Genomic DNA, 144179 nt, shown 5'->3' on the forward strand with positions numbered 1-144179 from the left:
TCGTAGTTGACGGATATGTCAGAGGAAAGATGCTCAGTTCATAACAGGCAAGAAGCAAAGGAAGAGAGAGAGAAAGAAGAGAGAGGAATGTGCCAAGCACAGTTATAGTCCAGGGCCGCACCCTCCCCATGGCCTACCTCCTCTGGCCAGACCCTACCTTCTTACAAGTTACCACCTCGTAGTTCATTCAAATAATTAATGCATCAAATTTATTAATCCACTAATGAGGTCACATCTCTCATAATCTAATCATTTTATCTCTGAACATTTCTGTGTTCCCTAACGTGAGCTTTTGTGGGGACACCTTATGTTCAAACTGTAACAAGAGACTATAAAGCATTCAGCTTACATACATATAAATTAAGATGGCAGGGGAAGATCGAATAATAAATATCTATGAGGCTGTTGAAATTTTTAAAAATAAAGTAGAAAAATATATAAATAGAAAGACACAAAAATAAAAGATTGGTATCAAGTGGGGAAAAAAAGAGAAGATGCATACTTGAAAGTCATCAGCAATATAGTGACTAAAATTTAGATTCAGTCATATAGGGTCAGCACGTATTTGAGAAGAATAGAAAGATGAAGACAGAGTCGTGGAGAATGCAAATATTTAGTGCTCTAACAGAACTAGAGGTAACTGAGAAAGATAACCCAGATATCTGAATATAAACTGGTGAGACTGCTGACCACCAAACCAAGGAAAGACCGCAGTGTGTGAAAGACAAAGTAGTCAGCAATGTCAGGTGCTTCTGAAAGTTCAAATAATCTAAAGACTGTGCATTTGTGTGCTTTCTATCACTATAACAAATACATGAGACAAATCAACTTAAAGAGAGAAAAAGGTTGATTTTGGCTCACGGTTTGGGAAGTTTCATTCCATGATTGATTGACCCTGTTGCTTTAGGCCTGTGGCAAGGCAGCACACAATGGTGGGAGAGTTCACTTCAAGGCCATAAAATTTAAAGAAGAGAGAAAGAGATTTGGGTCTCATCATCCTTTTTAAGGGAAAAATCCCAATGACTTGAAGACCTCCTACTAGGCCTCATTATTAAAGATTCCACCACCTCCTAATAGTGCCAAGGTAGGGACTGAACCTGTGGGGCTTGGAGGGACACTGAAGATCCAAACTATCATAGACTGAGAGTAAAATATTGGATTTGGCAATGAGGAAATTATTGGTAACCACTGTGAGGAGGGTCTCCATCGGGTGACAGAGGTACAAGACAGATTTTAGTGGGTTGAATTTGAACTGGTTGGTGAGGAAGCCAGTTCTTCAGTGAGAATAGATCCACAGTCTTTTTGGTGACAAAGGCAAGGTAAAGCTTACTGAGCACTGTGTGGTAAAAGAAGGGTCTTTTCATTTAAAAAGGCAGAATTGAGAACATGTGTTTGCAGCAAAGTACAAAGTAGAAAGAAAAGCACCAAAGTAGCAAGATTCCTAAGAATTAGGAAGGAATGGGATCTAAATTTCAGGTAAAGACGCGTGTTTCAAATAGAAGACTATAAAACTCAAAGAAAAGTTGTTAAATGTGGAGTCCAATGTCATAAATTTGTAGTTAAATCCTATACATTTTCTGTCTGATGCTTTCAATGTCCTCTGTTGGGAGCCATATATGAACTATGGATATTGTTTGAGACATTGAGGCAGGGAAGCTGCTTTTCTGGGCACTCCTGGGTGAAATTCCACAGTGTGAGAAAGCCCAGATCACACTGGCACCCTGCCTTGGCTCACAGCCCTAGAATCAAACACAATTGCCCAGAGATGGGCATAACCTGCCAAGCACCAAACAATCTGTTTACCTCAAGATCCCTGCCACCTAAACCGTTGATGTACTACCCCTTAAATAAAGGGTTGGGGCCTTGTTCAGGTGTTCAGTTCCAGTTTCTATCAAGAAGACCTATCAGGCACCCCCACCCCTTTAAATCTAATTTCTGGCTTTATCTTTTATTCCTTCCTGATTATTTCAGACTTTTTATTTTCCCAGGTGGCTCACACCTCCAAGAAGGAATCTGCTCTATCAAGGTGCTGGTAAACCAATCCTCAATAAAATTGAAAGCACTTACTGGTATAGAAAACAGATTATTACCCAAATCTGCAGGTCTTATTCTACATTTTGTCAACACAAAAGTATGATATTCAGTCAGTATGTGCAGATGTGGACACGCCAATTATTAAAGGTTGAACAGAGAACGGAATGTGTGAGATAGTTAGTAGTACAGTAGGGTGGGAAAGTAAATGAATTAGGTAAGTAAAACAAGAATGGAGAAATGGGTTGGTAATAAAAACAGAAGTGTAATTGGAGAGTGAACGGCACATAAGCAAAAGTGTAATCATTGGGTCCTAGAAGCTCTTTCTAGGCTAGATTTTAACCCTTCCTTATAACATTCAGAAGTCTAGACTAGTCACCCAAGAGGATTTTTAGCTAAGCTAATGGGCATAGAGGAGCTTGAAATAACATCTACCAAATTTATGAAAGTATTTAATTACTTTAATAATTAGTATAGTCAGAACTATACATGCCAACTGAATATTGGTGTTTAGTGTTGATTGAAGATAACAAAGAGAATCAGACCTGCAGATTTAGGTTATAATTTGTTTTATATGCCAGCAGACAAAGAGATACTATCCACAGTATAGACAGGATTGGTGAAGAGCAAAGTATTAATTTGTAATTTAGTGGTTAATATGAAATTTTTACTCACATACAATGTGTGGAAAAACTGGTTTTTGATTCACCAAAGTTTATCTCTGGATGGACGGGCAGAGGCAAGTCATAATGCAATCATAACTGGACATCTCTCATCTATCCAACTTCAACCATCCATTTCCATGGTCACACCCTATAGCTTGTCATCATCAATTATTGGACCATAAACGCTAATGTTTTTTCTAGCATCCTTTTCTAGGAAAAATACTCACTGACTTTTTAGAAAATTCCTTCTTGTATCTCTTCTCCAAAATCAACTAATCACATCAAGGCTTCTAATACATTGGCCTTACTTATCATTGTTTCAATGTTCATTCTCCCAACACATGTCCCAGCTTTCCTCTTGCCAAGTGAGATTTCATTCTGAAGGCCAGCACTAAATTGATCCCTTTGCATATTATCTTGCCTCCTTTCCCCTTCCTTTCTTCTGGAAGAACTTACATAATAAAACTGTAACCCCTATTAATCACAAACTTTACCGACTTCCTATATGTTAGGCAACTAAGCATATTGGGAGAAAAAGTATTGTCATGCTAATCTGTCACACCTTAAATTCAGTCACAAGTGGAGAACAGATTTGTACTATTGGTAGACAAATCTATATTCTGTTTCTTTTTCTACTTTACCATATTACTAACCACCTCACACATCCCCTCTCTGCTCAAACTTAAACAACTGGTATGGCCATATCTACACATACTGACAACAGCCTACACTGATGAACAAATACACAAATAAAAGCAGGTCTACAGTTTTGGATTATAATCTGTTTTCTATGTTAGTGGTCAAAGGGATACTGATATAGAAAAGCAGTCTGTAAGTTTGGTGTTCACTTTTCTATTGTATTACACCACTAACATTTCATACGTTTTCCTTTCTGCTCAAACTTTCAAAACCCCTTTCTCCTTCTCATTTTCAGCTGATTCCCTTACTTCTCACTTCATTGATAACTCAATATGTATGGCAAAAACTGCATAGAGTCAAATTATCCATGAAAGTTTCTTGATATTTTTCGTATTAAAGACTGTCACACTCTCTTAAGAAATCTAATGCATCCAGTTTTCCTTCCAACATCAAAACTGCTTCTTTGGTTTAATAACAGATGTAGCCTACATTCACAGTCCATATTGTACTGAAATTATCTGTCTTCAGGCGTTATATTTTCCACAGCTAGATGCTCTCACTTTGGGGGATAAATGGGAACTGACTCCATCAGAGCAGATTCACCTTTCCCATCTCATTCTTACTCTGGGGCATAAGTTCATTGAACAAAATAGTAGGATAAATGTTTATACTATATAAATTCATATTTCTATCTTTTAGTCTCTCATTCTTTGGATAGTGGGAACTGCTGTGTGTGAAATGGTAATACATGTTATACAACAGATGCATGATGTGACCCTACAGAAATATATGATGCATTTTCTACTTGTTAAATTTGATCATCCATTTAGAATGCTGAACACAGTGCCTGGCATTTAGTAGATAATAAATGTTAGCTATTACTAGTAATAGTGTTGATATCAGTGTTAATATTCAAGTATTTATGTTATGGATAAGTGGAAACAACATATACACATAAAAATAAATAGTGGCATGATAAGTGCTAAATAACTATTATAGGTGCTTGGGGCAAAAAGAGATCACCATCAGCTGTTTCTTCAATGATTGGGTTTGAAATGCTACACATAAAATGCCTAATATTATAAGAAGAAAGCCAGCAGCTGTGAACCAACAGTTCAGATAAAATACAGGACAAAATTGGGGATAATTTCTAGAAAAAAATAAACCACAAAATTAAAGTTTATGCTTGGGGCTGGGGATGTGGCTCAAGCGGTAGCGCGCTCGCCTGGCATGCGTGCGGCCCGGGTTCGATCCTCAGCACCACATACCAACAAAGATGTTGTGTCCGCCTAGAACTAAAAACTAAAACATTAAAAATTCAAAAAAAAAAAAAAAGTTTATGCTTTATGGTTTACAAGAAATGTTCCCCTTCATTATCTCATTGAATCCTTACAGAACTTAGCTGATGGAAGGGCAGGTATTCCTGATCTCATTTTATTAATGAAGAAACTGTCCCTTAGGGACTTGATGATTTGCCTAGCCACACCATGGCCAGAGGCAGAATCACATAATGGTTCTCTGATTCTAAGCCCAGCCAGTATACATTGTATTCTTCCTGTTTTGCCTGACACAATAATTCAAGCAGAATAAAATGTGCTGTGATAGTGCCAGGTTTAATATATTGCTTAAAGTACTTTGTTGTGTTGACAAAGTCCATTTAAAAAGAATGAGAAAATCTTTAAAAGTGGTGCAACCATCAATACTGTTTTTCCATTAACCAGACATGCTGGTATCATCTTAATTCAAATATTTGTAAGCAGAAAAGAGATGCTCATTTTTATTCACAGTGCCTTTCCTATCCCATCTGGCACAAGCAATTTCCTTTTGTTTGCCTTTAAACTGTGTTATAAAGAAATTAATTTTACCCTACGGGTTTTCACTATGAATTTCACAACGTTCTTTCTGGTTATTTCTCAATTTCATCATCAATAACAAATTGTTCTTTTGAGGGGAATTGTGCTTGTCAATTTTTTTAGTTTAATCCATCAGATTTTTTATTAGGTCCTGCCACTAACTTCTTTGTTTTCTTTCCAAAGTTGTCAATAGCTATTATAACTATTTTATCATAAGAATACATTTTACATAGAGAATATTTATTAATTTGAATATTACCTTTTCTAATTAGTTTATAATGAGAGTGATTATGTGGACTGTCATTTAGACAAGTGGTCCAGTGAAAAAACAATCAGTTTAATAAATGTATATGAACTAAAAAAATATAATTATGTACCTTGTAATTGCTTAACCATAGTTCTTGCAGAGTTTTTTCTATGATATTAATAAGTTACTAGAAAAATCTGCTTATGTACAACTAGCTCTCTAAAGATCAGTGGTCTTTGAAAAATAAAAGACAAAAAGTAAAATGCTATCATTTGTATTCATTTCTTCCTTGATTCACTACTCAAAGTTGGACTCAGACTTATCATCAGGGATATAAAAATTGACATTACTCCTGGCTTCAAAGAGATCATAGTCTGAAGATATCACAATATCAATAGCTACTAGTTATTCAACATTTTCTGTATAATGGACCAACTTCCAAACTGTTTCATAAGGAATATAAATATCAGATCAGGCGAGGCAGGCAGCGACCAAAGGAGGCAGATTTAAAAGGACCGCTGAACAGGCTTTATTGAGATATCACTCCCAGGCGGAACTCAATCAGACCCACAGAGGGCACAGGGGAAGGGTCTGGGGAGAAACCACGTGGAAGCTCAACCTGACTGGACTTTTATGGGGTTTACAGCAGGAATGGAAGGGCTTGGGACGGGAAAGGTGTTTTTTAGAGTCCCTTGTCCCCTTGGAGTTGGTCAGGGGAGTTGGCTGAACTCCAGGATTGGCCAGAGGGTCTTGCTGATTGACAGGCATTAGCAGATCTGGCTGATTGACAGGCGTTTCCGCCGGCATCTGATGGATGTTCTTTCCCCGTGAGGGCTGCTTTGTTCTAAGTCACCACCAAGTCGCCACCACTGACCTAACAATAAATATTTTTTCATTTAAATATCTCATCAACTCTTGGAGAAAAATAAAATTTTAAAGCGAGTTACATAGAAGTTACTTACACACAGAACTAGTAATTAGTAGATTCGGGATGTGACCCTAGGTGTGTCTTCTCTTGCTCTCTCACTCTCTCATTCTTTCATTCTGTGGGATAAGAGCTAAGCACTGGTGGTGTAGCTGAAGCCAGATTTAAAGTTAGGTAGTCAGCGTAGTTAGGTAAATCGGGTCTAATACCGAGTGAAATCTAAAATGGAGGCCATGCTGAGAATGATTCCGGGAAACGCAGGACAACTCATGGAAAGTTAATGAAGTCCCAGAAAGTCCCTAGGCCAAAGTCCACCCCAAAGAAATGTTAATGGAACCCAGGAAACAGCCCCCAACAGATTTGGAGATAGCCCATCCCAGAGAAGTGATAAGCACATCCCAAAAAGTGATAATTAAGTCCTTCCTGCCCGTTTGACCCACCTGTGTCCTAACCCTTCCCCCCTTGCATTCCATCACCAAACCTATAAAAAGGGGAGACAACCGCATTTCCACGGATTCCACCTCTTGGGTCCCCTTCTTCCTCCGGGAGAAGTCTTTTCTGCTGTCCTTTAATAAACTTCTAATTTCTACTCTGACCTTGCCTCGGCATGCTTCTCTGGTGTTATTCTTCAACATCGGGGAAGCAAGGACTCGTCACCGATCAACAGCGATAATAATAACAAGTTGGGAAACCATGTAGTTCAGCAAGTACACCCCACGTGGCCTAAACCAATCAGTTCAAAAGAACCCCCCTCTTGTACTAGCCAATCACCCCTACCCAACTTGTTCCCGCCAGTGAATGTGCTAATCAAAGTTGTTTGATTTTCCCGAGATTTGGAATGATTCAGTATGAAATGATTTGCTGTGTGATGTTGTGACACATAGAGTATCCCCCCAAGACCTATAAAATTTCACTGAACAAAGGACCAGGACTCACTCCCTGGGACTGCTGCATCAGGAACAGTTGTGAGTCCAGGCTCAAGCTTGCAATAAAGAATCTTGTGTGATTGCATAGGATTTGGCTCCTGGAGGTCTATTGGGGTCCCACGAATCTCCATCTCTGACAGAAACTGAATTTGAAGATGGGGATAAATCAAGGATTAATGTATGATATACCCTCAGAAATTCTGAAGGCAAACCCTCACTAAGTTCATTCTGGTGAGAACAAAGAGTGAAGTGGAAGTTTATTTGCAGATGACTGGTGAAAAAAGAATTTTGTTGTTTGTTTTTCTTATTGGAAATATTCAAAGATTTAACAAGAATGCTCTGTGTTGGCACCTGGTGATGGTGGTGGTGGGATATTAGTACAGGTTGCAACATTTAAACTTTTAATATAATTCCTAAAAGTATTTATCAAAAATAGAATGAGCACTTACTAAGGTGCCCTCATTTAGTTTCATCAGCTACAAACCATGGTCTCCATCCATTTATTTACTTAGATTCAATCTTCATCTGAAAAGAAAAGGTAATAATGAATCCATTTTTTGTGTGTGATGCTTGAATACGATAATGTGTGTTAAATACCTGGCACAATATCATGTATATGTTGAGATAAAACATACACATGGAAATACAGGATTAGAATTTAAATTTGCAAGATACATACAATTTACCACTGGGGATTTTGACTTAATGTAGGATACAAGGTATCAGATTGTTTTGACAATAACTATAGATGAATATATCTAATATTTATATGCAGGAAAGAGAGTAGAACATCAGAAATTCTAGCTTGTATAATCTATGATTGATGAAGTATCAGATAATACTCCTTTGGGTGGTGATCCAAATAAATATCATAGAGTTTTTATGAATTTTTCTAGCTCACATACACAAAATCAGCCTATGTTTACAGGACCCAGATCAGATGCTCTTCTATGCTGACAAGAGTGGATTTATTCAGACAACACTTGTGAACTGCTGCACTGTGGGTTCCTCACAGCAGGGAGCATGGCTTCTATATTTGAATCTTTAGTGCCTGAATAGCAGGTGCTAAATAAGAGCTAGTGAAAGAAAAATTGATAATTTGTATCTACTTAAACATAAATTTCCATTGTTTTGATATGTACATTTAATACATAATTTGAATTTCTAATCACAACATAATAATGAAAATTACTAAGAAAAAGCATACAACTGGGGAAATTGATGTTATTAGTGTCACTTTAAATTCATAAACAATATAAGCATCATTCCCTAATAGATATTCATTGACACACTGCAATCCTACTATACTTCTCCAAGCTTATTTTTGTATTCTTAGTTACTTTATTTTTATTGTATTTCATGTGACCCAAGTACTTTATGATGATTTTGCCTCATCCTTCACAAAAAAACAAATGAACAAACAAAAAACCCAGAAGTTGTAGAATAGGAAATCCTTATTCTTTCTCTCACCCAACCAATATACCTACCTGACTGCACCTATGTTCTTCTGCCATTCAGGGGCAGTGGGGAAGATGTCCTCCTCAGTGCCAGCTCAGGTCATTTTTTAAAATGAAGTCCATCTTCAGGAAGAGCATGAGAAGAAAATTACCTCTAGATATGGAAGAGAGGCGGGAGGGAAGGAGAGGGAGAAGGAGAATTGCACGGAAGATGGAAGGAGACCCTCATCGTTATATAGATTACATGTATGACGATGTGAGGGAAAAAAAAAAGTGTGTCACATTAGATTGGGTAAAGAGAAGTGAGGGGAGGGGAGAGGAAGGGGGGATAGGAAGGACAGCAGAATAAAATAGACACTACTATTGCTGTATGTATATGTGTGACTGAACGACCAATGTGATTCAGCAACCTGTACGCTCAGAAAAAGGAGTAATTATACCCCATTTGATTCAAATGTATGATATGTCAAGATTATTGTACTGTCATGTGTAACTAATTAAAACAAATTTAAAAAAATGAAGTCTACCTTCATTTGCTCTTTGCCTTTTCAAAGGCATTGCTTTCTGATTATTCTCTCTCTCCTCTGTATCATCACTCCTTCCTTCTCTAGTAAATTTTTCCCATTAACATAAAAATGCTGTCCACCATTACCCTCTAAACAAAATTACCTTACTTCCTTTTTCCTCTTCCCCAATGCTCTGTCCCTTTTCCTCACCAAACTTCTTATAAGAGTTGTCAACTCATAAGATCTACAATTTTCTCCCAACTTTTTTCTACAATGTTTTCTTTACTTCATTGTTTATTTTTTCCTCCCACTATCTCTCTAAAATGACTCTTTTTTAAAATGTGTTCTAATTAGGTATACACGAAGGATGACAGTAGAATGCACTTTGTTACATCAGACATTGATGGAGTGTAATTTCTCATTCCTCCAGTTGTACATGATGTAGAATCCCACTAGTCATATAGTTGAAGCCAGATTTAAAGATAGGTAGTTAGTGTAGTTAGGTAAATCAGGTCTAATATTGAGTAAAATCGAAAATGAAGGCCATGTTGAGAATGGAGCCAGGGAAAGGAGAGCAGCAATTTTCCTGGGGAAATTGAAATGTTAATGTTCCCAAGGCCCAGAGCCCATTCTAAAGAAATGTTAATGAAGCAGCTCCCAGCAAACTGGGAGGTGCTAATCAAAAGTGGCCCCAGCTCCTTCCTGACCAGATTACTCCTCTGGCCCATCTGCCCCTCACCTTTAAGGTCTTCCCACCTACATTCCATCACTGCAAGATAACAGAACAGGGACAGAAATGCAGGGAAAGCTGAAAGAAGACCTTAGCTATAAAAGAGGGAAGATCTTGCCCTTCTGTACATTCCACCTCTTGGGTCCTCTTCTTCCTCTGGGGAGAAGTCTTTTCTGCTGTCCTTAATAAAGCTTCTACTTTCCACTCTAAATGTGCCTCAGTGTGCTTCTCTGGTGTTATACCTCAGCATTGGGGAAGCAAGGACTCATCACCGGTAAACAACAGTAAATAGTTATATATATACATACGGTAATGATGTCTGATTCATTCAACTATCCTTACTATCCCTTTCCCCCCTCCCCTCCTTTCACTCCCCTCTAAATAATCTAAAGTAACTTTATTCTTTCCTATCCCCTCCCCCTTATTGTGAATTAGCTCCCACATACCAGAAAAAAATATTCAGCCTTTGGTGTTTTGGAATTGTCTTTATTTTGCTTAGCACAGTATTCTTCAGCTTAATCAATTTACCTACAAATGCCATAATTTCATTTTTCTTTAAGGATGAATAATTATATATATATATATATATAATATATATATATCACAATTTCTTTACCCATTCATCTGTTGAAGGGCACCTTGGTTCCATAGTTTAACTATTGTGAGTTGAGCTGCTATAAACATTGATGTGGCTGTGTCACTATAATATGCTAATTTTAAGTCCTTTGGATATAAACCAAAGAATGAAATAGCTGGTCAAATGGTGGTTTCATTCCAAGTTTTCTGAGGGATATGCATACACTTTCCATAATGATTGCACCAATTGACATTCCCACCAGCAATGTTTAAAGCTTCTTCTCAGCAAAGGAAACAATCAATAACATGAGGAGAGAGCCAACAGATGTGAGAAAATGTTTACTACATGCCCCTCAGGTGAGCATGAGTTTCCAGGATATGTAAAGAACTCAAATAAACTTAACACCAAAAAAAAAAAAAAAAATCAATAAATGGGCTAAGGAACTGAAAAGACACTTCACAAAAGAAATATAATCAATCAACAAATATATGAAAAAATGTTCAACATCTTTAGCAATTAGAGGAATGCAATCAAAACTACTCTGAGATTTCATCTCACCTGAGTCAGAACCGCAATTATCTAGAATACAAGCAACAATAAATGTTGGTGAGGATGTGGAGAAAAGGTACACTCATAAAATAATTCTTAAAGTCTAATGGATCCCCATGATTTCTGCTTTCATTGGACCTTCAACAGTGCTCCATTATTTCATAAAGTACTCTTCTTTCTTGGCACCTACAATACCACTTTTCTTAACTTTTCTTTTCTCTGAATAGTCCTTCTCTTGATCTTCTTCCATTCTACCATCTTCTCTTCTTTCTTCTCTTTTGCTAGGTTGTCTCATCTTAACCCAAACCTTACTGCCCATCTTTGGCCCCATGAATCTAAACCCATTTAACCTACAAAAACTTAAATACAGGTGGCTAGGGTGTGGCTAAGTGGTAGAGCACTTGCCTTCCACATGTGAGGCACTGGGTTCAATCCTCAGCACCACATACAAGTAAATAAACAAAATAAGGATACTGCATCCATGTATAACTAAAATATATTTAAAAAAAAAAACTTAAATGCATGTTTCCCCATAATATTTATCCTTCCACCTTTCCTAGCTAAAAAATTGGCATGACCACTCACCCAAGTGCTCAAGCCACATGTCTAAATATCACAATTCCTTCTTGTTCATCTTTTATAGGAAGTTTATCAACAAATACTGTCAACTATAACTTCAGAATATAACTCTTCTTCTTCCTGTCTGCCACCATCCTGGAGCACACCACCATTACCTCTCACCTGAATAACTGCAATATCTCTTCTATTTATTCTTATTTCCACTTAGTCTCCAATGCATTCTTTACTCATTATCAGCAATCTTTTATAAACATACAGTCAAGTTATGAGATAACTCTGCTTAAAACCCTTCTGTGTATTTACATTTAATTTATAATGTACATAATTTCTTGATGGCCTACAAGGAGCCCCATGATCTTGTTCACATCTGCTCGCTCATCCCCAGCCATTCCCAGCCTTGCTTGCTTTACTTGGGCCAGATAGACGGCCTTCAGTTCATGAAACCAGCTACCTCATTTCTGTTACAGTGCCTTTCCTCTTCCCTAGAATGTTCTTCTCCTTGTTCTTTATGGGGATAAATGCTTCATCTTCTCAAGTACTGCTATCTCAGAAAGAATCTTTAAACATTAACTGATCATCTAACTAAACAGCATTACTCCCTTCAAGTTTGTCATAAAAATACCCTTTCATAGCACTTTTTTTCATTTGTTGTATTTGTGGGTCAAGTTTATCAATGGATTTCCATGTTGTTAATCCAATGAACATTTCATAACCATCTAGCTTATCTCATCAGTAGCACTTGGCACATTTTATCAGACGCTCTTCCTTGAAATACCTTATATAACCTTCAAGGTATGGTACACTGAAGCCCTCTTTGCAATAGCTAACTTAATTTTCTTGAATTTTCACAATGGCTGTTGTTGAATAATTAGTAACCTAACACAATTCTACCATGGTAAAATATTTATACTAACCATTATATTATCAACACAAGACATTTTTCTTAGTTTTCCTGCTTTGCAAAAACATTTTCTTGATCATTCAACAATGAAGTAGCCCGATTTTTAGACCCTTTCTCTTAAATTAAATCTGTCCTCATTCTCCAGGGAATCTCATCCAGGCCCATGGTTTTAAATATCACTTACTTATCACTTCCGAATTTATGTCTCTAGCCCCAACTTTTCTGTCAAACATCAAATTCCTTCCAATTGCCATGTGAATACACTCATGTCAGTGTGAATCTTAGCATCCAAAACTTAATATTCAGATATGATTTGGTTTGCTCCCTCCCTTCAAATATGCTCTTTCAAGATTCCTTTCCCTTTGGCCAAACTATTGATTCTACTCTTTTCTTGCTTTTATGCCCCATATTCAATCCATCAACTTTTTTTTTTATTCTACTGCAAAATATATGTCTAAATCTTACCATACATCACCATCTCTAATAGTGCCTTCCAATCTCAAAGTGCTATAACGTGTTGTCAAAATGTTTACAATAGTCTTAGTATCCTTACTTTATTGAGAACTACTGCCTGCCAACAATTGATTCTGCACTCATTAGCATTAAAAAAAAAATCCACATGGCTTTCTGAATTACTCAGTGCAAAATCTGTGATCACCAGGACCCATAAGTCTGTATCTAATTGACCCTAGTTACCTGTTACAACTTTGTCACCTGCCACTGTCCTTCTCATTCCCTGGGCTTGAGACCCACTGACCATATTGCTATTGTTGCAGGTTCCAAGAACCCTCCAGTAATAACCTTTACTCCTGCTGTTCTTCAGACCATAACACTATTTGTCTAAATATCTAGAGGATTTGTTTCCTCCAATTCTCTGCCAATATGTCTCCTTATTGGAAGAATCTCCTCTACTTACCTAAACACTTTTATTTTTCTTCTATAGCTGTCAATCAAAATATACAACAATAATACATTAATTATTGTGATTTTCTCCAGTAGTTCCAAAAAAGTGGAGATATGGCCTGTTTTGTTTACTACTGAATTCTGGGCTCTTAGAGAATTCTGACTTTTTGTACTTATTTGTTAAGTAGATGGTAAATTGAAATTTTTTTCATTTACTTCTACTGGATTAAAAACTTCATGAGAGCTTGCCAAAAAGATTACACAGCTAATTAAATTATCACAGAGACTGTTGAAAAACACTTAGTATACCTGCTTCATTCTTCCACACAATTTTCCCCAACAGAATTAAACATGTCAAAACTGAACTTGTCGTTTGCCCACTGAACTACTAAGTATTTCTAACTTTACTATTTCCATTAATGCAGTGTTATGCTCCCCACGTGCAAATTTAAATATTTGAGATCACTTTTCCCTTTTATTCTCTCTTATTTTTGTACGTTATAATCAACAGATGCCAAATTTTAAATTACTACTTCTATAAGAATTCTTTGCCTCTTTATTTCCATCCCCACTGTTATATCACTCTGTTCTAATTATCTCACTAGTTTTTACCTCTGGATTTTTTTTATAACAGTATTGACTAATTAATCACTTGGAATCATAGCTCTCATTCTCAAATCATTAAAAGTCCATTAGAACCTATTTTAGCTGTAACAGCCATATAATTATTGTCCAAATGGGCACACTTTTGATAGCAGAGGGCACAATTATTAAGTACATTGAACCTGCAGGTATGAACTAAGTGTGAATTGTCCAGGCAACCAGGATTCATAGATATTCTTGCACAGGACTGTTGTTTGCATACTTAAAAATCAGCTCTCCCTTCTTTTTGAGACAAAAGTACTTTTTCTGGAATTCACTCCTCCTTATCATGATTTGTGGTAAAATTGAATTGTTTTGGCCAACATGGACATCTCATTCCTCTTGTCAGTAATTTATTTTAAAAGAAAGTAAGTGATCTAATTTGAGCCTGTGAAATGTGATGAGGAATCTGCTTCAGGAAAAGAGATTTATGAAAAGTTTTTCTGTATGTATATAATGACCATTTTGATTTCTTGTGTTGGTTGATGTCTTGTCTCTATTGGATGCATGGAACTTCAGTAGCTAGTTGGCAGTCAGGAAGTGAGATAGCAGAGGGCAAAGGTAATATCCTAGCTTTAGCAGAGAGAGTAATGAAAAGAACTTGATTCTCTGATTATATCATAAGATACTTAACTGAACAAACCTGAAGATATTCTGCATCCAAAAGCAAGATACCATTTATCTTGTGTGAGATAATATGTTTTCCTTATTGTCTGAATGAGTTATGATATAAACTAAACACAAATCTCTTTCTCTCTTTCAAGATCATTTATCTATGGCCTTTTATTCCCCTTTATCTAAAACCTACTTCAACACTTATTTTTTAGTCATATTGAAAGAACATAATCTCTTTTTAAAATATTCTTTATTTCTCACGATCACATCTTTGTAGGGTGTCCCTCATTTCAGAAATACCATCTGTTCATTTGCATGCTAAAACTATTCAGACCTACTCATCTCAGATATTACCTCTACATGAAGATTTCCTGATTCCTGAAGCAGTACTAGGGACTGAACCGAGGGCACTTAACCACCAAGCTACATCCCCAGCCCTTTTTTATTTGTTTATTTTTAAGCAAGGTCTCACTAAATTGTTAAGGTTGGTCTTGAACTTGTGCCTCTCCTGTCTCTGCCTTTGGAGTCACTGGGATGTACCACTGTACCCAGCTGCTTCTCTCTTTTAAACCCATGCTGCGAGAATTTCATGTTTCTCTCATGATGTCAATTTGACTCATGCTATGGTTTTAGGTACAATTCCAAGTCTTTCCCCTACAGTTACTCTTCTTCCTGAGCTTCATCTAACACAGGGTTTTCTCATTCAATACCTAGAGTTATCAGTGAGTTAAGTAATATTTTGCTACAATTTACAAGGCATCATACTTGTTTTTTTTCCTTCCTCAAATCATGGTTTTAAATTATAAAATAGAGGAAAAAATAGTATATAGTGATTGACATATTTTTTTCCCTTGGCAAACACATTTCAAAAAATATGATACTTCTTTTAACACATCTGCCCTAGCTAGCTAGCTGGCCAGAGTGATTTTATCAGCAGTGTATTTCTACAATGTAAGGCAGGCTCTTTAGAGAGATAAATGGAATCTTGCCATATATGATGCCAAAATCAAAACCTCATTATTTATTGAATTTAAAGGAATCAGGGGAAAGACAGAGAAAGTAGTTTATGGTTCTACTTCTTACTGAGATAAAATGCCTGCACTTTAATGTGTTAATATTTCAATCAGACTTGAAATTCGACTATGCCTGTTCCAGTTCCTTTACTTTAAAGAATTGGATTTAACAGCAACAGAAAAAAAAAAAAAAGGAAAAAAGAGTTAGGAAAGGGCTTAAACTTATTGAATGTCTAAGGTATGCCAGGCATCATACTCAGATCTTTGCATACATTATCCTAAGAAAAATCCCACAAAGTAGGTAATATTTTTAGTTAATTAATCAATTGGAGATTGGAAAGTATTTTACATAGCTCTCCAGTTTATAGTTTTCTGAGATATCAGAAGCACAGAACAGTGATTAATAGTTATAAAATAACAGCTAAAATTTGAAACCAAGTAATTGGTCAACTACACCCAGGTCACCTTTACCAAATATACAGATATCTTATTATTTTGGATTAAGTGTTGAAAGCTATGTTTAGTATGAAATATGAAATTTTTAGAATGTAAATTAAGGAACTCACAAGTTAGTAGAAGAGGCAAATAGCCATAAAAAGCAGTGGGGGGCAGAGGTGTCTAATAAGACCATAAAGAGTCCCAAAATGAAATGCTATGATGTCTGAATTTAGATTTCCCTAAAGGACTTGGGTGTGCATAGCTTATTCACAAACTGAGGGTAGACAGCACAAGTGAGAGAGTTCAAAGAGGGATATAGGGAAGAGCAGAATATTAATAAAGAGTGCATTAATATACAGAAATTACTATGGGCAACTGACGCTTATTCCCACTGGAAGCTTCTTAGAAATAAAGTGAAATGCACTTCAAAATCCCTTCAACAGTGACTGAATGGGAAAGCTGGGTTTTTATCTACCCATGCCCAACTTTCATTGATTGAGGATTATCTCTGGGAGTGTTATATCCTTTAGCATATAGAAGCTTCCCAGCATACTATGCCCTGCATTGAGGAAAGCCCCGTGGACAGAGAAGCACAGATGTAAACAATGCAATTGTGAGAAATTGCCAGATTGCATATGAACATATTTAATGCCTGTCTATAACTCAGAGGAAATGAAATGAGCAACAACACAATCAGCCATGCTTGGGAATGTAAAGAAAAGAATATTTAAGGAACACTGAGGTAATCAGAACGGGAATCACAAAGGAGATGTTTGTACTGGGCATCAAAGGATGGGTAGAATTTTAACACATCTATGTCTGCCAAGAGGTAAAAGAAAGGCAGGAAGGAGAATGGAGTTTTGCTCAGTGTAGACCTACCTTGACCATCCAATTTAGAATTGCACTCTTCCTCTGCACCTTCCCTCACCACAATCCTGATTGCCCTCATTACTTGTTTCCATAAGAATTTCCAACACATAATATAATTGACTTGCTTGTTGTATTTATTGTTCACCCTTTATACTACCTACCTCCACTGTAATGTAGGTTCCAGTGCATCACGGATATATCCCAAATGCCTAAAATACCACCTGACACTCCAGAGTTTTTTAGTAAGTTTTTATTGAATGAATGGGTGAAATTGATCATTCAGCCCTTGAATTACTGAATGGCTATCGATAAGACTAATAAAGATGAAAAATCTGAAAAGAGAAGGAAGCATGAAAAAAAATTTAATGAATTCAGATTGAATTCACCCAGTCGAATGCCAGGTGTGTTTGAAGCATCCAGGCATGTTTCAGGACCCTGGGGAAGGAGAGGACAGGGAATCAATGCTTGGTTGGCACTCCATGTCTTGGCTGTTTAACTTGATATTCAGCATCATACAGTCGGTACATTTTCAAAGATCTTTTCCTCAGGAAATCATCTATATTTATAGTATTAATGTACTCTGGCAGGCACAATAATCTCACATTTTTCTGGCATCATCTATTCTCAAGGGCCTGTAGGCTTTTGTGCTGAAAAGTTATTTCTCTTGTAGTTTTGCATTTACCTCTTTAAACTGAGAGCATCTGTCACAGGAGCTGATTCTGCTTGGCAGCTCCCACGCCCTCATCAGTCCCCTAACATCACAGTGAAACTCAGAAAACTGCTTTCCTTGGGACTCACTCCTCTGCCCTCACAGGGCACTGCACACACTTGGTGGCAGAATGAAACCCAGCGTATTTAGAAGTGGTCACTGTCCTTTGACTTTGTGTCATAGGCAAGTTTTAAAGGCAAGATGATTTTTTTAGCTAGTACTGGCAATAACAGAACTTCTTGGTTGATCAGACAGAAGTAAGAAAAGCTAATGTGACAGCCAAGTCTGTTTTGACATTTAAAATTTATACTTGTTTCAAACTTAGACAGATGAAAACAATTTGGACATTTTTTTAAAAAAATTCTGTTGAAGTTTACAATGTGCTAATGATGAAGAAATGGTTTGTTAAGCAGATTAATAGAGCAAAACCACTGTGAGCACAATGCTTAAAGTTGTTGACTAACTCAAAGAAGAAATTAAAGAAATTACTTTTAGACAACCTCAAGTACTTGGGAAGCATCATTTGCATACAAATACCTGGAATGATAGGCTAATAACAACTGTCTTATATATATATTGTGGAAACTATTTCCTTAAAGCATCCTCTTAAAGTAGAATTTCCATATTCTATCACCAGATTTCCTTGAAAGTAAAACAAGTAGGGTTGTTTTAAAATATCATATTCAATCATTTAGATTCATATTTAACTCTGCTTATATCCTTTTACCCAGTGAATAAGTTTTGCCAGCAATGTGTTCAAGCAATCAGATTAAAATACCAAAAGAACGAATAGTAAGTCTCAGCATCAAGAAATTCCAGATTTTATAGATTTGCTTAAAAGGGAAGAATAAGCACTGAGTGAATTTTCTTTAAACCAGGGACTGCAGAGCCCCCTCATGCTCAGCACAGTGGGAAGTGCCAAGGCCTAGTTCTGATTCCAGGTAAAGCATGCCTTTGAAAGGACCCTTTAGGTGGTCAAGATGCAAGCACATAAAAAAATTACTACCTTTGTGTGACTTTCTTCAATGTCTCATTGTCTGATCATTTTCCACTGCTTACTTACTCTACAAAGTCTAGTGTCTTTTCTTCCTTGTAATATAAATGGTAACTTTTATTAGTATTGAGGGGCTCTGTTTCTGCCTCCAATTATCGTCCAGAAATCCTCCATATTTTTCTACCTCATGTTAGATATTGTTTGAAGGAAACTTGAAAAATATGTCTTTAGTGTTTCTCTAGTAATCATTGGGACACTTTTAGTTTTCTTTAACTCTGTAACTATATAATACTACCTTATGTTATATAAATTCAGCAAATGAATTTTCTACTGAGAACAATTACATATACCAATTATTCTTTATTGCACTATTTTTTAAAATTATTTTTTAGTTGTCAATGGATTTTTTACTTTATTTATTTATTTATATGTGGTGCTGAGGATTGAACCCAGGGCCTCACATATGCCAGGCAAGTGCCCTACCACTGAGCCACAACTCCAGCCCTTTATTATACTATTTTTATTCCCCAAAGAAAATTGTTTGAAAACCCAAGACAACTGGGAAATTGAAAGACATCATAAGGATGATTATGGACTGAGACCCTGGAGTGGATATAGAGGAGCAGGAATCGGTTAAGCTTACACAGGTCTAATCCATTGTGTCTATACCCAGATTAACCCCAGAATCCACTGAACAATTGAGCAAGGCAATTCAGTAACTTCTGTTTGACTCAAACTTATCTTTACATCTTCATGATGTTGCCTCACCACTGAGATCTCTAAACAGCCCAGAGACTGGTTCTGCTTTCTAAAAACAGTATTTGTGGTCTCCTGTAGGGTGTAGGGGAAGCAGTAATTGCTCTTCATACACGTTTTCAAACCATTCCCTCTGTTTCATTTAGCCCTTCAGCTTCATCCCTCCAGAACTTTTGTACTATCTTATACTTCTGATTCTTTAGGACTTTCCAGGGTTCTATGAAGAAAAAAATCAGCTTAATTCTCAGAGTGTCTTTCTCTTTCTTACTCTGGGAGTCCTTAGATTTGATTTTGTTTCATTTTGCTAAATCAGATACTATTCTACTACCATTTCCACGTTTCATTATAGCATTAGAGCCATTGTCTAGAATATGGGTTTCTGTGTTTTGTTCCGTGTCGTTCATAAATAATTGTTCACAGGGAAAAGGAACTGAAACCTAAAATCGAATGTAGTTTCTTCAGGATAGCTGAAATTAATCAAAACAGAAATGGGGGCAATGGCATTCTAAGAAGGGGAAAATATGGTTTCTAAAAGCTACTGAAGTGTACACTTCTACACATGGTAGGAAAACTAATTTCTCAACCCAAAGATGTACATATCCTAATCCTCAGAGTCTGTGAATGTTACCTTTCATGGCAAAAGTGACTTTCAAGATATGATTAAGTTAAGGGTCTTCAGATAGAAAGATCACCCTGGATTATCCAAGTGGGCCCAGAGTAATCATAGGATCATTTTAAGGAAAAAAAGGAAGAGGCATGTGAAGGGGTGGAATAGGAGATGAGCAAACATAGAGGTCAGACAGGAGAAAAACTGAAGAAACCACATGACTGGCTTTGAAGATGGAAGAACAGGCTGCAAGTCAATGCAGATGACCTCTAGAAGCTGGGAAGACAGAGAACCTGATTCTCCCTTTGAGGTTCCAGTACAGTCCTTCAAACCCACTGAAGACTTCTGATCTCCAGAATTACACAAGAGTAAATGTGTGTTCTTTTACACCACTAAGTTTGTGGTGTTGCTTCACTGCAGTAATAGGAAACTAATACACTGTATATAGCTGGAAAGGGGAAAGGGTGAACACATGGAGAAATGCAAGTGAGTGACATACCCAGTATATCAAGTTAAGGCATTTAAATTTATTCCTAAATGATACTAAGAACCATTCAAAAATTTCAAAAGGATGGATTTCACAATTAGCTTTGTACTTTAAGACAATCACTGTAACAAAATTTGAATCACAGATCAAGGAAGAGTCAAAACCAGAAGCAAGTAAACCAGTTTGGAGACTCTCTCCATAATCCAGTCAAGAAATTCTGTGTTCATGAACTAAAATAATCAATGAAAAAGGAGACAACAACCAAAGATATTAACTTGAAAAGGGGATGGGAATATATAGACTTACACATTTTAACTTGGAGAAATGTCTGACATGACTCTTAACCTCTTTTATACCCAAGAATTTAACTAATATTTATAAATTTGCTATTCCAAACATACACCTCTCATCTTCATAATTTCCTGGAGATCTCTTCTCAACTATTTTCTGAACAGTACCCTCATATTTAAAGGCATCAGTATCAGAAATTTCAACATCATCTTCAATAACACTTACTTTCTCTTTTACCATGTCAAATCCATCACCAGATCCTGTCAACATGACTCCTCAAATACCTCTGGAACACACTCCATCTTCTCTAACCTCAGTGCTTTTTTTGTTTATTGTTATTATTGTTGTTCAAACTCATATAACAACCTTTTACTAATTAGTGAATCTTCTTTCCTCCCATCAACTTACTGCGCTTGCAAAAGAGACACGATAACATGATTTTTGGCATCATGTTCACACAGAACACTTATTAGTCAAGAAAGAGCCACCTTTTTTCTCTTTTTTAGTCAGGGAACAAACGCCTTCAGAGGAGGCCTACCCCTATGAGCACCTTAATGGCCAGAAACAAGTCACATGCTCATCTTGTTAACTGCTAACAGGGAAATGTACCTACCATATAAGTTCAGGCTTCTTTAAATGGAGGGAGAAAGGACAGAGTGGATAAACCATGGTTAGTAGGCAATAACATCTGCTCTATCCAGAAATCATGAAATGGTGAGATGATAGCTTTTATTCAGATAGTGGGCGGGGGGGGGGGGGGCAGTGTTTTAAATGCAAGAGGCAAACAGTGACATGCAAGTCTTTATTTTTAGGAATGTTCTTTCAGTACTTACTTTGAAAGAGGTTTGAAAAATATGCATACTGAATTCCTAATAATTATATTTACATAAAAATGTAGAAGAATATATCAAGAAAGTAATGCATTTTTTATGTTTCAATATGGGAAAAGACATATGCATACATTGGGTATGGATGTAAGCTCACCTATAGAGACCATTTGTTATCGCATGACACATATCCAAAGGGCAGGCATGGTGCATACAAATAATAACTTCATCTCCATATGACAAGTTGTGCATTTTAAATTTGTTTTAGAAGCATAACCTAACACATTCTGATTTATGTATTGATACCATCTATCAACCTAATGGCAATGCAGCAATTATAAAACCTCTGATATCCAAATAAGACTCAATACATCCCAATAAAAGAGGAAACAATATCAGGGTCTTTAAAAACTCAAATTTCAAAGAGTATTATTCCTGGGCACATTCTAAATATTATTGGCCTCTGTATAATGGTTTAATAGTTCAGTCCTAAGCTGGACCTCATTTTATGTTTCTCAGCAAATATGCTATCTTGTTAATTATTTTACTTTCATGTAAAAGCATTGAACACCCTCAACATCTTTGCATGTAGATTATCAATAATAATAAAGCACTATTAAACCAAAAGTCTTCAGCTTTGTATAGCAATTTAACAATACAATCCAACCAATGTTCATTATTCACAATAATTTTTCTTCATATGCATTTCTCTTGGGTTTGTCTGTCCCAGAATTTATGTTGATAATGAATTATTGAAGACTGATTTTATGTGACACAGGGTCATACTTGAAACTTTTTATGAAAATAATTGGAGATGTAATTTTACATAAACCTCATCAATACAGCTGTCTTTAATCTCTGGGGATAAATAGTGACAAATGAGGCTTACTTTTTGACCACTTTAGCGGCTTCTAAAACAGAGTGGGTGTTTTAATGGAGCTTTTAAGTGGATAATAGGCATTCAGTGAACATTCTGAGGTATGATAATGAGCTCTATGTATGGATGCGGAACTCTATTTTTCACTGCGTTTCTGCACAAGAAAGTATTTTCAATTTATAAAAGAATCAGAAGTCTATTTACATGGCCACTGGGATATGTGCTGAATTTCCTTATGCATTTAAATATCCCTATTTTCACACCCACTACAACCATTATTTAGTTTGCAGATTCATTTAACTATATGATGTGGACTTATTAACTGCCAAAGAAATCATGTCAAATTAGGTGTGGATTTTTATTACATAAAAAAAGAGAAAGTACACAATAATATAACATGATCAAAAATGTTTGAATCATAAAATGGTTATTAGAACAAAAAAGTTTGGATAAAAATCTTTCATCCAAGCCTTAAAATTATTGTATTTAATGTGAATGTATTTCAATTACAGAAAACACTAGCTGTGTTTTCAGCATTGGTTTGATGAAAATAAATCTGGATTCTCAGATTGCTAAACGTTACAGAACACATACATAAGGACAGCCAAAATACAGGAGCCATGGAATCCTAGCAAATAGGCATAAACCCTTGCAAATCACAATGTAGTTAGTGCAAAAGAAAGAGAGGGTAATCAGAGGTAAAAGTAAAAGGTTGACTGCTCTGACAATAAAGTATGCTAATTCCATAATAAAATCAACAATTCATTTCCTACAAATTAACTAATGTGAAAGCATATACAAGAATGAAAAATTTTATAATGCATTGTATTTCCCACTGTATGTACCTTGTAAAAGGTGGGAATATAATTTATTTAGAATAATACGAACTTTTATGCAAACATCCAAGGATTCTTACCCTATCTTGGGCACTTTCTAGCTATGTAACTATAGACAGAATTTATCTCACCTTTATTCTCTATTTTCTCATTATTGAAATATATCAGGGAGTGAGCTTCGGATTCAAATATGAACCAACTTTATTTTTAGCCCTATAGAGTTCAGATATTCCGAAGAGCCTTTTAAAAGCTTAATAACTAGATCTTCTATATGTGTGTAAAATTTAATACCTACCCCGTTTTTTAAAAAATGACACTAAAACAAAATGTTTTAGTTGTCCCAAGTACAAATTCCACTATTTGGGCTACTAACAGAAGATTATACCTTACACCAGGTGCAGAGAGGAAAGGTTGAAACTAAGAATCCCATAGTAGGTTAAAAAGTTTCAGAGAAAGCTGAAATGACTACACATTGGGTAATGGTGTCAAGCTACCAGGGAAAGCAAATGTAGATTGATTCTAAGGGAAGGCATACCAGGAACAGGCACTCAGGATTTCCACAAGCTAAGATCAAACAAATAGGAGCTCATACTCAATGATAATAAAACAAAAAGGTGACATGAAAGAAGATCCATAAAAACAACACATTTCAAACTCATTTTGATGCCAGCATTGTTTATGACAAAAAGAGATAAAAGACATTACAAGAAAATGATAAACTGAAATTCCTGAGCATAGACTTAAAATTTCTTAGCAAAACATTAGCAAAATGAGTTTGACAATATTGTATTATGGTGTCCTATATATATATGTACAATATACATTGTATTTTATATCCCATATGCATATGTATTTGTGCCTAGAAGACTAAATATAATTAAGACATCAGTTCACGCCAATTTTATCTCTTGACTCAGTACACTCCCAAACGAAATCTCAACAAGATTGTTATAGATATAGACAAGTTAGTTCTAAAACTTACATTAAAAAGCAAAAGCACTATATGATAGCCTAGTATTTTGAAGAGTCAAAGTTTATATACTCATACTACTCAATTTTAAGATTTAGCATAAAGCTGCAAAATCAGGACAGTTCATAATGATAAAAGGATATATCAATGGAACATAATAGAGATGCTAGCTACAACTATATGTATAGGTAGCCTACTGATTTTGACCAGAAGGCAAAGAAAATTAGTGAGGAAAAAAGGAGTAAAATCTGGAAAGACTCTGGAGTTTAACATTCAAAACTAAAGCATATAAAAAGATGGAAACCTGAAGGAGAGGCTAAGAGAAAAAGAATAGTGTAACATATGTCTAGTCACAGTTATAGAAGGAGAGACTAGAGAATAAATATTTGAAATGTGAATAGTGTTTTCTATTGATAAAATATGAGTCCACACATATAGGGAAACATATATATTCAAACAGGCTAAGGAAAAGAAATATATTTTGTAATGAAACTACAGGACACTAAGTTAAAACAGGATATTATAAAAGCAGCTGGAAATAAATGATCACAAGCAAACAACAGCAATCAGTGTGACATAAGACTCTTTAATAGTAACAATGGAAGTCAGAAGAAAGTAGAACAATGTCTTCAAGGTGGAGTATTAAGAAAAGAAATGGCTCTTGACATATCTGGTTGATATAATTGACTGCCAGATTTCTGCATGATACAACCAATTTTATCTCTTGATAAATGTATTAGAGTGGGAATACAGTTTATTTAGAAACAACATGAACAACACCAAACAATTCCCCCAAACTTTAGTTTATAGAAGCAAAGTTTTATCTCTTGATTGCATTACATATGGGCTGTAAGTTGACATGTTGTCATCATTATGTGATCCATACTCAAGGGGAAAATCTTTATTTCATGCATTTCTCATGACGGAAGGAAAAGAGCAATGGCAGATGAACGAATTCTCTCTTAAAGTGTCGGCTAGGCCTGGTGCACATCACCCCTGTTCGTATTCTAAAATTCTAAACATTCTATTGATTCTATTGGCCAACAGATCTAGTTGAAAATATGGATATCTGTAGGATAGGGAAGTATATTTCTCCTACAGGGAGACATAGAGCCACAGCATTTGTATGGCAATGAGCAAGGATACACACACACACACACACACACACACACACACACACACACACATATATGTATTCTCTCTATATATATTATATTATTTATGTTTTTGTATATATAGTGGCTTTGTCTCTTGTCTTCTATTTCATTGGTCTTCAAATAGATGCATTATTACCACAAAATTATATTTAATTCAACTCCTGTTTTGCTTTTCTTAGTGTGGCCACTTTGGCAATATTAATTCTGCCCATCCAAGAATGCAGGAGGTCTTTCCATCTTGTAAAGTCTTCTTCAATTTCTTTCTTCAGTTTTATTGTAGAGATCCTTCACCTCTTTTGTTAGATTGATTCCCAAGGTTATTTTTTTTAGGTTCTTGTGATGGGATATTGTTCTTAATTTCTTTTTCAGCAGAAATAGAAACATAATTGATTTATGAGTGTTGCTCTTATATCCTGCTACTTTGCTGAATTCATTTATCAGCTCTAGAAGTATTCTGGTGGAGATTTTGGGGTTTTCTAAATATAGGATCACATAATCTACAGACAGATAATTTGAGTTCTTCTCTTCCTATTTGTATCCTTTTAATTTTCTTCTCTTGCCTAATTGCTGTGGCTAAAGTTTCAAGAACTATTTTGAATAGAAATGGTGAAAGTGGGCATCCTTGTCTCATTGTTGTTTTTAGAGGAAATAGTTTCAGTATAATGTTGGCCTTGGTTTTGTCATAGATAGCCTTTACAATGTTGAGGTAAGTTTCTTCTATCTCTAGTTTTTCTAGTGGTTTAAACATGAATGGGTGTTATACTTTGTAAAGTACTTTTTCTGCATCTATTGAGATGATTATGTAGTTCTTGACCTTACCTCTATTTATATGGTGAATTACATTTATTGATTTCCATATGTTGAACCAACTTTGCATCCCTGGGATTAAAAACCTACTTGATCATAGTATGCTATACTTTCAATGTATTTTGAATGCAGTTTGCCAATATTTTATTAAGAATTTTTTCATCTATGTTAATCAAGAATTTTGGCCTGAAGTCTTCTTTCATTGATATGTCTTTGTCTGGTTTTGTTTTCAGGGTGATACTGGTCTTGGAACACAGAAAACTCAATACCACAAAAGCAAATAACCCAATTATAAGATGGTCAAAATAACTAAACAGACACTTCTCAAATTATGAGATACAAATAGCCAACAAAAACTTGAAAAATGTTCAATATCTCAAAATCTGACCCCAGTCAGATTGGCAATTATCACAAATACAATAATACATGTTGGCAATGGTTACTGGTTGGACTGTAAATGAATGCAACCACTCTGGAAAGCAATAGGAAGATTCCTCAAAAAACTAGGAATAGAAACACCATATGACTCAACCATCGCACTCCTCAGTATACATCAAAAAGTTTTAAAACCAGAATACTACAAAGATGCAGCTGCATCAACATTTATAGCAGCACAGTTCACAATAGCCAAGCTATGGAAACAGCCAAGGTGCCCTTCAACAGTTGAGTGGATAAAGAAGTCATACACCCACACCCACACACACACACACACACACACACACACACACACACAGAAGTATTACTCATTCATTAAGAAGAATGAAATTATGGCATTTGCTGGCAAATGGATAGTACTGGAGACTATCATACTAAATGAAATAAGCCAGTCCCAAAAATTCAAAGGTCAAATGTTTTCTCTGATATGCACAACTTAATCCACAAAAAGGGGTGGGGGAAGGGAGTAAGAATCTAATCAAATAGAGGAAAGAGCAGCAGAATAAATGAAAGGGATTGAGAGGGTAGAAGGAAGGTCAGGAAAAAGGAAGGCTAGTGGAATGAATGTGACCAAACTTTCATATGTACATACGTGAATATAGCACAGTGAATCCCCAAATCAAGAATATCCACAAGAAACTAATAAAAGAAAAAATAAAAAAACTAAATCAACTGCAGAAAAATCTGCAAAGTAGAGGGCTGGGAAAAGTTTGAGAATAAAGGAAGGAAGTGCTTTTATAATTAGAGAAAATTATATTCCATGCTTTTGTGATTATGTCAAAATGTATCCTAATGTTTTATATAACTAAAAAGAATTAATTAAAAAACAAGGAAGATAAAGCATTTCTGTAAATAAGCAATTACACTTATATTAGTAAACTATAAAGAATCAACCTGTATATACCTCCACGTTTTGACACAGGAATAATGATTCTGTTTTGTTGTTGTTGTTGTTGTTGTTTTCTGTTTGTAGCTTAAGAAACATCATATCAACAATGAACAAAAGAAATAGAAAATTTTGAAACAGTACCACCTCAGTAACAAATCCTTTGATTTCCCATTTTATGTTCTACTGATCATAAATTAACGTTTCTGTGTTTACAAATGTATATTTTAATGTGTTTTTCTTGACATATTATAAATTTTTATATATTTCCATTTTTTATAAATTTTTTATTGGATGGCTTATAGTTCACAAATTGATATTCTGTTAACTACTGAACTATTACTCAGTTTTCAAACATTAAGTTACTTTCAGTTTTTCACCATTAAAAGAAAGTTAATTATTGGTATTCTTGCATGAGATATTTTTTTTTCCATTTGGAGCCTCTACAATAGCAACAATAGGTCAAAAACCTGAACAATTTCAATGTGCTTTGCAATTTTGCTTTTTAGATTATTAAAATTTATACTTCCAGTAGTATACAAGAATGGACCAATTTTGACACACTCACTTATACTTGTATGCTAATTTAATAGTTGTAAAATGATACTTTACTTGATTTTACTTCTTTAATAGTCACATTGAATTTTGCTCCATAAGTGATTGCTTGCAGGTGAACTCATTATTCTCTTCTAGACTATAGTTCTCTCATGTAAGGACTCCTAAAACAATAAATAAAGCATGAGGAAAGCTGATAAGTTAGTAGGGGGGCATCCTACTGCTCTTAAAGTCACTTTCCAATGTTCTGGTTCATCTTCAACTATATATGAAAAGGATTTGTATTACACTTCATTCTTAACACAAATTCACTTTTGTGATACTGAAACATAATATCATTTTTGCATCTCATAAGGGAAATAGGAATAGCAATTAAGATAGGGAGGGTGGAACTTCAGGCTCCATGATTGTATAATAACATAGGTGTTTCTATTTAATGTACTAAGAAATCATATAAATACAAAGAATCTCTGAACTTGTTAATGAATCTGTTCTTTTTTTTAATTTTTGTTTTTGGGTACCAGGGATTGAACTCAGGGGCACTTGACCACTGAGCCACATCCTTAGCCCTATTTTGTATTTTATTAGAGACAGGGTCTCATCGAGTTGCTCAGCACCTTGCTAAATGGCTGAGGCTGGCTTTAAACTTGCCATCCTCCTGTCTCCGCCTCCTAAGCCGCTTCATTTTTAATTGCTACTATGCATTAAGTATGTCAAACATTTTTATATGTTTTATCCCTAAGTCTCCCAACAATACTACAAAATATATATTTATCATCTCAATCCTATAGGTAAAGAAACTGAACTCAGTGTCTGCTAATAAACTCAGTATCTTACGAAAGTCCATGAAGTAAATGACTAAGCTGAATTTTATGTCCAATGTTGTCTTAAACATATGACTATTCACTCATTTAATCATTTAATTTTAGTCGTTCTAAAAGACAAGTATATTTACTTCTCTAAGCCCTTAATTTTTATAGACATTACACTTGACATTAGTACATTTTAATCCAAAAACATGAATAAAGTATAATCCAAATAAGCAAAATACTCACCTACTGGTTTCTGATTGAAAACAAGGGTTTTATCTTTCTGTAAATTTTCATCCAAATGAGTGAAAGACCAGTATAAGTGAAATTCACTTTTTGAGCCCAATACTGTGATGTATCAATTGTACTTTCTGAGTAATAGATTCATTTGCTGTTCATCAAGCATGATTTTCACCTTCTTCTTTCTGATCCTTAGTTCATTTTCAACTGCAACCTCACTCTCCAATAATTAAGGGTCTGGTGCAATAGATACTTTCTTTATGATAGCTTTCTTAGTTACTTCAGTTAAAGTAATACCTATGTCTATGGAATAGTTGCATGACTTTTAGTTTCATGCTTTTCTACTTTATTGTTTGTATTCCATGTAGTATAATAAAATAGCATGGGTCTTGAAGTCATACAGGTGTGATTCAGCCCTAAATTATGTCACATTTCTAAAGATTGGTGTGGCAGGTAGCTGTTGCTGTGTAACAAATTACCCAAATTTTAACAACTTAAAACATTAAGTATGTTCATTGCTCCTAAACCTGTAGGTAAGCTAACATGGTTCTTCTAGTCTTGGCTGGGCTTAGTTGAGCACCTGCAATCAGCCTTGCATTAAGGAGGCAGCACTGCTGATCTTGGCTAGGCTCTTTCATGTGCTTGGTGGTTGACTGACAATAAAGACCTAGGGTGATCTTAGAACAATGCAGATGTTTTCCATATAACTTATCATTCTCCAGAAATACAGTCCGTGCTTTTTCCACATAGCAGTGATAAGATTCCAAGAGAAGGCGAATGGCTTCTCAGGGCCTAAACTCAAAATGACAGTCATTTCTGCCACATTCTTTTGGTTAAAAAACTGATTATAGCTCATATCCAAGTAGCAGGAAAATAAAATTCACCTCTTTATAATAGAAGATGTCAAATATCAACATAAATGCTTATCTAAGTTCCACAATTATTATGAAATTAAATGGAATACTTGATTACAACATCCTTAACAAATGCTTTGAATTTAATACAAACTCAATATTTGCTAAATTATGTAGATTTTTGCCAATAAAGATTGTGTGGGTCTCTAAGAAATAACAAATTTATGGATTATAAAAATATAGACTTTATAGGAGGATTTTTATAGTTCTACATAAACATTAGGCTTCATTTTGACATAATTATAAAAGCATGGAATATAATTTGCTCTTATTCAGTCTCCAGTAGTTCCCCTTGCTTCACCCCTGCCCCCTATTCCCTTCTCTCTATTCTATTGATCTTTCTGCTATTTACTTATAGTTTTTTTCTTTTAATTAGTGTCTTGTGGATGTACATAATGGTGAGATTCACTGTGGTATGTTCATATATGTACATAAGAAGTTTAGATCAGATTCATTCCACTGTTCCTCCCTTATCCTGTCCCTCCTCCCTCCCTCCCACTCAATCTCCTTCCTCTATTCCACTAATCTTTTTAGAAGAGGTTTTGAAACAGATTTTTTAAAACTTTTAACACAAATATGCAAACAGATGCATATTACCACAAAATTATATTTAATTCAACTCCTATAAAATATATAGCAAAATAATACTGATGCTAAAAACCATAGCAACTTTAACCATTTTCCTTCAAACTAGTGAGTTTTTTAATTTATATTTTTAGTCATATGTAAGAAGTGGATACTTTAAAAGGAGACATTTGATTATATTCAATATATAATTTGTACAGGGCCATTATATAGGACAATAGATTTTATTTTATCAGAGCAAAATAGAGCATATAAATTCTGTATCACATGCTGGGAGAAAATCAGTATGGCTACACACTTCTCATGCTTCAGGGATTTTTACTATAATAGAAATCTATAGGAACATAACACCTTCGAACTTCAGTACCTCAATGTGTCATAGCAGACATGGTGAGAATACATTCCCCTGAATTTTTACTTGCTGAAATAAACCGTATACACTGTGTACTAGTCAAATAAATATGCTGACTTTATGTATAATTTTAGAAGCCACTTTTTCTTGTCAAAGAGTTTTGAAGTAATAATCTGCATAAGCCAGTATGTCCACTTTATAAATTGCTAAATTAGAGCAAATTAAGAAGACTTGTGTTTCTCTATGTAGTAAAATTCAGAGCTAGGATTTGGGTCATACAAAAATGGGTACGATTTCTCTCATTCAATGAGAGAATATGATGTTCTGTGATAATGAAATATAAATTTCCTAATCTATTACAATTTCATATGTTTCATAGAGCCCTGAAATAGTATTTCAGTGCTTTTAACATTTGATTGGTATTTTACTTTTTACATATGTCAAAGGCAATTTTTTTTCTTTTTGGAACCAAACAAGAGATTGAATCTAGGAGTGCTTTGCCATTAAGCTGCATTCTCAGCCCTTTTAATTTTAAAAAGATAACACTATACCCTGGCTTGAATATGCTAAAGATAATATTTAAGCTTTGAAAATCAGTGTTGCAAAATTATAAAGTAGTTCATGAAACTAAGACAACCATATAGAATAATATGATCAAAGTCATATTCTCAGCCCCTGTGATTCTCATATTATTATTCCATACCTGTTTAAGCTATAGTTGAAGTTTTCTCTAAGTCATTTGTATTTTCATTATCTTTGCTCTTTCATAGAAGTGATCCACTCTGACTAATTCAATTATTGTAATTTATAGTTAGGTTTTCTAATATTTAATATTTTATTTATCTATAAGCAACATATATTATTTTGCTAAACTTCTAATAAGTGTTATTATTTTTCAAACTGCTTTGTTTTATTTAACTTTATATATGTAAGCTTCATCTATATTGATAGATGTTTCTCTGGTTTGTTTATTTTGACTGCCTTATTTTTAAAACATTCTATTTCATGCCTATATCACACCATTTATTTGTTCTTCTGTTGATGGGTACTTTAAATGCTTCCAAGTCTTCCCTTTTTTAAACAACGCTGCCATAAGCAGTTTTGAATGTATTTCCTTTTGTATGCCTGGAAGTTTCTTTGCTAAGCTGTAGAAGAGATAGATACATTTTCAACTTTAATTGATATAACCAATATACAATTTATTAGATGTACATGAAATTTTATGTTATCCACATTTTACCTTCTAATATGTTATGTACTTTCTTGTTATATAATGATACCTATAGCCTACTGTGATTGTATTTTTCCCTCTGGACTCAGACCTCAACATAGTACTAAACTGTGATACCTGCCAGATTCTCTCCTCATCTACACCATGAGTCCTGATTACAAAATAAACAGGAAACTTACTAGCTCCTCCTCCATGCTTCAAAGCAAGAAAGAAATTTATTTTGTAGGAATTAGAAATCCGGAAGGTGAGAACAGGCACCTGTTTCTGCTCCTATATGAAAGAAATATTTGATTAAAAATTGACTATTATATAGGTAAGTCCTCTACAAATAGGCATAAAAAGTTCAAAGGGCAAGATTCTTGTTGTCTCGTAGCCTGAGATTTAGTAGTTAAATATCTTTAGCTCTCTACCATAAATTCTTCTAGAAAGCCTAGATAGGGGGGACTGGGGTTGAGGCTCAGCAGTAGAGCACTTGCCTTGCACGTGCGAGACCCTGGGTTTAATCCTGAGCACCCACATTAAAAAAAATAAATAAATAAGTGAAATAAAAAGGTATTGTATCCAACTACAACTATATATATATGAAATCCTAGATAAGTAGGTAGGTAGATACATACATACATATATATGTACTTACATACATCCATACATATATGATAGATAATAGAAGATAGATAGATGACAGTTAGATCTTTCTATTTCTGTATCCATTTCTGTATGTATACTGTACCTATTTCTGTATATATACTGAAAAACTCATCTTGTCTTTAGAATGAGCTGCCTTTAGTCTTTGATGTTATAGCTTAAGATCTAGCAATTTTTTGCCCTGCTCCACTATTTTTCTCCAAAGTGATAAAGTTATTTGAGCCTACTTCCATGATTTTGATCTTCCATGTAGCATCACGTTTGCCTAGCATGGTAGCAAAATAATAACCTCTCTGATTCCCAAGTGTTTACTTGTTACAGCAGAGGCAACTATGAATCAAAGAAGGAAAGTATTTTCTCAATACAGCTAGAAAGTAGTAAAGGTTAGAATGTCACTCATTCTTTCTTCTTCTTAGCAAAATGTTCTTTCTACATACAATTTACTCTAAATGATTCCTTTTAGTTTCTCTAGTTTTTCCTCTTAGGTTTTATTGGTATTTGCTGGACAAAATTGGAGCTCGAAATGCATTCCTAGAAATAATGTTATATAAACATGAACTTTAGCCTAAGCATTATATTGGTCTTCTAAACACCACATTCTATTCAGGGAAACATTCTTCCCGCCTGTTGAGTCTCACAGCCATAGAATGTCAGGATAAAAACAGGCCACCACAATGTTGGCTCAGCATTCCAAATGAGACAAGGTCGAACTATACAACCTAAAGAGGTTGTTACTTACCCAGCATCCTGCTGCTAGTGAGGTGTAGAAGCACTATCATACTAAGGTTTCCTGATTGTAACAATAAACAGTAGAAGAAAAATCAACCACAAAATCCTATCACACAGAGATACCTAATCTTAAAATATCATTGTCTATTCCTCTAAGTATCCATTAAAAAGAAAATGGATAAATTGTGGTATTAATTCAACAAAAATTACCATAGTCGTCCTGGGTAATTGTTTGGGCATTTATTAGATATTTTACATTCGGCAAGTTCATTACTCATCCTGGGAATCAGTTTTCCCTGTCTGTAAATAGGAGGAAATAGAGTTGTTTCCAGGATTAAATGTTGTAATATATCTAAATTTTTCTGCCAGGTATCAGTTTTTAAAATGGTATAGCTATTATTCTGTCTAAATAAGTGGAAATATAGTTTGTGCTTCATTTATTTAAAAAAAGGAAATATGTATTTTATATTTTATAGGTATTAAATCCTATTCTACTATTTATGTGCGCGCACGCACACACACACACACACACACACACACACACACACACAAAGATGTATATGACCTAATTTTTAAAATATGTGCTACATAGGAGAATTTTGTGCTCCTCTTCTCTTTTTTTTTAAAGAAGATCCATCAGATCAATCAGAAATTTGGGTTATGTTGATGAAAATTTATCTCAGAAATTGATGTCATATAAGAATGAGTAATCCTTCCTAGGACAGTCAATGCACTGGAAGCATTTAGATCACTTATGCACTCACTCCCACCTTAGCCTTGTGTCATCATATTCAATATACACATTACAAATCAAAAAAACTGACAAGGTATATAAAATATCACCTTATTGACATTTAAAGAATATTTCTGTTTGAATATTAACAATATGTAATATACAATCATCTAAATTGGGAGAAAATATACTAGAATGTTATCACTGTTTCTCTCTGGATTTTTTAAATATACTTTTCTATATTTTATGAATTCCTACAATACACAATAATACCATCACAACCAGAAAGTTTATCAAAAATGAAGAGATGTCTTCTTCCTTGTAGGAGTTGTTTTTATCAGAAACTAAATGTCTTATTTATTTATTGGTACAGGTGGATCGAACGCAAGGGTGCTTAACCATCAGGCTACAAACCTAGCCCTTTTTATATTATTATTTCATTTTATTTTGTTTTGTTTTTAAGACAGGGTCTTGCTAAATTGCTTGGAGCCTCTCTAAATTGCTGAGGCTGGCTTTGAACTTCAATTTGCCTACCTCATCCTCCTGAGCTGCTGGGATTACAGATGTGCACCACTGTGCCCTAAATATCTTTTCTAACTGATGACCAAGACAAATCTTAGGGTGTCCAGTTTAGGCAGAATCAATGCAGTATAGTTTGTCACAAGTTAGGACACATGTCTCTGTTTTTGCTTGTGTTGCTCTGACTGCCTTGTGTCTCCTTGTCTCTCTTGCCTTCCACCATTCCATTATCACCTAAACATATTTCTAGACACAACTTGTTTCTCCTCCTAAATTAAAACTTTATTAACCACTCCTATTTTTAGGACCCATTATAGCTTGAACATATATTCATCATAATCCTGAAGCATTTTTCCATGATTCATGAAAAAAGATACATATTTTTCCATGTGTGCAACTGTACCATGAGATTAGAGGCTCTGTCTTATTGACTTTGTTTAACCACTACTGAATAAATAGGTGCTCTGTGAATACATGTTGCAGATAAAAAGGAGGGAGAGAGAGAAAGAGGGAAGTAGGGGCAGTTAGGGGGAAAGTAGGAAGGAAAGGAGGGAGGTAGTAGGAAAGTAAGGGAGGGGAACTGGAAAGTTGGAGGAAATAACCAAGTAAATGTTTGGTGTTGTATAAATAATACATCCATCTCATGTAGATTTGAAGCAACCCTTTGAAATTATGTGGAGCAAGTTTACCAATATTTTTCTATTCATAGACATAATTGCACAAAAATCTGAAAAATTAGAATTAAGAAAAAAACAGGCCAAATCCAAAACATTGTGAAACTAATTGTGGCCCCTTTGTCCTAATATAATTAGTAGCATCAGTGTAGCATTTTGAAATGTCATAGTGATACCTCTGGTTATTGGTGGCAAGTTCTGTTTCCTCACAAATTGAAGTATGAACATTAGAGAAGCACGCAGAGGCAAGCATTAAAGCAGGGTTTATTTTAAAAAGGGGTGACAGACTTCTCCCAGGAAGGAGAAGGGGGCCATAGCTGGTACCCTAGTATCCCAAGAGACTGGTATTCTGCCCTTTTTATAAGTCTTAGGCTTCCTTTATTCTGTCCTCTTCTCCTTATCTCTCTCCTTCCTGCATAGTAGGCCTAAGAAATGCTCCTGGAATGGCCAAAAGGTGGGAAACAGGTGGGCTGAAGGGGGAAGGGCTAGATGGTGCAGCCAAGGACACATTAACAATCCTTTAGCTCCCTGTAGGGAAGGTCAATTCCTGGGACAGTTTACCTGTTGGAGCAGGAACAGGTTCTTATTAAGGGTAGAGGAAGCATTCTGAAAGAATCAACACTTCAGGGGTTGGGGGAACAGCTCAATTGGTTGAGTGCTTGCCTAGCATGCACAAAGCCCTGGGTTCAATCCCTAGCACTACTTTAAAAAAAAAAAAATCAATACTCTGGGGACAGTCTCCAACTTCTGGGACTCACCCAAAATTGGCCTCCTGACCTGATTTTACCTATCTTTGCTGACTTCCTGTCTAATTCTGGCTTCAATATTACTTTCCAAATATATTCCTTGCTAAATCTTATAGGAACCAAATGACCTAAATATCTTAATTTCTAGTTTAAAGATGAAAAAATGTGAAGTTCACAAATGTAAAGTGACCAGCTTATTTCACTTAACATGATAGTCTCCAGACCTATTCATTTGCTGGCACATGCCATAAAGACATTCTCCTTTATGGCTGAGTGATATTTCATTGTGTATATATACCACATTTTCTTTATCCATTCATCTGTTGAAGGGCACCTAGATTGGCTCCATAGCTTAGCTGTTGTTAATTGAGCCGATATAAACATTAATGAAAATAACATGGTGAATCCCACTAATATATACATCCATAAAAATGAGATCCTAACTAGAATAAGATATATTCCATTCTTGTATAATTATATCAAAATGGATTCTGCTGTCACATATAACTAAAAAGAACCAATATTAAAAAAAGAAACTAAATTTTTAAAAAAGTACATAAAAGAATAAAAAAAGAAAAGTAACATTTCTGAGTTTATACAGCTAAAGATGGCATTTTGGTAATATGTATCTCAGTTGTTTAATACAAATCAATCTTATTTCTACTTGTTTTTTCATTATGTATTAGCCAACAAAAACCATATATTTTAGATTCTAAGCAACCTAGCTGATAGAGAATCCATCATGTGAAACATTGGGTAAAAGGGACAGAGAAAACAAAAGTATTTCATGCCCTCAATGAAATGTTCTACTTGCTACTTTTGACACTTGCCACTTTTACTAAACAAATGTTTTAGTCAGAAGTATTCACATGGCCCCATCCAACCACAAGAGGGCCAAGAAATACAATGTTACCATGTGATTGGAAGTGGGGAGAATTGGAAATATTTGGCAGTATTTCCACCTAGTATCTGCCATTCCTGAATGAGAGAACTCAAGTACCTTCTTGGTTCAAAAATATAATTAACATACTCTTAGAATTCCTAAGTTATGAAAGTTCCTAAGATAGATAGCTAGATCTCAAAATATATATATATATATGTACACACACACATATATGCATATGTGTGTATATATATATATAAATCAAGTGATATGTATCAAAAGAAAATTATGTCTGTGGTTTAATTTGATTTCTTATTCAGATATCAGCCTGTCTAAAGCAGAAAACTGTGCATCCTATCCATCTGTATGTGTTTAGTCCAACTCTATTTACAGTTGGAGTTAAGATACACACACTTCTTCCAATAATGTAGTGTCAGACTATAGAAAGGAATGTTTGAGCTTTTGCAAGAAATTTTCTTTAAGGAATTTGTACAAAAAAGAAACTGGACTCTTTCCACATGAAGTTTTTAGTTTTATTCATCCCAACCCAGGTATGATTGTACACAGGTTCAGGGAGAATAAATTGACTGCTTTGGAATGCTTCTTTTTACAAATGCACATGCCATGCTTCATAAGTGAAGAAGAGTTTTCATGTTGGCAGTGATGCTGGCTCATGCCATTATAAGCCACTGGAAATAGTGCCATTATAATATCAAATCCTATAAGTAGTTCTGGAGGTTTTCAGCTGGGAAATCCCAATCAGATTAGTGACAGTGGATGTGATATAAGCAAAGTTCAAAAGGGACTGGTAAAAAGTAAATAGGTATGATAGATAGAAATGGATTAATTGCCAATCATTGACAGCCAATGAATGCAGTCTCTACTTAGAGCAGACTGTTATTTTCTTGAAGAAGCAGCATCTCTGAAGAACGATTGAATTTGGTGGCTGTGTGATCCTGAATGGGTTGATACAATTAATTCATTAGCTAATTTCTTCAAAAAGTCATTCATTATGAATATACTGAGTCCCTATTCTATGCAAGTTGTGGTCCTAAATTTTTCTAGGTGTTGTAGAACACTAGGTAAACAAATGAATTTTCTGCTTTGACAGAGCTAAAATTTAGGAGGAGGAAGGAGAAAATAGTTAAGTAGATAAGTAAATAAATCACATAATTTCAGATATTCAAAACTAAAAAAGATCTGAAAGAAAAGAATCAAGGATGACTTTCAGATTTTGATGCATATTGGTGCCATTTAATATGGAAACCAAAGGGTTTCATAAAAGCACCCAAATCAAGTGTTTGCTTTTAGAAAAGAAAATTCTTTAGATGCTGACAAGATATTGATGGAAATGTGGATTAGGTAGTTGGACCCAGTAGTCTGGAGCTTGATAGATAAGTTGGAGCACAGTAATGAGTCTGCATTACAACAAGCACTGAACTGGGGGTAGGGGTATTGATAGAGCCGCCTGGAATAAAAATAAAAGCAGGCAGCCAGTGATTGCCTGAGTTGATTTTCAGTACATATATCCCATCTCTTAGATATTATGGCTGATGTTTAAGGGCAGGCTGCTCTGAAAAAAACTAGAACTGTTGAAAAAGAATGGGAGAACTTGAAGCTAGCAAGAATTGAATACTAATGTTGATGTGATTTCATTGATACTACCTATGAATTAGTAAAGTCTGAGATGTTTGGATAACAGATGCACAAGCAAAATGCTGTAAGATTGCTTAACAGTGTCCCAATGTGATTATTTATAATTTTCAATTTGTAATTTCACCATTAAAACTTGTTGAGTTCTAAGGATTTGTGGATACAGTAAGGTATAATGGAGAGTACTGGATTTAGAACTAAAGGGTGGTGATCCTACTTCAATGAAGATCTTATTGCTTCAAGGGCTAGAAATCCTGTTGACCGACAACCTTCAGCTGTCAGCGCCCCCAGGATTGACTTAATTGTAGAGATTCATCTTTCCAAGGTCACATCCTTTCTGGAGGGGCCCCACATCCAATGATGGATCTATGTGGAAATGCAAATGCTGGGGCAGGCAGGTCTAATCTGAGATCACTCTGCAGGGTTGATTGTCATTAGGCCTGGATCAAAGCTCAGCTTGTCCTTCTGCTCAGGCCTGCTGCCATGCTCACCTTCACAGGTGTTGATGCCAAGGGCAGTCCTTAATAAACATCCTGCACTCTGAGTTCTGTCTCGGTACCTGCTGTCAGGGAGCACAACTCACAATATGAAAACCAGAATTCTCAGTTTCATTATTGATTGCTTGTAAACAGGTGAGCAAACTTTTTGACACTTCTTCTATCAAAAGGTAGAGTCTCCATCCCCACCTGTAAAATTAGTGAGGCTTTATAATGACTCAATGAACAAAGAAATGTGGCAGAAAAGGATTCTGTGTCGTATTCGACCTTTGAGGCTAGGGAATAAAGGGCATGTGACTTCTGCTGGTCCCTTTTGGAAACTCACTCTGGAAGACTTTTGCTACCATGTAAGAAACCCAGCTGCCATGTAGCCTGAAGCTTTCACATAGACCTTGTTGTGAGACCATAAAGAGGGCTGTGCCTGAGGAGCTCCAGCTGTTCTAGCTCCCAGATGTTTGCATTATTCTGGGCCACGCACCAAATATGTGAATGGAGCCTTTGAGGAACCCTCAGCATTAGCCAGCACTTGCTTTCAACTACATAAGAGACCCTAAGCAAGAATTGACTAACCAGACCAGGCAATCCTCAGGTGAGTAAAATAAATAAGTTATTTTTTAAAGCCCTTATTTTAGGGTGATTTGTTCATGGCTGTAAATAACTGCAGCAATGATTAAATTAGTTTACTTCTTTCTGTCTCAATTTCTCTATAATATGGAAATATTTTACCAAAACCTCCTGAACTCCTCTTACTAGCATATTATGGAAATAACATTAATAGTATATGTAAACTTGCTTTATAAGCTGCAAGAGGCATTAGAGGTGCAATTTATTATAATTACTGCCATAAATCCTCATTAGCTTGAACAGATTGTATAGAATACCAAAAAGCACGGTTGCTAATCTCAAGGAATAATGATATTATCTCTCAGTTTATAATAATTTATCCTAACCACAAAATGTAAATAGAAGGGTCTAGAACGGGAATGGGAAAATGGAAAACAAGTGGATTTAAAAGCAATAATGTAATATTTATCTTTCTTGATCTATCTTTTCTGTACAGCTCATATCAGGTGGATATGAGTATATTTGTAGAAGTATATTTGTAGAAGGCATAACTTGGTCCTTTCTCACTTCAAACATAGAAACTTGGTTCTCAACAATGCTCTCTTTTACACGCATTAAACATTGTCCCTACCCTCTCTTCTTTTTGTTCTCTGCTTTATATATTTTGAGTATCTGTATCTCCAACTAGTATAAATGTCATTAAACAAACAGTTCAGGAATTCTTCATAGTCATGCCTTGAGAGTAACCATTACAATACTTTGTAAATAGAAGATAATCAACACATGTTTATAAAATAAACTCCAAAGAGAGCAAATAAGTCTTGAAAGATACCAGAGGACCAATGATTATATATTATTAAGCTATTTTTTAATTGAATTGAATATTGAAAACTTCACTACCAATTTAACCTGATTTTTCTCTTCATTTTTTTTCCCTAAGTTCCAAGATTTTCCCTTGGTCTTTATTAGTGCAATCTGTCACATATTCCAGTTCCCTCTATCCCTGCCCTTGTAGACACATATTGGGATTAAACTTTCTGAACCCCTTGTGATGAACAGTTGTGGTAAATTATAAGTTTAAGTGACATGTGTCACTTTGGGTGGAGCATTAAAATTACAGTTTTAAGCCCTCCCAAAATTCTTGTTCCTTACGGAAGAGATTTGCAAGATTCTAAGTAGTAGTGGTTCCTTAGTCTGGCTTCCTTCATGACTATAAGCAAAATTACCTTCTCCCTCTTCTGACCTGAAACAGACATTTGGCATCAATAAGAAAAATAAACTATGATTACTTTTACAACCTTCAGATATGTTCATGCCCCCTAAAGCATAACTTTCTGAAATAGCCTTACTGATAAGGCTATTTAGTGGCCAGAACTGATAGAGAAGTTTGACAAGCTTGAGAACAGAAGAATCATAGCTCAGGTACAATTTCTCTCCTTTCCAGCCCTTTCTCAGTAGAATCTAAATTGCTTTAGTAATTCAGCACTTAAGTTGAAATACCAAATTGTTACCATAGAAACCACAAGCCAGCACTTCTAATGACTGAATCATATGCACTCTTTAAGCTCTTCAAATTCCACAGTAAGTTCTGTTAAAATTGTGTCTCAAGTTACATTCTAGAGTTGTCATAGGTAAGTTCCAAAGAGAAAAGATTTTGAGGCAGACATTAGTATGTACAAAGTTTAATTGGAGTACCATCCAGAATACTTGTGATCTAGTTCAGAAAACATAATTTGTCAGAGGGGAAAGCTGAAGCATGATGCAGTCAGAACAAAGGCCTCAGTTGATGGTGTAGGGAGCTGTTAGGAGAACCTTGTATAGCTGTTCTTGTTAAAAGGTAAAGGCTTAGGCTTTTGTGTCTCTGCTTTAACCAGTTATTGGATATGGGTTACCATAGGAGAGCCATGAAACTCATATAGGCAGCCTTCTTCAGTGGAGGGCAATGCCTGGGAAGGGAGTCATTGGTGGGTGACATCAGCAGCCAACACACCTGCTGCCTAGAAGACACTTATTTCTGTGCTGAGGATGATTCTACATAAGGGAACACGGCATCTATTATATAAGTAATATACATTTCCAAATAAAATTATGGTCAACTTTCGGTTGAAACCATTATTTCAGTTTTTGTTTGCCATGATCTGTCCACTTGAACTGCTGTTTCTGTTTCCAACTATTAAAAGCGTATTTCACCTTAAGGATTCAGCTCAAACATCATCTAAGAAAATCCTCCCAGGGTGTTTCTTCTGTGGACATTCTTGGCACTATACACTGATTCTGTTTTATAGGCTGCTTTCTGTGAGGACAAGACCCTCTAAGTGGATGGCTGTGGGGTTGCTCCTCAAATCTGAGGCACAGAGAAGCTAAGATGGAAGATGGTAGGGTCAGAGAAAGGGTAACCCGAAGGATGAAGATAGGGACACTGTAGGTCTCTTTTGTTTTTCTGGAGTCCCACATGGATAACACTAGGATTCTGAGTCCTAGAGTATTTTATAGTCCCATTAATGCCTTCTAAGCCAGATTCTTCCTCATTTCACAAAACTTTATAGATTATTTCTCCACTATTATTCTTGAAGCTTTAGTAGTTTTTAAGAATCCTCTTCTTGTCATGACATTGCTTCAGAACTTTATCAGGTCATTTCAGTTTCTTCTCAGAGCTTTTGTCTCCTGCCCTTGACTCTATCCCCATTCATGGCTGAAGTCTGCATGTTAGTCATAGTATTAGTTTTTGAGGAACCTTACTAGGAGAGAAGGCAATATTAGGCAGTCAGAGTCTGGGTTGTCAAGTCTTACTGTTATTTTCCTACAGAGTTAACCTGGACTGTTTCACTTTCCATTTTTCAGGGAAGCAATTTCTTTATTCATTCCATTAAAATTATTTGTACACAAATTATATTTCTCATTAGATCTTTAGTTACTAGAGATATAACGTAAATTTAGGAAAATCACAAGAAACCTTAATTTGCCCACTTGCAAATTGAGTGGCCATTAATTCTGCCAGGGCCCCTTCATCTGCAGAACTTGATAATTTTATGGGATGTCTCAATTTTGTAAAGGTTGAGAATACCTTATCTCTGGTTTCCATATTAGTTTGCTGACAGACATGCTAAAATACCTTTTTTGCTACCATCAAGTAAAATTATTACTCTGACAGACCAGAATAACTCAAGGTAAAACAAAGAGAAATTTCACAAAGGCAATCATAAGGAACTCAGGGGCAATTTGACTTAAAGCAGCTTGAAATTTTAAGAGGAAAAAAAAATGTACTCTGTCTTCTCATTTGCTTCCTGTTTCCTCTTTAAGCACGTATACTCTATCTCCCCAAAGATTTCCCTCTAAACAGAAAAACACATTACACAGCTTGACCTGTAATTTAAATCCCAATTAAGCTTCCAGTTAGGATATGTCTTCATCATAAATCTGTTATGAGTCCCCTAGTGTTTTGCTAAATTCCCTTATCCTCTTAAACAGCATGATCCCAGTTTTCGTTTCCCTACACATAAATGCTGAATTATAGCTTATTTATTAGTTTCATGAATAAGACTAATTTGATCGCCATTTGCAGAGAAATTCTCACCAGGTTATTATACTCCTAGATCCCATTAACAAACCAAAAATATACAAAATAAAAATTACCTCAAATTAGTCTTCCAAGTAGCATTGTTGGCAACAGTTCTTTGTATAAAAAAAAAAAAGATGCCACTAAACAGAACTACAAGAGTGCATTATAGTTATACATAATATTGGGGTTCATTTTGACATAATTATATATGACTGACATATAATTTGCTATACTTTAGTCCCCAATACTTCCTCTTTCCCTCCTCTCATACCTCCCTATGTTCTTCCTCAACTCTACTGATCTTCTATTTATTTATAGTTCTTTTTAAATTTGTGCTTTACAGATATACTTAAAGGTGAACTTCATTATGATGCACGCACTCTTTCTGTTCCCCCTGCTCAGCACTGCAACTTATGCTTAATCCAATCTGTTTTAATAAATATTTGCAAATCTGCCTTTTTTCCTATTTACTCCTAATGGACATTGATTTTTCACTAAGCATTCACTCCTTATGAGTAGTACTTATAGAGGTTCAAATTTCATGTTTTTGCCTGAAACCTGAGTACCTACTATAAATCCAAACTTGACTGAGAATACCTAAACATCTGTGAAATGGGTCAGCTGGGGTTTCAATGACTTAAGGGCTTCAGGAATCACATGGGAAGGACAGTTACTTCAGGCATCAAGACTGATAGCTACTCCTATACAATTATTGTATAGCAATTAAGGAAGTGATACCTGAATTCTAGTTTTTTCAACTTGAAACTAAAGTTGCTCCTATATCATATCAGAAGCTTGTTTGTACTTTATAGTCCAACAACAAAACAAACAACAACAACAACAACAAAACATGAAACACAAACAAATGAAAAAACATGACCTGAGAAAAATTACATGGTGCTGAGAACCCTCTGAAGCATAGACCTGAAGATGTATTTCATGGTACATTCTTCAGCCTTATGAATTTCACAGTAGTGATGGTATTAGATACAAACATTATTTTTCTTCAAATTGACTTCTATTATCATGTATAACTAAAAATCATTAATAAAAATATTTTTCTGGCAGTTGTTTTTAGAGTCTTTAATGTTAGACTAATGAGAAATGATCACTCCCATCAATTTACTGAACCTGAAAATATTGATTATTTCTGGAATATACTGTGCATCCTAGCGTTCAGCATTTTTAAGTCTTTTTTTTTTCCATTTCTATACTGTTTTTTTTCCTTCAACTTAATGAGAAAGTAGCAAATGAACCCACTGAGCTTATTCATATTCAACTAATATTTATTGTCTGCTATGTGAGGCACTGAGGTGTATCACAAAGATATGTCACAATAGGAATATAGGTCAGAAAAATATGGATAAAGAGTTAAAGAATTACAGAAGAGACTATAATTTTTCCAGAATGTGTCAGACTTTGGAATTAAAATAGAAATAGAAATACACATGGGCGATGTGGAAGAATGGATGAACATTTCAAAGTGCAGAATGTGCAAAGGCAGAGATAAATGTTTCAGGTATAACAAAGTTAAGTTACACCTTAGGAGGTTAAGATGGTAAAGTTAAGACGACTTCTGTGCATCTCTTGGACAAAATTTTGCTAATTCTTGCTTCATTAAATGTTATTTTCCATCCCATTTTCTGGGCAATCTAGGCTAGATTGCCTTTCACTTTTCTCTTTCTCTGGTTATTGTCTTCATATATGTCTTTTACATTCTACTCTAAACTGCTTGGAGACAGGTTCAAATAGTATTTCTCTATTTGTCTTTGTGTTAAGAGTGAAGCATTTATTTATCTGGTAAAAGCTGGATTAGATGAAAAAAGTAATCAATTAGAGGAGGATCAGACATACATACATGTTTTTGAAATAAAAAATAATTAGGAAACACTATGACAGTGTGGACAACGACAAGAGAATAACACTTGAATGAGGAGCTAATAATCATTCCCATAAAAGAAAAGAATAAGACAAAGCAAAAGAGAGAGAAAATGGATAACTTTGGCTATAAGCCAAGGATAGCTGGAAAAACTGAAAGAATAAATACTATATACATAATAATATAAAGATGTTTCATGAATAGTGTACAAAAATATTTTAAGAGCTGGTACTAGACTTCTTTAGAGAAGTAATTACTGGTTTTTAGAAAAAGCTACTTTGAATATAGAATGTGAGAAGTTTAAGCAAGAATCAGCAGGAACAAAACAAAGATCATTGATACTCTATGAAAAAAATGAGAAGATCTCCTCTAATGTGGTTGATTCGACCTCCCTTTATAAACTCAGAAATGCTGGAATAAATGTAACTACAGTTATATAAACTATAAACCTAAACTACTAAAAAAACAATAAAAAGGGAATTGTCAGTGACAGAAGAAAATTTAAAAATTGGAGTAGAAAACAGAAATTGACACTATGGTGGCTTTCTAAAGCATTTCTCACTATGTTATGAGCCTCAGGAGCTACCAGGTGAGTACTGACATTTTTATTGTTGCTGTTGTTTTGGTGTTGAGGATTGAACCCAGAGCTTCTTGCTTTTACAGCTCAAGTACACTCTCAACAGTTAGTAGCTAGGCTTTATGTTCAAACACAAGTCCTTGAGCATTGATGAGGCAGAGGAATTGCAACCAGGCCCTAAAGAAGTGTCAGCTACTGATATTATAGATATGCTACCTATTTAGCCGAGATAAAAGGCAAAGGACTTTGTTACTTCAGATAGGGAGAATATCCTATAAAATGTACCTGTGAGAATACAAAACTTCAAAACTCTTGCAACTCATCTCAATTTATAACATCTGCATAATTCAGAAATCCTGAGCTGAGAACTTATAATTTAAAAATGCTTCAGGATCTTTAAGAGCCAAAGAACCTTGGCAGAAATAAATGTACAATTTCTCAAAAGGGATTCTTTCACAGCTCAAGGCATAAGAGATTTCCATAAACAAAACAACCCCACTGAAGATCATCACATGAAGAAATAAATCACTATGAAAAAGATTCAGAAAATGTTGTAAAAGGGAGATTTAGGAATTCAAAAGCCAGGAATAACAGAACCATCTGAAAAAGAAGACTAAGTATTTAAACCTGGTTAGAGAGGCAAAATAGGCAGCTTCACAAAGAGCAGAACACATAGTTTTATTGAAAATAGTATTGTCATTGAAATTAAAATGCATGGTTCTAATCAGATCCCATGTGTTAGCAGATATAATCTCCTCCTTTCCTATTCCTTATTTTAAATTATGCTTCATTGTGTTTCTTTAAGTTTGTCAGGTTATTTTTGAAGAACCAAAGGTCAGACAACATGGTAGTAGAAATGAAATACTCAAAATGTGCTAATCATTTCACTTTAAAAATATAAACTTTCTATCATTTAGCAATTCATCCCCTTGAATTTAAATATTCTCTCCACAAATGCAGCAACCTTTCCTTTTTCTGCAAGTCCTTTCATTTTTTTTTTTTTTCTGTGTTAAGTTTCAGGGGGAGAGGATTGACTCCTGACCATATAAGAGCTACTTCAGCACTCTAAAATTATAAAAACGTATTCAGGGAAGAAGGGAATCCCTCCTAATGCCCTGGAGTAGAAGACCAAATTTTTCTCTGAGGTCCTGATTTATAGCTTTATCCAAGTCCTTGTTATTGCTGCTCACTCCCACATAACAACTAAGGCTCCACTAGCTGCCCAGATTTCTTGACAGTTTAACTACTGCCTGCCAGTGTTGAGGCTTTCAAAACTTTTTATCCATGATAATGAAACAAGAACTGCATCTATTTTACAGTCTGTTTCTACCCTCACTCCAGCAGGTAGCACTGGCTTTGTGTCTTTGTGTTCTTTACTTCTCTGTAGATATCTGAGGATCCAGTCATAAGTCAGCTATTAGTGATTTCCTCAAGTACCTCTGTACCATATTTAGCAGAAATTCCTTAGCATATCTAGCATGTACTATATATAAAATAGATATCTCTTTATTTTAAGCAATTTTAATAGTTTTGATGGGAGCATTTAGATGTGTGCATTCTTAAAATACACAAAAGTCCTTATCCAGCAAAAGTGCATTTCAGTATAAATCTTCATCCATTAGACTTAAGGAGATCAGTTACTATTAATCTATCTAAATAGTTGTAAAGGCTAATAATGTTTGTCTTGATTTATATTTTTATCCCAAAGGATAGTTTATTTCACAATATTAAAATCTACATTAGGATATGCTAGTAGGTTTAAATTCTGTATTCAGAAAAGTAATGAAAATGTAGAGAGCTGAAAGTAGATGTATAAGATTTAATAGAGCCAATATAAGTGAATAGGTGTGGAGATGCAAGAATCAGGGAGGACAAAGTGTATTAAATTGATATTAGGCCACTATCCATCGTTGACATTCTAGCACAAGTGGGTAGTACATCAAATTACATAAACGAGTTCTTTCTTTTTATTTTTTTTTTGTAGTTGTTGGTGCATAAAATGCCTTTGTTTTATTTGTTTATTTTTATATGGTGCTAGGGATGGAATCCAGCGCCTCACACATTGGTAGGCATGTGCTCTGCCACGGAGGCCCCAGTTCCATAAGTTCTTTTTTAAACAAAACAAAACATAAAAGTCTTATTTTACTTCTTTAAACTGAAAAACAATTTCAAAACATAGGCTCGTTTTGGGTAGTTTGAAATTGGTTGAGATTATTGCAAATCTATTTCAGGACTGAGAAGGCAATTTAATTCATGTTCTAAAATACATGGTCTAAATAAATGTGTTATCCCTCCCCCCACAAGTCCATATATTGAAATTCTGACTTCCAAAATAACAGTGGAAAGTGTACCAGTAAAAAAGACTGGAAAGCATTCCTCACCACACACTGACTATAAGCTCCTAGTTCTTGACTTCCCAAGCTTCCAGAACTGTGGGGAAATCAATTTCTGTTGTTCATAAAGTAGCTAATTTTGTTATACCAGCTCAAAAGAACTAAGGCACTCAAAATAGTATGTTGGCCATTTTTCTGTACCTTGCCTTGAATAGCACCATAACCATTTTTAATCTAAGCCCTTTCTAATTCGTTAGCGTCAAAGTGCTCAAGTGAGTACAGCTGAAAACCATGCTTTTTGTTTTTAGTAAAGAACAGTATACACTTGTAACAGTATCATTTACCAGTAGTACTGGATTCTGTAAATATTTAAGAACACTTGCTCTGCAGCTAGACTGCCTGGGAACAAATCCATTTCTCGGTTAACAGTTGACTAACCATTCTGCGACTGTTCACACATCTGCAAAATGAGAATAATGTCAAGCTGGCATCTTGGTGCAGGCCTCTAATCCCAGCCATCGCGTCAGGTGCAGCAGGAGGATCACATGTTTCAGGCCAGCCGCAACAATTGAGACCCTCAGCATCTTAGCGAAATACTGTCGAAATGCGCCCTGGGGATCAATTAAAAACAGTTTCAGGAATTGCATAGAGTCGCTAATTCGTGTTTTTAAAAGCGGAGGATCACAGCCTGACACACTGAACTCAGTAAGCGCCAGCTGTACTGAAGGACCTCCAATAAAACTTCCTGAAATGCTAGGCCTTCCATTGCTTATGATGACATAGTTTTTCAGGGTAAGGAGTTCAACAGTAGGCCTAGCACCTACTACCGCCTCATACAATTTTTCCGGGCTCAGATCGAGTCCGTGAGCACTGGATTCCCCAGGAGACATGGAAACTTCAGGTGAAAAGGCTCGCCATTCAGAAGTCAACCAGAGGCCCGAAAAGGTCAGCGCCTCCGTGGCCCAACAAAGTACAGCTTCCATCTTCCCAGAAGCTGAGCAATCGGAGGAGAAACTAAGGCTTGTAACATAGAATGACAGCAGACGATTCACTCCCCTGCGCCGCAGCTCTCAGACTTAAGCACTACAGAATCCCGCTAAACTCCGCTCGCAGAAGGCGGAGTCTGCAGGAGGCAACTTTGGGGCGGAAGGGGCCTGAGGCGGGGCGGGGCGGGAGAAGCATGAGGCCCCCAGGCAGAGGCTTGGGGCTGCCCAGAGTGCGCCGGACGCCGGTGTGAGTATACACCTCCTTGTCCTGTAATTCCTGGGCTCAACGACTTTGACGCGCCATAAATTCCACTGTCTAGATTCTCTTTCCTATCGCCCTGTCACTTTGATCATTCGAGTGGAGGAAAAAGGTGAAACTCCAAATTCAGGCAGATCCTAGCCGCCAGCAGAGGAAATAAACCGCAGAGATGGGGTCCTTTGCTCGCGCCGAAATTCAAAGGCTTAAATAGTTCCGGCGCGGGTGCTGTAAAAGGCTTTGGGATAGTACCGGCTATGGTAGAGTTTGCCTCATAGCATCCAAAGCCTGGTGCGGTTATCCCCTTTCTCCGTCTTCGTGACCCGAGGGAGTTTTGGTGGCGCCCCAAGCACAGGCGGCCTGAGGCAGTGCCGAGGTAGGTGCGTATGCACGGCCGGTTGGGCCCGGCCTGGTATCCTGGGGGAGATGGAGCAGGAGGAGGGCGAGTGGCCAGAAGGGACCACAGCGATAATTAGGGGTAAAGACTGCTTCCTATCTAGGCTTGGAATGGGACTAGGAGGTGCAGAAAAAAGCTGTCGGGAGGAGAGGAAACAATCTGAGTAAAAGCAAGAAGCTAGAAGATGCGAGATTTATCTGCCCTGTTAAAGTAAATACTTGTTGATTTTCCCGACCCTCAGAGTCAGACACTATTCGGATATGCAGTGATGGACTTAGGCGAACATGCTCCAGAACCATGAATTGTGATTAGTTGGGTAAACAAATGCTGTTTTAAGTGTTAACTGTAAGTGCTATGAAGGAAAAAGAAAGCCTAAACAGGATGGGTAGAGGTGCTCTTTTACATAGGAAGGACTCCACCCAGCAAGGTAATATTTGTGCATGATGGCAATAAAGGGCAGAGTGAACCATGCCACCATCAGAGAAGTATGTTGTGGTTAAAGAGAATGGGATGTGAAGGATGTGAATCAGTAGTCCTTGTTAGAATATGATGAAAGTGGAAGGCAAGCTGTAAAAGTAAGTACTAGTGGTCATTAACAGCTTAAATGGTTTAATATCCAAGTAGAGACTAACTATCTTTTATTTTATTTTATTTTATTTTTTTTTTTTTTATTTTTACTAACTATCTTTTAAAGTAGGAGAATGATACCTTTATCAGATAGGGTGGTTTGACAGCTGTTTTATTTCTGTTACCCTGTCATACCTGTTTTATTTTCTCTCACACATTATAATTCTAGGTTTGCGGTTCACTTAAGTGGTGTTATTTCTATTTTGTACAGATCTGGTTTTGTTTGTTTGATGCATCACAGAGGTTTACTGGCTCAAGACGGTATTGAAAATGCATATTAAATCAATCATTCTCGAGGGATTTAAATCCTATGCTCAGAGGACTGAAGTTAATGGTTTTGACCCCCTCTTCAATGCTATCACTGGTTTAAATGGTAGTGGTAAGTCCAACATATTGGACTCCATCTGCTTTTTGCTGGGAATCTCCAACCTGTCTCAGGTAAAGTGCAAATTTTCTGATTTATGTGAATTTAAGTTTGGCAAGGGAATCCTCACGCAAATTTGGAGACTCTTGCCAATGTTTTCTTCATTTGCGTTGTTTTACTTAATGTGAATTATATCATATATTAGTTAAGCCCATTCAGGAAAGCATTATTACTCTGTTGGAAGAGAAAATGGAAACTCAGGCGTTGCTTAATGTGTTTGGTAGTAATACCCAAACTCAGGCATTTTGACTTTAAGGCAGTATCACTCCAAAATCTCTGTTTGTCCCCTCTAGTGTTATAATGCCTTTTAAGGACATACTAATGGATTGAATGACAAGTGAAATTCATAGGCACTGTCTTCCCTTCAATCTTGCAAGTTAACTTTTGTTAAGAATGAATTAGAAAGTTCAAAGAGTTCAATCAGGAAAGGCACTCATTGAGTTGTTGCCCATTGTCCTTCCTTTCCTTGCCGGTGTATGCTACTGCCTATCCTTATTCGTGCGTGGGTTTTCCAACTGTAGGGAACCCATTTTTAGTGCTGCTTTATAATATAGGGATTTGTAGTTGATACACTTTTTTTCTTTTGTTACAGGTTCGGGCTTCTAATTTACAAGATTTAGTTTACAAAAATGGGCAGGCTGGAATTACCAAAGCCTCAGTGTCGATCACCTTTGATAATTCTGACAAAAAACAAAGTCCTTTAGGATTTGAAGTTCATGATGAAATCACAGTAACAAGACAGGTGATTATTAAATATTTGGATACCGTAAGAACTCTGGTGGTCTGATCCATTACTTGTCAATATAACTGCAAAAAGTGCTGGAGACAAGCCAGGTGCAGAAATGCATGCTTGTAATACCAGTGTCTTGGGAGGCTAAGGCAAGAGGATCACAAGTTCAAGACCAGCCTCAGCAACTTAGTGAGGCCCTAAGCAGCTTACCAAGACCCTGTCTCAAAGTAAAAAAAGGGTTGAGGATGTGGTTTAGAGGTAAAATGCCCCTGGGTACAATCCCCATACTAGAGAAAGTGTTGGAAACAAGGTTTATGAACAAAACTGATGCATTGATACTGAATCAAGTCCTTAAGAGTAGTTTCCTTATAAGGTCATGTACTGCATAACCTCAAGTCAGTCAGTGATGAACTGCATATGTGATGGTGGTTCCATAAGATTATATCACCTAATGATGATGTAGCTGACTTAGTTTAGTACACTCTGAAGTTTGCACAGTGATAAAATTGTCCAATGATGCATTTCTCAGGAAGTATCCCCAGTCATGTGATTCTTAATGGTATTAATTTTTTTTTTTTTAAAGAGAGAGTGAGAGAGGAGAGAGAGAGAGAGAATTTTTTTTTAATATTTATTTTTTAGTTCTCGGCGGACACAACATCTTTGTTGGTATGTGGTGCTGAGGATCGAACCCGGGCCGCACGCATGCAAGGCGAGCGCGCTACCGCTTGAGCCACATCCCCAGCCCTGGTATTAAAATTTTGATCATGCAAGTTCCACCATTAACTAAGAGGATTGAAAGAGATCTGGAAAGTCTTTCATCCATTATAAGAATTTAACCATATCTGAATTGTAAACCATACTTCAATCCTTTCTGGCTATATACTTAAATACTCCAAAAACCTGATCTTGCTATCTTCTAAAATAACCCATTGGACCAGTATTGTTAAAAAAAAGTTATTTAAAAATCTGATGGAAATGTGAAACTGTCTTATAGTTGTGTACTTTAATCTTGGTGCTTAAAAACAAAAGTTTTGTTTTTTAAAATTCCATTAATTCACACTTATTCTCTATCTTAGAACTATGTCACTGGTAGATACTCTCCTCTATTTTGATAAATGCCTATGATTTAAAAAAATTGACTACATTGGGACAGAATCTTACTTTGTTATTGGGCATTCATCAAATAATATCTCTTTTGGAATTGTTCTTAAATTTAATACTAATCTACCTAATTTTAACTGTCCTCATTCAGATGTCTTTACCAAAATTTACCTAAAGTCCTTGCCAAATTACTTAGGAGCAAGCATACTCAGTTTGTTGTTCAGATATATTAATATATGTACTATCAATCTAACAATCCTGTCAGGAAAGACATTTATTTAATATTTATTAACATTTATTCACTATTTATTAATTTCTTGATGTGTACTGAATGTTCTTGAATAATTGGAGTATATATACAGAAAGAAATATGAGATAAAGATCTTGAATAAAGGCCTCAGTATCTAGGGGGTGAAACAATCATATCCAACATAACAATTTAAATGCTATGGTAAAGTATGAACAAGCCAGTTTCTGGCATGCCTTGTTCTTAATGAAGCCATGTTGAAGCTCCATGGCTGTCTTTAAGTGGCCAAAATACATGTCTTAATTCCTTTTAAAATTTTGTCAGAAAATGATGCCAAACCACTTGTATAGCTTTTAAAAGTATCTGACTTCTTTTCCCTTTGAAAAGTAGAGGAAGAGGAGTTCACCTTTGAGTGTGGAACAGAAGGAAGACCAGGAAAAGAAAGCATGTTTTATACTTTCATGGAAGCACAAAGGTAGAAGTGATCTTAGAGACAGTTCAATGCAGGGGAGGTTAAGAGAATTGTGCATGATTACATAGGTAGTTAGCAAAATTCCCCAAATTAGAATCTAGTTGTTCTGAATATAGTTAGTAATTGTTTTGACCATGACACACTTTTCAACCATTTACTTGGGATTGATTTTGTTTATTGTTAATTGGATAGAACAAATAAATGTAAGGTAATATTTGTAATTTATCATTTTAGAAGAAGTTGGGTATATACATTTATGTTTTTAAAAATGCTTCGTTTTTAGGTGGTTATTGGTGGCAGAAATAAATATTTAATCAATGGAGTGAATGCAAACAACACCAGAGTACAGGATCTCTTCTGTTCTGTTGGTTTGAATGTTAATAACCCTCACTTTCTCATCATGCAGGTATTTTGTTTGTGGTCCTTATGTCTTTCGTAATGGTTTTACTATTTTTAACTATTGCAACAGATGTGCCTTTCTTTTTTTATTTGTGTTTATTGTTTTTATTTCCATTTTTAGAATTGTTATTTACTGTGTTTGGGCACCTTTTAAGAAATGCAGTTAGTTAATTGTTAGTGATGTTTTCTACCATACTATGGACATTTGAATTTTAAAGAATGTCTAGAAATTATTTTTCTTGACTTATTTTATTACTCTAAGGACAATAGCTCTAACCGTAGAAATGCTATCATTGTGTATTTTTAAGTTATTAGGTTAAAGCATCTTAAAATTTATGGTATAAAAATCTGAATAATTTTTCTGTTTAGAAACTCATGTAAATGAAAAATAAGGCTGATACTATCTTGCACTTAACGTTTCACTTGAAATCTAGCTGTCTTTTGAGAGCGTCCTAGCAAGGTCACTGGCAGGACCCTAATGGAACCATGTGTTTGTCCATTTTATGTTGCTATACCAATACTATAGACTGGATAATTTACAAACAATATAAATTTATTTGGGAAGTCCAAGAGCATGGCACAGGCCTCTGGTGAGGGCTGTGTCATCCTCCCAACATCATTTATTCCTTCATAAGAACATAGTAGAACATAAAGTATGACATAATTATTTCTTAATACATCCTACCTCTAAACACTGGGTTGCTTAAGGGAATAAGTTTCCAACACACAAACTTTGGGGAATATATTCAAACTGTAGACCAAAATAAAAATATTTTCATTACATATTAGCTTCAAGGCTGAAAATTTATTTCTTGTGAATATGTGTCCTAACAAATTCAATTCTGGGAGAACTGGATGTGCAGATTTTTGTTTTGTTTGCTTTTAGTAATGAACAGATTTAATGTTCTGGCATTGAAATAAAATATTCTATTTGAGGTGTACAGGTTTGTTGTATATTTAGTGAGGGCTATCAAAAAATCTAGAAACGTTCACAACTCTGCTAAAATCTATATACATACTTAATCTGTTATAGAATTGTATACTCCTATAATTTTAATATTAACTATCTCAGAAATGAATTAACTGTGAAACTGAAACTGAATTAACTATGTTTCAGTTAATTTTTAGTTAATTTAGTTGTATCATATAATAACTCAGGTAATTTGTATCACAGATAATATAATATTCCACAATAGCAAATTTTTAAAATTCTAGAATTATAAAGTTCCTTTAGTGTCATGCCTAACAAAAGTAACATCTTTTCATGAAAAAATACCTCCTCAATTGGTATATTGAGATATAAAGAAGCCCCCCTACAGATAAATATTGAATGCCATTAGTTCACATTTTACAATTTGTTAGTATTGTAGTAATTTTGTCATTTTATTTTCAGGGTCGAATTACAAAAGTATTGAATATGAAGCCTCCTGAGGTAAAAGTACCATTTGTGGGTAGTAATTAATTATAGCTATTGTTTCAATCTTCTAGGAAACAAAATTTAAAAATAATTTTATGCATTAAAATTCTTGGAAACATTGTTTAGTGATTATAAAGGAAGTTGTTTGTTGAATATTTAGCACTGTACTCAATATTAAGAGTTTTGACAGCATAAAGCAACCTTGCTCAATTCATCTTCCATGTCAGGATTAATACTATAGAAAAGCTTAAGAAAGAGCCAGACATGGTGGTGCATGGCTGTCATCCTAGCGACTTAGGAGGAGGCTGAGGTAGACAGATCACAAGTTCAAAGCCAGCCTCAGCAGTGGCAAGGTGCTTAGTAACTCATTGAGACCCTGTCTCTGAATAAAATACAAAATGGGCTGGGGATGTGGCTCAGTGGTTGAGTGCCCCTGAATTTAATCCCTGGTAACCACCCCCCCCAAAAGAAAAGCTTAAGAAAAAAGATTAATTTGCAATTAGTTCATTTTGTAGAATAGGTTATTTAGGGCACTGAGACTTAATTTTCTCTTGGAACCACCTTGAAACAGTTGGTGTGAAGAAAGGAATATTATATATATATATATGAACAGAGGCTTTTCAGATTTTTTTTTTTTAATTGAGAAGAGCCAGTAAGATGGATAATTGATAATACTAGTCTATTTGAGTACAGGGCATGCTTATATTCCATAGATAACAGCTGAGGGGGAAAGTTGCTAATTTGAAATCTATGAAATATATGTTATGTAGCATGTTCCAGGAAAATTGCCATCTTATAAAATTATGATTGATTCATATTTTAACTTTTTCACTGTGCTTTTCACAGCATTGTTTTGTTTAATTCTCAAGGTTGCTGTGAGACATTGTCAGTACTCTGGAGGCAAGAACTGAAGCACAGAGGAAATTACGTTATATGTAGTAGTCGTTAACACATGTGCCACAATTGGAAGGCTAATGTTGTGCCATACTTCAGGCTTGTTGACAAAGTAGCTGAAGTCTGACTTGAAAAAATTTCAATAGAAACTTCCTAAAATGAAAGAAGAAAGGGCTGTTCTTTTATTTTTTACTTTCAGAAGGGAGAAACCTTGGAAACTTAGTGTATAGCAGGTTTGACTTTAGAATAGGAGTGAGGCCAGAAATGTTTCTTGATAGAAGAGTTGTGGTTAATAGCTACATTTTTATCTGATAGCTTATGATCTTTTTAAGCTCTTATTTTGGTAAGATGCTTAGGGAGGTCAGTCTGCAAATGATATAATTAATTTAAGTTCCAGTGAGATGCATTATTTGGGCTCTTATGACATTATTATAATTGTCATTCCAGATTTTATCTATGATTGAAGAAGCAGCTGGAACCAGAATGTATGAATACAAAAAAATAGCTGCCCAGAAAACTATAGAAAAAAAGGAGGCTAAGCTGAAAGAAATTAAGACGGTAATTAAATTTGTATAAAACATTTTTGGAAAAGAGTACCCTTTTGCATTTGGAGTTTCTGTTGTAAAGAGGGAAATATTTTTTTCTAATCAGTTTTTCAGTGTTCCAGTCTACTTTTTAAAGTTTTGTTAAATGGTATTTGACAAACTGAAAATACTGATATTCTTCCATTTTTCAGATACTCGAAGAAGAGATTACTCCAACCATTCAAAAATTAAAAGAGGTGTGTATTTTGTATATAAGAAGAGCCAGTTAGAATGTTTCTTACAATTGGTGATGTATCCAAAATTAGGCAAATAGGGATGAAGTGTATACTGTTTCTTGGGAATTTTCCTTGAGAAGAAATAAGGAATTTAAGTGCTCCATAACAGCCTCTGCTTGTAGAAAGTATGTATTCTGCATCTCTTAAGTCATGATTTTGGACAATAATCTTCCATTGCCTTGGAAAATGATATGCTAGATTTTAATGTTTTATTAAAGAGGAGCAAGTGTGATTTTCCTGGATAATTAAATGTAGTACTATAGTACTGTAAAGTAGAACTTACATAATCGATACTGGAAAAACTGAAAAATTATGATCTTGAAGGTGTCCCCTTGATATGGATAATCTTTCGATATCTGTTAATATGAACAGGCCATTTAACCACTCAGAATTTGTTTCTTCATCTGTACATTAGGTACTTAATTATGTATCACTTGATGAATTTCTAGATTGTGTATAGAATTCTTATTAATGCCAGTTTTTGAACCATATGTCCATATTTCCTTGTTAATTCCAATTGCCTCATGTTATATTAAAAAAATAGGTCACATGGAATTCATTAGAAATGGTATAAAGCTATCTAAAAAGTCAAGAGTTTTGATATTATTTAAAATTTCCTAAAACTAAAATGCCATGATCATTTAAGACAAAAATTTATCATATCATCTAATGGGAAATTCGAAACATGATGCTGTAGTTTGATTTTTTCCAAGTTTGTTTTGAAAATTATGAATTTTGAATTATTTATTCTGATTTCTCTTTCAGGAAAGATCTTCCTATTTGGAATATCAAAAAGTAATAAGAGAAATAGAACATTTGAGTCGTTTATACATTGCTTATCAGTTTTTACTGGCTGAAGATACTAAAGAGCGCTCAGCTGAGGAGTTAAAAGAAATGCAGGATAAAGTTATAAAACTTCAAGAAGCATTGTCTGAAAATGATAAAAAAATAAATGCACTAAATCATGAAATAGAAGAATTGGAGAAAAGAAAAGATAAGGTCGGAACATATAAATTGTTAAATTACTCTGAAAAAAATGTACAATAACTATTTAAGATTTTTTTTTTTTTTAATATACTATGGATTGAACCAGGGTATTTAACCACTGACCCAGATCTGCACCTCTTTTTATTTTTTATTCTGAAACGGGGTCTAACTATTAGTGGCTATTTAGGATTTATTAGGCATCGTTCTTAATGTAGGATAATAAAATGGCTTATATAATAAATATTTTATATAGAAATACAAGAAAATTAAAGCATGAATATATTTTAAGTAATTTCAGTTGTGTATATTTGATTATAGGAAGTTGGAGGTGTACTCCGATCTTTAGAAGATGCTCTTGCAGAGGCTCAACGGGTTAATACTAAATCTCAAAGTGCATTTGACCTCAAGAAGAAAAATCTGGCAAGTGAAGAAAACAAACACAAGGAGCTAGAAAAAAATATGATTGAGGTAAGCAAAAAAAAAAAAAAAGCTTTAATATAATTCTAATGTATATTTATTAATTGTGTTAATATTTAGTGTCTACTATGAGCTAAAAATAATTGTTTGAACTGGAGATATACTAGTGATAAAAATGGTTAAAATTCTCAGCCTTGTGGGTCCATTTGGGAAAATGATTATAATGAAATAAGTAAGTAAAATATATAGCACGTTATGTAGCAGTAACTGATGTGGAAAAAAATATCAAAGTAGAGGAGAAAGTTTGGAGTTCAGGGGAAGGAGGACATAATGTGGTATTTTAAATTGGCTAGCTATTAAAGTATGAACTTGCCATTAGCCACGGTGGAGAACAGAAAGAACAGGTTTACATGAGGAAAATAAGTGAGCATAAAAGGCTTGAGATTTCCTGTTAGAAATCTTGAGTGGTGATGTTGATTAGGTAGTAAAATATATGAATATTAATCCAGACTAAAATACATATTTGGGCATCATTAGTATCTAAGTGATATTTAAATTCATAAGACAGGATAAAACTATCAAAGGTATGCGTATAGATAAGAAGAAGTTTGGGCTGGGGATGTGGCTCAAGTGGTAGTGCTCTCGCTTGGCATGCGTGCAGCCGGGGTTCAATCCTCAGCACCACATACAAAGTTGTTGTGTCCGCCGAAAACTAAAAAATTAATATTAAAAAAAAAAAAAAAGAAGTTTAAACTTCAGGCAATGCACTAATTCAACATGTAAGTTGGGGTACATGAGGAAGAGTGAGCAAAGAATGGAGAAGATACAAAGAAAATCATGCTAATCGATAAGTTGACCTACAGCCCAAGTGAAAAAATATTTTAAGGAGAGATAGCCCTGAGATCCTGAGTGTGTGTTCATACTCCCACAAAATGACAGCAGAAAAATACATGCATGGATATAGAAAACTCTTTAAAAATTTTCTGAAAAGGATAAAGAAGGAGCTTACTGAAGGGTAATATAGAAGTAAGCTTTTTTGGGCTTGATTTTATAAAGAATAAATTATACATTAATGGGAAAAAATTTGGTAGTCAAAGCAACATTGGTGATTCAGGAGAGAGAAATTGTTAAATTCTTAAAACAAGCTCCTTTAGTAGGTGAGAGTAGGATAGAAACTGGTGTGCAGTTGGAACAGGTAGCCTTTGCAAGGGGCAGAAATAGGTCATTCCCAGACACAAGAAGAGTTAGTATGTACTATCATGCAGGCAGATGAATAAGTGTGTGATAGAGCTTTTGGAAGTTCTCTTAAGTGTGATTCTGTTGTCCCAGTGAAAGTATGATTTGCCTTTCCTATGGGAAAGAATTAACTTATTTGAAAATAAAATATTTATTTTTATTGTAATATTAGGTATTGCTTCATGTAAATACAATTATCAACTTAAGAAACACAGGGATAAAAATTTAGACAAACTGTCAAAGCAGTATGAATGTGTGACATAGCATTTCTGTTTTGGCTTCCAGTAGCTGAAATCAGTTCATTATTTCCTTTTCTAATCAGGCTTATAAAGCGCTAAATATGTGGACTTGCCTTGATTTGGCTGATTTTTCTTTAATTTTGCCAGGCCCTTAAGTTTCAGATAGATATACTGATTGTTCCTCTTTCATCTCCTTTTCTGTATCTTTTTATTCTTCTTGATCTCTCAATGTTAGCATGCCACAGCCTGGAGTATAGACATCTTTACTTCTTACAGTCTCATTTTAGCCTAGACATTGTCTACAAGTTGATGCCTTCCAAATCTAAACTAGACTTAACTATTTCCCTGAACGCTGTGAAGAAGCAGGCTGTGCACTACTTATCAGCTTGTCTGAGTCCTGAAAGAACACACTCATACACAGAATACTACATGAGGTTTGTTTATTGCTTATGGATAGTCAGCAATGGACAACAAAAGCCTAGAATTTATTGTGAACTAGTTCCCAAGGCTCAATAAAGGTTCCCCAGAGTGGATGGGATCTTATCCACCTCTCAGCCACCTTAGGAAGTAGCCTGTCCTAGGGTGATGCATGGGACTGGGCTAAAGAATTGAAAGACATTCTATTTCTGGGGACAGATTGGAACAAAGCCCTGAATTTTCCAGCCAGTCTCTTCCCAGATCAGGACATTGCATGACCATCACATTCTTAAGAACTATAAGCCAGAAAGAGGAAAATTGAGTTAGTTCAAGGCAACCTGGAAAACCATCATGCAATCCTCCTGACCCAGATAATCAACCCCCTGAGCAAAGCTAGTCCATTTCATATGCCGATGGATCTCCCAAATTTTAGAGAAGGAGGAAGTTTGTCTCTTTGAGTTGATGTGTAATACCTTAACTAATACACAGTACAACATTGTGAAGCCATAGCCAGAATACATTTCATTAGGAGACTGCAACAAGCAGGATGATCAGGGCTGGATGGAGCACTGACCCAGATTAGATCCTGGGAATCTAAGCACTGAGTTGCTGAAGAGGTCAAAGAAGGATCCTGATGGTAACACTACTGTCTGCAGCCTGTGGGCTTGCTTTTGGGTCTCTTCTACTTGGGCTTCTACAATATCTGAGGTCTCTATACAGATACACCAAGAGATGCTGGTACTTGAATACACTTCATTCAGCTTAATAAAAAGTTTAGATTGTCTAAAAGGCAGTTGAGATGTCTCCTTGACTGCCAAGGCTGGGAGAGAGGTGAAGGCAATATCTGCCATGGTTGAGGATAGGTTTCTTCTCATTTTCTCATGAGAATTACTTCTGTGTGTGATAAAGCATATAAACCCAGAGTGGTTTTATACTTCCTGGTAGGTCCCCTTGTAAGCCTGACCTTCAGCCTTAGGCTGATGACTCAATACAGCATCTCATTCCTAGGAGTGATATCTAAGGGCACCCCAACCACATCCAGTGTATAGAATCCCACTGTCTGTGAGCTTTCCAGACATGCCATTGAACATCATTGGTTTGGCTAACCCCTAGACTGCCCAGAGAGAAAGCTGTAGATTTGGGATATACACCCTTTATCTCCATTTTATTATTCAGTGGCCCACATATGGATATGGGCCTCATTCATGACCTAACTGCAGAACCTCACTTTCCTTCATGCAGAATTGTTCATGAAGCTCCTGCACATGGGATTAGCACAAGGCCAGTTATTGTTTTTGTCATTATTACTAGGATATTTATCCATTTAAGCATGCTGCCTTAAAATACCAGCCCTTTTTATTTTTATTTTTTAATTAATTAATTTATTTTTTTTATTTTTTGGTACCTAGGATTGAACCCAGGGGCACTTAACCACCAAGTCACATCCCCAGCCCTTTTTATTTTGTGACAAGATCTTGGTGAATCATGGAGTGCTGCCAAGTCGCTGGCCTCAAACTTGCTATCCAGCAGCTTCAGCCTCCTAAGCTGCTGGGATTGTATGCATGCCCCACCATGCCTGGCCTAAAATACCAGCCCTTTAAGATTTTGTTAGTTTGGGTTGTGACATTTTGCTACAGAGTCAGTTAAGTTAAAATGGATTATTTCTGGCTCCTTTCCATGTAACTGGTGATATAATCTCTCTTGGTAAACCAGGGTATGGAGTCTGTAGGTATACACTATGGGGTTAAGAATGCTGGTAAAGTTTACTACTTGTAGGACCAGAGGGTCACTAAGGTCTGTGACAGAAGAAGTTCTGCAATAGCATATCCAACATTTTGTTAGGTACCTGCAGTGGCCATAGCTTAGTTCTGTGCAGCTGCCTCCTGTGGAAAAAGCATTTTAACTGCCTCTCCACCCCCATTACTCTCCACGATCTTGAGTGTTTTCTGCCTATCGGGTTAAGCTGAGTTGGTATAGTTATGTGCCCCTATCCTCTATGAGCACCATTGCCCATGTGGCTTTATCCAGACTTCAGTCTTAATCAGAAGATGGTTATCTGTTAGCCTAATGGTGGTCACCAGTCCATTAGGGGAGATCACATACTATACAAACTTGATGTGTCTGATCACATTGCTCTATTCAGCTGAAAGGATCAGATGTACTTGGTCCTATCCCTTATACCTATGGGATCCTGTGGAGAGGAGGCACCCCTGAGGAAGCATTGCCAATTTAGTTAGGAGCCCCTTTCTGAGGTAATATGGCAGCCTAATCCCATAAACCACACATGATGCCTGGGACATTTACTCCTAAGTGAAAAGGGAGGGAACTGGTTAGCAACACTAATATTGAGATTTCATAGGTGCAAGAGAATGGTTGGTAAAACAGATTGGGATTTCATAGGTTTATCCAAATCAGTTGTTGCCTGGTCTTGCTCTACTCCTATTAAGCTCAGTATTTCTCAACATGCACTGCAGTGTTGTGTTTCTCTAGTGCTGGAGTGCTTGTGTTCATACTGTCTTAGTCAGAAGGTCATACTAACTAGCAGGACATCCAGATGTCTATCAGTTGTTGCAAAAGTCATCTGTTCGATTAGTCGGTTGTTTCATTACTTGTGAATGACAGAGTACCTGGAAAGTCCATTAATATTCTGCGAGAGAGTGCCTGTTGTCATCTTGCTTGTGTATTCAGGTATGTTCCTTGGTCAGATTTGACATTGGAAGGAGTATTCAAAAACATAATGTAAGTTCTTTTCAAAGATGAATGGCTATGGTAGCCTTCACTGTCCATGTGAATATGATACATGTCTCTTCAAGCAGCAAGCTATTGATGTAGTCCTTGTCCCTGTATAGGGGATCCTTTAATAGTTCAGTTGCCATTCTCCTGACCAGATGGCTAGGCTAATAGCAGTAGCCCATGAGTTGGTGAAAATATAGCAGGATGGTTTGGATGTTACTACTGCTTATAGTTTGGCTCATTGGCAGAATATCCAGACTTCAGTCTTAATCAGAAGATGACCATCTGTTGGCCTAATGGTGGTCATCATCCTGTAGATCCTTTGGGCTTTGTTTCACAGATCCTTCAGTAAACCATGTCATTCTCTTAGTAGGTTTATCTTCAAACTTAGTCCCCAGATAGCCAGAGGAGGAGCCAAAACATTCCCCTATAGGTCACTTGGTCTCTTCTGGTAAGCTTAACCATAAGCTAGTTCATGAAGATTGCTTGGCCTGATCTTGAATATACCATTTTCATTTGAAAATTGACCTTGAGCCTGCCAAATTTATTGATGGGGTTTGTAAGAAACCAAGTAAGAACATGCAGTTCAGGTCTCACAGTCAGATGCGGTGATTCAGCTTTAAGGTATTTATTTAAGGTGTTTAATCTTCACGAGTGCATGTTAGCAAGCAAGTTACCATCAAAAAGGGATATATATTTGCATCATGCAAACTATATGTCTCAAAATCCAGTAGGCTAGCAAATCCCTGTGGTAATTTTCTCTTGCCATAGACCCCAGTCTGCATACATGGAGACTAAAGGTAACTTGTAATTCCATCTGGCTGGCCAGCTAAAGGTTTTAAAAGCAGCACTTGGGCATGTTGAACTACTTACAAGGTTTGCTTCCAAGCGTCCTGCTCAATATTGGCAGTTTCACTGAAGTGGTCAAAAGAATACTCATGTGACGCACCATAATCACCTAATCACAATAAATGGCACCATAATCACCTAATCATAGTTGTGCTATGCCTAAGTGGCATATCAGCCATTAGGCTTTCTTCCTATATGTGCCATCAGGGTGAAAAATTCTTGTTGAATTATATTTGGGATACTTATCTGACTTAGTCTCCATACCTTGAATCCCTTTTTGACCAGTGACACTAGCTGGTGCTTTGTAATAGAGTAGTTTGTAGTATTTTTGTCTGTAGCAGATTTTGAATTAACAAAGTTATGCCCTGTTTTCTACTTAGCGTGTGGTGGCACTTTTGCTAAATAGCTATTGGGTCTTTGCTAGCTTCAGAAGTGATTATGCCCCATTATTATGACTTGAGTTCTTGGCTATGAGGGAACATGTCCTCATAGGTGATGTTTTGGGCCACAAACAGCCAAAATGTCAAGGTGAATAATGTATTCAGCAATGGGAATTTGGTCACTGGCACCCAAAATGATCCACAACCAAGGGCCCCCACCCACAACCAATAAGCACCTTGGCTCACTAGATTCATCCCCAAATCTCCTGATATAATCAATTTAATTTTTCCCCTAAGGAGATCTGGAAATACTGTCATAAGTTTCCAGTATACAAGAAACCCTGAAAAGTTGGAATTCCCTTATCTTCTTGACGGGAGTATAAGGCCGTTGTCCTCCAGTAAGCCTCTGGAGAGAGATCTTGCTTCCACTGTAAACTGTACTGTTTAGTGGTTTAGATCTATAGTGTACCTTTATCAAATCAACACTTTAGTCAGAATGTATAGGGGTTCCCAGCCTTTCTGCATATCTGTCCCCAATATACTATCTATTTCTGTGAAGGCCTGCATTTTTTTGTTTGTTTGTTTGTTTATTTACTCCCTCTCACCTTCCTCAGGGTTCATCCGATTACCATTTCCTGGGGTCTCTGTCACTTGGCATGAACAATTCATAAATACCCCCAAATCAGGGGATCATGTACTGAACTGCCTCATTTCTGTATTTCCCTCTACTTTAATCCATGCAGCCAGCTTATTCCCATCTATAAGAAGTGACCTGTGTCCCGCTTACTGTGCCTCCTTTCCCATAAAACATCCAGGTGTATGTCCAGCTCTTAAATTTCCCTGTACTCTGCCAGCTGGCTTACATCTCTGCTGTGAGCTGGGTTTTGAGGGGTTGGGAGTGGTATGGCCACTCTAACTTTGGCAGTAATATAGACTGGACCCTACTGAATTGTGCCAATTTTTATGAAACAGGTTTATTGTGTACCTGATTACCAACTTCTCAGTGTTCAATAAATAGTCATATACTTAGTAGATATTCATAATAATTTATAGTAGATATTATATAATTCATAATAGATATTCATACAAGTTACATAAAGCAAATTTATTATTTACAGATGGGTAGTAATTGACAGTAGAATCCTGGGATTCATGGTGGGAAAGCTGCCAAGGGCAGATGGGAATCTCATGTGCGTGCCCCACTCAACCTAGATCTAAGGGACCCCGGAAAGTAGCTTGCCTTGAGATTTATGTCATGGTGAAATTTATATCATATCACCACAAGGTGACATGAGTTGCTGGGTTAAAGCATTAAAGATATTTCATTTCTAGGCTGGAGGGTTGGAGACTAAAATAGAGCATAGGCTATTTAGGCCCTTTCCTCCCTATTTTAGGATGATGTTGTTCTAACACATTCTATGGTTATTTTTGAGAGCTACATCTGAGAAAGGGAACTGAACTGGATCAGTCCATGGTCACCTGGAGAATTGTTCTATAAACTGCAGATTCATTTGTTCAACTAGCAACTTAACTTTTTTTTTTCAGATGAGTAACAAAAAGTATACAATTTAACATATCCACAATGGATATGTTATATATATAAATATATAAATATAAAATTTCCACACCAATGTAAATGTGAATTACTGTACTTTCCATATGTCAATAAATAGCACCATAATCACCTAATCACTTAGGCCAGAAATCCTAGGGTCCCTCTGAATTTCCTTTTTTCTCTGAAGCTCCTTAACGAGTTCATCAGCAAATTCTGTTGACTCTAAAGTATGTGCAAAACACAAGCACTTTTTAGCACCTCCGTCAAAGTCATGTGTATAATTAAATATAAAGCCTGTATTATGTGTTTCATGCTATTATATACTCTTCATGCTATGACTTTTGGCTCCCTCTTAACATTCTTTTTCTCTGCTGCAACTGCAGTTCTTCAAATGCCCAAACATGTTCTCAGGGCTTACAGGTACAGTGTTCACAGCTGTTTACATGATCACTTTTCTTCATTTAGTTTCTATTTAAATGTCAGCAGATTCCCTTTTTCTTAAATTAATAGTTGCCCTCAGTTTCTTTCCCTTGACTTTGCTTTATTTTTTGCCATGCCTTCCACCTTAGAATATATGCTCCCTGAGGATAGGGTCTTAGTTTGTGTTTTAAATATCTTTGAACAATACTCAGTATATAGTAAACACCTAATAAATATTTTTTGAACCATGAACTATTCAAGTAGCCCCAAATTCCTGGTCATTTTTAGTAAACAAGACAGCTAGACTTTTCAGTGTTATTGCTGTCTTACATCATGTCAGATGTCTGTTTAGTATCACTTAAGAGAGGTTTTAGTAGTTCTTTCCCCACAACTATTTAATAATTAAATTGTGTGTTCCCTTAATACTTTATAAAGTATGTTAATGTATACATTCTTACTTCTAAAATCTCTGCTTTTAACCTTAGTGTAGGATGGCTATTATTTCAACTCTAAAACTTTAAGAACTATGTTTAGTTTCAAGTAGATTATTTAAATGTGCAATCATTTTTTAGCCCATTGTTGCCTAGATTTTACTATTACATATGGGATGAAAATATTTCAGGGAGTGGAAGAGATACATCCCCCAAACAGCAAAGTTCAGAATGGGAATTCAGTACTTAAAGTTATAATGATGATTTTCCTTGTTATTAAATTTGTTACAAAATTTAATGAAGTAAGAATATTTGTGTATAAATATATATTCTTAAAATAACGATATTTTTCAATTTGAAATTTTCCCTGAAGGACTCTAAAACTTTAGCAGCAAAGGAAAAAGAAGTTAAGAAGATAACAGATGGGCTGCATGACCTTCAAGAAGCAAGTAAAAAAGATGCTGAAGCTTTGGCTGCTGCACAGCAACACTTCAATGCTGTGTCTGCTGGCTTGTCCAGTAATGAAGATGGAGCAGAAGCAACTCTTGCTGGTCAAATGATGGCCTGTAAAAATGATATAAGTAAAGCTCAGACAGAGGCCAAACAGGTAACTAAAGACATTAAGCACTTTGTAGTTATGTTAAAAAATGTTGAAAATACTCAGTTCAATGTCAGGAAATTTATTTACACTATTCAATCACTTTGTATACCTATTACAACAAAATTTAAATTTGTTGATTGTTAAATATTGATGATTTCAGATTTTCAACCTACTATAAGACATGAATTGCCATAATTGAATTTGTAAGTGCAGTAAATAACTGTTCATTTTATAGCCTTGTTTGGAATATTGAAGGTTAGTCATTTCTCATTTTTTTTGGCTGTAATTTATTTGTTTTATTGACATAAAGTTTAAGTCTTAAGCTTTAAAAGGTAAATAAAACTGTTCTCTCTGCTGCTTTACCATTTCTAGTTCATAAAATATTATTTTTCATTGCTCAATGCAGCTCCTTTGCTGTTACTAGACAATACAGAGATACACAAATACAAATATGAACACCTAAGTGGAAAGGAAGGAAACTAGCGTTAAGATTTCTAGCTTTCTGATATGTTTTTAATTTAACCAGTTACTAATAGTATTTGTCAACTTTATTAACACTCTTGTCATATTTTATAAATATTAAAAATGTGGAATTTAATTAGAAATTATTTAATAACTTATATTAATGATACTATCTCCAAGTAATTGAGGAGAAAATACTGGGAAGTGACTGATCTTTTGAAATACTATTTCATGACCCCAAAGAGTTACATTTTCAGTGCTAATGTCTCTTGATTGAACTAGTTGAACTCCGTGGCCATTTGATTGCTAGTTCACTGTGTACCTCATGTAGTCTGTTACATTTTTCTATGACAGGCCCAAATGAAGTTGAAACATGCCCAACAAGAATTAAAGAATAAACAAGCAGAAGTTAAGAAGATGGATAGTGGCTACAGGAAGGACCAAGAAGCTTTAGAAGCTGTAAAAAGACTTAAAGAAAAACTTGAAACTGAAATGAAGAAGCTAAATTATGAAGGTTTGTTTTAAAGACATGATAATCAAATCATTAGGAGGTAGTGAATATTAATAGAAACTGATTTAAAGGAAATAAGCAAGTAAAAAACATTTTTTACCGTATTAACAGGTATTAGTATAAGTATTTATAAATACAATCACAAAAAATCAAGTATTAAAGATCTCTTTGAATTTTCAAGAACTCAGTATGGAGAATTTTTTGCTTCAGTCACTTAAAACTCAGAAATGTCATTTGTGTATTTTTATATTAGTAAGCATTCAATTCATGTGTTGTTTCTTGAAATGAAAATTGCATTATTTATTGTTGGAAATAATGTCTACTTGACATTTGATAGAAATTTGAATGTTAAGAATGCTTCTTTATTTAATATTTATCCAAAATTTATATTTCGCTTTTTAGAAAGCTTTGGAAATAGAGGTTGCTTATATTTTCCTTAACATTGAAGAGTTTCTAAAACTTTGTATTAATGTACTTATGATTTACTCAGAAAATAAGGAGGAAAGGCTTTTGGAAAAGCGCAGGCAACTGTCTCGTGATATCAGTAGATTGAAAGAAACATATGACGCTCTCTTGGCCAGATTTCCCAATCTTCGATTTGCATACAAGTAAGAGATTTAGACCTTGCATTTTAGTACAGTAATAACAAAGATATGTTTTTATTTAAGCTGAAAGACCACCTAAAACTTTTGTTAATACCAGGATTTTTGTATGAAAATTCTTATAAATTGCATTTTCTTTTTTGGTATTGTATCTTTAAACATTTATTAAAATGTTTCACACATCTGTAGGGGGGGAATTCTTGGGCAATTTAATGGTTACTCATTTCACTAATCTTGAATTAAAACTCAAATGAAGGGAATGTAATATAAGTTCAATGTCTTTCTGTCATTACTGTTAAATATATACATTTATGTCTTATAAATAATGAGTAATCATATATTACAGAGTTTAGAACAGCAGAATTCTTAGTTACATTGAAAACTAGTTGAAATAGATTTTTTGATTTAAAAACAGTGGCTGACTATCACCTGGGACATTTAAATTTTTTTGTTTTAGTAAAAATGTAATTTGTTTTCATTTTAGTTTAATATGCTGCCCAAAAGAGCTTTTAACTAGGAAAGTTTAAATTTTTCTATTTTGTTGCCTTAAGATTAATTTTTCTCAACTTTTCTGTTAGGGATCCAGAGAAGAACTGGAACAGAAATTGTGTGAAAGGACTTGTAGCTTCTCTGATTAGTGTTAAAGATAGTTCTGCAACCACAGCTTTAGAACTGGTAGCTGGAGAACGACTCTACAATGTTGTAGTGGATACAGAGGTAAATTAATTTTAATTAAAGTAAAATTTGAAATAGGTGTTTTGCTTGAAGAATCACATACTGCTACAATAGTTGGACATTTTTTTTTTTTTGATGTTTTAAAATTTTCTCAGGTCAGTTATATCTATATGATGAAATTAATGACCTTTTTTTTTTTTTAAGTATTGGAGACTTGTACATGGTAGGCAAGTGTTCTACCATTGAGCTACATTCCCACCCCTTTTTAGTTTTTATTTTGAAACAGGTCTCCCTAAATTGCCCAGGCTGGCCTCAAATTTGCAATCCTCTTATTTCAGCCTCCTGAATAACTAGGATTACATGCATGTGCCCCCATACCTGGCTAAGTCAGTGACTTCTTGATAAAGTTTCATGTTTACTCAGGAACTCAGAATGCACATTGCCAATCATAGTTTTTAATTTTTTTTCCCCTGTGCAAATTTGTGTTGATTTAAATTTTTTAAATGATCTAGGAATAACCTTTTTTAATGTCATCCACCCACCCCCATATCATGGTTACATTGGATTTACCTGCATTTTTCACTTCTCTTTTTTTCTCTTTAGAATGTTCTTATTTATGTCAGTGTTTTATAATAATTATTATCAAATATAATTCATTGTGTTTTTTACATTTTATGTTTTTTGATGTATTTGTAACATGTGTAACATTTTGATACATACGCATAGTGCTACTATAATCAAACATATATATCTATCACCTTGCATGATTGCCTTTTTGTTTTTCCTATGGTGGTAGGAGCACCTAAAATCAATTCTCTTGCCCAGTTTTTTACAATCAATATAATATTAACTATAGTCCTCATGCTGTATATTATATTTCTAAATCTCTACACTTACTTATCCTGTATAACTGCAAATATATACCCTTTGGCCTACAAGCTACTTCTTTTCATTTCCTCCCCTCCCCATCCCTAGTAGCCTTCTATTCTACTCTAATTAGTTACATTTCTTTTTTGTTTTATTTTTATTTTAAGATTTTGCACATCTAGAAATTACACAGTATTTTCCCATGTCTGGCTTGTAGCATTTAGCTTAAATTCTTCTAGGTTCTTCATGTTCTTGCAAATTGCAACATTTCCTTTTTTAAGGCTGAGTAATAATTCATTTTATATATTCTTAATCTTTTCATTTGAGATAGAAGATTTAATATGTTAATTTTTCTCAACTTTTCTGTTAGGGATCCAGAGAAGAACTGGAACAGAAATTGTGTGAAAGGACTTATAGCTTCTCTGATTAGTGTGAAAGATAGTTCTGCAACCTGTTGTAGAACTTGACTAATAATTATTACCAAATATAATAAACTGTTACTTCACTATGGATTCCTAAACTTGTATTCTCTATTTTAATGAGTTTTTTTTTTCATTAATTTTTTTTTAAATTTCAAATTCTTGTTTTAGGTTACTGGTAAAAAGCTACTAGAAAAGGGAGAATTGAAGCGATGTTACACTATAATTCCACTCAATAAAATTACGGCCAGATGTATTGCTCCAGAAACTCTGAGGGTTGCTCAGAATCTTGTAAGTCTTCTTTTATGTCATATATATATATATATATATATTTAATCTTTTTTTAACGTATGCATCAATTTGGGAGGATATAGTCATACAGAACCACAACATTTTAGTTTTGTTACCATTTTAAAAAATTAAGATAGAGAAGACTTATTATTGACTCATGTGCAATTAGATGTCAAGAAAAGTAATGAAGACACTAGAAGAAATGAAGGCTGGAACTCCCTTTGATACTTTAAAAATTAGTATTAAGTCAAGTCACATGACTATTAGGTGATAGTGAAAATTGCATTTCTAGTTTCTGAATGGGTAGAATTGAACTTTCAGAAAATTCTGAAATTCTCCAAGATGTGATCTGCTCATGATAGTAACCATTATGGAAGGCATCCATAATTCTAAATTGCTATTCAGCCCATTCAACTGCTGAAAGTAGATCTGAAGTGTGATGACAGTTAATAAGAAAACAGATATGTATAAGGAAATATTTAAAAAGTTGTTATGATATATAATACTTAATTATGAAGCTAATCAATAACATTTAGCAGCAAAATTATAGTTTGTTATTGAACAGGCATTTGAAGTGCATGAGTTTAAAAGACAGTTCTATAAAACCTATAAATAACATTTGTAATTAAGATATTAAGTGGATATCTACTGTCCTTATTGAAATCAAGAAGTTTTCAATGAAAATTATTTGAAAATGTTGCTATATTGAAAAGTGTACTCTCAGAAGAGTAAAGGTGAATGCAGAGTAATTGAAAGATAATGTTTTTTGGTTTGTACTTTCTTTATTTAAAAACAAATCAACATGGGATTAGGAAGTAAGTTTAGCCGTAGGTCAAGTTCTTATGTTAAAAGTTAATTGAGTTTTCATGTAACAGCAAAAACACTTCTGAGATCCTATATAGCCAGACCTGTTGAATGGTAGCTACTACATAAAAGCAAATAAGTGAACACAATATTAACTAGAGCTGTCTTTGTTGTCATTTCTGCAGCTGTTAGTAAGGGATTTAAGCTTTTTTTTTTGAAAAGATGAGCAGAGGTTGACATTCTTAACAAAGATTGTATAAAGGCAGTTGGATCAAAATAGAAGACTGACAAATCCTTCTTTTTTACTCTCATTTATTAAATATGTTTTTATTTCTATAAGTGGTCATTAGCTACTTTAATATGTTTAATTTGAATGAAAAAATATTTACTGTGTACCAACCAGATTACTAATGATGGAAAACATTATATATTGTATTGATCTAAGAGTTAAGAAACTTGTGTTTACTTAGTGCATTTTAGATTTAGGAATTTGGTATTGGTTCCTTCTTGATAGAAATTCTCCTAATGTTTGGTAGTTTAGCTAAAGATTTTTATATAGTAATAGATCTTTCAGTGTTTAAACTTTTTTTTTTTTCCTTTTTTTTGACAGTACTAGAGATTGAACCAGAACCATATGCTAGGCAAGCATTCTACTACTGAGCTATACCCCAAGCCCTATAGTTACTTTACTAAACTTGTATTACTTAAATCTCTATATAGTATTTCTTACTATCTTCTAGAACAATATTTGAAAGGAAAAATAGTAGGGTCTATAAGGCATATCTATTCTTTGGCTCATAGGTTGGTCCTGATAATGTTCATGTGGCTCTTTCCCTGGTTGACTACAAACCAGAACTTCAGAAAGCAATGGAATTTGTCTTTGGAACAACATTAGTTTGTGACAGTATGGATAATGCCAAAAAAGTGGCCTTTGATAAAAGGATAATGACTAGAACTGTAACTCTAGGAGGTGATGTATTTGATCCTCATGGAACATTGAGTGGAGGTAAGTTTTGTATCTTTGTTTTTATAGTTATGTATAGTAAATAGGATGGGGCTTTCTGGCTGCCCCCCACCCTTCATTTTTAAAATAGGGAATAGTAGAATTGAGATTATTCCCAGTCTTTGATTATAACCAATTCTAGCATCTAGGTTCAACACTTAAGATCAAATATATACTTATTTCCAAAGTCTTAATTAATATAAATCCAAGGATCAAATTTAACCTTTAAATACTGACCATGTGATATTGGGAAATTATACAGTGTCATACTCCTCAGGAGCTTTTGGGTATTAATCAACTTTATAACTTATTTGTGTCAAATCTATTCCTATTTATTCTTGCTTTTTGTCTTATCAGGGTATTTCAGTCACTGGAATATTGATATTAAGATGTTCTTGCTTGCTTGTTTCTTATCTTTTGCCCATCTGCACTCAAGGAAAATGAAGTCCTTTAATTAATTTTTTAGCCTAACCACTTTCTTTAGGAAACTTGTTAACTCACATCAATGATGCCACTGTTCCTGTTAAAAGTAAAAACCTTTAACATAGTTCCTTAATGCCTAAGGCAATTCTTAGTGAATATCTTCTTGTTCTAATATTTGTCGTATCAATTTTCTATATCTGTATCAAGTGATAATATAAGAAACAGGGAATAATACTTACTCTGTATTAGATAGTGTTCATATTGTTTTCCAGTACAGTAGCAACAAGCCATATGTGATTCTATGTTAATTAAATTAACTTAAAATAATTTCCTCACTTGCACTAGTCACATTTCAAGGGCTCAGAAACCACAAACTGTAAATGGGTAATTGGACTATGCATATATTGAACATTTTTATCACTTTATAAAACCCTATTATTTGGGCTTTAAATAATTCATTTAATCTCTAATAACAGCTATAAGGTGGGCATATTACTATCATCTTCAAAATGCAATTGAAAACATTAAGACAAAGTGATTAAATAAATTGCTAATAAATAGCAAAACTTGGTTTTCTAATTCAGGAAGTTTGATTTCACAGTTTGTGTTTTTTACTTTTAACCCAGTAGGCAATATAATGCCTCTTGAAATATCAGTGAGTTATTATCTTAGTAGGCCAATTAAATGAATTCCATGTTCAAGTATCAGATTCCTCACTGTGAGAAATAAAAAGGCTGGTGGTCTATTTCCAGAATGTAGCATTTAGCCTTAAATGTAAAATTGGGATGTAAGAATGGCAGCCAGAATGGAAATAGAGTAGGATGGAAAGTTATACAATAGCACCATAGCATATGGATGTGGCAGATCCAAAGTCCATGTACCTGAACAGCACCTTGAGAAACAGGAAATAGAGGAAGGGGTCAGTGTAACCAACAGAGATAGAAATCTCTCTGTTGAGAAATAGTAACTTAGGTAAAGAAGTGAGAGCTGTGTACATGTCAGAATGCATTCACCTCAAGAAGACTTTCCTGCCACAATGAACCAAGGGAAGTGGGAACAAATAAAGGTATAATAAAATTCCTTAAATAACCCAGTTAGCCATTCCGAGCTCCCCAGCCTGTGTAGCCCTACCATTTGCCCTCCCTTTATATTATATAATTTTATATTTGCCAGACTTAGTTTGGTAGTATACTTTTTTTTAAAGAGAATTTTTTTTTAATATTTATTTTTTAGTTTTCAGTGAACACAAGATCTTTATTTTTTATTTTTATGTGGTGCTGAGGATTGAACCAGCGCCCCTTGCATGCCAGGCAAGCACGCTACCGCCTGAGCCACATCGCCAGCCCGGTAGTATACTTTTTTGCAGAAGTAAAGTTCACCTTGCCGAGCTACTTCTGACTATGTGTCTGATTCCTTGTGGCACTGGGTATTTCTACATCCAGTGCATATTGAAATGACTTGTCTCTGTAAATGGAAGATAAACTTAGTATGTTTATTAAATATCTAAAACAGGAGAAACTTTTTAGATCTCATTTATTTAGATGTTCTTAAAAGTTCCTACTTAATAGATGGCAAGTATGTAATCCCATATCTTATTAAGGTAATAGCATTAATAGTTGGCCTAAGCATTCTTCCATGAAACCAACAGTTTTCTTATCAGTGGAATGATTCAAGACTGATGATTATGGGCGCTTGTACACTAACGTAAATTCAGTGTACTCTTTTGCTGTGCTGTATCAGAGCTTAGACCATATTATGATGTGGCAACAAATAACCCCCAAATCTTAATACCTTACAATAGTTTATTCCATAATCATATTACATTTACCCTGTGCTATGTGTGGTTTTCATTCTGTGATTCATACTAAAAGAGAAGTAGTCCCTATCTTGAACATGCTTTTCTCATGGCAGAGGGAAAGCAAGTGGTTAATTATGTGTTGCTTTTCAAAACTTATTTTTAGAAGAGGCAAATTTCCCATTATATTGGCCAGAACAAGTCACATTACCAACTCCAATATCAGTGAGGTAGAAAGTGGGCCTTGGGAGGACAGGCAGTGGTTATTTAGAATAAATAGTATACCACATCTACTTAGAACTGTTTCTTATCGGTTGTATGTGTTAGTTTTGGTGATGGAATGAAATCTGTATTTTTGTAAGTTCACGAAGGATTTCCTGTTGAATTCTTTCCATTATAATTCTCTTAGGAAATACTTTATTGTTTAATAAACTATTTCATTTTGCCTCTATCAGGTGCTCGATCCCAGGCAGCTTCTATTTTAACCAAGTTTCAAGAACTCAAAGATGTTCAAGATGAGCTGAGAATCAAGGAGAGTGAGCTACAGGCTCTAGAGGAAGAATTGGCGGGTCTTAAAAACACTGCTGAAAAGTAAGACTTATGTTTTATTAAGCCATATATGTATCTCAAAGATTTGTGTGGCAGAAAATGATACAAAATTTACTTCTGTTTAAACAAATTTATAACTTTGGTTTTGTTTAAAATATTTGAATAAATTGAAAGTCAAAAGGAATGTTTTGCAAATTTTAATTAAGCAAAAGGAGGAAATAAAGGTGAAATACTCTGCTCTCCCTACTGATGTATGCTGTTGGTATACTCTTGGGGTTGTTGAGGAAACCCTTAGGTATTCTGGAGTCAGATATCATAGGATACTTGAGTTCTTGATTTTATCTTACTCGAAACAGTGGAGCATGAATCAGGTGTCTGCACTAAGTTTAGCAGTATTCTGGCAGTCCCAAGATCACTAGGTTGCTGGAGGAGGAAGTAAAGTTCATGTCAAGGAGTCAGCTCTAAGATTTTAACGTTCCCTTACAGTGTTTCTTCCGTGTGAGTGTAGATAAAGGTATGCATGTATACTTAGCAGTACTTCTTTTCAGTTATAATTTAGGTGTATGCATATTTTCACTTTGTAATCTTTTTTTGTCACTTAACATTTTCACTCAATTACATATTTGTTGAATGCCTTCTATATGTACCATGTACTCTTCATTGCAGTAAATCTGATAAATCTCTTTATCTAGTTTTCATATAGTTGAGGAAATAAGATAAATTGGTAAAATATGTTAGATCTAAGAAGGAAAGAGGTGCTGATATTTTGATTGGATGGTCATGAAAAGCTCACTATGAACATGACTATTGAGTAAAACACCTGAAGGATAATTGTGAACAGGTCCTGTGGTTATCCAGGAGCGTCTCCACTTACTTTATAGTTTCATCAGAAGTACTGTAAATGTAGAAAATGCATTGTTTGAATGTTTAATTGTAATTTTTTTAAGTCTCTCTGAAGACAAATAGGAAGTGATGAAAATATTCAGAATTCACAGTATTAAATAAATGTAAAAATCTAAATATATGTTCAATTTGGGGGAAGGGTACATTGATAGCATTTAATTTTTGAAGTTATCAACACTTAAAATGATACCAAGACTCTTGAGATATTGTATTATGAAAGAAATTTTCATATTCAAATTGGCCACTTCAAAATACAGATAGTATTAAAATGGCCTCTTTCAGATGTCACAAACATGTAAAGCCTTCTTCATTTTACATTTAGTAACAAAAATTAACAAGAGAGTAAATGAACTTTTTCTGTGTGAATGATGCAACAAAATTTTTCTGTGCCATGCAGAATCTTTCTCAAGGCAATGAGTTCAGTTACATTTGGCTTGGATCTGTTAATTTTGTTCAGTTAGTTTTATTAGATCATTTGTTCTGTGACAAAAGTGGCACTGAAAGAAAGAAAATAGATTTAGAAAAATATAAGACTATAAGCATCAGCTAAAGCTATTCTTTCATATTGTGTTAGGAAATCAGTGTACATTTTTCTTCAAATGTCCATCTCACATTTTTTACATGTCTTGAAGTTACTTTAATTATTGGTGAGCAAGAGTTTCAATCACATATTCAAGATAGTGTTAATATTTTATGAGTTGTTTCCTTTTCCCTCAAACTTCATCAATTTCTAGTGACACGGTAATCTTGTGACTTATTAACTTAAAATTTCACTACAACTGAAATAGCCAAATATCTTCCAAAGCTATCAGAACCAAGGTAGTATTACAGGATTTGCACAAGGAAGTCCATTACAGATGACTAAGGTGTATTCCATGTTTTCATAAACTGTCTCATTACAAAAAGGGGAATATTAATATTATTACTGTTTAAAAATGGGGATAATAGGTGACTTTATTTTTGAAACTTTATGTAGTTTTAGGAATTGTCTTATTTTTGTGGTAAGTATTTTGTGGGTAGTTTTAGGTATGAATCAGTAGGAGAGATTATTTGTGAGAAAACATTTATTCAGAAGTTATTTTTTATTATTATTAAGGCTATTTTTATAACTAGTTTAGTGACCAGATCAGACTTGAGTAGATGCCCCAAAATCTTGAAAGTCATCAACTTTTCTTGATAACTAGTTGTATCTAATATTGTTTATAATGTATGTGAGTTTATTTTAGGTGAGAACCCGATTTTGAATGCATGTCTCGTACACTAGGAAAAACATTTATTACAAACTTCTTTTTCTAAGGTATCGCCAACTAAAACAACAGTGGGAGATGAAAACAGAAGAGGCAGATTTGTTACAAACCAAGCTTCAGCAAAGCTCATATCACAAACAACAAGAAGAATTAGATGCCCTTAAAAGAACAATTGGTAATATCAAAATATTTTGAGCTTAACATGTTTATGTTAAAATTCTTTACATTTTGAAGATTCAGTTATATTTAAGACACATGTGGGAGCATTTTTTTTTTTTTTTTTCATACTGAGGATTGAACTCAGGGGCATTTGACCACTGAGCCACATCCCCAGCCCTTTTTTGTATTTTATTTAGAGACAGGGTCTCACTGAGTTGCTTAGTGCCTCACCATTGCTGAAGCTGGCTTTGAACTCAAGTTCTTTCTGCCTCAGCCTCCCAGGCCTCTGGGATTAGAGGCGTGTACCACCATGCCTGGCTTATGGGGGAGCATTTCTGTAGATTAAATCCAATATGGAACTTCAGGGTCTTAGGTCATCTTCATTATATGTCACCAGAATTCTGTCCATTTTTAGCACTGTTCATTTCCACCAGTGGCATATGAAAGTATTCATTTCTTCAGATCATTTCTAGACTTTTAAAATTCTCTAGTCTGCTGATTGGGAAGAGATAGCACATCAGCTTTTTAATAAGTATTTAATTTTGGGATCTATTTTTGTATATTTATTGTATGTTTATTGCATTGTTGGGTTTCTCCTGTGAATTTTCTGTTTCACTCTTTTCATTTTCTTCTGTTATTTTTTTCCTCATAATTACAGTTTCTTGTAAGTTATGTGCATTATAGATGTTGTTGGCTTATTATCTTTTAACATTGTTTATAGTATTTTTGTCATATAAAAGTTTTTAGTGTTAATTATATTCAGTTATGGCCATCCCCCTAAATAAGTGCAAACATTAGATTTGTATATGAAAATTTATTTTGTCATTCCTCCTACAATATCCACATACCTGTTTCTCCATTAGTATTTTTATTCTGCAATGAAAAGTAGTGTAAAATACTGTTTCGACATGGCTTCTAGAGTCACATTTGCACCTAGGACCTAACACTTATATGTTTCAATTGTTACATTAACATTTCCATTCTATCTTGTTTTTGTTACCAGGGATTGAACCCATGAGCAGTTAACCACTGAGCCACAACTCTAACCTGTTTTTATTTTTTATTTTGTGACAGGGCCTTATTGAGTTGCTCAGGGCCTCGCTAAATTACTGAGGCTGGCTTTGAACTTACAATCTTCCTGCCTCAGCCACTTGAGCCATGGGATTACAAGCATATGCCACCAAGCCCATCTTGCTCTTTTATTTTTTTAATATTTTTTTCATACTTTATCATAGATATGTTCTCACAGTGTTTCTCTAATGAGAGGTTCCTTGAATGTGTATAAGTGGGCATTTAAAATCACTGAAAAATACCATGGCTGTCCTATTCTGGTTTTAGGAATTAGGTATATTAAAAATATGAACTGTGGGACTAGGACATAGCTTAGTGTTAGGATGTGTGTTTTTCGTGTATGAGCCCCTACACACACACACACACGTGTTTGTATATGTAAATTATATGTATATGTATGCATAGATACATAAATGTACACATATACACGCGTGTATATGTATGTATATATGAATTGTGATCTTTTTGGTAAGTTACTCAAAAACTTAAAAGTAGGTAAGTTGTAGGTAAAATTGATGTTACTGATTAGAAATAATTTCATAGATCTTTAGATAATTGAAATATGGCTCTTATAGTATTTGTTTCACTATACAATCTTTAGAATATGGTTATAATAGTTAATTTTTTTAAACTCTAGCTTCTCATTTTTCAGGCCATTTATTATATTAAAAGTTGAATTTATAAGTCTGTCGATAATTGTTAATTTAACTACTTTATGATCCAGAGGAAAGTGAGGAGACCTTAAAAAACACCAAAGAAATTCAAAAAAAAGCAGAAGAAAAATATGAAGTGTTGGAGAATAAAATGAAAAATGCAGAAGCTGAAAGAGAGAGAGAACTAAAAGATGCTCAGAAAAAACTGAATTGTGCAAAAACAAAGGCAGATGCATCTAGTAAGAAAATGAAAGAAAAACAACAGGTAAGCTTTCTTGAAATGGAACCAATCTTTTAAAGTCAACATAAAGCAGAACATCATGGATTGACATTATTCATTAATATTGATCCCCAAATGTAAAAGTGAGTTGTGTTATTTAGGAATTTGTAAGCCAAAGAAAACCCTGTAATTGAGTGTCTCATGTGAGTTTGGGGTGCATTAACTTACAAATTTTAGGTAAAGAACAAAGTAGCCTCTTAGTAATTGCTTCTTTCAGGAGTTTATGATACAGTGGAGCTGTATCATATCAGAAATTCAGCAAGTTGATGTTTCTGTTTCATAAGTAATTACATGAATAAAAACAAAGTGTGCTGTGTTTACATTGAATTGTAGACTTGTGATACTTCACAGTTTTTGAATAGTATCAGAGCTGGAATTTGAACCTCTCTTTTTGTCTCCTAATACTAAATCTTTCCTATCATTTCCACCCATCTCTACCTTTCAATTTTTCTTAACCTAACTTAAGATTCTGTTATTAAATAGCAGCACAAAGTATTTTCTAGTGAATTGAAACTTTATAATGGTAAAGAGAAAATTAAGAAGATGACTCTTTTGCACATTGATTAATTTTGTTTTAAAAAAACTAATTCATCTGTTAAGTAGAATTTTGTATTATTTTCCTTATATGAATAAAAAGATAAAGGAATCAATACAGTTATTTAAATTCATAAGAATTAGGGATTTATAATTTAAATAAAAATTATAATTTGTTCCTCATCTTTTAAACATGAAATTATACTTCTTTTTTCCCCTTTTTCTGGGGAGGCAATTTAACATGTGCTTTTGGTAGTTGAGTCGTTGATAACTAAGCTGTAGGTTAGTTGACAATGAGACTACTGTTAATTTTTAGCCCTATATTTATTTGTCAACAGTTAATTACTTGTGTGAATACCTATATATTATGTTTGTTTAGGAAGTTGAAGCTATCACTTTGGAGCTGGAAGAGCTCAAGAGAGAGCATGCATCCTGTAAACAACAACTTGAAGCTGTAAATGAAGCTATCAAATCCTATGAAGGTCAAATTGAATTAATGGCAGCTGAGGTAGCTAAAAATAAGGTAAGATTTATCAAATTGGAGAAACTGAGATACACATTAGTTTTTCTGTCTTTTCACTCTTGTCACGGTTTGAGCATACGGCAAAAAATGTCGATTATAGATCCAGAAAGAACCCTGAAAAAACATCAATAATTGTTCAAGTCTCAGTCTACTCAGAATACAAAATACACACTAGTTTGGACAAGCAGAGTTTAAAGAAAAAAATTATTAACTGTAGTAGAAGTTTGGGATGGTGGAAATTGATCCCTAAGGTGTTAGAAGAATTCTTAAAAAATGAAGAAACAACAAAAAGAGGAAATAGCCCCTAGGGCTGAGGAACATATTTGATAAAGAGCCCCATTCCACTCAGAGGGCTGTGGACCAGATCTAGTTGCAGAAGGCATAGCTGTGGCCCACCGGTGGTGATGTTTTCTGAGATGTCAGCAGAAGCTATCCACAGTGAAGTGCTGCATATATGTGGTACCTACTTGGAAACAGATTTCTAGAACACTGGCCACAAGATGGTGTCCATCCTGGAGACTTGTGAAGCCTTGTGCTATAAGGCCACATGCAACTGCTTTTGTTAAAAGCATGCTGGAACCAGCACAGAGTCCCTTCTTCCTACACTGTCCTTATGGTAACATTTACTGATGAGGCTTAGTGTGGTTGCAGATGGGAAGGGAGAAATGTTCCATTCTCAGAAGCAGGATAATGAAGGGTAGATTTTGAGTTGAGAGGATTTCAAATGTTATAAAGACATACTGTTACCTGGAAGTCAGTATTACAACAGTCTGTATTAGAGACTGCCCTTCATGAATAATGAATATGCTCTATCACTTTTTGTGGAATATTTAATTCTGTTGATTTCTGTTTTTACTTTCCTTTTTGTAATACCACTTTCATTATCAAGGTTTCTTTCATCAGCTGTAGATATTATTTTTTATAAGTAGTATATCTCATTTGAGTTTCATGTGAACTAAATGTACATGGCAGTCAACAGGGGACTTTGGTTCATTTACAAACACTTTCTCTTTTGTCAGATGCTTCTATATTTTTTACGTTTTTCCCCTTGAGATGATTGTTTTGGAAAATGCATTTTCCTCTTGGTTTTAGTCTTGGCTACATTCAATGTCTTTTTTGTTTTTAACACATTTGTTGCATAAATAGAACAATAGAATAACCATTTTAACTACACTTTTTGATTATAAAATCACAATTCATCTCACTTTGTTTTGTTAGTGATTAATGTTTTTCCATTTCTATTCAGTTTTCTTTTTTGCTTTCAAAGTAAACTTTTTGATTTTATTTTTTTTTATCTCATTCTGTCCCTCCATATTTTCTGCTAACATTCCATCAGCATCATGTTGTAGAATTTTTAAAAAGGATGTATTAGTTTTCAAAGAGAAATGTGAAAATAATCCCCTCCTTTCTTAATCTAAAAACCAAAATCAAAATGTGAACATAATTCCATTAAGAGGGCATTTGTTTCTTTTTAACAGAAAACTATAAAATGTTCTCAATTAGTTTTTAAAGGTTGTTCATTCAGGTTCTGCATTATAAATTATTTCCTTTTGCTGATAGGAGTAAATAATCACACTTGTGGGAAGCTAAAAAAAACAAAAACTACCTACCTACTAACTAATCATATTGAGATAAACAAGACTGAAACTTCATTTCTGTTCAGTCTTAAGTGATAGATTTCCTTCGTATTTTTCTACCATTGTAAAAAAGATTGGCAGTCAAATCTGCTGTATATTCTTTACACTCCAGATAGAAGATAATCTTTGTAAACATGTTTTTGTCAAGTGTAGTTTTAGTTAATAACCCTTTGTCTTTGTTTATTTCTTTTAGTTAGCAGAGTTTTATTCACTTCCTTTTTTTGTTCTTGAAATGTTTTTAAAAAGCTAAAATATCTTTTTTTTTTAGTTATAGATAAACACAATATCTTTATTTTTATGTGGTACTGAGGATCGAACCCAGTGCCTCATGCATGGTAGGCAAGTGCTCTACCTCTGAACCACAACCCCAGCCGGCTAAAATATCTTTTTAGGTTTTAAGGTGAATGCCAGAATTTGCCTTCCTGTGAAAGACCTCTAATGGTACAATTTAGGCAGGAAATTAAATCATACTGGGACCATTTAAGATCCTGACATGGAGCATTTTTTGTTGCTTAAAATTATCTGGTTTTCTGATAAGTATGCCTAAAAAATACCTAAACTTTTACTGGTGTTTGTAAACTACTTTAAGGAGGTCTGTTCTTCCTTAGAGTTTTTTGGCAGTTTGTTCTATTTACTTGTTTTTGCCCTTTGTTTTTCCTCCAACCTAAATATAAATTGAACTAGGAGTTTTCTGCTCTTGGTGTTGTGTTTTGTTTTCTTGTTGTTTCAAATACACATTTGTGTGAGTTTGGAATTATATCTTTACCCAAAAGAATATTCAAGATCTAGGAGGAAGCAAAGGTGTTTGTGAATATTGGTACAGTAAATCCCAAGGACAGTTAGCATTTCAGAAGTTAAGCAGCCCCACCTTTGGGAAGCATGATAGTAGTGAAAGTCAGGTCAAGAAATTTTTTCCCTGGGTGTGGGTGGCCCACGCCTATGATCCCATCGACTTGGGATGCTGAAGCAGCAGGATCCTGAGTTCAAAGTCAGCCTCAGCAACTCAGTGAGACCCTTTGTCTCTAAATAAAATACAAAAAAGGGCTGGGGATGTGGCTCAGTGGTACAATGCTCCTGAGTTCAATAAATGGTATAAAAAAAAAATTTTCTCTTTGTGCCATAGGTCTCTTCCTTCCAAAGCAGCTTTGCTTTCTCTTCCATTTCTCTGTTTTGACCCCTGTGTTAGAATCAAATGCTGTGACTTTCTGTTACCTTTGGTAAGATCCAGATGCTTTATATTACAGAATAGAGAAGGGGCAAGACCCAGCCTCCCTCTCTTTTCTCTGATCTTTGCCCTTCCTGTCATCTGGGAGTCTGTTACATTATCTTCTTGTTAACTACCCAGAATATTACTTTTTTGAGAGACCTCACAGGTCAGCTTCCAGTAGTCCCTCCTTCCACCCAATTAATACCATCTATACTATATTCATCAAAAACTATTTTCTGTATGAACATTGTTCCCCAGCCTGTTTTACTTCCAGTGGTAATCATCCCTTTGTCCTGTGTGTCAATTCATTGTCATCTTAATGGGGATATAAAATGTAGAATATTAGATGACCATCTGATTGTAATCACATTGACTTCTTGCTAGAAATCTGTCAGACAAGCTTTTAGTAAAATAAAAACATTTACATTATTCTTTAATTTTTTTCTTTCTTTTAGGAGTCAGTAAATAAAGCTCAAGAAGAGTTGACCAAGCAAAAAGAGGTGATAACAGCTCAAGACCAAGTAATTAAAGCTAAATATGCAGAGGTGGCAAAACATAAGGAGCAAAACAATGATTCTCACCTTAAAATTAAGGAATTAGACCATAATATCAGCAAACATAAAAGGGAAGCAGAAGATGCTGCGGCAAAGGCATGTTTGTGTTTATTTTTATCATTAATAATCAAGTTTTTGTTTCTGGGTCATTGAAAAAATTCTAGTATACTGCTCACTGAAAACCTTTATATAAAAGGCAGAACAATAGCCTAACATAATTTGGGCACACACTATTTTAACTGCTTCTTAACAGTACTTACTTTCAACAAATGTCACAGATGTTTTATTTTTAAATTTAATTTCAGATATTTGTTCCCATCAATAAGATGTATTTATTTAATGTTTAATGGTTTCCCATGTGAATAACTGCTTTTATCCCTAAATATTGATAGAACTAACTATTAATGTACTGGAATGATAAATATTTCATTAACTTTATTTCAAATTCAACTTAAAAAAATTCAGTGAAATAAGTATGTATATATGTATATATATGTATGTATATATACACACACACGGACACATATGTAGGCATTGTTAAAAGAATTAATTGCCTTTCACATGGTCTTATAAAAGGATCAGTTTTTTTTCAGTTTTACAAAAACTGATGTTTTACAAAAACAGTTATTTTGAGATTATTCCACAGTTTTTTGGTCACTTAAAACTTTCTTTCTGTGTTACAGTACCTTAAAGAAGAAAACAAAATTTTGCAGAAATTTGTTTAGTTGAAAGGCTACATCCATATGGTCTTAACAATTCATCCATTATCTTTTCCTATGAGTGTATAATACCCTGCTGCTTTTTTCACACATGGGATCTTTTTAAGCATCCTGAAAGTACAAAAACTTTAACTTCAAAGGAATCATTAAGAACATACAAAGTAGTCTTTCCACCCTCTGAAAGAATTATAGATGCCCATATAAGTTCACTTCTTGGCTTAAAAAAAAATCATAATCTTCCACTTCATTACTGTTGATTTCTTTTTAGCATAATAGTTAGTGGTATTGGAATCACTGAGATTATCGATACCAATATTACTACTAATCGTTTTTGGTAATTGAAAATGTTAGTATTTGTGATTGCTGGGATTTTTTTGTTTGTTTGTGTGTTTTGGTTGTTGTTTTGTTTCTGGTTTGCTATTTAGGGGATAAAAGGAGGTATTTGCCAGTGGAGATGCTAAAATCTTTGAAACATATTTTCTTTGAAAAACATTTAGGCATGCCTGTTAATAACAGCTACTATACTGGGCACTGAAGATATAAGAATGAGTAACACCTATGGAATACTTTCACAGGACTTAAGTCAGCACAGATGATAGACTTTTGTAAATGATAATTTTGCTTTAGGGCCTAAGGATAAGCATATATCCATGAAATTAGTGATGGTTGACAAGTTGATAAGGATTAGATTCTACCATTTAGCATGAATCTTAATTCTTATAGAAGAAAGCCTTTAATAACTATAATTTGAAATTTTTTTCATTGTATTATATGAAGAGGTATTAATATTGTGAAGTATTATACTGAAGCTAGCAGGAATAATAGAGAATCAACATTAGGGCACTTTTTTTCCCTCAGACTTTAATCTTGATAAAATTATTACATAGTCAGAATTAGGCTTCCATGATTTTACTAAACCTGTGACTTAAGCATTTTGCAGGAATTTTAGCTCATCACAAATTGTTTTTTGAAGCAATAGATTCAGTTTGGTAAAATCTGAAAGAGTCTCTCTAAAGGAGCCTGATCTAACTTACCTTTTGTTTTAATGGAAATATTTTGTGTATGTACTTTAAGGATCTTAATCCAAAAATCTTAGTCAAAACAAAGGCACATTAAAAATACATAAAATTAACCTTCAGATTATATAAGGTATGTATGGAACATAAATGAATTTTTTTTTAAAGACTGGGGTTCCTTCCCCAAAATATCTCATTATGTATATATAAAAATATTCCAAATTATTTTTAAAAACTCAAAAACACTTCTGGTCTTAAGCATTTTGGATAAGTGATACTCAATCTGTACCTTGTAAAAATTTCTGTGAGTTGACTCCTCTTCTAATTCTAAAGTAATAGGAAGATCTCTTTCTATAAGATCTGTTGTTTCTTGACCCTGTGCTCTAGATAAAGATATTCATTCTTATTTCTTTCAATGGTGAACCTCAATTTTTCAGATGATTATTGTATTTTTTTTCTCCCGAATATTTGATTTTAAGTTAGTAAATATTTATGAAACTGGTTTATAAATGTTTTTTAAACAATCATAGATCTTTCTGTTTTCATATGTGGCTAGGTATCCAAAATGTTGAAAGATTATGACTGGATTAATGCAGAGAAACACCTCTTTGGCCAACCTAATAGTGCCTATGATTTCAAAACTAATAACCCCAAAGAAGCTGGTCAGAGACTTCAGAAGTTGCAAGAAATGAAGGAAAAACTAGGAAGAAATGTCAATATGAGAGCTATGAATGTACTGACAGAAGCTGAAGAGCGAGTAAGTCAATTTTCTATGGATATCTGAGCATATTAGAATGAAGTAGCATTGATGGCTCTGTATGACCTCTATGAAGTTATTTCATCCAACTTTTGCTTAATGCCCTAGGTACTTTGTTTTCTATTTCCCTTTTTCCCCCTTTTCTTCATTTCTTATGACTTTATTTTTTTACCAGTTGTTTTTCTGTTCTTCTATACCTTGCATGATATTTCCATTGTTTTTTGCTCTTTGCTGTAAAGATATAAGTAAAAAACACTTACAGGTCCCATTAATTGCTTAGTTCTGGCATAACCACTATTTTACTACTCTCTAAATCAAGCAGCATCTTCTAGGTCATAATGCTCTCAATTACTTAATAGTTATCCATTTCTCCTACTCTTGATAAAACTCTAGAAAGGGAATTTTAATGTCTCCTAGTAATGAACTTGGAAAGTCTTGCCACGAGAAAAACCCTGTGGGAACCACAGTCCCCACTCTTTGGGACACTGTAGGAAGAGGCAATCTTAGAAATTTTGTGTTAATGTCTCATACTTTCCTTAATTCTACAAAATTCTGTTTAAATTTTATATTAAAGTAAATTGAGAGATCTGCAGAAGTGATAGTGTGTATGAGATGGTTACTCCTAAGAAATTTTGTTATATGTCTTTAAAAAAATATATTAGTGACATTTCTGTATACAAGCAATCTGTTATTTTACATACCAAACAGGATAATAGTGCAGGTGCTGTGATCTTCTCTATAAAATGCTGGTTTTCATTTTCCTACACTATGGCTTTAAAAGTGTGGCATATTTGTGGAAGGAAATATTTTATCTAAATATGAGCTGCACACTATTGTAGAATTTACATACTTTTTGAAAACAATGATACCTAGGCCTTTTTTTTTTTTTTTGTAAGAATTCATCAGATCTTTTCTCCTTATCAGAGATGAAGACTCTCTTGTTGATCAGCAGATGGCTTTTTTTTTTTTCTTGTGGTTTTTTGGTCTGTTCATGTAAGAAATTACATGGACATATGCAAAAAAAAAGATATAAAAATACAAAGAGGAGGTTGGCCAGTAAGGACTGGGACAGTGAGAAAGAACAAGACTGGCTGGAGTTACTAACAGAGAATATGGAGTTTCCTTGAAATGTGCAGCTTAGAGGAAAAATGAGTTAGGAAACATTTTAGAATGTTTTAAGGCTGTTCCTGATATAACTATTCCACTGCAGCCTCCCTCAAAGGAAGAGATGATGTTTGAATTACAAGTCCAGGCACCCATAATGTAGATACAGGAAAGAGCATTCTAGGAAAAAAACAATGAAGAGAATAAGTTTATCATGTTCAAGAAGCTGGAAAAAAAAAAAACAAAAAAACATATGGCTAGACTCTGGGGAAGAGTCTGATGCTTTAAAGTCAGAGATAAATAATAGCCAAATTCTATTATTGTGAAGAATTAAAATTTTACTTATGTTATTTCTAAGACTTTTCCTTTTTATTCAGAACATTTACTTGAGTTTACATATGACACATTTTCCTTTTTGCTTTGATTGCTAGGAAGATAATATAATAATAATGGTTAAAATATTTTGAGAAATATTCCTAAAAATTCTCACTTCTAATAATTGAATTTTACTATAAACATTTGGGTGATATATTTACTTTACTCATAATTTGGTTTGCATTATAATTCTTAGTACATTGTACCTTTTGGTAAATAGGATTGTATGTATTATATTTAAAATAATGAAACCTCTTATTCCTGAGTGAATTTCAGAATATGGAGGAAACTTTGTATTTACCAAATATGCTTAAAAATTATGCTTTTTAATCTCACAGTATAATGACTTGATGAAGAAGAAGAGAATTGTAGAAAATGACAAATCCAAAATCCTTGCAACTATAGAAGACCTTGACCAAAAGAAAAACCAAGCTCTAAATATTGCCTGGCAAAAGGTATTTGACCCCTAAAATGTTTTCTTTTATTCTTTATGAGTCAAGGGTCATCATTGGGTATATATTCTAAGAGGAATTTGATATGACTAATTGTGTTTAATTGAGGCCTATGCTTACGCCTTAATTTAAACTTAATAGACTTTGAATGCATTTTATCTTTTTGAACTTGACTGTTTTTGTCACTCCATCAAGTCGTGTACTATGGTTCTTAAGCTCTATTAAATAATCCTGATTTTCTAGCTTTCTCTATTTCTTACTATTATCTTCATTTACCAGGACAGTATTACTTTTGAAGGAGATTCTATTCATTTTCTTTACTTCTTAGGAGTCTGTAGGTTTTTAACACATGGTTTTTAACACCTTGGATGCTATTCAATTTCTGTTGTACTCCACTCGGCTTCTGCTTGAAACTAGAAATAGTCAATATCTATTTCACATGGTCGAAGCTCTACTTATTGAAACCAGAAATTTTCCAAGGATGTTTCCAATTCTACCATCTTCAGCTTCTCTTGTTCAGACTAACAAAAGTCAAGTATTAGTTCTTAAACGTTTCCATAGCAGTTTTTTTAAAAATATATTTTCAGTTGACATAATTACAATATGTAGTGATCAGACCCAGGTAATTGACATATCCATTACCTCTGACATTTAATATTTCTTTTTGTTGGAACATTCAAAATTCTATATACTAGCAATTTTAAAATAATTGCTGTCAATTATAGTTATCCTGCTGTATATAGAACATTAGAATTAATCCATCCTGCTGTACTCCTTATACCCATTAACAATCTTCTCTTCATCCCTCCTTACCCATATCCTTCTAGGTTTCTAGTAACCACTATTCTAGTCTTTCCTTCTCTGAGATCAGATTTAGCTTTCATATAAAAGCCAGAATTATATTTGTCTTTCTGGGCCTATTTCATTTCACTTAACATATGTCCTCCTATTCCTTAGATGACAGAATTTTATTCCTTTTTAATGGCTGAATTAATATTCCATTTATTCATCAATACATACCTTGGTTGATTTCTACCTAAAAGTTTATCAATTTTGTTTATTGATTTTTTTTTTTTTTTTTTTAGTTTCTTTTTTATTTTTAGAAGCTGCCATTTTTGTATTTCTTTCCTATACTAATTTGGGGTTTTGTTTGTTCTTGCATTTCTGCTTCCTTACAGCACATCATTATGTTGTTGGAATTTATTTGTTTGTTTTTGATGTAGGTACTTCCTGTGTAAACTTCCTTCTGAATACTGCTTTTAGTTATTGGTATGTGTTTATATTTTTCAGTTTTCTTAAGAATTTTTTTTGGGTGTATTCCTTTAATTTCTTCATTGACCCATTAATCATTCATGAAATTCTTTCATTTGTATTTGTACTATTTCTAAAGTTTCCCCAGTCATTGATTTCTAGTTTTATTGTATATGGTTAGAGAAGATAACAAATCCAAAAATCACAGCACGCTAAGACTTGTTTTGTGATCTAACATATGGTCTGTCCTGGAGAATGTTCTTTATAATGATGAAAAGAATATGTTTTCTGCAGTTATTGGATGAAATTTCTATAACTGTTAGGTTCAATCAGTCTCTGGTATGATTTAACTCTGAAGTTTCTTTGTTGATTTTTTTTTTTTTTTTTTTTTTTTTTTTGGTGTGGATGATTGGTACATTGATGAAAGTACAGTATGGAAGTCCCCATCTATTATTATATTAGTCTCTGTTTTAGATCCAATCAATAAGTGTTGCCTTATATAATTGGGTGTTCCAGTGTGGAGTGCTTGTATATTTACAATTGTTATTTCCTCATGTGAAATTGATTCCCTTGTCATTATATAGTAACCTTGTCTCTCTTTACAGTTTTTGATTTGAAGTCTGTTTTCTGTTAGAAGTATACCTATTCCCACTTACTTTTTGTTTTGATTTGTATGGTATATCCTTTTCCTTCCCTCTATTTTCAATCTGTGTGTCTTTACTGGTTAAGTAAGTTTCTTCAAGGCATCATATTATTGGGTCTAGTTTTGTTTTTGTTTTTTAATCCATCAGTCAGTCAGTATTTTAATTGGGAAATTTATTTAAAAATTCAAGGTATTATTGATAAATGACATTATACTCCTGTTAATATTTTTATGTTCATTTGTATATCCTCTGTTAATTTTTGTTCATCTTTGTGGTTTGGTGGTTTTCTGTTTGGTAAGATTTTGTTTTTGTTTTTTTAATCACATTATCTACTCTGTTAAGTTTTAAAATTTTTTGTTTTCATGATTGTACTTCCCATTCTTTCACTTCCAGTGTCGAACTCTAAAGCATTTCTTGTAGGTCTGATTTGGTGATGAATTTCCTCTGTTTTGTCTCAAAGTATTATATTTATTATAACCTTCATTTCTGTTGAGTAGCTTTGTTGGGTATAATGTCCTTGGTTGACAAATTTTTCTTTCAGTACTTTGAATAAATCATCTCATTCTCTTCAGGTGTATAAGGTTTTTTTTTTTTTTCAACAGAGTAATCTGCTCTTCATTCAATGACTTGATTTTTTCCTTACTGGTTTTAGAGTTCTCTTTATCTTATGCTTTTAAGAGGACCTATTCTGGTGAAATCTATTAGTAGTCCTTTGAGCCTACTGGTTTTGGATGTCCCTGTCTTGGAATGTTTCAGCAGGTTTTCATTGTCTTTTCCTTTCTTTTTTCCTATGGGAACACCTATACGGTGAATGGTTGCTCACTTAATGGTGTCCCATAAATCTCATAAAGTTTCTTCTTTTTTGTCTTACTAGATTCTTTGACGAGCCCTATCTTTAAGCTCAGAAATTTTTTCTTCTGCTTGGTCTAGCCTGCTTTTTATACTCTAAACTATATGTTGTATTTATTGAGTTCTCCAAGGTTTATTTTATGCTTCTTTTATGATCTTTTTACTGAAATTTTCTATTTGTTTAATGAATTATCTTCCTAATTTTGTTGTATTGTCTATATTCTGTAGTATCTCATTAAATTTTCTTAAAAATCATTTTGAAGCCTTTTTCAACTACTTCTTGGATTTCCGTTTCTTTTGGATCCATTGCTGGACAGTTATTATGTTTCTTTGGAGCCATGATGCTAGCTTATGCTTTTTTATGCTTTCTGTGTCTGTACATTGATATTTGTGCATCTGGTGGATCAATTAATTGCCTATATCAGTTTATTGGGCGGATTTCACAGTGTCAGACTTTATCCTAGCAATGTTTCTAGGAAGTCAGTAGGATAGGGTGTATTGAATTTGGTTTCACATGAATGTCTTGGTCTGTTGTTTGTGTACTTTCTTCAGTTGAAGTCAGTGTAAGTGTTGTCTGTCGGTGTCCAATAACCTAAGCTACAAGAGTTGTGGGATTGCATTCACTACTGGGATGCAACCCATCTAGGTAAGATAGATTTTTCTGGTGACTGGGCACAGTGTGTCCTGCCGTAGGTATAAGCATCAGTTTCTGCAGGATGTTTAGGGTTGCTCTGGTGGGCAGTTTTAGTCAAGGCACAGCTGGTACAGCATCAGAGATGTGGCACCTGTCATTTTCTGAGGATCAATGAGGTGGGCATAGGTTGGTGAAGTACAGTATGCCCAACAGCAAATAGGACACTTTTCAGTAGCTCATACTGGTGGGTCCAGATGGGGGACCCTTCAGTGTCCGTTGTCTGCATGATTGACTTTATAGGGAATCTGGGTGGCAACCTGTGCATCTTTTTCCTGGGACTGAAGGATGTTGGGTAATCTGACTGGTTTGCAGGATTGGTAAGGGCAGCTGCCTGTTTCACAAGTGGCCTCTTTCTACTATCAACTTCTACTGTGTAGGATGTTACTTAGATGAGCAGTTGCTCTTTAGATGTTGTTCCTTAGTTAAGGCTGTATTCAGAAGTGCTGCTTGTCACCAAACGACTTCCTAATTATATTTACATTTCAATTTTGTGTACATATAGTTGAATTTGGAGATCTCCCTGGAGAACATAACTGTCAAATTCTGAAGATTTATTTTTGCAGGAGGGGAATATGGGTTTGTATGTATGTATACCCTCAAATTTGCTTTAACAGTTATTAAATCACGTCTTTGAAGACAGGTGGCCAAATTCCCAAATCATTGATTAGGTGTGTATGCACAAAATTTTCCTGTTACAAACTAAAATTCTGTCCCTAAATTCCTGTATATAGTATCTTACTGTAGCAAGATAGGGGAATACTAAGTAGCTTCCTCATCTTTTTTTTCTTTTGGAATCTAGTGCTATTCCTGGCCCATCACACCTATTCTTTTTGACTATGAGATGAGGGATATAGAAAAGAATCCTTTAACATCTTCAACTGATCTGGTCCTTCAATTTTATTTCTTCTTTTCTCCAAGACTTCATCTTGCTTTACATAGGTATTTAGTTGGTGACCCTTGACCCATCTTACCCTATTAATCAACAGGAGGAAAAAAATTTACAAGGGAATATTTTTTTTGTTGTGTGTTTGCTTCTCTATCTTTTGTATTTTTCCCCCATGTGAAATAATTGTGTTTTTCTTGAGGATTCTTGTAATATGTTCTATAAAAGCATGAAAACTTTGGAATAGAAGTAGAAATGTACCCTCTAATTTCCTCCTTGAAAGTTACAGTATGTCTTAGTAAATTGTTTTAGTTCAGGTCCAGATATTTCTTCTTTATGGGCCAGCCAGTCTCTGCCATAGTGCTAACAACCATAGACAGTTTCTAAATGAATGGACATGGGCAGATGTCACGTGAGATAGTTAGCCAACCTCTAAATTAAAATAACATAACAAAATGGACCTGATGAATATCATGTACATATACAAGTAATTAATCCTTCTTAGAAAGCATTCTGATGTTTTAATATGACTTTTTTAATCCAGGTAAACAAAGACTTTGGGTCTATTTTTTCTACTCTTTTGCCTGGTGCAAATGCTATGCTTGCACCACCAGAGGGACAAACTGTTTTGGATGGTCTCGAGTTCAAGGTTGCTTTAGGAAATACCTGGAAAGAAAATCTAACTGAGCTTAGTGGTGGTCAGAGGTGAGTAACCCTTTACAATATTATAATAGCCCATTCTCTTTATTTTATTGTAATCCTTCATTTCATTACCTTCCAATTTTATTTGAATTTTGATTTGCTTAACTACCTTTATATAGAGAACTTAAGAAGCTTAACATAAGTTTATTAATTTGGTTGGACTGATTGATTAAATTAGTAGGCAGTAAAGGAGAAGAAAGAATAGGCAACTAGAAAATTAAATAACATATGAAAAACAACTTTTCAAACATGGGAAAAATGAATAAATAGTTAAGGACTATGAAATATGAAAGAGGAAGCTGTAGTACTGAGCCTTGTGCTTACCCTGACTTTCTCCTTGTTGGCAGTTTCTGGGTATCAGAAGCAAGGAGGGGGAACCCAGTAGAGCTCAGTATTCTTACTAAATTGAGGAGATATCAATTAGAATTTTAGGAAGTCCAAGAGAATACACCTTAGTATTAAGTCTAGACTGTCCCTGAAACGAAGGCCACTATAGACAGACCCTAAGAAACTTGACAACGACCTTGAAAGGATCAATCGGATCTGCATGTTATTTAATTGTTTGTCAGAACAAAGTCCAGTTCTCATTTATAGGAAGACAATAAAATAAACTCACTATTCAACCTCAAGGTTTCCTTGAAAATCAAGGAAATGTGATGCTAACCTAGAGAAAAATCATCAGTAGATACAGACCCAGGAATGACAGAAAGTATGTATCTATGAGACAAGTTAGATTATTATTTTTTTCTTATGTTCTTGAGAAACAGAAGGAAGATATTAAAAGGAATCAAGATAAATATCTGTATATACAAACATACCTGAAATGAAAAATTCACTGCATGGGATTAACAGCAGATTAGACACTGTAAAAGAAAGATAAGCAAACCTGAAGGCATAACAACAGAATTTATTCAACCTAACTAAGAAATTTTAAAAAACTGAAAGAAAGGGCTAGGATATGACTCAGTAATAGAATGTTTGCCTGGCATAGGCAAGGCCCTAGATTTGATCCTTTGCACTGTAAAAAGATAAACAAATCAAAAGGGAAAAAAACAGTATCCTGTGGAGAGATGCCTGATGTACATATAACTGAAATTCTAAAAAGAAATGAAGACGGAAGCGTGTGTGTGTATGTGACATATATATATATATATATAATATATATATATATATATATATATATGAATGAAGAAATTAAGGCCCCAAGACTTCCATATGTGATAAATTCTGAAAGCCACACATCTGTGAACACAGCCATACACACAGTGGCACAGCAAAGCATATATAAAGTTGCTGAAAACTCATGATTAGGAGAAAAATTTATAAGCAGCCAGTGGAGAAGACACATTATTTGTGAATAATAAAGATAAGGATACAATGATTTTAGATTTCTAAAACGATGCAAAACAGAAATTTAGAACATCTATGAAGTGCTGAAAGAAAATGCCAACCTATATAATTATTATGAAACGAAAAATTCTTCACACTGAAGACAATTTAAATACTTTTTCAGACAAAAGCTGAAATAATTTGGTACAACAAACTATGCTAATGCTTATCAGAAGTTCTTGGGCAAAAGGAAAGTGATATTAGATGGCGCTTTCTGTCTATGTAAAGTAATGAAGATATTGGGGAAAAGATGAAATGTGGAATTGAAGGAAGTTTCTCTGAACTTAACAGTGACTCAGAAGATCAGCATACTGATAGAAACTGCATGGGAGGATTAGAGGAACTCTAGACAGGGGAAAGGAGAGGGAGGGGAAGGAAGGGGGAAAGGGAGTAAAAAAGACGGTGGAATGAGATGGACATCATTACCCTAAGTACATGTATGAAGGCACGTATGGTGTGAATATACTTTGTATACAACCAAAGATGAAAAATTGTGCTCTGTATGTGTAATATGAATTGTAATGCATTCTGCTGTTATATGTAACGAATTTGAGTGAAAAAAAAATTAAAAAAGAAATAAAAAATGTTGCATTTGAATCTTAAAGATTTTTTGTATGACTTTTCAGATAAATCTATATTACTAGATTGCAGACTTCTTTCTTTTTTGCTAAAAAGTGGTCAAATGTTTTTCTTTTCTTCTGCCAATCTTCTCTTAGGTCTTTAGTGGCTTTATCATTAATATTGTCTATGCTCCTCTTCAAACCCGCTCCAATTTATATCTTGGATGAGGTAGATGCAGCCTTGGATCTTTCTCATACCCAGAATATTGGTCAGATGCTCCGTACTCATTTCACGCATTCTCAGGTAACAATCAGGAAAAAAAAATGTCTCAATAATAGTTTGAGTATTTGGTTTTCTAAATTCTTTAGTAAGTATCCAATGTTAGTGAGATGTTTAAGTTTGAAGGATACTGAAGTATTATATGTCTGTTTAAAAAAGCTTGAGTTCAATGGTCATGGAAGGAAAAAAGTTTTGGGGTTCCTATAAAGAAAGAACCAGACATTAAAATTGTTGATTGTAGCATAAAGGAATTTAGCATAAAGGAATTTAGAATTGATTCTTGATGTAATTATTATCTGTTTCTAGCTGACATAGGATACACAATCTGAACAGAACTCTTAGTATACCCTTAACAGAAAAATCAGAAAATTGTGTGGTATTCAGTGGGGTAACTTTGTTTTTTTCTGCCTGAAATCTGAAGAAAAGTCCCTTGAAGCTAAGAATAGTTTATTTTTATTGTACTATTGCTATAGGAAGTGTGTCTGCCAAACACAGTTGCATAAATTATGCATTGTACAACTCTGGGGGCTTCATTTATCATTGTTTGTCATAGATTATTTATGGTGGCATTTTGGGGACATAAAACTGGTGTCTTTTCTTAATTATATACAGTTTACATTTGGGTTAGAGATGGGGCTGTGGAAACTTGTAGCCTTGTTATTATTAAAGTATATATAATAAAATTTTACTAAGGCAGTTAGATCTAGGAGCAGAACAAAAGCAGCAACAGGCTGTAAACACACATCAGGAAGTAGTAAAGTTGAGCAGCGAAGTACTCAGGGTAACATTGAGACTTCTAAAATCAAATGTGGAAACTAGTCTAATATCGATATTTTTTTCTTGGCATGTAAGGGCATGCATTTTTTTGGAGTCAAGTATTGGGATGAACTCTTTCAGGAATATTACAGTAATTTTTTAATGATGGCTTTTTTTTTCCTTTTTCCCTTAAGTTCATTGTAGTGTCCCTAAAAGAAGGTATGTTCAACAATGCAAATGTTCTTTTCAAAACCAAGTTTGTGGATGGTGTTTCTACAGTAGCCAGATTTACTCAAAGTCAAAATGGAAGGATTCCTAAGGAAACAAAATCCAAAGCAAAAGGACCCAAATGAGCATATGATGGAAGTTTAAATGCAAACCTGCACCTTGACCTGCTTTTCAAACATAATCTTTTAAGAACTTGGGATATAATTTGTTTATATAATGTTATTTTGTTACTTAACTCATGTTTTTTCTTCCTTTTTATTATCACTTATAAATGAGCAGATTTCTCTTTTTCACAGTTAACATAACTCTGGTCCAATTAGTGTGGTTGTGATTTTATATCAACAAATGCTTGTTCTTAGTGCAAGTTTTTTTAATATGTTTGTATTAGGGAGCCTGAGAATACCTAGTTGGTAGTAAATTCTATATGTAAAAGCAAAAATATAAAGAAAAAGATGAAGTTAAATTACAGGATAAATATAGCTGACAGTCAGCTCTTAATTAGTTTAATTACTAAAGCAGTATTAGTGTATTTTCTATTGCTGATAAAAATCATTTAGGTAAGGAAAAATTGTAAAGCAAGTAGCTGAACAACAAAAGGAACACAAAGCTATTATGCATGCACCAAGCTATTTGAGGATAGTCTCTTGTGGACACAAGGCCAGATCCTGGGATAGGAGACAGATCTTGAAATGATTTCCCATTTTAATGATGTTGAAATATCATGTTTTTGTATGTACAATAATTGGTTTCTGCAATCATAGTAGGTTTTTTATTTTTTTTAAGCTTTATGAGTATTTAAATGGAGTTTGGAAAGAGGTGTGTTGTATGGTGCTTTCTGTGGGTTTATGTGCAGTCTCCCAATATATTTTCAAAGATTACTGGCACTCTTTAATATTCTAATCAAGGACCTGTTGGTGAATGAGAGTTTAAGACCCAGTGGACTAAATCAAATTGATCTTTCTCTTGAGTCTGATAACTATGAATAAATAGATCTATCTCTCCTACTAAATTACTCAAGAGCTTGATGATTATCATAATTCTTGGTGCCTTTTGCTTTCCATTTCAAAGAGGTGAGATTGGAAAAAGAAAGTTATTACACACTATAAGACTACTATCTATATTTTTTTATTATGTCTTTGTACAATGCCTAAACAGTGTCTCTACTATGAATCCTACATGTTTTGATGTGATCTAATCTTATTGTGGATGAATTATTTGGGGCCATATCCTTTCCTGAGACTTGAGCCTTAATTCTTTAGTTATTATCATCCTTTCCCTGATAATAGGCTCATATTTCCTGACCCCGGATTTAACATTGCTCATTCTTCATTCTCTATACATATCTCAGATGTTTTAATAATATCCAAATAACTGATATTTGGGGACAGATTGGAAAGGATTTGATCTAGAGAGAGTTCTGTCTACTGTGGAAGGGAAAGGAGATATAGCTATAAATACTGAGTTACAGAAGGTCCAGTATCACAGGTAACAGACCTAGAGTTTAGAATACTTTTGTGAAAGGAAACAATCTGTTGACCAAAATAGCAGTATCCATTCCCACTATCACCAAAAAGTATACTAGCAAAATTAGTCAGTATTATTTATTTTAATATTTCTGATTAAGCAATTATAAAATGGTACCTGGTTGCTATTTTAGCTAGCATTTTAAAATAACATGGGGTTGAATATTTTGCCATTATGTACTGATTTTCCTTTCCTGTGGTACAATTTTCTACTTGTGTACTTTCCTGGTTTTTGTCTTGTAAATATTCTCACTATGAAGATTCTCAAATATATTAAATTTTTGTGAGTAGTGTTGTTCTTTAATTAGAGGGAAGACATTAAGGGAAATGGGGACATTTATTTTGTACAACTACAATTGATCAAACACTTTTCATTTGTATATATTTTCATATTTATTCATAATAACAGTGAGATAAAAACTGTTCTCAGTATTAAATAATTGAGAAAAGTTGAACTTGCTCATGGTGATAACAATAAGAGGCAGAGCCAAAGTGTGTATGTAGCAGTTAGTTCCCAAAACCTGTGGATATACTATTTGAGTATCCCTTATCTGAAATGCTTTGTACCAGAAGTGTTTCTGATTTTGGAGTATTTCATAGACTACTGGTTGAGCATCCTTAGTCCCCAAATCCAAAATGCTACAAAATCTGAATTTTTTTAAATAATATGCTTCGTTGTCAATTAATCTTTATTTATATGTGGTGCTGAGAATCAATCCCATTCCCACACACATGCCAAGCAAACACTGTACCACTAAGCCACAACCCCAGCTCAAAATCTGAATTTTTTTGAGAATCATTTAGTTCTCAAAAGGTTTTAGATTTTTAAGTTTAGGATGCTTGACTTTGTTGACATCTTGAACATTTACATTTATTGTTCAGACCTAGATATCCCTGTGTGAGCAATATGTAAATATTTTCAAGAACTTGAAACATTTAAAGAAAGCAATTCTTATTGTTGCCATTTTAGTATATTTCAGGGAAGCTAACAGCAAATGCAAAGCAAGATTTTAAAATTCCTCTTTCAATATGGTGTAGTGATCTATTAAGCCAACACATCAACAGATAATAAGAGATTATGGACAAAATAACCAAAAACCAACTATGTGGTACTTAAAGCTCTGGGTACTTAAGCAAAAGTTAGAAGATTATAGATGGGAGAGAAAATTTGGAGGCACAAGCTAAATTTAATGTTTTAGCACCTTTGACCTAATTGATCCTGGCTGGATTGCCATGATGCAGCTGTGGGACATTTAAATGATAATAGAAAATGTACTGTCTTTCCTAACTACTGAATTAAAGGACAAGCACAGATGATGATGGTAAATGAACTGGGCCTAAGCGATTGACTCCTAAACTATGGGGTTTTGCCTACTTCAGTGGTTCTGTAGTGTTGGTCAGAGAGATTAAAATGATTAAATCTTTTAAATATGCTAAATATTCTTAATCCATACTATTTTAAACTCATTGTTTGCCTGCTTACACAATGGGGCATAATTTGTCTCTATATTTTTGTCTTTGTATGAATTGCATACAGGGGAGAACTTTGAGCTATAAAAGAGAATAGATGTGACTAGGTTTACAACATCTTACTTAAACAGAATCCATTATTGTCCTTCAGGTTTAAGCAAATTTTCCAAAGAAGTACTCACCCACCCCCATAATAGATGACATTTTGTAACGTCTACTAGGAGTACAGCTGCTTTTAAGGCAGGTAGGATCATTAATTCTTGTTCCACACCAAACTCACTGCTTTTAACCATAGTGTAGCAAATAAGGTTTGTGATTTTTGTTGGGTAAAGTAACAGCATGTTCTGATGACATTTTTACCTAAGAAAATGAAAGGCACTAAAGAAAAGATACGTTGTTCATCAGGATAGTCATCACAGCTGCAAGCAGTGAGACTTCAAATTATGTCCTATGAGGTTGACAAGAGCCAGGTGACATGAGTTTCTGGCTCCTACCAGAGTTGTTTTATGCTATCACCAGAATAGTTTGTAGGAAATGTATGACCCTAAAAATATTCAAATAAAGTTTGAAAGTTAAAAATACTACTTTAGACTAGATTGGTATAGTATATAGTCCACCTGTGTGTCTGTTTTTTTCCTGTCTTACAGTGCCAACAAAAATGGAAATGGACCAGATATTGGTTGTTACTCTAGTCATGAGAGAAATCCATGGGAATGATGGCTTTCTATTTAGATAATTGGAGTGTGGTGCAGGGTGTTCTAAAGATGATGTTACTAAAAGTAAAAAGTAGTCATGAAAGTTAACTCAAAATTTTAATTTATTCTGTATCTATATAGGTCTTATGATTTGCCAACTATTGATAATAATATGTATTCTCCAATACATACCCTTCCCACTCCTGTACCCTAATCTCCAATAGGGAAAGGACGGTCACTGTCTCCTTTAAGTGTAAACTCAAAATTTTAATTTATTCTATATCTATGTAGGTCTTATGAATTGCCACCTATTGTCAATTGTGTTAGCACTTTAAAGGAGATTGTGACTGCCCTTTCTCTATTGGAGATTAGGGTACAGGAGTGGGAAGGGTATGTCTTGGAGAAGAAAGGGAACAAATACTTGTAATACATTATAGTAATTAATATATAAATGCATTGAATGCATATATCAATAAATGCAAAAAGGGCTGAAAAATCACAAAGATAGAGGCTGGGGTTGTGGCTCCGTGGTAGAGGGCTTGCCTTGCATGTATGAGGCACTGGGTGGGTTTGATCCCTCAGCACCATATAAATAAATAAATTAAGGCATTGTGTTATGTACAACAACAAAAAAATTTTTTTAAACCACAGAGGTACAGCTATTTTGGGGGGATGGCCGGGAGGGGGTCACGGGTCCCGAACTCTGAAGCACTCAACCACTGAGCCACATCTCCAGCCTTATTTCTATTTTATTTAGCAATAGGGTCTTACTAAGTTGTTTAATGCCTCACTTAGATGCTGAGGCTGGCTTTGAACTTTCAATTCTCCTGCCTCAGCCTCCCTAGCCGCTGTTGATTACAAGCATTTGCCATCACACCAGGCCAGAGCATTTTCTTTGAAGAGATTTCATAAATTGGTCTTGATTGACAGGTGAGTTTGGTGATTTATTAGATTATGCAGTTATAACACTGTTAGAACTATATTATAGTTGTTGGTTCATGCATTCATTGAATAGAGGTACTTGCTACCTTATATGTTAGATTAAAAATGTGAGAATTTTAAGACGAATGGACAAAGTATTCTGAAAGATTGACAATCTAGTTCAGGAAATTCTGACTTCACAAATTTGGGGATAGGTATTTTTTCCCCTTTTGATTTGTAGATCTTAGTCTAATTTCTAAATACAGTTTGATTTCAGAAAATATATATTGAATTCTTCAAAAATTTTTTGTATCCCTGAATAGTAACTTTTTGTTCCTTTAACTAATTTCAGCCTCATAATACCAATACAAAACTTGTCATTATAGCTTAAAAAAAAAAAAGTTACTAGATACTGACACAGTGTGTCAGTAACATTTTAAAGAGAGAACACATGAGGATTCTTAAAAGAACACTTACTTGATAGGACCCACATGGGTCCTCTTGCAGCCCTGGATATAAAGAGTAATACAGATATCATCTACTGACAGTAGATGAGTTTGCTGATGAGAAGATGTTGTGATAGTATGGAGAGATAATACCTTTTAAGCTCTAAAAATTACAAATTAGTATGCCTGTCAATTTTACAGATACTTTATCCTCACTTAATCCTAGCAATAGTCATGTAAAGTAGCAGGACTATTCCAATTTTATAAAATGTGCTTCAACAGAGGCAGGTGAAATAACTTTGTCAGGAATGACAGGCAGAATAGAGAAAAGTTTTTTTTTTATTAGATTTCATTATAAGAACTATTTTAAGTGCATCATAGTGTTGTAGTCAGTTTTCTTGTAACATGTTAGAATTCACAATTTGTGCATAAGAGCATGCAGATGGCATTGTATAATTTATGAAATGTGTTAAAACTTTGCTAGGAAATAATTCTAACAAGACTAAAATCCTTTAACATTTAAAGAGTCATTTCACTTAGGAAGAAAAACTAAGAGATCCTTACACTTTGTAGTAGAAATGCCAAACAATTGCATTTATTCATAAATAGGTTAAATGAATCATCCATCAGGCAGAACACTTAAAAGTCCTTGTTATGTCAGGGAGTAGTGAAGTTATTTAATGCATGACAAGAACTCAAACTACAGGATAATTCACAGCCATCCAAGTAGAAATAATCTAATAAGAAAGACTATTAATTATTCCTTGCTGTTTTTTTTGTTGTTGTTGTTTGTTTTCTTAAAAGTCATGACCCTAATTTCTCAGTAATGATTTAATACTCAATATTTTTGTGAGATTTAGGAAAACTCCTAAACACTTTGAGACTGAAGTTTCAATAAAATTGAAGTATACTTACTTCATCCTTTTTCTCCCACTTGTAACAACTAAAATCCCCAGAAAAAAATTCATAATGCTGCTACTGAAAACACTGAAAAGTAAATAATAGCATATTTGGTAAGGAAGTTAAAAAATGAAGAATAACCAGTAGTCTTGAATTTTCTCTTTTGTTCTCCCATATCTCTCACCTTAGGTTTTAGGGTAGCACAAATCAGTGTGAACAGAAAAATGTCCAAGGGGAAAAAATATATTTATTTTTCTGGTCAGAGGAAGAGGAAAAGGGGCATTTAGAATAGTTGTGCAGAAAATATTCAATTAAAAAAAAATTTTGCCGGCCCAACCCAATGCAGGCTCCAGAAATGAACTTGTACTTAGATAAGAATGATAGCAGTGGTAGCCATATTGGTACCTAAAACCATGAGATAAAATCCTTCTCTGATCAGAGGAACTTGGAAAAGACATTACTGTGGTACAAAAAGTGTGAAAAATTCCAGTAATTTTTCTTCTTTTCTCTCATTACTTTGCTGCTATGTAGACTGTCACAGAAATTTTTGGCAGTATGGGACACTTCAGCTTACTAGCCCAAAGACTGTGAAAAAGAATCTTGGAAATAATATGGAAAATATCAGACAGGAGCAATCTATAATAAGAGCAACATTTAAATCTTATATAAGGTCATGTGCTCAACCATGAGCTGCCCAAACCTAGCACTGGCCTGAGGTGCTTTTAAAAAATAATAATAATAATTTGTTTTAATTAGTTACACATGACAGTGCAATGATCTTGACATATCATACATTTGAATCAAATGGGATATAATTTCTCATTTTTCTGAGTGTACAGGTTGCAAAATCACATTGGTTATCCAGTCATGTATATACACACAGCAATAATAATGTCTATTTTATTCTGCTGTCTTTCCTTTCCCCCTTCCCCTCCTCTCCCCTCCCATCACTTCTCTACCCAATCTAATGTGACAAATTTTTTCCTCACATCATCATATATGTATTTTGTATAATGATAAGGGTTTCCTTCCATCTTTCATGCAATTTCCCCTTCTCCCTCCTTTTCCCTCCCACCTCTCTTCCCTATCTAGAGGTAATCTTCTCATGCTCTTCCTCCCTACCTCCTTTTGAGTCACCCCCTTATATCAGAGAAGACATTCTGCATTTGTTTTTTTGGGGATTGGCTAACTTCACTTAGCATAATCTTCTCTAATGCCATCCATTTCCCTGCATATGCCCAAGTTCCTTAATAAGACACCTATAGCACAAGAATTAAAACCAAGAATCAACAAATGGGACGAATTCAAACTAAAAAGTTTTTTTCTCAGCAAGAGAAATAATATGTGAGGTGAATAGGGAGCCTACATCCTAGGAACGAACTTTTACCCCTCACACATCAGATAGAGCTCTAATCTCTAGAGTATACAAAGAACTCAAAAAGTTAAACACCAAAAAAACAAATAACCCAATCAACAAATGAGCCAAGGACCTGAACAGACACTTCTCAGAAGAGGATATACAGTCAATCAATCAATATACAAAAAAATGCTCACCATCTCTAGCAATCAGAGAAATGCAAGTTAAAACTACTCTGAGGTGCTTTTCTACTGTTAGATCCTTGATAGGCACAAATAGTACTGCATACATTTTAGAAACTAAATTGACATCTAAATTACCGCCCACAGAAGCCAGATTAACACTTAGAACTGCATCCAATGACATAGCTGCTAAAAACAAAATGCCAGCATTCTCTGAGCAATATGATAAAACCTAAATCTTAATATTTATTAAGTTTGGGATACAATGGAACATTACATAATATATCCCCCCCAAAAAAATATCTCAAAGATACTGGAAAATTCAGATGCTAACTCAGATGTCCCACATGTTGGAATTATCAAACACGTGGAAGCAAGAATTTTAACTGATTATAACTGCATTTCATAAAGTAAAAGCAAGTATTTTTCATTAAAATGAGAAGATTGAAATTCTCAGCAAAGACTTAGAAACTATAATAGGGGAAGGAAAGGAAGACAAAATGAAGTTAAAGGAAAAAAATATAAAAAGTTTAAAAATCATTTGCAAAACTGATATAACAGAGAAAAGAAGTAAGTTAAAGACAGATCAGTGGAAATTTTCCAATCTCAGAGAAAAAATCATGGGGGAAAAAAACTGAACAAAGCCTTATGGGCCTATGGGATAATATTAAAATATTAATCTTAACACCAGCAGAAGCTCAGAATGAGATTAATGCAGAGAATTTTATCTTAAATAGTGGCTTAAAATTTCCAAACTTTGCTGAAAAACATAATTCGACAGATAGAAGGAATATTTGGCAACATTTTAAACGATAAGTACAAAGAAAATTACATTCTGATAGATAATGAGGAAAATCTTAAAATCGGCCAGATGAAAGTGACATGTTACATGTTACTCATATCAATTTGAGTGACCTTGGATTTCTCCTTAGAAATTAGGGTGGCAAAAAAAAAAATGTGAAACAATACAATGCTGAGAAAAAAAGAAATTCCTACCCAGAATTCCCTCTGCAGAGAAAATAGTATTCAGAAATGAAGGACACAAAGACATTCTAAGATAAAGAGAATTCATCTTCAGCAGACATTTCATGAACAAAGTTGTATAAGCAAGATGATATGAAAAGGAAACTTGGAACTTCAGAAGGATGAACAAAAAATAAATACATAAATGTAATATCCTTTTCTTTTGTTCTTGAAAATATGTGTAACTATGGAAAACAAAATTTATAAAGTTGTTTGATGGGGTTTTCAATGGGGTTTCCCCCACTACTATCCATTTTTTTTTTTTTTTTTTTTTTTTAGACAAGGTCTTGCCAAGTTGCCTTGGCCGGCCTTAAATTTGATCTTAGTTATAGAAATGTTCTCCAAAGCACTCTCCACCCCACTTATTCAGCCTTCAACCTGTCATAGCCATGACCAAAATTACAAGTCATATTGATATATGAATAAGCATGTTTAATATGCATAGTGTTACATTTGATAGGAAGAATGGACTTAAGACTTTATTTTGAAGAATTTGTGAAGCACCCCTGGGTTCAATACCCAGTACCACAAAAATACACAAAATATTTTAAAAATACCACAAAAATATTTTTTAAAAGACTGAAAATTGTGTTAGTCAAAGAAGAGCTCTAAATTTCATTTGGAAGGAAGTATGGAGATTCCTTGGAAATCTGAGAATGGGACCACCTTTTAACCCAGCTATTCCTTTCCTTGGACTATACCCAAAGGACTTAAAAACAGCATACTATAGGGACACAGCCACATCAATGTTTATAGCAGCACAATTCACAATAGCTAAACTGTGGAGCCAACCTAGATGTCCTTTAGTGGATGAATGGATAAAAAAAAAAATGTGGCATATATTCACAATGGAATCTTACTCAGCATTAAAAAAGAATAAAATCATGGCATTTGCAGGTAAACAGATGGTGTTGCAGAAGATAATGCTAAGTCAGCCAATCCCTCCCAAAACAAATGATGAATGTTTTCTCTGAAATAAGGAAGTTGACTCATAGTGGGATAGGGAGGGAGAACTTGGGAGGATTAGATGAATTCTAGATAGGGAAGAGGGGTGAGAGGGAAAAGGAGGGGGCAGGGGATTAGCAAGGATGGTGCAATGTGATGGACATCATTATACAAAGTATATGTATGAAGTCTTGAATTGGGTGTCAACATACGTTTGTATACAAACAGATGAAAAATTGTGGTATATATGTGTATTAAGAATTGTAATAAAAAAACAGTACATATATAAAGACATAAATTGGTGTGAACATACTTTATATAGAGATACAAAAAACTGTGCTCTATATGTGTAATAAAAATTGTAATGCATTACACTGCTGTCGTGTATTTATAAAAATAATAAAATCAATAAAAGTTTAAAAAAATGAAATTCTATATTTAAAAAAAGATTGAAAATTGTCTTTGTCTTTTGTAGAACTTATAAATATTAAGAAGCTAGTTACTTTTTTCATTCCTTCTTTTTATGTAGTCTTTATTTCCTTCCCTCTTGTTCATATCATTTTAAGTTCTTTCTTCCCTTTTCACCTTCCTTGCCCTGTCAAATATAATATATATGACAATTATAAAATATGGTAGAGTTTAAATAAGAAGACTGAAACATCAGTTGTGTATACTGAAATATCTATAGCAACCACAAAAAATAAAGTCTTAAATCAAAAGCCATGCAGGTTAAAAAAAAAAGGAATAATAAATCATAATCCAGAAATACAAATCAGGAAAGAGGAAATTGAAAAAAAAAAGAAAAACAGAAGCATAATGAGAACACAAAATGCAGATCACAATTCAAACATGAATAATTATATTCAACAAAAAATTGTCTAGACACACTAAGACATAATTTTTTTCAGATTCAACTAAAAAAGATCCAACTATATGCTAGGATAATAGTGCACTAGGGAAAAGCAAATGAGCAAATATTTTATGTAATGATGAACACAGGACCTGAGCTGTGTTGCTATACACAGACCTAAAGTATCATAACAAATTATTAAAATGGGGGCATATGGAGGCTACGTAGTAAATAAAAGGTTACACAACCCGTATAGTGGTGATTTTCTCCAATTCCAAAAATATGTATTTTTGTGGTACTGGGTATTGAACCCAGGGGTGCTTCACAAATTCTTCATCCCCAGCCCTCTCTCTCTCTAGACATCTCCCATCCCCCACTATATATATATATATATATATATATATATTTTTTTTTTTTTTTTTTTTTTTCTCTCTCTCTCGTATTTGAGACAGGGTCTTTTCAAGTTGCCATGGCTGGCCTTAAACTTGTAATCCTTTGGCCTCAGCCTTCTGAGTTGCTGGGATTCTAAGTGTATACCATTGTGCATGGCTCCAAATATAATTCAATAAACATGCTTGATAATGGTCAAGCAATACATTGATTCCTTGACCTGTGGAATAAAAATTATCATGTGAAATTCCATACAGAAAACTCTTGATGACTGCAAAACTCCCAAGACAACAAAACAATAATTTCATATCCCATGGGGCAAGCAGAAATTAGTGCCACTCAATTTACACAGGGCATAGGGTTAGTGGCTGGCACCACTAACCCTATGCCTTGTGTAAATTGGTCTCTATAAAAAAAATACAGATGGATCTTGGAAAATGACATTAGACTTTGGTAATCCTAACCAAGGAGTAGCCCTTATTGTAGAAGCCAGGCCAGATTAGGTATCTTTGCTTGAGTAGATTAAAAGTCTTAAGTAGATAGAATATAGACATGGATTTATCAAATGTGTTTTTTTCACCATTCTCAAAATAAGGGATCAGATTTTTTTTTTAAATTTAAAATGGAAAAGAGACATTGTATGTTACAGTGTAACTTCAACATTAAGAAAATTTTCCCTTCTGGCATCACAATATGATGTGATATGCTCTGGACGATATAACCATTTGCAGAATACCATGTCAATTCACTATATCAGTGGTAATTAGGCAAAATGAGCAAGAAGTTGATGGCATATTAGAGATCTTATTATGAAATATGTATTCCAGAGGACAGAATATAAAAACTACAAAGACTGAGGGGATGTCACATCAGCAAAATTTTAGTGGTCTTGTGGTCATGGCGTTCCAGGATATCCCAGAATAGAAGATACATTTTTACAACTTGCACCTCCCATCACAATGAAGGAAATAATGCCTCTTCAGATTCTGAAAGCAGAAAATTGAAAAATTGGGGATAGTGTGTTGACCCATACACAAAGTGACATGAAAACTTCAAAAGTGACATAAAACAGGAAAAGGCTCTATAGGAAGGGGAGGCAGCCTTGCCAATTAAAATATGACCAGGCAGATCATATTGTTAATTATACCAAACATCAACCTTGGAAAAATATAGCATTGGCATTTATGACCATCACCAATGGAAAATTCACAGCACGATCCCTAAGATAAGGCCATGCCATTCATAGCAGAGACTTTAATATTTTCTGAAAAACAACTGTTGAGCTATCAAACCCTTCTAGAGTTGTAGCACCTGAGAGTGGGATACAAAGTAACCACATATCTTCATCTGTCCATCTTAAGTTAGTTTTATCAGACCCCCCAAGTCATACAGTCAGATGTGCCTGGCAACGATCCATTTTAAGATGAAAGTGGTACATCAGGAACTGAGCACAAGAATCCTATCAGTGAGCCCTAGCATCTCACATAATCCACCATTCTTATATAGTACCTTTCCCTTAAATGACTATGTGAAGGGAATCACTATGACATGTCCACAGAGAGGAAAAGTATGAGATTGGTTCATAGATGAGCCAGTTCAGTGTTAGCTGATGCAACCTTAAATTGAAATAGCTATACTATGAGTGTCCTTAAAAGATTCTCCCAAGTAAAATTATCCCAAAAGGCAGAGATTTGAGTGACATACCTGTTCATCTACTTTGTGTGGAAAAAGAAGTGATCTGACTTTAGAATATATAGTCTCATGGGCAGTGGTAAGTGCCCTGGCTACTTAAGGGCTTATATAAAGATGGAAGACTAAGCACAATCAATCCTCAGAAAGAGGCACATAGATAGAAGTATGTGGGTGAACACCGAAGTGGGGACTGAGTGTGAAGATCTTTTTGACATGAAGATTCCCACCAGAGTACATCCACCAGTGAAGACATACCAAATAACCAAGTAATCCACAAGATTCTATCAGCTTGCCTAGCACTAGCACAATATGCATAAAATATAAAAGGGTCGATGCTTTGTCCATTAGCAGAGGTTTTACTTACATCACTGAGCTAATGGTGCTGCCTAGGGGTAACTAGTATGAAGATGGGGGGTCCAACTGGTGAAGGAAGGCAAGGAGTTTCAGCTGGGGCTCTGAGGCCAGCTGCAATGACTGCAGTTTGTCACTAACCGTCTTCTTCTATATAACATAGTTCTAGACAGAGCAAACTACTGGAATCCATAAAGTTGCTCCCAATTGTACATGAAGAAGTAGATTTGATTGATATAAAGGTTGGATTTGTTCAAAAGAGGATTTTTGCTAGAGGTTGGGAGTGCTGCTGGCCGACAGCCTTTAGCTCTCAGCTGTTCTAAGGTCAGGTTTAGCTGCAGAGTCATTTTACCCAAGGTAGCGTCACATCCTGAGGAGGTCTATATCCAGCAAATGGTCAGTAACAGTGTATAATGTCCATCCAAACCCAGCTCAAGCAAACCTTGAATGAATATTCTAACTCTCGAGCAATTTTTGAAATAGGCTGAAGCCTGTCACTGGTCCTGCCTCAGAAGTTGGCTATTCCCTCTCGTCAATCCTATTTCCCTTCCTTCCCTTCTACAGAAATTGTCCTTAAAAGAATTCTTTAATGAATAGTCAGAAAATTAAATTCAGTGTCAGAGTCTACTCCCAAAGGGACCCAACCTATGATAATAGTTTACACTCAGTTAAAAATTTTCTGTTTCATATATTTTTTATTTTAAATTATCCTTGGGTAATTCCATGTCATTGTCATCTTCTTTTCTAGAACGGAGAAACATCCAGAACTAAAGTATCACTGGCCATCTACCTGGTAACTCTGTTGTTTTCCCCTACAATATTCTCAACCTCTGCCCGTGTTTGAATGGTTTCAGTGGTATCAAGATTAAATAGCAAAGCACGACCCTAATGTTTACAGTGTCTTCCTATGATCTGTTTTATTTATTAATCCACTTCCATATGACAGGTTCAAATAAAAAAAAGCTTCTAGAATGTCCTCTGCTCAGTTTTCTTAAGGCCAGATGAATCCAGTGTCCTCCACCATTCCTCATGGTTCAAGACTCCTCACCATCATAGTTCTACCTCCTCTTACAAACTGTCTAAACTACTCGTTGTTTAGTATAGAGGCATCTCTTAGTTTATTTAACTTTATGACAAAAACATCTTGTCTAGGGTGGATTTTAAAACAAAAACAAACAAAATATGGATTTGCAAGATAGTACTTCAAGTTATTTAATCCTTTCAAGTACAAATTTACCTAAAGTATCCAAACATTTTGATTGCAGCCTCTTCCTCAATTATAATGATTTATCCATAAATGTTATAGTGGGAATTCTGGACCCTTTGTACAATTAATATTATTTATTAATGGTATCATTACTCTGTGAAATTATTTGATAAATCAGAATTAATTTGATTTTTCATTATTTCAGTTAAAAGTGAGCAACTGGTCCTTATTCTGATTGGCATCACTAATTACTGTGTGGGATTCAGCATTCTGTGCTCAGCTTCAAGGACAGCAAAAGGGTGAACAAGCTGCCAATTTGACTGACATTTCATGTAAATGACATGAATCAATACATCTCTCCTACATGGCTCATTGAAAATTATAATTGCTATTTAAAAATGTATACAAGCCATATTTTATATTGGCAGCATGTGTTTTGTGGATTGAGGAACATATGACAAGAAACAAGCATCTTTACATTGCTAAGAAATGAGGCTCTGGATATATTAAAACAGAATTTTTGAGAATTAAAATTGTCCACTTTAGTGAGAAATTTTAATAATTAAATTCTATATTTAACTGAGTTCCATAGAGGGCTGTAATCCACATCCTTTGATAACTTAAATGGTAATTTGGTTTAGAAACTGGAATGATCTCAGGCTTATGTCAGTAGGAATAAAAACTCATTAAATTAATTCCCAGTTTCTAATTTACTTAGGAAATTATTAATGTTGAAAAGATTAGTTGGGAAGAAGATTGATGAGTTTTCTCATGGAACACCGAGGTTGTAAAAAGTCAACTAACTGATTTATCATTTTTATATTGTTTGTACTTCCCATCTTAATGAACAATTTGACATTTGGTTCATTCGATTTTTATTATTTAATGGTTCACTAGGAGAATAAACTTCCTTAGAATATCTGTCTTTGGTGAAGAGTTTGTATTTGAGTTAGACAGAAGTCTGAATCCTACCTTTGTTCCCTGTTGGCTATGTGACCTTAGTCTAGTTTTTTAAGTTTCATTAGCTAATTATTCTCATGTGTAAAATGGGACTGGTAGTAAAACTCAACTCGTAAAATAGTAAGCATTATATGAGGTAGAACACCCACACATGGTAAATGTTCTCAAATGGTAACTAGACTTACTATATTTTGGATAGACTATGATTCAGGAATTTTGCTGTAATTAGTTTTCTTGGGATTCTAACACAGATCTTCAATAATACTTGAAGAATAGTGATAAAGAAAAAACCCAAAGACCATGTTTTTTACTACTTAGCACAAAACAATAGACTATCTTGTGGAGGGAAGATTTTTGATAACTCAAAGAGAAAAATGTAGTGTATTTGTCTTTTGGTCTTCAGGAGAAAAATCTAAGTAGACTACATTTTATTATTTTTTATTTTTTTTAAAGAGAAGGGGAGAGAGAGAGAATTTTTTCTTAATATTTATTTTTTAGTTTTGGCGGACACAACATCTTTGTATGTGTTGTTGAGGATTGAACCCGGGCCGCACACATGCCAGGCAGGCGCACTAATGCTTGAGCCACATCCCCAGCCCAATACATTTTAAATATTTGACTTGAAGTAATCTCAAAATGAGAAGAAAAGGAAATGAATATTGAGTTCTTTCTGTGTAGCAAACTGATAAGTATTTGTTCAAAAATCAGCATCACTATAATTTTATCATTACTTTAATAGTAACGATAGCTGCTGTTTATTAAATACCTATTTTATGCCATGTATTTTACATATGCTACTTAATTTAATCCCTACAAGAGTTCACAATATACTGATGAGAAAATCAAAGCTTTGTTTCTTCAATTTGCCCCAAATGATATTGTTTGTCAATGTTGGCATGAGAACTGAAACTCCCTTCTATCCAACAACCTCAAAGGTATTATTGTTTCAAATTGCCTTACTTTGACTTACATTAGCACAAAACACAAAGGTGTGACCTTTTGATAGCACTGCAGAGACCACAATGAGGGAATGGATATATCTCTGGCTATGTTCCAACAGATGTCAGGGCCAGCTCCTTGATTTTACAGATGCCTGAACTTTATTCAGTGTTTATAAGGCACGACTCACCAATCATTTAGGAGATTCTACAAAGAAGGTCTGCAGTTGCTATAGACTTTTGATGGCAACAAGCTTATTCTAATAATTGCTATAACCAACTATAATCAGTGCTAGCATCAACTAATAGCTGCTTCCAGGGAGCTACCATTCTTGCTGAGCATACTAAAACTCCTTAGTCAGTGAAAAGTTTTGCCTTTAAATAGTCCTAGAGGGCACGTATGTACAGTAGAAACTATGTCTTATGATTTTCTCAGGTGCCTTTTCTTCAAATAGTTGTCTTATAACTGTTTTGGAGTTTTTTTCTCTCAATATACACATGATGCAAACTTTACTAGCAAAATGAGCTTCAAGCTGTTACACGGTTCACCTGGAATTTCTCTGATGGGGACTCCTTTTCCACAACTCATAGACTGAAGATTCAGTCTATGAACAACTTTAAATAATGGGCTACTCTAAATAATGGGCTACTTTTCCTGGTTTTGGTTTGGATATGTGGTATCCCCAAAAAGCTCATGTGTGAGATAATGCAAGGAAGTTTAGAGGTGGATGGACTGGGTTATAAGAGTTAACTTAATCAGTGCATAATCCTTATCTCTGATCTGCATTAATGAGGTGGTAACCCTAAGCAAGTAGAGTATGGCTGGAAGAAATGGGTCACTGAGAGTGTGCCTTTGGAGTTTATATTTTGTCCCTGATGAACAAGGTTCTCTGCTTCTTGCTTGTCATGTTCTGAGTTGCTTTTCTCCTTCACACCTTTCTGCCATGATGTTCTGCCCCACCTTGGGCCCACATGTATGGAGTCGACCATCTATGTATTGAGACCTCTGAAATGGTGAGCCAAATAAACTTTTCCTCCTCTAATTGTTCTTTTCAGGTCTTTTGGTCACAGCAACAAAAAATCTGATTAAAAACACTTCCTTACCATGGTATCTCAAAAGTGAATTACAGAATTTCTGTTTCAAAGTAAATATTAAAAAGAAAATATTGACCTCATAGAAGCATTTAATCAATTATAGGTGCCAAGTAAATTTACAGTCTCCATAACGATTTGGACTTCTGGCAAGAAGTATCAGTATATATCTATTGGGTTAAATTTACAATGTTTTCATTCTAGATCAGGAATAATCAATGGCACCAAGAGATACACTGAGGTCTCACAGGGGAAATTCTGTTGAAAGAACACAATATACACTATGGGAATAATATCTTTCTAAGTAATAAAAAAATGGCCTAAAGCACCTTTACCCGTTTCTTATCTGAGGCTCTGAGATCTCAATTGTGAAAGATATTTCATTTTGGAGAATAAAAAGAAAACATTTCAGAAGCTCTAGTGAGTTCAAAGGAAAGGTCACTGACTGAGGTAATCAAGGTGAATGATGCTTGTATGATGCTTAAGGCCCAGATTGAGGACCAGAGGGACCCCAGGTTTACTGATTTAAAGGCAAACCTAATAGCTTAGCCAGTGAGCTGGAATGTCAGTTGAGACTTGCAGTTTATCAGAGGCAATTAGTTCCCAGTGCATGGTTGTGAAATTGAGGAAGAGAAAGATCTGTTTGCCAATGGCTTCCTGAGAAGCTATTTAAGCTAAAATTTACATCATAGCATTCTCAGAGATTTCTCACTCTACCTTTATTACAGCCTTACTGCTGACCTGTGACTGGAATATTCAAAGACTGCAATAGGCTACTTGAGACAGGAGGACACTCTTTTAGGTTCAGGCTAGAATCTCAGTTCAAGTTTGTATGCAAAATAATTAAAAAATAAGATCAAAAAATTTTGTAACTTCAAGGCACCTTAAATTAATTACACATCCTTCCTTGTGCAGTTAGCCACCAGAAAGGATTATTCTGTATCACGGGTTGGCTTGGAAACTATGTCTTTTCATTTCTACCACATTTTTTTTTTGGTAGTATATGACCTTGCCAAAAGGAAATGTCACTGAAAATAGAAAAAGGGGACTATAAAGAGCAGGGGCTCATTGGGTGTGATGACAAATTTTTCCTCTGGTCAAGTACTATTTTGCTAGCATGCTGTTATTTTAACAAACATTTATTGTATTTCAGTATGATCTATCTTTATCCTCACAATACTTTATCCTCACAATACTCTTGTGAGGTATAGAGTATTGTGAGGATAATAGGATTGTATTGTGAGGATAATTGTGAGGAATTATTCCATTGTTTGATGAAACTGAGGTTCCAGGAGGGTAAATAATTTTCATCAGGAGGATAAGGTAAGAGTCCAGCCTCCATATCTTTTGATAATTAAATCTAGTGTGTTCTGCCTCAATTCTTTAAAATTGAATTTTTGCCAGTAGGTAGGACCTGGCTACTGCTGTCCTAAGCAGCTTGTGAGGGAACTCTAGAGTTGAAATATCAATTCAGAGATTTTTATAAATTGAGGCAATGCTTTCGGAGATTTGCACCCTGGAATTGATCACCCATAATGGTCAGCTACAAGCATTGGCTGATGGCTATTCTCAGGAACATTAATACATGAAAACAATATTTTCAGTGCTTCAATGTTTCTATATCTTTACTGCTTTTGAGGCATTTTCAGTGATTAACACCAATACAGGAGGCTGATGATTTATAACTGTACAAAAGTGCAAATATGGATTACTAAACTGAATGTCTAAGTGAGGACTTTAGCAGAAATTGCTTCAGATAGTTCAAAGAAAGTAATTTTTCCAAAAAATTTGTGGTTCTCCTTTGATGTAGTAAGATGCATACTTCTTATATGAATGTTGGGTTTGACAACTCCTTTCTCTCTCTGGAGAAAGACGTTTTATTAAAGGTAAGGTTATTCAAATTCATCATCTCAATCCTATTTTATTAAAAAAAACATTTAAATGAAAAAATTGTATATAATCAAAGTATTCAGCATCATGATTTTATATAAGTATATATTATCTGCTGATTGCCATAGTAAATTAATTAACATATCCATCAATAACTTTACCATTTGTGTGTATGTGTGTTATAAGGACACTTAAAAACTTCTCCCTTACAAATTTCAAGTAAGCAATACAATATCATTAAGTATGCTCACTATTTGTATATTACAAGTTGCCAAAATTTATTGATCACATAACTGAAATTTGTACACATTGACCAACTCCTTCCCATTTTCCCTACTTTTCAACCCTTAGCAAAAATCATTCTATTCTCTGCATTTTTAGCTTCCACAGAAATGATATTGGTGTTTTTGTTCATTTTATTTCACTTAGCATAATGCCTCTGGATTCATTCATGTCACAAATGACAAAATTGCCTTTTATGTCTGAATAATATTTATATTATAATATTATATATAATATAATAATTATATTATATATATATATATATAAATACCATACCTCCTTTATCTGTTCATCTGTCACTGGACATTCAGGTTGTTTCCATATCTTGGTTATTGTGGATAATGCTGCAGTGAACATGGAGGTGCAGCTATTTCATTGAAATAAAGGTTTTATTTCCTTTGAATATATACCCACAAGTCAGATTTCTGAGTTGTGTGGCAGTGCTATTTTTTAATTTTTTAAGGAAAGTCTATACTGTTTTCCATAGTGACTATCAATTTGCATTCACACCAGTGAAAAAAGTGTTCCCTTTTATCCACATCAGCACCAACAACTGTTAACTCTTGCCTTTCTCTCTCTCTCTCCCTCTCCCCTCCCTTCCCCCTCCCTCCCCCTCTCCCACCCCCTTCATCCCCCTCTCTCCTATCCTCCTCCCTCCTCCCCCCTCTCTTTGGTATCAGGGATTGAACCCAGGGGCACTTGGCCATTGAGCCACATCTCCAGCCCTTTTTATTTTTTTATTTAGAGACAGGGTCTCACTAAGTTGCTTTAGGGCCTTACAAAATTGCTGAGTGAGGCTGGCTTGAAATTGCCATTCTCCTGCCTCAGCTTTCGAAACCACTGGGATTACAGGCATGAGCCACCACACCCAGCTCTCTTGTCTTTCTTAATGACAGCCATCCCAATAGGTATGAAGTGATATAACATTGTAGGTTTGATTTCCATTTCCTGATGATTAGTGATGTTGAGCATCTGTTCATATATTGTTCACATCAGCCATTTTTAAGTCTTCTTTGGAATAATACCTAAAGATTCGATGCAATCACTCTCTAAACTCCAATGAACTTTTTGCAGAAATAGAAAAACAATCTTAAAATTTTTTATGAAAGCACAAAAACCCTGGAAGAGCCAAAACAATCTCAAGAAAGAAGAACCAAGCTAAAGGAATCACACTACTTGATTTCAATCCATATTACAGAGCTAAAGTAATCAAAACCATACAGCACTAACTTATACACAGGGCCAGTATAATAGAACTGCAAGTCCAAGTATGAATCCATACATTTACAGTTGGTTGATTTTTGACAAAGGTGCCATGAACAGTATAGATTCCATTTGACCTAATCACAGCCATCTTTAGTTGTAACCATAATGACTATACCTGAGTGACCCTGGTTGATTTTCTCTGCATGATTTCCCAGTATTCTATAAACAAACAAAAAAAATGTTGTTTGAATGGTATTTGGAATTTTATGACCAGACTCTGGCACCAGGAATATATCTGAGGTTGTGCCCAATATTACTAGCTCCTGCATCAGAGTATAACCCACATGGTCTTTTATTTCTTCAGGAAAAACCCAGATTAGCTCCTTCATAGTAGAGGTAAATTGACTCCCAGTAGCAATGGAAACAAAGAATCAAAACTAAACCAGACATAAAGACATCATTTTGGATTAGAGAAAATTACTTGAAAACTACATTTAAGTAGATCCTGAGATGAGAGATGTGAGAAGACAAATAAGGATTGTTCAATGAATGATTCATCCCTGCCAAGAGGGTGTATATATGTGTGTATGTGAAATTTTGTCTCTGCAAAATAAAATGAGTATAAGTTTGACCGACTTTAGCAGGGAGGTATTCCTTTATTTTTCCAAGTTTTATAAAGGTTACTGAAGTATCGCACAATTTTGTAATTTATTTGATAACTGTTTATTGAACATATTGTAAAAGAATTGGTGCTCCAAATTTTAAGTCAAATAATCTGAAAAAAACAACTCATTTTCTTCCTTCTCAGTTTGTTAAAAAACAAACAAACAAACAACAACAAAAAAAAAACCCATTGTATGAGAAGTTAATTACTATGTATCAATGCTGTGGGTTGAATAGGTTAACAGAATTAAGGTGTCTCTCTGGAAATGAGTATTACAATTTTAGCAATGGATAAAAAAGCATAAAGAGAAGGTGAAACATTTTAGTTTTCAGAAGACAGACAATATAACAAATTTAAGATATATATAAAATATATGACCACATGACCTATCTAGGGACAATTTTATATATATATAATTACAGGACTGAGATGCTTTTGAAAATCTTTGAATTTCATGGACTCATTTGGCTTATTTATAAGGGGAATCTCCATCCTTAAAGGAGTTTACATGATAGAGATAGTAAAAGAAATCATAATGCAGTGGTAATGGAATAATCTCTGTTTTTAAAGAAAGTTCAAAGACAATCATATTTATAAGACTGTCAATGATAATGAAACAAAGGTGAGAATTAAGAACAGGCTGAATCAAAATGACAAAATGTTCAAATTTATTTATATTTAAAATACATTTATCTGATTATAAAATAATATAGCTTGTTATCGAGTATTTTGAACAAAGCATAGAGATGATATTAAAAATGATTGATAATCTTATAAGCCTTTTTAGTAAAGTGCTTATATACATAAGTACTGTATATATATAAAATTTTTAATATTTTATCTTAATATGGAAATAGGTAATTTGAGAAATAACAGCTCATATAATTACTGTCTTTGTTTCACCAAAATTTTGGAGAACATGCAGTTATTATTATCTCATTATCAGTCTGTGTGACCTATCATTCTCAAAGAGTTATTGGAAGTGTTATTCTCACGTCTCAACTAAGAATTTATTAACATAAAATCTGATGTTATGGATTTTTTTGTAGGAAATTGAACATTATATGAAATGATTTTAAAAATAGCTTATTAAAGATGCAGGCATCAAGTGAGTTTCACCTCATTGGTCTTTTTTTGTTTAGAATCACTTGCTAATTGGAAATTCAAGGATAAAATCTCTGGAGATAGAAAAGTAATTGATCTAGAATTAGACTAGGCTCAAAATATCTGAGAGATTTCTTTGACTGATTCTCATACTCTTCAATCTTTCTAGAACTAATGTTGTTATTCTCTATTTTCCAGAAATATAATGTACACATAAACAATGTATATTGAGCATTATTACAAGTTAGTTTTCATTTTATGGAATTTTAAAACATTGCAATATGTGGAAGTATATTTTTTTTGACCAAAAGAAAGCTCACAATCAAATAAGTATCATAATTTTAGTACTTACAGGACATCTGACTTGTACTTTGGGTTTAATCTTATTCTGCCCTTATTTTCCTATTTTCAATTCTCTTTTTCTCATTTCTTTGTATATTTTATCTGGTTATACATAAGATTATCCAGAAGTTAAAACTCATGTTCTACTAGTTTAAAACCACAATAGTTTATTTTTTTTGCTTGTGTACATTTTGTATTTGTACAGGACCCTATCCATGTGTTGCTCAGCTCAGCCACTCAAAGTTCCACCATGTAGAGCTGCTTTGTTTAAGTTGATGGTTTCTTTAGTTACTGTAGTAAAAGAGATTAGAACGATACACATGCTATTTTCATTGTATCATCTGGAAAATGACATACTTGTGTTTACTCTTTTGTTGTTTCATTGACCAGACTGGTTGGAATGCCTAATCCAAAAGCAATGGAGTCAGACAATTTAAGGATTCAAATGGAATACTTACTTGGTGAGCATACTGTCTCGTCTCAATGCAGTTTTTTTTTTTTTATTGTTGGTCGTTCAAAACATTACATAGTTCTTAATACATCACATTTCACAGTTTGATTCAAGCGGGTTATGAACTCCCAACTTTACCCCGTATACAGATTGCTGTATCCCATCAGTTACCCTTCCATTGATTGACATATTGCCTTTCTAGTGTCTGATGTATTCTGCTGTCTGTCCTATTCTCTACTATCCCCCCTCCCCTCCCCTCCCCTCCCCTTTTCTCTCTCTACCCCTTCTACTGTAAATCATTTCTTCCATTTATATTATCTTGTCTTACCAGTTTGGACAGGATTTTGAGAAGTACTTTTTAGAATGAGACTATAAAAATAAGTAAGAGTGGTAAAGCCCAGCACATGGCAGCCCACCCCAGCACACTGTGCCACCTGTGGTTCCCTATTCACCAAAGTGTGACTCCATAGCCCAACATCAAGGTACCCATAGGCTTGACACTGCCACCACTGACAAAGTGGGACATCACTACTTCTATCTAGGGACAATAATCAGAACCTGGTATAATGTCATCAAGGTCCCTATGGGCCCAGTTGCTCCAGGGGCATCTCTACCAGGGGTGCTAACAGTCCTCCTGTTGCAGAGGTAACAGGGAGCCATGCATAGGGTCATCTCTTTCTTGTTTCTCCTACTAACAGCCAACTTCTTTTGATTACCATTTCACTAGTCATATAATATACCTTTATATTCTCATAGCCTACTTCATAAACATCACAGCCTATTTCCCCCTTCAACCATTAGAAACTGTAAACCATTATGCAAACATATTGACTATGTAGTAGAATATAATCAAATGCATCATTTCTGTTTATAGTGACAAATCTGTAACTGTCAAAATAGAAGCTAATTGATTTATGGTAGCATATTGGGTACATTGGATACTGTAATACCTATAAAGGAGAGGTATTGGTAACCTGTAGGGGTGCTATAAGATAATAGGGTAGAAGCTTCAATACCTCAGATCTACACTACAAGAGAGGAAGACACATAGATATCATGAAAAAACAAGGGAGAGAAGTGCCCCAATCAAACCAAGATACTATAACAATAGAATCCATAGATAGCACAGTGGATGAAATGTCAGAGAAGGAGTTCAGAATGTACATAATTAAAATAATCTGGAAATTAAAGAATGACCAATGTGAGCAGATACAGGCAAAAATCAATCACTCCGACAAAGAGAAAAGAGAGCAAATACAATCAACCTTTGATCACACTAACAAAGATATAAGAGAGCACATATAGGTAGAAGAGATTTTCCTCAAGAAAGAGAGAGATTCTGGAACAAAAAACAAAACAAAACAAAACCCAGAAATCCTTGAAATGAAAGAAATATAAGCCAAATAAAAAACTCAATAAAAACTATTACCAACAGAATAGATCACTTGGAAAACAGGACCTCAGACAATGAAGACAAAATATACAATCTTGAAAATAAAGTTGACAACACAGTGAGAGTGCTAAGAAACCATGAACAGAACATCCAGGAATTATGATATAGTATCAAAAGACCAAATCTAGGATTTATTGGGATAAAGGAAGCTCAGAGATTCAAACCAAAGGAATGGAATGCACAATCTCTTCAATGAAATAATATCAGAAAATTTCCCAAGCAAGAAGAATGAATTGGAAAATCTAATACAAGAGGCTTACAGGTAATGAAATGTACAAAATTACTACAGATGTATACCAAGACACATTATAATGAAAATACCTAGCATAGAGAATAAGGATAGAATTTTAAATGCCGCAAGAGAGAGAAATCAGATTACATATAGGAGAAGACCAATTTGGATTTCAGCAGATTTTTCAACCTAGAACCTCAAAGTCAGATAATCCTGGAACAATATATAGCAACCTCTGAAAAAAAAATGGATGCCAACCAAGAATCTTATAGCCAGCAAAATTAAGCTTCAGATTTGATGATGAAATAAAAACCTTACATGATAAACAAAAGCTGAAAGAATTTACGGCAAGAAAGCCTGCACTACAGAACATTCTTGGCAAAATATTACACAAGGAGGAAATGAAAAAATGAAAATCTGCAAAGGCCCATCAAAGGAGAAACCAAGTCCAGTTAAATATAAAAAATAAATGAAAATGACTGGGAATACAAATCTTGTCTCAATAATAATCCTTAATATTAATGGCCTAAACTCACCAATCAAAAGACATAGACTGGCAGATTGGATTAAAAAAATAAAAGACCCAAGAATATGCTGCCTTCAAAAGACTCATCCCTGAAGAAAAGACATCCACAGACTAAAAGTGAAAGTTTGGGGAAAAATATACCACTCATATGGTTTGCAAAAACAAGCAAGATTTTTCATCCTCATATCAAATAAAGTAGACTACTCCTTAAGGGAACCATATGTCAACAAGACATAACAATTATAAATATATATGCCCCAAACAATGGAGCACCTATGTTCACCAAACTCTTCACAAGTTCAAGAGTCAAATAGACCACAATGCAATAATTCTGGGTGACTTTAACACACCTCTTTCATCACTGTATAGAACTCCCAAACAAAATCTAAACAAAGAAACCATAGAACTCAAAAGTACAATTAATAACTTAGAATTAACTGACGTATATATAATATTTTATCCTTCAAAAAGCAAATGCACTTTCTTCTCAGCAGCACATAGATCCTTCCCTAAAATAGACCATATCTCATGCCACAAGCAACTCTTAATATAAAAAATTAGAGATACTACCCTGCATTCTATCAGATCATAATGGAATGAAATTAGAAATCAATGATAAAATAAAAAATAAAAGCTACTCTAACACTTAGAGACTAAATAATGATACTGAATAAACAATGGGTTGCAAAAGACATCAAACAGAAGATTAAAAGATTCTTAGAAGTGAATGATAACACAGATACAACATATCAAAATCTCTGGGACACTATGAAGGCAGTACTAAGAGGAAAGTTCATTGCATGGAGTTCATTCTTTCAAAGAAGAAAAAGTCAATAAATAAATGACTTAACACTACAACTCAAAGCCCCAGAAAAAGAAGAACAAATCAATACCAAAAGCAGAAGACAGAAAATAATTAAAATCAGAGCTGAACTCAATGAAATTGAAACAAAAGAAAAAAAAATAAAAAAATGACGAGACAAATAGTTTGTTCTTTGAAAAAATAAAGTTGATGAACCCTTAGCCATGCTAATGAAGAGAAAAAGAAAGAAAACTCAAATTGCTAACATTCGTGATGAAAAAGGAACTATCACAATGGAAACTCAAATTGCTAACATCCGTAATGAAAAAGGAACTATCACAATGAACACAACAGAAACACAGAAAATAATTAGTACTACAATACAATAGAAGATATCGAAGGCATCGACAAATATCTAGAGTCATATGATTTGCCGAATTTGAATCAGGATGGTACACACAATTTAAACAGATCAATTTCAAGCAATAAATAGAAGACACCATCAAAAGCCTACAACCAATAAAAGCCCAGGATTGGATGGATATACTGCTGAGTTCTACAAGAACTTGAAAAAAGAACTAATACCAATACTCCTCAAATTATATCACAAAATAGAAAAAGAGGGAACACTCCCAGACTCGTTCTTTGAGGCCAATATTACCCTGATTCCAAAACCAGACTAAGACACATCAAAGAAAGAAAACTTCAGAACATAGATGCAAAAATTCTCAATAAAATTCTGTCATATTGAATACAAAAAGATTGTGCACCATGATCAAGTGGGATTCATCCCAGGGATGCAAGGTTGGTTCAACATACAAAAATCAATAAATGTAATTCATCACATCAATAAACTTAAAAGATAAGAACCATATGATTATCTCAGTAGACACAGAAAAAGCATTCAACAATATACAGCACCCCTTCAAGGTCAAAACACTAGAAAAATTAGGGATATCAGGAACATACTTCAACATTGTAAAAGGTATCTATGTTAAGCCTCAGGCCAACATCATTCTAAAAAGAGAAAAATTGACAGCATTCCCTCTAAAAACTGGAACAAGGCAGGGATGCCCTCTTTTACCACTTCTCTTTAGCATAGTTCTTGAAACTCTAGCAATTGCAATTAGACAGATGAAAGAAATTAAAGGGATACAGATAGGAATATAAGAACTCAGACTATCACTGTTTGCTGATGACATGATTCTTTACTTAACTACACCAGAAAACTTCTAGAACTAATAAATGAATTCAGCAAAGTAGCAGGATATAAAATCAACACACATAAATTAAAGGCATTTCTGTATATCAGTGACAATCCTCTGAAAGAGAGGCTAGAAAAACCACCCCATTTACAGTAGCCTCAAAAACAAACAAACAAAACTTGAGAATGAACTTAACCAAGGAGGTGAAAGACCTCTATGATAAAAACTACAGAACGCTAAAGGAAGAAATTAAAGACAACCTTAGAAGATGGAAAGATCCCCCATGTTCTTGGATAGGCAGGATTAATATTGTCAGAATGACCACACTAGTAAAAGCATTATTCAGATTTAATGCAATCTCAATCAAAATTCCAAGACATTCCTCATAGAAAGAGAAAAATCAATCATGAAATTCATCTGCAAAAATAAGAGACCCAGAATAGCCAAGACAATCCTTAGCAATAGAGTGAAGCAGGTGGCATCAGAATACCAGACCTTAAACTATACTACAGAGCAATAGTAACAAAAAATGGCATGGTATTAGCACCAAAATTGACCTGTAGACCAATGGTACAGAACAGAGGACACAGAGACTAACCCACATACTTACAGTTATCTCATTTTAGACAAAGGCACCAAAAACATATGTTGGAGAAATGATAGCCTCTTCAACAAATGGTGTAGGGAAAACTAGAAATCCATACACAATAAAATGAAATTAAACCCCTATCTCTCAACTCAAAGTGGATCAAGGACTTAGGCACTAGAACAGAGACCCTTTGCTTACTAGCAGAAACTGTAGGCCCAAATCTCCAAAATGTTGGGTTAGGTCCGGACTTCCTTAATAAGACTTCTATACTGCAAGAAATAAGATCAAGAATCAATAAATGGAATGGATTTAAACTAAAAAACTTCTCCTCAGCCAAAGAAACAATCACTGAGGTGAATAGAGAGCCTACAGAATGGGAGCAAATTTTTACCACATGTACATCAGATACAGCATCAATCATATATAAAGAACCCAAAAATCTTAACAAAAAAACCCAAATAACCCAATCAATAAATAGGCCAAGGAACTGAACAGACACTTCTCAGAAGATGATACACAATCAATCAACAAATACGAGAAAACGTTCAACATCTCTAGCAATTAGAGAAATGGAAATCAAAACTGCTCTAAAATTTCATCTTACTCCAGTCAGAATGGCAACTATTAAGAACACAAACAACAATTAAGTGTTGGCGAGGATTTTGGGAAAAAGGCGCCCTTGTTGTTTGCTGGTGGGACTGCAAATTGGTGCAGCCAATCTGGAAAGCAGTATGCAGATTCCTTGGAAAACTTGGAATGGAACCACCATTTGACCCAGCTATCCCTCTCCTCGGTCTATAGCCAAAGGACTTAAAAACAGCACACTACAGGGACACAGACACATCAATGTTTAGAGCAATACAATCACAATAGCAAAAGTGTGGAACCAACCTAGATGTCCTTCTATAGATGAATGGATAAAGAAAATGTGGCATATATACACAATTGAATATTACTCAGCATTAAAAGAGAATAAAATCATGGCATTTGGAGGTAAATGGATAAAGTTGGAGAATATTATGCTAAGTGAAGTAAGTCAGTCCCCCAAATCCAAATGCCGAATGTTTTCTCTGACATGAAGATGCTGATCCATAATGGAGATGGGCCAGGAACATGGGATAAGTTGAGGAACTTTACATAGGGCAAAGGGGATGGAGGGGAAGGGAAGAGGTATGGTGACAGGAAAGATAGTAGAATGAGACAGATATCATTAACCCTAAGTACTCCTCTGAGAACAGTTTCCTACCCAGTGAAGAAGTGTGAAGATATAAATGGTATGACTTTACTTTGTGTACAACGAGGGACATGAAATATTGTTCTCTATATGTGCATTAGGAATTAAAATGGATTCTTCTGTCATGTATAACAAATTAGAATTTTTTAAAAAAACCTTCCTCAGTCTCAACAAGGAGTGAAAGCCTAACACATGATAATACTTGAAGAAATTCTGACGCCATTACATGAAATTAAATAAACCAGACATAGGGACAAATACTGGATAATCCCTACTATTCATTTCCCAGAATAGTCAAATTTATAGAGTATAGAATGGAGGTTGATGGTCCCGGGGTAGGAGGGAATTGGGAGTTATTGTTTAATGGGTAGAGTTTTAGTGAAAATAAAGAAGTTTTGTAGGTGAATAGTGGGAATAGTTGCACAGCATTCTAACTGTACTTAATATCACTAAACAGTATACTTAAAAACTGCTAAAATGGCATTTTTTATGGAATTCATATTTTATCACAATAAAAATAATTTTTTCTTCAAGTATACAGACTACAACTTAATATCTAATGCTACCCTGTCAACAAATAATCTCAAGCTTATACTAACCATAGCTCTAATTCCAGTCCTTATTCTAACATAGGCCTAGCTTATGAATGAATCCAAAAAGGCCTAGGATGAATTGAATATGGTGATTAGTTTAAAACATTGGGGTGTTTGGCTTAAATTCTTTTTGTTAAAGATTTTCTAGTTAAATCATTATGCAAAAGATAAAAGTTTTTGTCTTTGCTTTTTTTTTTTTAACTTTAGTAATTTCTTTCATCTTTCCCTTACGGTACTCTCTCTATAAAGGAAGGAATATGAAAGGTTTTTTTTTTTTTAAGATAATAATGCTTATATGTCCATTTGAAATTGTGATGCCAACCTTATTGTTTTCTACATTGAAGTCTTCAAAAAAATTCTGTGTTCGTGTTGCAGAATTTTACAAGTTTAATAATAGTAGGCACACATCACATATGGAATTAGAAAAGCAAGAGAAAGAGAATGCCATGAATATATAAATCCTTTTTGAACTTGGATCAATCCTAGTAAGAATTTTGACTTTCATAATTTTGAGCATTGAGGGACACAATGTAATTTTTAGTCTCGAAGGAACAGAGCGGGAATCCCAAGCTGACATGAACATTAGTTTCCAGAGTGGGGCACCTAAGCTTGAACTCCACTGAGAACAGTTTCCTACCCAGTGAAGAAGTATTTTAGGGACAATTACTTACTCTAAGAGGGAGCATCCAATAGTAAACACAGAATAGGCTTCGAACCTACCTTCTACCTTGCTTCTTGCCAGTAGTCACAAATACTTCAAAAATATTGTACGTTCTGAATTTTATTTCTCTTCTTAATTAAAATAACAATCATAAATGTAGTTATACATATGTAATGAAATGGACATATAAAATATTTATGAGTCTTAAAGCTTCCAAGTTTTCTTTGAAACATCACTTATTAAAAATAAAATTGATATTAATTAATTTTTTACATGCAATTTTAATTCTTTGGTAGCAGGAATCCTAGAAGCAGCAACATGGATGAGTTAAACCAATGCCCCCATAGATTCAGACAAAACTAGACTAATACAAATTGTGTGGTATTAGGAAAGTCATTGAAACCTTTTTGCTTTTAAGATTGCTATAATATAAATGTGGTTTAAAAGTACTGGGTCTCATATCTCAGATTTCTCAATGAATTGTTATTTATAGCAAAAATAAAAGTGGTAAAGTATCAGTCATTTCTTATGAATCAGCCTAATCAATAAAATGCATAATAAACACTTTACTGGTTTAACACTGTCATTGCTCTCAAGAGATTGCCTATGAGCAAGGGCATGTCTGCATACAAACAATATTAATCTAATGACAGAAGTGCTGTAACAGAGACACATGCAGAGTAACGGCATTAGAGAAGAAAGGCAAGCCATGTAAGCCTTTGTTAGCTCATCAAGAAGTGTCGATTGGGGCCAGCAGTAGTGGCACACACTTGTAATCCCAGTAGTTCAGGAGGCTGAGGCAGGAGGATTGAGAGTTCAAAGCCAGCCTCAGCAACTTAAGCCCTAAACCATTCAGCTCTAGCTATCTCTGCGATCTCTAAATAAAATATAAAAAAGGGCCAGGGATGTGACTCAGTGGTTGAGTGCCTCTGGGTTCAATCCCCAGTTACCAAAAAAAAAAAAAAAAACCAAACTGTTCAAGAAGTGTCAGTTGTAGTTGGTGGTGGGCAACTAATATAACAAATATAACTTCTCCATAGAGGGGATGATATGCCAAGTGATAGAAAAATTAAATTAAAAAATGTCATGTTTAGAAAAGCCCAGGAACGGACTGGGGTTGTAGCTCAGTGGTAGAGTGCTTCCCTCGCACACCTGAGACCCTGGGTTTGATCTCCAGCACCACATAAAAATAAAGATATTGTATCCATCTACAACTAAAAAAAAAAGAAGAAGAAAAAAGAAAAAAAAAGAAAAGCACAGGAACATAGAATATGTAAAAGAAAGAGTAGCTTGAAATGAAGTCATAAATATAGAGAGAATGGGGCTAGAGACCACATTGTATATCATACTAAGGAATTTTGACTTTTACTGAAGGCAGCTTGAATCTACTGAAGGACTGGTGTAATGGGATTCGACTTGTCTTTTGCAGAGGATAAAGGAATTACCTTGAAGGAAATACTTGATGTTTTAAAGAAGAGAGTTTCTTAGATACTTTTGTATTCCCTTATAATGTGGAGAGATCCCTTAAACTCCACACAGTGAAATCTTCCAATGATAATAATCAAAAATTATAAGAATCTAGGGAATAAAAGACATTTATGGGCATAGTGTAGGCTAGATCTCTAATGCTAAGAGGAAGAATAGCTGGAATGAAAATATTTGCCATGGTTTGAGCTTGTCCCCTGAACCTGGTACACTGACATTTTTGGAGGTTCTTGCTTTATTCAAAAAGAAAAATTGTTGTTGGAAAATTAATGGTGAGATGGGAACTTAGAAGTTTCAGGGCCTAGACTTGTTTTCTATGTGAGAATTTTCTTAACATTTAATAAACTTGAAAGTGGTTATTGAGTCTTATACTTGAATAGGCCCTTGAGCATCTAATTTATTCTCAAGACAGATCATTCCATTAAAAAAAGGGAAAGTGTTTTGCTGCTGTTTGCTTATTTGCCACTACAAAGGACAAAACTTGAAAAATGGAGAAAACTAAAGTCTGCTTATCAACCTCAAATAGAGTGTTTTCAATTTTAAACTAAAATATCTATAAAGATACATGACTCTTCATAGTGAAAAAAAAAACTTGCTTAAAACTATAATGAACAATAACCATTCCAATCTTCTAATATCTTCATGCTTTCAAGAGATGTTAGCATGAAAATAAATCTCTGTAATTGACCTCTTTTATGGAAGAGTTTAATAGAAAGAGTGAGAATGGAAGACTATTTCAGTCTTTGCCAGTTTTTCAGTCCTGTTTGGATGGTGGGATTAATGAATCTTTGCATACATAGGTTCTGAGGACACAGAATCAAGAAAGGCCAATTAATAGCCCTGAATAGTAAAATAAGGGGGATTATATGGCATGGGAAAATCTGAGGATGAACATCCAGCCTTATCCTTCATTAAAGTCTGCAACATGTGAAATGCTTTGTGTTACTAATGAATTTAGACCTTTTTAATCGCATTCCTTTAGCCTTGTTAAAATTTGAAAATTCCTCTCAGTATCTGGCAATAATGCCTGTTTTATTCATAGTATAACATAGAGGTAAACTAAGGTAAGCTAAGATCCGAGATTGAAATGAAATTTTCTCAAAAACAAATTAGTTCTATAAGATCCTAAAATTTATTGTCAAATTTCTCTTGAAATTCAAAGTGGTATTATGTGGAGCTGGGTTTCTCCATGCCAGGAGAACCATTCACACGGTAGTCTATCAAGGGTGTCCAACAACAAAAATGGGTACTTCTTCTACATCAAGCATTCTCAACACAAGCAGTATCACCCACAAGAAAACAAAAATTTGTTCATGGGGGAAGAAAACCACAACAAAAAGTTCTACTCTAGAAAATGGACACACACACACAATTCATACGCAGATACGTAATGCATATGTGCTATTGAAATTTTATGAGAAAATAATAAGGAAAAAGATAAACATGCTCCTTAAAGCTTTTTACTATTTCACGTTTGCATATGCTATGACATGTAAGGCATCTTATGGTGTTGTGTAACACGGTGGCCCTGAGTGGGAGGAATTATGACTCTTATGAGTCACACGGAGTCAAGAAACACAAACACAAAATTGTTCACAGAGAAAAGACACACAGGAGACTTTGGGTGGTTGTCTGCTCATGGCACTAAGCAATTGAAAGGGAATAGAGTTCAGTTCTATGATGTACAGGAAATACATTTTATTGATCTGTGTTTATTCTAAATCTCTTTGATCTGCTTCTAAGATCTATCCTCTCTCAGTCCTATGTCCCCAAAGTCTGTAATCTTCAGAATGCAATTCCCATTTCTCCTCAGTTTAGTTCATTTAATACATTTACTGAAGGACATGTTTCTGACCATTAATGACATTTTTCCTGCTTTCAGGAGGGCTTCACAGAAGAAATGGCTTTGAACTTGGCTTTGAAGAGTAAGGTGTATGAGTAAATCAGGAAGAGAAAGGAAGGAAAGATAGTTCAGACCCAGGGAACAGCATGTGCAAAAGCAAGAATTCAGGGACATAAATTGCATGGTCAGAGCTAGAATAAAAGTTTGTCCCAACCACAAGGGGGGGATGAGCAAGTTAGAAAAATATTTGTGAGAATTCACTAGGACTTCTTCTGCTCTTTTGGTTTCCTAGGGAGGGGAGATTTTTTTTTCTTCATTTATAGTAAATCTGTTTCCTCTAGTTTTAACTTTGATCCTGAATATTCTTTTCCTTGTTTCCTAAATCCTCATTAAATAGCTTTTGGTGTCTCAGGGGAGAAAAATCTCTTTTGCATCAACCAATAATTTTTATAGTTAGCCTTAAATTTATAAAGACAATGCATCACTAATTATGCCACTATTCAACTAGTTAATCATTGAAGCAAATATTTGGGGGACATCTACTTTGCATCTTAAGTCCCAAGAATTAAGAAATGAACAAGTTATTTACCATCTCTAAATTTTACCTCTTTTCACTTTTAAGATGAGAATGATTCCATCTCACAAGATAGTTTTGCAAATGACATAGTTCTATATTGTTTTTGTGCGGGTTGCTTTCCATTTGTTGTCTCTCTCTAGACTTGGTCCTACCATTCTCTGTCTTTCTCCAAGCTTTTCTGTGCCCTAGGGCAGGCCCCTTACCCATTACCTTGCTCATCATCCCTGGCAGGCTACCTCCAATGCTGCTAGTCAATACCAGGGACCAGAGGAGACAGGAGGAAAGGAAAAGCCAACTGGTCAACCTTTCTTAGGTTCTCTTTGCCCTGGTTCTGCCACGTTACATTCTGGTCTCCTTGATTTCTGATGAGAGATCACTGTTACTCAAATGATTTTTCACTATATATGAGCTGTCACTTCTTTCTTGCTGCTTTCAAGATGTTTTATCTGTCTTTAGTTTTCAAAAGTCTGATCATGATGTGTCTTGGAAAGGGTTTCTATAAATTCATCCTCTTTGGACTACATTCAACTTCTCAGACCTTTTACCAAATTTGAAAAATTTCACACCACCCACCTCTTTTCCTTCTCTTTCTGGAACTCTGATAGTATGAATTTAGATCTTTTTTCATAGTACTACAAGTTCCTGAGGTTCTATTTCATTTGTTTTTTAGGTTTTTTTTTTCCCCTGCTGTTTGGGTTAATGTCTGCTGTTTTATCACCAAATTTTCTGATTTTTCCTCTTTTTTATTCTTTAAACCCATCCAGTGAGGTTCTTTTTCAGTGATTTATTTATTTTTTGGTTCTAAATTTCCATTTTGTTCATCCTTATTTCTTCAATTTCTTTGTAGAATCTTTTATTTTTCCTGTGTCAAATATCTGTAATTATCCTTTGTAGCTGCCTTAAAATCCTTGTGAGGTAATGGCAACACCTGTGACACCCTGATACTGTTACCTGTTCTTTTTTGTTATTGTTCAGAATTGAGATTTTTCTAGTGCTTTGTATAATGCATGATTTTTTTAAAAAATCAAAACCTGGACATTTTATGTATTCTGTTAATGAGATAATGGATCTCATTGATGTCGATTTTAACAATCCTAAATGGTGAGGGAAGGCCCCACACTACTACTACCAGGCTGGGGTGACGGTTTAGGAAACAATCCTTCCCTTCTTTGACATTCCAGGGCAGCAATAGTGGTGCCTTGTTACTGAGTGCTGATGAGATGTCAGGCTCCCTATTAGCCCTCCACTAATGGCTCCCTGACAGGAAAGAAAAGGGTTATCTTGTTATCTGCCCCCTGCCCCACCGGGGGATCTCCATGGATACAACAGGAGTAGGAGAGAGGAGGCCTTTTTAACCACTGCATGGTGGTGAAGTTTGGCTTCTGACTTGTCTTCCTCTGATATAAGCAATGAGTGAAAGAGTTGCTGTGCTGCCATTAGTTAGGGAATAGAAATGTAGGATTCCTGCATGGCCTCTGATGATACAGAATAGTAGGGTTCATTACCACAGGGTGATGATAAAGTTCCCAGATCCCTGTTTCATCTTCTTTTATACCACCTGGGCTGGGCTGGAGAGCAGGGGGTTAGGGAGGAGGGCTTCTTAGCAGCCTGACGAAAGTGTAGTCTTAAGTTTCCACTTGACCTATGAGAATGGCATAGTTGGCATGGCTGTAATTTTTTTTTTCCTGTGGTGTTTGTCTGGGGTAGGGTGGTATTATCTGAATGTCTTCTATCTTGCTTGGTTGCCTCTCTCCTGGTGATTTGGCTAGACAAGAATATTTGATTTTCTTTGGGGATTCCCTTTTCTGTTTGTATTGGTGTTTCAAGGTTGCCAATTTCTTCATCTTGAAGTCTGAGATAAATGAGGGAAAAAGAAAACTAGGAAACTGCTATTTTATTCTTTGGGTCTCATAGTCTAGTGGGCTTCTTTTTTTTCTTTTCACTCTTTAGAATCATCTTGTGTTTGTTTTGCACAGAATGTTCAGGGATTTTCTCAATACATAGTGATAGGAATAGAGATAAAATGCATTTATTCCATTTTGAAAATGCTGATTGCCTAGACTCAGGTCTGAATTATCTTTTTGCCCCTTCTCTACAGACTGAACTTATTTACTTAGATAGAGAGCATCTCAACAAACCAAGAAAAAATAGGAATGCATATGTATAAGCTGCAGGGATGGCAGATCCGTTTCCAGAGGAAAGCCAGGGACCTTTTTCTGGTGACCTTCTATGAAGTTAAGGCCTTCCTTCTGTGGGTGATACGAGTGAGAGTGTGAGGGCAGAATATTTTCTCCTAATACTTTCAATTGAACACAGTTCCTATGTTTATAGTCAGCCCTAGAGTCAAGACTCATGGGGTTAGGGCCTTGACTATTATGAAGAATTGAGTGTAAAAGATTTAATTTCAGACTTATATTGTCTGAACAAGAAAGTGCTTTTTTGGAAATCTGTGTTCATGAAACTGTATGTCAATGAAATGACAGTCATCCAGATTGTGCTAGAAATTGTATACCATTTGGCACTGCTGGAGGCATAAAATTGTATACTATGCCTTTATACCACAGTCCTTCATGTATGTTATTATGATATTCTTGCCCACCACTATTACTTGATCTGGGACATAAAAGCATGGTTCCTGAACTGCTTCATGCCTGAATGCACAAAAGCTATTCTCTTTTCAGAATATCAAGGTAAGGAGGGTCTAGGGAGACTATTCTACTCTGCAGCTAATCTGGAAGAAGGAACATAAGAGTTGGTGGCAATAATTAAAAATGGCAGTGATTCATTAAGAGATTCTAACACTTGTAACAGAGATAAAGGCAGAACTTGGAAAAAGAAGGGACCTCAAGCTCAACACTGCATAAGTTCAAAAGCCCACTTGATGTTCTTCCTTAAATACCTGGAGCTGTCTTACTCTTGAGCTATTCCAGACAAAAAGTGCATATTTTTGAATACCAAAGTAGGTAGGAATTCATGAGATTCTCTCTGATCTGTACTTAACATTATTTCAGGAAATCTCCTCACTGAATTTCTATAATCATGTTTTCTGTTTCAATTTTCAGTTACATAAAGAACATATGCATTGTTACTAAGTTGATTCAATTACAGATCAATTAAAAATAGATGTTGATCAAATTATGTTATATGAATGTACAAATATGCCACAATAAAATTCACTATTCTGTGTAATTATTAGGTACCAGAAAAGTAATTAAAAAATAAAAATAGAATAAGCTCTTGTTTGTTTTGGAAAGTTGAATAAATGTGACAGAGCTGATCAAATGCATATATGTAATGTTTAGAACTGTGCTTGGCTGTGAAGTTTCCAATACCTCTGTGTTCATTATCAATTAAAACACTGCTGAATAAAATGTAAAATTATCAAATATATTTTTATAGTAATAAAAAATCAATGTTTTAGGCCTGAAAATTTATGACAGTAGCAAACAACTTATCTTCTCAAAGGAGAAACATGTGTGATGGATATTTTCCCCTTTAATGTTTCCAAAAATAGGAATTTATTATTATCTAATAATTTCAGTTTAAGGGCTTGAAATTACTTAATATCTATATATAACATCTGTGTTTGTACCACGTATTAATTCTGATAATCCTTCACTCCGATTAAATTTCCCAATTAATTTGCAATGTAGCTAATAAAGATATTCATGAACAAAAATAAACTAATTTGCTTACAGAGGTAAAAATTCACTGTCTAATAGAAGAAAATGAGATAAAAATCTAAAGCTGCCCAACATCTAATTCCTTATTTCTCTGATATTATTTCCTTCTCTTGCTATAGCCATTATTAATTGTTTGCTCTGTATCCCCCAGTGTATTTGTATGTGTGTGTATACATACATATACATATTGTATAAAATATTATATATTGTATATTGTAACTCATATATTCATATTCACATTTTATATAAATGCTATAGTATTTATTGTACTTTTAGTCGGTCTGTCTTTTTAAAATTCAACAACAGTACATAGAACTCTTTCTCATTCTTTAAAACAATTTAATGATATTAAATAGAAAAGCCATTCCTCCATTCCTCAGTGGACATTTAAGTAGTATTACTTTTGTTTTTATGCACTCAATCATTCTATAACTTTTACTGACTTCCTATTATGTGCCCAAATCTCTGCTAGGTGCTCAGACTAATAGTGAGCAAAATAAATATATTCCCAGACCTCCAACAGCTCGACTTCAAGTGTAGGAAACAGATGAAAAGAAGTGAATCCATAGTTAAATGACATAATTTCAAATTTTGTTAAAGGGCATGAAGTAAGCAGAGGAAACCAAGATAAAGGGTAATTGGAGGACCCACATTAGTTAGGGTATTCAGGAGAGACCTCAATGAAGAAGTGATATTTGAGATCCAAAGCACCAAACTGTACCCATTTGAAAAGTAGAGGAGAGGATACCAATGTATAGATGTGCTGTGGCAGGAGCTGAATATTTCATTCATTGTAAATAGCACATTTTTAAAATCTATTCACCCATAAATAAACATGTGACTTGCTTCCTCCTTTTGCCTATTATAACTATGAACATGAGTAGAAAGACATCTCTTAGAGATCATGCTTTCTTTTGTATGAAAACTGCATTTGTTTTGATCTTGATGACAGCTTCAGATTCTTATACTTCCTATTGTATGGTATCAATTAGGGATCATGAGAAGGAGGACTCTAAGGTGTCTGTGGTGGGAGTGTGATGTCACAGAAAACTCAACAGACTATGAAGTCAGCTTAGCCTAAGATTCTATACTAGTCTTTTGCAGCTTTTAGTTCTGGGCAAGTTTACTTTCCTGAATCTCAGTTTTCACATATGTGAAATGGAATGTGTGTGTGTCTGCTTAACATATCACAAACCTGTTGTGAGAATAAAAATGGGAAAATGTAATGGAAGTACTTTATACTGAAAAGCAAAATGTAAATGCAATTACAGATAATAGTTCAGCAACTCTATTTGAAAGTAAGTGGTCACTGGTAAGTGACCACTAGTAATGTTTATTTTTGCCTTGGTTTTGGTAGATTTATCTAGGTATAATTGGCATACATTAAGCTACACATGTTTAAAATGTATAATTGGTAAGCTGTGGCAAAAGTGTACTCTCAGAAACCATCATTATAAACATGATGAACAAATTCATCACCTGTGAAAGTTTCCTCATCTCCAAAATCCATGCCTAGCCCACTGCCTTCAATAAGCAACTGATGGTCAGCTTTCTATCTCTATTGGTTATTTATAGAATTATTCAGTATTTACTCATTTTTCTAACAGCATAGGGTTACAATACCCCAGTTTTCCTCATATTCATTAAATAGTGTTTTATGACACTATCTGACTATTCTGACTTCCCAGATAAGTAATCAAGGAGAGAAAAAGGGGCTCAGAATATCTCAAGACAGACTATTAACAATGTAAGAATTTATTGCCATTATGACCTAAATTATAAGACTATCTGAATTATATTTTTAAAATTATTTCTACTAGTACTAGTAAAATAGTGGCAATCATTGTGACATTCATACATGCATATAACATAATTCGATTAATTTAATACACTAGTACCTCCCTTTTCCTTCCCTTCCACCCTTCCCCTTATTCCCTTCATCAACTCCATGGTCTCCCTTCTATTTTCACATGGTCCCTCTCTCCTTTATTTTCTTTTTCCTCTCTGGTTCCCACATATAAGAGAAAACATATGACCCTTGACTTTCTGAATCTGGCTTATTTTGATCAACTGGATTCTCTCCATTTCCATCCACATTCCTGAAAATGACATGATTTCATTCTTCTTTACCACTGAATGAAACTCCATTGTGTATATATACACCACATTTTCTTTATCCATTCATCTGTTGAATGACATCTAGGCTGGTTCCATCATTTGGCTATTGTGAATTGTGCTGCTGTAAACATGGTCATGCATTTATCACTATAGTATGCTCAGTTGCTTTTGGAGAAATACTGAGGAGTAGTATAGCTGGGTCATTTACCAGTTCCAGTCCTAGCCTTTTGAGGAACCTCCATACTAATAGTGGTTCTACTAGTTTATAATCCCATTAACAGTGTATAGGTGTTCCTTCCCTGTCCCCACTGCCACATCCTCACCAGCATTTTTTACTGTTTGAATTCTTGAGGACTGCCATTCAAATTGAAGTGAGATGAAATCTCATTGTAGTTTTGATTTACATTCCTAATTGCTAAAGATGTTGAAAATTTTTATATATTTATTGGACAACTGAATTTCTTATTTTGAGAAATGTCTATTTAGTACATTTGCCTGTTTATTGATTGGTTTATTATTTTTTGGAGATGAATTTTTTGAGTTCTTTACGTATCTGGATATTAATCCTCTGTGGGAAGAGTAGCTAACAAAGGATTTCTCCCATTATGTAGGTTCTCTCTTATGCACTTGTTTATCTGAATCATTTTTAACATTTTAATGTTACTTTGATATTAAACATAGAAAAGGAGATAAGCTGATAAGAATATAAAGGAGATAAACTGAAGAGACTAGAGTACGAGAATGTTCATTGTACTTGAAAGAGCAAAAAGAGTGGTCATTAGTAAGTAGCAGACTAAATAAGTTACAGCCAAGGAAATAAATACTAAGTTCATTGCAATTAAAATATTAATATTAAAGATGAACACTGAAAGAATAATTTCCCAATGTAAATAGTGACTGTATTTGGATTGGTGGTGATGAGAAGGGTTCTTCTCATTAGAATTTGGATTTTCTATTAAAACCTAATACTTTCACTGAAAACAGAAAAATGAACTTTGCAAAACTATCTCTGAAAAGCATAAAGAACTATTTCATCAGCCAGGTCAACCCTTAGTTAGGCATCCAATTTAAAGACAAGCACAGAGAAACGTTTACAGGGGATTATATATAAAAATATAAAAGTAATTTTCTCTGTTGAGATCTGAGTTGTACTTTTTAAATATATGATCAACATTTATTTTCCACAATAACCTAATATCAGTGGTAACAATAAACAAAACACCTTCCATTCTAAAAGTAAAATAAAATGAAAAAAACCCCTGCACTTTAGTCTGTACCTCAGGTAAGTCAATGTATTAGAAGATACTTCTGTACCTTTGGATTATAATAAAGAAAAAATTTAACTACTTCTGGTATAATAGTGAACATGTCCATGTCTCAAGCTTCTAATTATAATTGGTATTAAAAGATTCTCTAAATATAATGGTTATTCTTGTCACAGAAATGCCAGCAATTGTCACAGCATAGGAAATCAATATCAAACTCTCTAATTACTGTGCTAAGAAACTCGTTCATTGTAATGAATTCTCTAGTGTTATTGAAGGACTAGTGAATTTAATAATAGTATCTATTCATAGTCAGGTATTGACCTCAAACTGCCAAGTCATTTAGGACAAGAATATGGGACAAATGAAGTTAACTTGCTAAAGTAGTAATGAGTATGAATAGCCATCTTCTATTTCATTTAAATCCATAAAAGAATTTTAAAATATATCAAACATGGGAAGACATTATAAAATGAATAAAAACATTCTGCCAGAGTCAAGAATTTGAAAAGGTATAAGACTAAATAAAAGCCTTAATCCTTATTGAGTAAGGCAAGGAGGGAGGTTTTAAATTTTAAATTATTTTTTGGCAGATAGAAAATTTAACAACGACTGAAAGATTTTTAGAACTGAATTATACATTCCTGAGAGTCCTGAGGTATCTAAGAAATAATATTTTCAAGGATAGGAATAATTTCTTAATTATCTTGAAATCTCACCTTTTAACTAGTGATCAGCTAAATGCTGAATAAATGAATTGTGGAATTATTGACCAAAATGCCTGATCTTCTTAGTAGGTATATGGTGCCGTTCAGAGGTTGCCAATAGCATTAATGTGTTCTCTCCTCAGTCTTCTCTAATTGAGCTTCCATTTTTCCCATTCCACGGCTTTTGTCATCTTTCCCAATGCTCTTCAGTTTATACCAAACCCAGTGGTCTTATTTTATTCCATCCTTTAATAGTTTCTAATAGACCAGATTGCTCTAATTTTTCCCTGAAATTCTTTGCTTTGCTTCTTTGGTGCAAGATTACTCCTACCAGTCTCAGTATTCTTTTCCAGTCTTCTTTGTTGGCTGTCTTGCAATTGATCTGTGTTAGTAGACTGCAGCAACCATGATTGGTTCATTGTCCTGTTTTTCTCCACTCATGCTCCCTTGATCTCAACTAAATGCTGATGACTCTGTCTGTAAATTTACGGGTCTCCTTTCTCCCCTGAGTCTGAACTCAGTTTTCCAAGTGCCTACTTGACATACCCTGGTTGATTTCTAGAAAACATTTCAAACACAGAATAGGTGTGATTTCTGACTCTGCCCCAAATAAATATCCCTTTACACCACTTCCCACCCACTTTCTTGAGCCAAGTACACAGGAGTCATCTTTAATTCTTTCCTTCCCTTCATTACCTCACAACCAACCCATCTTTATTTCATGCTAGTATTAAAAATATGTATTAAATCCTCTTTTGCCTCTAGGTTTCCAATGTTCACTTTGGTTTAAGCCATAATATTTTTCCTGTGCTAAAAAAAACAAAACTCTCCTTATTGGTGCCCTTGTGGCTACTCTTTCCATCTACCTTTATTCCAATCTAGTTTCTTTAAAGGAGGAAATATTCAAAGATATTGTTGCTGTGCTTAAAACATGATTTTCTACTTTGCTTACAATAAAATGATTCTCAATAATGCTTCCGTATAATCCTGTTTCACCTTCCCAGCCTCAACTTTTAGAGTTATCTCCTTTATTATGCTCTGTAGATCTACTGGTACCTTCTTTTTGTCATATTTTCCAAACCCGATTCTACCATGGAATATTTGCATTTGCTATTATCTCTGCATAAAAGATGCTATCTTCCCTGACTCCCCTGTTCAGGACAGACCTCTATCTTAGATAGAGATTAGATGTCAATTTCAAGGCAGTTTCCCTGATTACCCAGCCCCAAATTCCTTCCATCACTTTCCAGTTATTTTTCTACAACATTATATAACTCTGGTTTATAATTGCATTTCACTTATTTTATATTTATGTAATTATTATTGAAAATTATCTCATTTATTCTTTAATTTACTTATTGTCTAGCTGTGTGGCCAGAATTTAGCTCCCTGAGTGCCACAATTCTAACAAGTTCATCTTCCATTTCTGTTACACTGGTAGACTTTATCATATTTATTTGCAAGAAATTTTCATACATGGTGGAATCAGGAATGAACAGAGGGAGGGGACATAGGAGTAGGAAAGATAGTGGAATGAATCTAACATGACTTTCCTATGTACATAAATGATTGTACCAGAGTGAATCTCAATATTGTGTATATCCACAAGACTAGGGTTCTAATTGGAATAAGATATAATCCATGTTTGTACAAACATGTGAAAACAGACTCTACTGTTATGTATAACTAAAAAGAAGAATTAAAAAAAGAAAAATTCATACAAAGGAAATGAAAAAAAACCTATGGATATTTATCCATTTAATTATCCATGAGTTATTTTTAGGTACTATGCTTGGCACCAAGTATATGGTAGTGAACAAAACCAACTTAACCATAAATATGTTGAGGAACAGAGTTATTTAATTGAAAGAGTCATAAAAGAGTATGATGAAACATCATTTCTGTTTATATCTGAAAAATAAATAGGAATCAGAGGAATAAGCAGGCATATAGATTAGGATTCTAATAAAATAGTTATTGGGACTTTAAAAATTAGACAAAATATTAATGACTATCAAAAAGAATGGTCATGGGTTATAAATTAGAGGTGATAAAGTATTCATTGTAATTACTTAACCTTCTAAATTTTAATCTTGGTGTCCTTGTTCCCAAGGGCCCTTACTATAATTCTTCTACTGGAATTTTCCAAAAACTCTATGCAACATTCTCTCCTACTGTAGACACCTCTTTAACACCATAGAGTCTAGTAGATTTTATTGCTCTTTTTGGTGGGGCTGCTTGAACCATAACCTCATCCTGTTTAAGAGACTTTCCAAAATGGGGCACACAAAAGATTGTTGGTGTTGTTTTTACATTTGCAGTATTTGGATCCGAGTAGTATTCTGAAGTGTAAAATATGATACCTTCATCACCCAAAGACACTTGCCAGGAACTTGGTTTCCTCCTTTGTGGTAGAGCAGACTGCACACTAACTTGCTTTTACTTTTAAAGGGAATGTCCCTCTGCCCCAACAAATGGTCCCTAAAATCTTTATATATGTAGTGAGCTATTAAATCTTTAAAGGACTTATCTCCTACACTCTGCAGAGTAATCAAATAAAAAAAATAAACATATAAAAAAGAAATGTAATAATTTGAAAACTATTTTTACAATGAAAAATTGCTATGTTAACACAGTCATTGAATTATCAGAGTGTAAAATAGCACTTACAATGATTACAACTCTAAATTAGATGCATGAAGATGCACACTAGATTGGAGATTATAATTATTTAGATATGGTAATTATGCTTCCCCAACCAACATTTCTTCAATTTCTTCTAAAACAAAAGAAGGAAGTATGTTCTTGCATGTCTTTGACAAAAAGGCAGCAAGGACTTTACTCACTAAATTAGGTAAATTGTTTTCCTGCTAAGTTGGTCTGTATTTCTTTTGTTTAACTCTTTCTTTGCTAATTTAAAATATTTGTCACTTCCATTATTCTTTTGCAGTATTATAACAGTACTTCATTTGTCCTATATCCTTTCAAGGAATTGATTAAAATTTAGAGGGAGTGGGAGGTGAGGACTTCTTCATTTTATGTTTTTTTTAGGGAGGGGGGGAACCTGCCCAAATCTTTATAAGATGCCTGTATCCAAGCATCAAAGAAGTCATTTCATCATCTCTGATTCACTAGAGTTTTCTTTTTGCCCCTAACACTAATAGTCTAATGAATCAGGTATATTTTGTATTTCCAGGTGCTAAGCACACTAATTGTGTGAATTAACCCTGTATCATTTGCCCTGAGATGATCTTCCCAGAGAGTCTGGGACCAGATGGCCAATCTGAAGCACAAGTTGAAGGAATTAATTCATACAGATAACCTGTAAGTAACCCCAGTGTTGTTCACCCATGAAATGAATCCAACAGCTAGATTGCTGGCTCCCTAACTCGCCACCTGTGACCTGTGATGATGATGTTACAGATTTATCTGATTGCCTAGTAAGTGCAGAATTATGACCTGGAACCTTCTGACTGTGAGAAATACGGAACTTAAAGATCACAAATTTGAAAACTTGATACAATGCATTTCAAAAACTGTGAGAAATTTTCTATTTCTCGAATTATTATGAAACCAAGACCATAGCTTTCCTGAACTCAGAAACTGCAATAAATTTTAGGAGATGGAAAAGGGAAGCTGGAGAAGGTTGGACTAATATTTGCAGCTATTACTTGTTTATTGTTGATTCTGCTCTAACCAGGGAAACTTGATTTCCTAAATTTCATTTTAGTTTATAATAAATAAGGAAAAAAATAAAAGGTTTTTATTTTAAAGTTGAGCATTTATTATGTTAAGTGTATTTAGTAAGACATTATTGCATTTTCGTCACATGGTCCCTATTTGTCATTTTGACCTTCAAGTGAGTGGTGATAATGTAAGACTTGCTTGCTCACTAAGCACAGCTATGGAAATCTAACTTAGATTTCTCTGACTGTAAAACTGCTCACTTGACCTGTTATATCCTCTTCTATAGCAAATATCCCGGGTTGTCACCTCTGCCCAATCTCCCCGAGTCCCAGGACCTTAGTGTTTATTATGTTTTCCAGGTCTGATGACGAGATAGATTTCTTTACTTCCACTCAGTTCTCAGGTGTTCTGTGCTAAATTCAGATTTCTCTTAAACTACTTCAACACTCAGAGTCAGCTGGTGACCTGAACCTTGTGTGTTTACCAATCATTTGCTTTATTTGTTGGTAGATAATACACATGAGATTTTGAGTTTAGTATGTATGGTGGTTTTTTAACTACTATCCCAGTTATTTAAATAAACACTAACCTGGGTACTGCTATAAAGATATTTTGTAGATGTGGTTAGCATCTACAATCAGTTGACTTTTTTTTTTTTCAATACTGTGGATTGTACCAGGGGCTCACACATGCTAGGCTAGTGCTCTACTACTGAGCTACAGCCCCAGCTCATCAGCTAACTTTTTAAGTAAAGAAGATTGCTTTTGATAATGTTGGTGAGTCTTATCAAGGCATTGGAAGGCATTAGAAATGAAAATTGATATTTTCCTGGAGAAATTCTGCTTTAAAACTGCAGTATCAACTTTTATCAGTTTCTAGCCTACTAACTTGTCCTACAGATTTCAGACTTAGGACTATAACATCATCTCCTCCCCAAGTTTCCACTGGACCTGCAATTTTGTACATGCCAGCCCCACAATTGCATGGACCAATTTTTAAAAATTAACTTTAAATACACATATAAAATTTTAATATGCACAATTTATACACTTATAAACTGGGCTGGGGTCATGGCTCAGTGGTAGAGTGCTTGCTTAGCATGTGTGAGGCACTGGGTTCAATTCTCAGCACCACATATAAATAAATAAAATTAAGGTCCATCAACAACTAAAAAAATGTTTTAAAAAAAGAGTGTAAAATTTACACGTGTGAAATACATAGAGATAGTTCTTTTGTTTTCTACTGACTGGTATACTATTGTAACATTTATTATAATATGGAAAATTTTATAATGATATCATTTCCCAGTGTCTATCTTATGATATTGACTTTACTTCCATATTTGAATTCCCTGCCTAGACCCAGTCTAGACAGAATATTTGAATCTCCAGAC

General features: G+C 34.5%; 1 protein-coding gene and 1 long non-coding RNA gene across 2 annotated transcripts; one reads left to right on the top strand and one right to left on the bottom strand.

Moving 5' to 3' along the window:
- Positions 1 to 41700: 41700 nt before the first annotated feature.
- On the bottom strand, positions 41701 to 49530 carry LOC120889858 (uncharacterized). Its single transcript, XR_005734036.2, has 2 exons — positions 48821 to 49530; positions 41701 to 42772 (listed from the first exon to the last, which is right to left on the bottom strand). It is a non-coding gene; the product is annotated as an uncharacterized LOC120889858 (long non-coding RNA).
- Positions 49531 to 49797: 267 nt separating this feature from the next.
- On the top strand, positions 49798 to 99055 carry Smc2 (structural maintenance of chromosomes 2). The gene is made up of 25 exons (XM_005340387.5): positions 49798 to 50000; positions 50860 to 51086; positions 51665 to 51814; positions 53906 to 54028; positions 55415 to 55453; positions 56780 to 56890; positions 57069 to 57113; positions 57918 to 58151; positions 58458 to 58607; positions 67190 to 67423; positions 68234 to 68393; positions 68881 to 68998; positions 69571 to 69709; positions 71125 to 71244; positions 72850 to 73054; positions 75725 to 75860; positions 78019 to 78143; positions 79923 to 80116; positions 81045 to 81188; positions 84488 to 84682; positions 86878 to 87078; positions 88896 to 89012; positions 93875 to 94035; positions 96138 to 96285; positions 97212 to 99055. Exons 2-25 carry the CDS (start codon positions 50919 to 50921, stop codon positions 97368 to 97370), a joined length of 3576 nt encoding a protein of 1191 aa, XP_005340444.2. The 5' UTR covers positions 49798 to 50000; positions 50860 to 50918; the 3' UTR covers positions 97371 to 99055.
- The last annotated feature ends 45124 nt before the right edge of the window (positions 99056 to 144179 follow it).

The sequence above is a fragment of the Ictidomys tridecemlineatus genome, chromosome 4 (genome assembly GCF_052094955.1).
Source record: "Ictidomys tridecemlineatus isolate mIctTri1 chromosome 4, mIctTri1.hap1, whole genome shotgun sequence".
Taxonomy (NCBI): Eukaryota; Metazoa; Chordata; class Mammalia; order Rodentia; family Sciuridae; genus Ictidomys; species Ictidomys tridecemlineatus.

What these genes read in the sequence shown, in the direction of transcription:
- Smc2 (XM_005340387.5), top strand. Translation starts at nt 50,919, where the DNA reads ATGCATATTAAATCAATCATTCTCGAGGGATTTAAATCCTATGCTCAG. An exon ending in CTCAGACAGAGGCCAAACAG is followed by an intron (nt 67,424 to 68,233) that starts GTAACTAAAGAC and finishes TTTCTATGACAG; the next exon opens with GCCCAAATGAAGTTGAAACA. An exon ending in ATGTTGTAGTGGATACAGAG is followed by an intron (nt 69,710 to 71,124) that starts GTAAATTAATTT and finishes TTCTTGTTTTAG; the next exon opens with GTTACTGGTAAAAAGCTACT.